General features: G+C 48.8%; 1 protein-coding gene across 1 annotated transcript; it reads left to right on the top strand.

The window, feature by feature from the left end:
• Window positions 1-32475: 32475 nt before the first annotated feature.
• Ark2c (arkadia (RNF111) C-terminal like ring finger ubiquitin ligase 2C) lies at window positions 32476-139810 on the top strand. Its single transcript, XM_077792368.1, has 8 exons — window positions 32476-32588; window positions 119168-119483; window positions 121074-121184; window positions 128473-128602; window positions 129414-129518; window positions 129794-129889; window positions 132842-132948; window positions 133439-139810. The coding sequence occupies exons 1-8, from the start codon at window positions 32528-32530 to the stop codon at window positions 133554-133556; spliced, it is 1044 nt and encodes a 347-aa protein (XP_077648494.1). The 5' UTR covers window positions 32476-32527; the 3' UTR covers window positions 133557-139810.
• Window positions 139811-143228: the final 3418 nt, after the last annotated feature.

Below are 143228 nucleotides of genomic sequence, written 5' to 3'. Positions count from 1 at the left end.
GGGGGGGGAGAAAGCAACCTGAGCAATTTTTGTTTACAGACAGAACAAGAAGTAAGTCTTGATTTCTTCTTCTTTGGCTTTCTTTTTGTATCAGCATAAAGAGGGTTATTGGAACAATTGACAAATTGGAATACAAAAAAAAAAAAAAGAATTGTATCAATGTGACAAATGAAAATAGTGGTTATAATGTTTCAACACTACCAAATTTGCTAACTACATTGTGGTTATGTAAAAGAGCATTCTTGTTCTTAGGAAATATATACCAAAGGATTCCTATGACATTTCTGAATTTGAAATTATTACAAAATACAAAGTAAAAAAAGAATAACAATAGCTCTCATATAAGGCTGAGGGTGTAGGTCAGTAGTAGAATGCTTGTCTAGCATGTGCAAGACCCTGCCCTTGCACAAGAAGAAGAAGGAGAAGGAGAAGGAGAAGGACAAGGAGAAGGAGAAGGACAAGGAGAAGAATGAGAAGGAGAAGGAGAAGAAGGAGAAAAGAAAGTCTCATGTTCTGGGCACTTTCCATGCTTTGGGCCTGGCTGAGTCTTTTCATCTGTTTCCTCATCAATTCTCCCAACACTCCCAAACAAGAACTTCACTGTACCCGTTTTACTGATGAGGACACTGAGGCTTGGCGAGGTTATATTACTTATCTGAGGTCATGCTGCTGGTTATTTTGTGGGGATAGTTTGACGCTAGCTCTGCCTGACTGTAGAATATTTGGCCTTGACTCTCCCAAATGCTGAATGCTTGAAGAACCAAGGGCTCCAAATCATATCTCCCTAGCCTGTTGTGGGACCTTCTCTTCTCTGTGCCTCAATTTCCTGCCTGTCCCACTGTTGTACGAGATAGGCTGTTGAGGTGACAGCTGTGAGTCAAACAGAAGGAAGCTTCTCGGTGTCTTTCAGAGGTAGTAACTTGCTGGGAGAGGACAGCTGGCAGATCTTTCATGATGGGTGAGTGGGAAGTGGTAGGATCCCCCTGCTCCCAAGCAAGTTGGGCTCAACCTCACCTGTGTGTGTATTGTGGGGAGGGACAGGACATGATTGGAAAAGTGATAAGGTCACTGTTGAGCCCGGAGGAGCCAGTTCTCATTAGAACTCTTGGCCTCCCTCAGCTCCTCTGCCAGAGATGGTGTCTTGGTCATTTTGTCTCTTCCTGCCATCAGAGAAGGGCTGAGATCTCAGCCCACTCCTCAGCAGAATCAAAGAGACTGACAGAGGGGCTGGAGGCTGGATACCTGGGAGCTGGGAGTGGGAGGGGCCGGAGTCCAGCCCAGAGAGGTCCATAAGACCTTGCTGCTGTGAGCCCCTGTTGGCAGAACAGCAAAGGGGAGGTGCCCTGACTGCAACAGGATGGGGCTCTGGCTGCTCTGCAGGGTCTCAGTCAGTCCCAGAGCTCAGCATGAAAGCCACTGCTCTGGTAAGACACCCCTCCACCCCCATCTCCCTGCTGCTTCCTAGTTTTGTTCCCACCTTAAGACTACCTGGCCACTGAATGACCTTAGTTTCCCCTCTACCATGGCAGGAATAGGACATTTGGGTGTGCAGTTGCTCCAGTTCAAGGGCAAATAGAGTCTTCACCAGGCAGGTGCCAGGAGATGGCTGGAAGTGGGTGAGGGAGACCACCAGCAAAGATCCAGGATCACTGGGCAATTTGAGATGAAAGGGGGCTGCCCCGCTGCCCCGAAGTGGGCTCATACACCAGACTTGCAAACCTCGCGTGTGCCTTGCTCTCCATTCTCTGTGTGTGTGCAGGTGGCACCACGAGGGGGTGCCTAGAAATTAACTCTGGGCATGGCCCCGAGCGGCTGCCCAGCCCAGGAACCCATCTTCAGGTCTGGCAGCACCTCCATTGGTTCATTTCTTCCCCACCCCTTAGGGACCCAACCTGGACCAAAACTAAGGAGCTATTTACTGCTGTTTGCAAAAAGGAAGCCAGCCTGTGAGATCAGAGCTGATGACCCTCCTGCTTGAACAGGAACAATGACAAAGAGCACCAACACCATGAAAGGCCATGGTGGACCAAGACAGAAGCAAGAGCTCTCTTCATAAGCACAGAGAAACAAGAATCCTAGCAAAACCACACAAACACACATGTACCTGCCTTCCCAGTTAACTGGGGTGACTGCCTCACCTCACTTTCCTGCCCCTTCTGAATCAGGACCATGAAGTTTCCCAGTCATAGGATGGCTCCGATCCTTGCAGATCTCCCAGTAGAGAGAAAATCCCTGCTTCCCTGAACCCTGCAAAATCATCAAAACCTAGACCAATTCCCTTCTAACCCCTCTCTAACCACTTGGGCTGGGAGGCACATGGTCCCAGGGCGTGCTGTCTCCCTTGTTACGCTGTGTCAGTGGCCCCAGCTACTGATCCACACAGGTGTGTCCTCACGAGCTCCACTGGTTTGAAAGATGCTCATAACGACAGAGGAGGCTCTTTTTCTTTTAGGTGTTCTGCACATTGTCACCATCTGTGCTCCAAGGCAAGACTTGAACTCTGGAACCTTGCATGACCACCAACTGCATGACCTTGAGCAAGGGTTTGACCTGATAGTCTCAATGTCCACAGCTGCAAAATGAAACTGGACCTGACTCGCTACCAGTCTAACAAGAGGGTGGAATGAGACACTGGATGTTGAGGGGCCTTGGGAAGTGTCTGGCCCTTGCATAATGTCACTGTGGAATTAATTTTCAACACTTCTGAGAGTGAAAAGGGACACTATCAATCACATTGGGTAACAGGTGTAAATCAGGCCTCTCTTTAGCACAAGGGGAGGAAAGGTGACCTTCTCTTGGAGGAGCTACTAGAAATAAAGGCAGAGACCATGTAGTGCCCAAGGGACATGATTGGTGTATTGGGGTGAATGAGGGACCCTTCAAAATGCAATCCTTTGAGGGGCTGGGACTGTGGCTCAGGGGTAGCACACTTGCCTGGCATGTGTGAGGAACTGGGTTTAATTCTCAGCATATATAAATAAATAAAATAAAGATCTATCAACAATAAAAAAATATTTAAAAAAAAAATACAATTCTTGAGGGCTGGGGATGTGGCTTCGTGGTGAAGCGTTTGCCTAGCAAGTGTGAGGTCCAGGGTTCAGTCCCTAACACCACATACACGCAAAAAACACCCAACTGTGGCAAAAAAAAAAAAAAAAAAAAAAAAACAAAATGCCTGTGAATGTGACCTTCTGGAAAAGGGTCTTTGCTGATGTGATTAGGATGATATCATCCTGGATTACCCAAGTATGCCCTGAATCTGATGACAAGTGTCCTTGTAGAGACAGAAGCTAGAGCCACAGGGGCACAAGAAGCCGTGTGACCACAGAGGCAGGGTTTTCAGTGTTGCTGCTACAAGCCAAGGAATGCCTAGAGCCACCCGAAACTGGAAGGGACAAAGGACCCCTCTCCTAGGTCCTTTGGAAGGCGTACAACTTTGTGATTGTTATGGTTTAGATATGAGATGTCCCCCAAAAGCTCACGAACAAAACAGTGCAAGAAGGCTCAGAGGAGAAATGATGGGGTTATAAGAGTCTTAACCCTATTAGTGAATTAATCCCTTGATAGGGATGAACTGAGTGGTAATTGAAGTGGTAGGGTGTGGCTGGAGGAGGTAGGCATTGGAGCGTGGCTATGGCGTATATATTTTGTATCTGGAGTGTGGAGTCTCTCTCTGCTGCCTGATCATCAGGTGAGCTGCTGCCACATTTTTCCGCTGTGTTGTTCTGCCTCACCTGAAGCCCTGGGAAATGGAGCCAGCTGTCTGTGGACTGAGACCTCTGAAACTGTGAGCCTTCAAATAAAATTTTCCTCCTCTACAGTTGTTCTGATTGGGCCCTTTTAGTCAGAGCAGCAAAAAATCTGACGAAAACAGTGGTCGTCTTGATTTTGGACTTCTGGCCTCCAGAACTGTGAAAGGATCCATTTCTGTTGTGTTAATTGCCTAGCTTGTGGTCATTTGCTAAGGCCGTTTGGGAAATGAATACCATGGGCAAGAAAGACTTTAAGGACACCTTCCCAGGAGCTCCATCCAGGCACTCTCTCTGGAACTATGTTGTTCAGCTGTGACAGAAGTTGCCTGATGACCTACTTCCTGGCCCCCTTCATGGGTTGCAGCATGGTGCAGGATGGAGGTAGGTCTCCAGGCCTGTTAGGGTCTGTCTTTGAGCACTAGGCCCCCAGGTCCTGCCCTTGCTCCAGCTGTGAGGAAAGGGCAGCTGTCTAACAGCTGAGTGTCTGGGGATGGCTCTTGTGTGGTGAAGCGAACAGCCTGATTCAATCCAGCTGAGGGAGCATATGGCCAGGCCCTGGCCCAGGATGGGGGCCTCCCTGGGCAGCTGGGTCAGCAGGGCAGAGCAGGAGCCAAAGGTCTGGGGAGCACAGGAAGGTGAGGTCAGAGGCCTGAAACCTCACATTTCATCATTTTAAAGAAATCTAATAAAGGAACTCATGCCTAGGCTGCATCATGCTGCCTTTCCCCTGGGGATGCACAGGGGTGTCTCAAGTTTCTGGTGGAATTTCAAGGATTAGCCCAGTCCCTGGGAACTCCCAGTGATGCTTCCTCTCCTTCCCCATCATCTTGTTGCTTTTTTTTTTTTAACTGAAGTCTGAAATTCCTCCCTCAATGCTCATGGGATCTGTGATGTCTGTAGTACCTTTCACTATGTAAATTCCTGAGATTGGCCCCTGAGTGCACCTGTGTGATGTCCCTGATGGGGGGAGGGGCAGGGCATACTCCTGGAAGGAAGCAAGAGGCAGGAGGGGAGGAATCCCAAGCTACCTTCCTTTCCTTGTCACATTTCACCTAGGCAGGGCCTGGTAGTCAGAGGCTTCCTCCTTCCTCCACACATTCCCAGCCTTGCCCTTTTAACTGGCTTCCTATTTTTCCCCAAGGTCAAAGTTCTGGAGCTGGTCTACTCTTATATTTTTAATTTTCAGGAAATTCACAGTAGGGAAATTTTTAAAAAGTTTTAAAGTGTACATAGAATGAATCCAGTAGACTCTTTGTAGTGACAGTTTCAGGCTTGTGGAAAATGCTTACAGTCAGGCACACACAAAGCCTAGAACTGATACAGTTCTGTCACTGCCCTCCTTCCCCCCAAATTCCATGTGTTGCTCTTTAGTAGTCAGTGCTTCCCCTAAATCCCTGGCACCAATGATGTGTTCTTTGTCCCTATAGTTTTGCAGTTTTAGAATGTAATATAAGTGGAATTATTTTAATATGTAGGCTTTTGGATATGGCTTCCTTTATTTTGCAAAAACGCACTTGATATTCCTGCATGAATCAAGTGTTGTTTCCTTTTTATTACTTCACAGTATTCCATTGTAGGACATAATCAACCCATTGATTGATTGAAGAATATCTAGGTTGGTTTTAGTTTGAAGAGATTATGAATAGAGTTGCTATGAACATTTTTGAACATAATTATGTTTCCATTTCTCTGGGATAATATCTAGGAATAGAATTGCTGTGTCAAATGATAACTACATACTTAATTCTATAAGAAACTGCTAAAGTTTCCCAGAGGGTCTGTACCACGTTTCATTCCCACCAGTTTGTTTAATTGTTCTAGAAATTTGTTGAAGAGACTGTTCTTTCTCCAGTGCTTTACCTTTGCATCCTTATCAACAATCAATTAAATGTATTAGTGAGGGTCTATTTCTGGATTTCCTATGCTGTTTTGTTAATGTTAGTACCTATTCTTTTGCCAATACCACACTGTATTGATTAATGCAGCTTAATAGTAAGTCTTAAAATCCAATTTTGTTCTTTTTCAAAGTTGTTTTGGCTGCTCTAATTCCTCTGCCTTTTTATATACATTATATAAACAGCTAGTTTGTATTTACAAAAAAAAAAATCTTTCTGGCCTGGTGTGGTGGTGCACACCTGTAATCCCAGTGGCTCAGGAGGCTGAGGCAGGAGGATTACAAGTTCAAAGCCTCAGCAATTTATTGAGACCCTAAGCAACTCAGTGAGAACCTGTCTCTAAATAAAATGCAAAATAGGACTGGGGATGTATCCCAGTGGTTGAGTGCTCCTGAGTTCAATCCCCTGTTCCAAAAAAAGCCCAATACAACAACAACAACAAATATTTCTGGAGTACTAAAATTGAGATTGCATTGAATCTATAGATTAATTTGGAGGTAACTGACATTTTCACAATATCAAGCCTTCCTTTTCATGAACATTCTGTGTCTATCCATTTATCTTTTATTTCTTTCAGTACTACCTTATACTCTTCAGCAAACAGAGCTTATACCTCTGATGTTAGATTTATACTTAAGTACTTCATTTTTGGTGATCTTGTAAGTAATACTTTAAAAAGTGAATTCTAATTGTTTGTAGCTGGGATATAGAAACGCAACTTTTTGTATGTTTATCTTATATCCTGCAACCTTGCTAAAGTTACTTTTTGGTTCCTGGAGACTTTTGTAGATGTTTTGGGCTTTTCTACAGAGGTAATCATGTTATCCATGACTAGAGAAAGTTTTATTTTTCTTTGTAGTCTATATATTTTTTATTTCTTTACCTTGCCTTATTGCATTGGGTAGAAGTTCCTGTACAATGTTGAATAGGAGTGGTGAGGGAGGACCATTGACTTATACCTGATCTTAGGGAGAAAGCATTAAACCTCTCATCATTTAGTATGTTGTTATTTGTAGGGTTTTTACAGATGCCATTTATCAAGTTGAGTTAATTTCTTCCATTCCTAGTTTGTTGGGTTGTGTATTTTTTTTTTAATCTTGATGGGCTGTTAAATTATGTCAAATGCTTCTTTTTTTCTTTTGGTATCTAATAAAATGGTTATACAGTTTTTCTTTATTATTCTGTCAATATGATGAATTATATTGATTTTCAAATGTCAATCCAGTCTTGACTTCTTGGAATAAGCTTCATTTGATCCTGGTGTATTATCTGTTCTATATATTTCTGGATTCAATTTGCTAATATTTTCTCAAGGATTGCTACATCTACGTTCATGAGGGATGGATATTGAGTTTAAATCCCCTTTTCTTGTAATGTCTTTGTCTGAGCTTTGTCATTAGGATAATGTCGGTCTTATATAATAAATTGGAAAATGCTCCTCTCTCCCATTTTTGGAAGACACTGTGTAGAAATGGTATTATTTCTTTCTTAAATATTTCACAGAATAAGAAGCTCTAGTTATCTTTGTTGGAAGGTACTATGAATACGTTTTTTAAATGGGCACAAGTTTATTCAGGTTATCTCTTTCTTTTTTAGTAAATTTGGTGGTTTGTGTAAGAAATTGGCCATTGTACTTCAATTCCTTTTAATGGCTGTGGAGTCTGTAGTGCTATCCCCTCTTTTATTTCTGATCTTGGTAATTTGTGTCTTCTGTATTTTTTTCTTAGTGTGTCTGACTTGAGGTTTATCACTCCTCCCACCTCCAAAAACCATCTTTTATTTCCATTAATTTTATCCTTGTTTTTCTGTTTTTTAAGATTTAATTGATTTGTTCTTTATCATGTTTCTTCTTCTGTTTTTTTTTTTTTTTTTTTTGTATGTGTGTGTGGCGGGGGAGGTTAATTTGATTTTCTTTTACTAAGATGGAAGTTTAGATGACTAAATTTCCTTTTTCTTTTTAATATTTTCTTAGTTGTAGATGCACAATATCTTTATTTATTTTTATGTGGTGCTGAGGATCAAACCCAGTGCCTCACACATGCGAGGCATGCTCTTTACCACTGAGCCCCAGCCCCAGCTCCAACCTCTAACTTTCTTTTTTCTTAATAAAAGCATTTAGGGTTATAAAATTTCCTCAAATCACTTTTGCTGCTGTCTATAAGCTTTGCTATGTTTAGGGAGAAAAATCATTTCAATTGCAATAAAATGTTTAAATAATAGCTAGAGGTAGAAAATTAAAAATAAATAAATAAAAGACTAGACACAGACTAAAAAGTTGCATAGGAAGAGGACCCCACCAGCAGTTGGGAGAGGGCAGGTAAGGAAGGCTTCATAAATGAATTGGGATCTGAAAGAGCTACAGAGATGACAGGGCAGAGGCTGACGGTTGCCTAGTCCATCTCCATTCCTCTCGTCTTCCTAGTAACAGAACCTGAGCACAGTGCTCATTTTTGTTCAGAATTACATTTCTAGCCTCCCTTGCAGTTAGCTATCCCTTAGGGCCTAGCTTCTATCAGTGAGACACAGAAGGGTTAGTGGGGGCTGGGAAGGCTCCCAAAAAGAAGGGACTCACAGGGAGGTGTGCCTTTATTGCTCTTCCCTGCTTCCTTAATTCTGCCTCTCGGTTGACATCTTGGTCTGAGAGGCTGACTTGGGTACGGACTGTGCATACTAAGGATGGCAGAGAAAAAGGCAGAAGGAGCATGGGTCCTTGGAGTCCAGGAGGAGCGTGGAGCTGCATTGCTCACCTCTCGTCTTCCTTTGCCCAGGTAGAATCTACCTTTGGGTGTTTGAGTCACTCTTGATGGGAGAGCAGTGTTTCAGCTATATGTAACTGAAGCTGATCTTGGTAATGATGAAGAGGATTTGGAAGGTAGAGAGGAGGAAAAGGAGCATTTGGCTGAGGGTAAGGGCAATGGCGGGGGAAAGCCAGGAGAAGATAAGGTGCTGCATGACCAACTTGTCTGCTCAGGACATGGGGCAGGGTGGGAGGAAGAGTGGGGGGAACCAGACTACTAGAGCCTTAAAGGAACCCAAATGCCACTAGCTCACTGGCAACATTGAGAAGTTGCTTTCTCTCTCCTGGCCTACTTCCTCATCCGTAGAATCAGGGGATTCACTTGGACCTGACGCTTTTAACCTGAAACTCATGGACACATTTCACTGGCTTCTAAAAGGCATACATTTCGCATCTGTGTGTGCACTTATCTAGAGAGAGGCCTACAATCTTGGTCAGATTCTCTGAGAATCGTGCAGCTCCCAAAGAGTTAAAAATCACCACCCCAGGAGCTTCCAGCACAGAAAATCCTCTCACTGACTTTATTACATGGACTGAAGGGGGCCCTTGGAGTTGCATAGGGTAGGGAAATGAACATGGGAAAATGAAGGTTTTAGGTACTTGGAAAACATTTTTCAATCTGACAACAAATACCTGTAAATGTGTTTTAAAAAGCCAAAATGCACAAAAAAGAAAATTGAAACTTTACCATAATTACTTTACCCTGTGGGCATTATGGTAGCAAGATATTTTATATATAAAATAAAACTTGGATCATATAAACCTCCTGCTTTGTTACCTGCCATTTTTACTCAATCTATAGTGAACATTTCCCCGTGCTATAAAGTGTTTTTCTACGACATCCACTTTCATGGCTGCAGAATTCAAGCACAGAGGTTCTTGGATCCTTTTCCTATGGGAGGCACTGGACGAAGGGCCTGGAGGCCAAGGCCCACATTCCCTGGCAGCCTGAGGGTATAGGGAGAAGTGATGAAATCCCTGACCTTGGACTAACTCCCTGCAGTAGGACTTGGGGACACCCAGAGCACAATAAGTAAACTTCAGGATCCAAAATAGGCAAAGAACCAAAGGCCAAAAATAAATTCTAGAGAAAATCATATGGGAAAGTAAAACCCATTTCACACAGGTGGGAGTAGGTTAAAGGCATGGAGTCAGGGAACTTCCTGGGAAACTCTGCTCATTCCAAAGCTCTGTGAGAGGCCTTGGTGTCCTGCTGCCAAGCCCCTCGGGTGCCCAGGTCATTTCTATAAGGACAGTCTCTGCCAGGCTTTACCTGGAGAGAAGACACTGGACAACAAACAAGTCCCATCGCAATAGGAGCTCCCATCACGACAGGAGCTCAGATGCTCAGGTCTGCATCAATCCCCTGGGATGGGCAAGGGACAGCAGGGCCTTGGGAGGACCTGGCATTGGTCTTGGCATTTGCTGGGCACTGTGCCTCCTAAAGCCATCTGAGCAGTAGGCATTCCTCTCCCCTTCTTTGGATGAGGATATGCAGGACCCAAGAGGTTAGGTGACATGCTAGGATCACTAAGCAAAAGCCCAGTGTGAAGGGACCCAAGCAGGGCAGGGACAGAGGGACCGATGGGAAGGCTCAAACGCTAACAACTGCACAGGGTGTCATGAGGACCCTTGGAACTGAGAATAAGGGGGCCTGGGGCAAGCGGTGGATCATGTGGACAGGTAAACCATACCCAGGCTTCATAGGCAGGAGGTTGGAGATGGGACCTCCTTCCTGCTAAAATGACCCTGGCTCCAGAAACCACTGCAGGCTCCTGAATTGGAGGTGGGCTGGGCTGGGCCAGTTCCTTCATCATGGGGCCTGCTTTGAGATGCCAAAGGCAGACGCAGGGCCAACCTAGAGTTCTTCAGGCAGGAGACTCAACTTGGGGAGAGGGAGAGAGACCCACAAAACTCAAGCTCCCCCTCACAGCCCAACTTATCCTCACCCTGTCTGGGCTTTATTCCCAACCCACTCCCCAGTGCAGACTGTGAATTGTTGACCTCCTTCAGGGCTCTCTGATGGACGACCAGACAAGAGTTCCTAAAGGAGGGAGGGTGGGCCTATGGGTGTGCTCCTGTCCCTCCCTGTCCCTCTCTCTACCCCAGGCCTAACTTCATACTAGACACATGTGTGCAAGGCCCTTTCAGCCTGGTGGTGTTGTCTGGCCTGGAGGATTAGGACTCCCACAGGGCTTCTTGAAATGAATGGGCTGGTAAGCCAAGCGCAAGAGGCATTGAAGATACCAGAAGCCAGAGTCAAGATAGGATGGCAATGAAGTGACAGCTGGGAGCTGCTGCTTTACTGAGTCAGAGACCAGATGGCTCCTGGGGGCCATGTGGGGGCAGCAACATGGCCACTGACTCATAAAAAAAGTAAGGTCCGTATCTCTTATACTTTGATGTATCTTCATAAACTCTTTTTTTTTTTTTTTTTTTTTTTGGTATTGGAGATTGAAACCAGGGGTGCTCTATCTCTGAGCTACATTCCTAGACCTTTTTAATTTTGAAACAGAGTCTCTGTGAGTTGCTAAAGCTGGTCTGGAACTTGTGATCCTCCTGCCTCAGCCTCCTGAGTAGCTGGGATTACAGGTGTGCGCTACAGCACCTGAATCTTTATAGCCTCTTAAGACCTCAGGGCCTCACTTTTCTCCTGTGGCTAGCCTGATTTTTTTTTTTTTTTAAACAGGAATCTCATTACAGCAGTGACCCCATGCTCAGAGTTCTCTAGGAAGGAGCAAAGAAACTCCCATGTCTTGCCCCCAATCCCTCCTGTTACTGGATCTGCCTGTCCCTGCCCCAGCATGTACCCACACCTACCCCCCACCCTGCCCCTGCTAATTGCCTTCAAGTCTGGCACTGATTTGCCCTCATCTGTTCCCTTTCCCCAGTCTGTGAGCTCCTCAAAGGCAAAGGCACATCTTAAACCCTCTTGTCTTCCCCTCTGGGAGCTTTCCCAGTAAGAAGCCTTGTGCACAGTAGGTGTTCCATAAAAAGGGAGGAGGTGTTGGTGGATGGAGCTCCACTCCTCAGGAATGCTTTTCTGACCCATGGAAGGATATTGGGCTATAGAGTCAATATTTCAGGTTTCTGTCTGGCATTTTCTTTATCCTGCTTGTCCAGTGGCCTTCAATTTGGAAGCCATTTGTAAGGTGCACACACAACAATAATTCATTCAAAAACACTATCTACTCTATAACTGACTCTGGGAATCAAAGCTGAAATGTGACCCCTGTTCTAATCCTTACCATTCACTACTTTACCTCTAGCCCATTGAATCCATCTGTAATCTACTGAGGATACAAAGAAAGATGTTGTGTCCGCTGAAAACTAAAAAATAAATATTAAAATTCTTTCTCTCCTCTTTCTCTCTCTCTCTCTCTCTCTCTCTCTCTCTCTTAAAAAAAAAAGAAATTAAAAAAAAAAGAAAAGAGTCTTAACCCACAACATACCTTATATATAATCAGAGATATGATAAATTATGGTATAATGGTGTATTAAGAATTGTAATGCAAAAAAAAAATAGTCTTAACTGAATCAGTGAATTAATCCCCTGATGGGATTAACTGGGTGGCAACCGAGTGATAGGGTGTAGCTGGAGGAGTGGGGAATTGGAATGTGGCTTTGGGTATATATTTGTATCTGGAGAGTGGAGTCTGTCTCTGCTCATCAAATGAGCCTCTTCCCTCTGCCACATTCTTCCGCTATGTTCTGCCTCACCTCGAGCCCTGAGGAATGGAGCTGGCCTTCTATGGACTCAGACCTCTATAACTGTGAGCCCTTAAATAAACTTTTACTCCCATAAAATTGTTCTGGTCTGATCCTTTAGTCACAGCAGTGAAAAAGCTGACAAAAGACCACGTGATTAATTCTTTTTTTTTTTTAAGAGAGAGAGAGAGGGAGAGAGAATTTTAATATTTATTTTTTAGTTTTCAGCGGACACAACATCTTTGTTTGTATGTGGTGCTGAGGATCGAACCAGGGCCGCACGCATGCCAGGCGAGTGCGCTGCTACCGCTTGAGCCACATCCCCAGCCCGACGTGATTAATTCTTGACAATCCCACCAAATAGAATGATGGGTCCCTTCCAAGGTAGGAAGCACTGCTGTTGAGGAGCAGATGCGCAGTCTCCCTGCTCTCCTCACCACCTTCCCAGGGGAGGCTGGCAGATTGGCAGGAGCTGAGCACCTTAACTCACCCGGTGGGAAGTGCTGCCTGCTTGTCATGGAACAAGGAACACCCATTGTTCATAATTTGAAACTTGTGGCTTATTTGCCAGGGCAGCTGGTATTGCTTTTGCGAACACAGGGGTTTGTGGAGGGCTTCATGAGGCGGATCTTTCAGCAAGGATGGAGGGTGGGCAGAGGTTGCAGTGATGGAATTGGTGTCGGGGTGGGAGGAAGCAGAGTGCAGAGTTCAGAGTGGACTAGTGACAGTGGGTCCTATAAAATCTGTGAAGCAGTGAGCACCTTGAAATTGAAAGCTTGTAAGCAGACAGGCATGTTACCCTGGGTAGCATGTGAAACTGGATGTCCTTGAGTGGCCCCCACAGCTCTAGGTCACTTCCAGCTTTTAGAAGGCAGGGGTGGGGGAGCCTCGGCAGTGTTTCCCAGAGTATCCTACAGCTTTCTTCAGAGCTCTCTGAGCCGGGAGGGAGAGCCCCCCATGAACTCCCTACAGTGACCACCTTAATTGGGTATACTGAGAAGCCACCTACAGTTCTCAACGTTGTGAGCAGGCTGTGTTCCAGAAATCTCTATGTGAGCCAGTTTTTGGAACTCAGAATGCATTTCCCCATAGAAACCAAGTTATAAATGGTGGTTGGTTTTTCAGGCCAGTCCACAAATTTCTATTTAACTCATAACGTTCCTGAAGTTCATCAGCAGCAGTGCAATGTTAACTCTATTTGGTCACCACTTAAAGGGTGGTTTATGGGAAAAATGCATTTCAGACTCCAATTTAAATACAGGCATGTCTCACTTCTCAGTGGCATCCCGGGGGTGGGGACACCTGGGGGAAGCTGGAGGATGGGGAAGTACTTCTGTGTACTAGGAACTCCGAACCTGCCCCCACCCACCACTATGGGCAGAGGGTTCCATGTTCTGGAGGTTCTGCATTGAGAACAATGGACAAACCCCAGGGGCAGGGATCTAGGCCTCAATTACCCCCTCCCTCCCATTGGGCAGACTAGTCATGGTGGCTGCACACACCCCATGGTCCTGCTCCAGGAAGTAACTGAACCTTGGCTGGTCAGAGCAGGCCCTTTTGCAGGCAGCTCCTAGGCTGGAAGAGCTGTGTCCATCAGGGTGATGGAGGATGTAGAGCCACTTGATTGCTTCCAGGATTTGGACTGTGAGATAGACAAGGGCCAGGGAGGACCAGGGTAGAGAAGCCCACTTACTGATTAAGATCTTGGGAGGCAAGCAACAGTCACTCATTCTAGTTGATTAAATAGAAGTTTCTGAGAAGAACCCCGTGGCAGCAGTTGGGCCCAGGTTCTAGAACTCACTCGACACTACTTCTGCTGTATTCTGTTGGTCAAAACAAGTCCCAAGCCTGGCCAGATGTAAGGGCAAGAGTAAGAAATACACCCTGGATAGAAAGAGTGTGGAGTCACTTTATCAAGGATCAGGGGTTCTGATGGGACAAAGAGTGACCACTAGACAATCTGCCACACCTGGTGACTTGATCAGCTTCTCTTCCTTCTCTCTCTTCCCCTCCTGGAATCCCCTCTCAAATAAATACTTACACTTGATTATTTGAATCAGTATCTGCATCTGGGGGAACCTAAACCAAGATCCATACAGAATCTTTTGGAGGGCTGAGGACCAGCCTGTGCCCAGCCATAGAGGGAGCCTTGGCTGCATGTCTCTTACAGACCTTGGCTTTGCTTTCTCTTTCTCCAGTGAAGACCATCCCTTACTTAAGTGACCTGCTGTGGGATTCTCCTGGAACCCTGTTGCAAGCCAGAGGGGAAGACCCAGGGGACCTGGTTTTTTGTTCATTTGTTTTTATACCAGGGATTGAACCCAGGGGCTCTTAACCACTGAGCCACATCCCCAGCTCTTTTATGTATTTTATTTAGAGACAGGGTCTCACTGAGTTGCTTAGAATCTCACTAAGTTGCTGAGGCATTGATCCTCCTGCCTCAGCCTCCTCAGTCACTGGGATTACAGTCCTGTGGTACCACGCCTGGCTCAGAGGACCTGTTTTTCCAACAATTCTATAACTGAAGTTCTTTTGAATTGAGAAATATTTTCAAATGATTTTTGAGAGCCAGGTGTGGAGGCATATGCCTGTAATCCCAGTGGCTCAGGAGGCTGAGGCAGGAGGATTGTGAGTTCAAAGCCAGCCCCAACAATTCAGTGAGGCTCTAAGCAACTTAGCCAGACCCTGTCTCTAAATAAAATATAAAAAAGGGCTGGGGATGTGGCTCAGTGGTTAAATGCTCCTTGGTACCTTCTATTGTTTTGCGTTCCCTATTTCTGCTCTCATGTTTTTGATTTCCAAGAACTCTTTTCTGTTGTTGTTCTCTAAATGTTCTTTTTAAAATAGCCATTCTGTTCTTGGTACACAACATCTCATATTTCTCTAGGGATATTAATGATCTCTGAAATTCTTCTTGCATGGCGTCTGTTGCCCCCGGGGGTGTTTGAATATACTCTCCTTAGCCGAAGCTTTTCCAGAAAGTCTGATAATCTGTGGTGGAGGGCAGGAAGGAACCAACACGCTGTCAAAAATGGGTAGATGGGCGAGGCATGTTGACTTCATCCTTCGCTGTTGGATGATCTTGGAGGCCCTTTGTTGGGGAACCCCTAGGTCTCCTGGCTTTTCCTTGGGGGTGAAAGTCTGGGGAGCTCTCTTCTGATCCCCTGTCTGCAGGTTCTGTGCCAGTGTTTGGAAGGCTGTGCTGGGAAGGAGAACTTGGTGGGAGATGGGGGCAACTGGATTCCTTGTCCTCTACTCTCTGCCCTATCTTTTGGGAGAAGAGACCTTGTGACAGCTATCCTGCTGGGGAAGGGGCAGAAGCCCAGCTCTGTGAAGTGAGGGGTGGGCACCTGAAGGCTTTGGCTGCTCTACAATCTTCTAATTTTCATCAGCCTCCTTACTCCCCGTTCCCAGGGTTCCTTCAAGGTTAGCTCCTGAGTCCTCTGGGAAGTCTGTAGTAGAATCTTCTTCCACAGGCTTATGATTCACCTCCCTCGGACCTGCCCACTTCCTGTTACCAATTTCTCATTTGCTTTTTAGCCCCCAAATTTCTTGTTGCAGTCTCCTCTCTGTCTTCCTGTTCTTGTAGGTTCACGTCTTTAAAAATATCTTTTATTAGTTGTGAAGAATTCTGGAGGGGAGGAGACGGGTGTGTGGTTGAGTGCCATCTTGGCCTTCCTTCTCTGTCTCTAATTCTTGTACCAAGCGATCACATGGTTTCAGAGGCCTCGGTCCTGCTGACTTCATCCCTCTGTGACCTCGGCAGTTAGGCCAGGCTCCCGGGGCTGCTGCTCAAATTGCTGCAGCTGGAAGACACATTGTCTGGGGACAGAGCCCCAACTTGCCCAGGTTTCTCAGAGTCTCAAACACCTGTGTTCCCTTCACAGGGAGCTGAGAGCCAGAGGGTGCAGGCCAATGGGTAGCACCGGGGTGATTGGGAATGGAGCCCACCAGGCATGATCAAGGCCAAACCGACTGAGCAAACAAGTAACTAGTATAGCCTTTGTACCCTTGTGACCAGGTGCTGTAGATGGCAGGAAGGAGGGACTGCACTCAAGAAAGACACGGACATTGTTCTTTCCCTTCTGGATTCAAACGCTCGTCTCTGAAGCCTGATTGCTTTCAGGGCCCAGATCCCCTCTTCTCCAGAACAGGGATGATTCCTGTTTGTCAGGTTAGTTGCTCTTTGAAGATGAAGTCCTCCCTCGTTGGCAGTTCTTTCTGTGGGGGACTGTAGTTTCTGTCTCTTATTGAGTGGCCATGAACTTTCTTCCTGCTTAGCAGAATATCCGTTTGTGTGGCTGGCACTGGCACCTGGCCCTACCCCGGGCGGGATGGCTCACAGTTGGTTGATGCTCATTGTAGCAACCACATTTCCCTATGTCAAGATTGATCCCAGGATCAGGATGGCATCCAGTTGGGCTTGGGGTGGTATAGTATGTGGTGCAACTTCTGGAGAAGATTTTCCTTTCAGACACAGTGAGACACACAGAGAAGAAGCCTTTCCTCCTTCTCTTTTCTTCCTGATTTGAAAACTGTCATGTGAGGATCTTATGCCCATGCTGAGCAGCCACTTTGCAACCATGAGGCAATAAACCAGAAAATTGAAGCCCATGCTTTGTGGCAGGTGCAGTCAAAAGATGGAAGAACATGGGGTCTTGATTACATTGCTGAGTCTCTGAACTCATTCTGATATCACACCTATTCCCACAGTGGGATGTGGCAAGTCAATAATACATGGTTTTCTGTTCATTACAGCTGAAAGTGGCCTGATGACACAGACCGTGTTTATGGGCTCAGATTCTTCTGGTGCCTGGAAAAAAGCTATGCCCCCCTGGAGTTGAAGAAACACTAGCAATCCATTCACTCAATATTTATCAAGTGCCTCCCGTGCATGAGCCACTGATTTAGGTACTGGATTTGAAATCCAAAACCAAACCAGGAAGATGGGGGAGGCAGCCACAGAAAGTGACTCCACAGGGTCTCTGATGCTATTACTGTAGTTACCCGTATCATTGGCAGGGTGGGCACTGTGCACACCAGCCTCCTGTGGGAGGAAGTCATGTTGACCCCATTGTGCAGATGGAGAAACTGAGGTCCTGAGAGCTTCAAGAGCGTTTCCATGGTAATACAGCTAGTATGACTTAGAGCTCTGACTCTACATTGAATTGCTTCCCAGGTAGACAGGTCATGAGAAATACTACTTTTCCAGCCAGGAGGAAAAGAATATGATCTGGCAGAACTGGGAGAGGTGCTGTGTTTGATCAGCAGTGAATCAGAAAGCTGAGCAGTAAATGAGAGAGTGACTGATCATCTGGTCAAAGTCAAACAAACTCACCCAGTCTTCACTATGGGGCACACTGTGAGCAAGCTCCGGGTGGTTTCTGGGATGTGAGAGTGGAGTGGGCCCTGTCCCTGCCCTGAAGGCACTCACAGAGAGCTGCCAGCACACAGTTACTAGGCCAATGTCATGGGCTATGCCTATCATATGCCCAGGGCTCCCAGAGCACAAAGGAAGGCATGAAGTTTGGATGTACCGGGTGGGGAGAGAGCTGGGTGTGAAAGCGATATTTTAGTGGCATTTGAAAGCAAGTCTCAGGAAAATAGCTTGTGGGTTTCTCTAGTTAAATGTGGAATGACCATATGATTGATCCAGCGATTCCTCTCCTAGGCATGTATCTCCCAAAGAACTGGATACAGAGACTCACAAATGTTGGCACACCTGTGTTCACAGCAGTGTTATTGACAATAGCGAAAAGGTAGAAACAACCCAAGAGTCCGTGGATACGTGGATGGATAAACAAAATGTGGGGTCCACATTGCCATGAAGTAATATTCAGCTGAAAAAGGGATGTTCTGACACCTGCTGCCACATAACACCTCCACACCTGCAGGAAATCATGACAGGTGAAATGAGCCAGGCACAAACAGACAAATAGTTTACAATTCTGCTTGTAGGAGGTGCCCCAAACAGGCAAATTTATAGAGACAGAAAGTAGATGAGAGGATAGTAGAAGCTGGCAGAGGGGAGAGAAGGATCATTAATGGTAGACAGTTTCTACTTAGGGTGTGAAAAGTTCTGGAAATAGTGGTGCTGCTTATGCAACACTGTTAAGGGCTTATTGTGAATGTAATGTACATTTAAAATGGTTAAAAGAGCCAGCAGCGGTGGTGCACACCTATAATCCCAGCTGCTTGGAAGGCTGAGGCAGGAGGATCTCGGGTTCAAGACCAGCCTGGGCAACTGAATGAGACTGTGTCTCAAAATTTAAAAATAAATAAATAAATAAAAGGGCTGGGGATGTAGCTGTATGGTAGAGTGCCCCTGGGTTCAGTCTTCAGTACCACAAACATAGAAAGAAAGAAAAGAAATGGTTAAAAAAGTAAATATCACATTATGTGTGTTTTGCCATTATCAATAAAACCGAATAAAACAAAAAAGTAAGGCTCAAATGTTGAGAATCTGTCTTTCCTCTGGCCAGGTACAGGAGGAAAATGAAGAAAACAGAGACACATTTGGCCTACAGGACCTAAGGACACAAGCAACCCACCTGCCCTAGCCTCACCAAGGGGGTTGGGAGGGGAGGCTGAGACTAGAGTGTTAGGGTGGGGGCACACGTCCAGAGCCCTGTGGTGTCTATGTGGAAGGAGAGCCCCAGAAGGAAAGAACTGGGCAGAACCAGGCAGATTCAGAGCCCTGCAGGGACAGGAGGGTAATGAGACATGAGCTCACCTGGCCAAGTTGGTGTGGAGCGGGGCTACTGTGGGAAGGAGAAAGCTCTCTGCTGCCCCATATATTCTGGGGCTGCCCTCCTGTGAGCTCTGGAATGGCTGGTGTCCTCCGTACTCGCACCTGAGGGAATTCCCAGGTGTCTCATGCTCATTTGACCCCTTGTCTGTTCAGGGACCTACGCCCACTCTCACGGCCTTGTTGGAAGCACCTGGGAATAAAGTCTCCCCAACCCTTGACAGGACACTTAGACCTTCCCTTCATCTGGGACTGCTGTCCCCACAGGCAGAGTCCTCTGGATTTTGGAGTCTGAGGGCCAGAGAGTGTCCAAGCAGCAGGGACTGAGTAGATGGGATCAGAAAGACATCCACAGGAAGTAGAGAGCCTCTGGCCACCGGAAGCCTTCTTGCAAGGGCTGAGTGACCACTTGTGGGTGAGACAACTGTGGGGACACTCTTCCTGAGTCAGGAGGTGGACTGATTTTGTAAACAGCCCCTTCTGGCTCTGAGAGTCCCTGATCCTAGGCCCCCCACGAAGCCACTCTCTCAGTGGATGGCAGCTCATTTCCTTCTCCATTAAATGCAAACACTCCCCATCTGGCTCTGCTTTGGAGCAGTTATTATCGGTAATCAGCCATCAATTCATCCCTAATGATGCGACCTGAACATATTGCGGGGTGGAGCCTGGACCACATCTGCCTTGCAGGGCTGCATCCCTGGGGGTCTGCCTGGCCTCTGTCCCCTTGCACCTCCCCCACCCCGCAGGGCCATTCCTCTACTCTAGGGCATTTGCTGCCTTCTACGATGGGTCCCCAAGACCAGCCTTAGAGGTCAGCAGTGGCCTTTCCTGGGCCTCTGCAGCCCGCTCAGATCTATCCCCTTGCTTGGCCCAAACCCTGAAACTCTATCTTTAGAGTCCAGGCGTCTGACCCCGGGCCTTGTGACTCCCTAGAGAAGCACGGTCTCAGGTTTCACTGAGTGACAGGGGACTCAGGAGAGGCAGAGGGGGGACAAAAGACTCTGTAGGTCAGTTCACCGGCCTTGGTGAATATGTTGCTAGGCTGAGCTGAGTTCCCAGCGGGGAAACTTGGCTTCTAGAGGGTTGACAGGCCACATTTTAAGCCAGGAACAAGGCTTGAACCCAGAGAGGTGAGGGCCAGCCCATGGCATTTTCTGTGCCTGATTTTTGGAAAATTTGAGGGGATGCTGTGACACTCCTCTGGGTTCCACTGTAAGGTGAGGCCATGACATTGCCGAGGTGTGCTGCAGGCAACCGTGCTTTGCTTCTGCAGGTTGTAAACCATGAGCAAGTGTCATGGGGTGGAAGGACTGCAGTAGGAGGTGCCTGGGTGTATACCCAGGGTGAGTCTGGCCTCCTTGACTTGGATAAAGAATCCCTGACTTGGATAAAGAATCCTAAATTCAGGCTGGGGATGTGGCTCAAGCGGTAGCGCGCTTGCCTGGCATGCGTGCGGCCCGGGTTTGATCCTCAGCACCACATGCAAACAAAGATGTTGTGTCCGCCGAAAACTAAAAAATAAATATTAAAAAATTCTCTCTCTCTCCTCTCTCACTCTCTCTTTAAAAAAAAAAAAAAATCAATCAAGCATAGTGGTGCACGCCTGTAATCCCAGCAGTTGGGGAGGCTAAGACAGGAGGATCATGAGTTCAAAGCCAGCCTCAGCAACTGAGCGAGGTCCTAAGCAACTCAGTGAGACCCTGCTTCTAAGTAAAATATGAAAAAGGACTAGGGACGTGGCTCAGTAGTTAAGTGTCCTTGAGTTCAATTTCCAGTAAAAAAAAAAAAAATCTATGAGAGCCTCAAGTTCCTCCCCCATGAGTGACAAGCAGAGCCACTGGGCCCACTGAAGGGAGAGATGCTGAGCCTCCGTAAGAGGACTTGAGGACGCAAGAAAGAGCCACATCCACGTGAAGCACTGAGTACATTCCCACCACAGGTCTCAGGACCGAACTTGACCTCTTCTCTCAACAACTCAGGTCCCTGTCTCTAAAAGGATGACTTACTTTATTTATTCTTTGTGAACTTTTGTTTTTGTTTTGTTTTGATACTGGGGATTGAACCCAGGGGCACTTTTACCATTGAGCTACGTCTCCAACCAATCCTTTTTATTTTTTATTTTGAGACAGGGGTCTAGGTAAGTTGTTGAGGCTGTCCTTGAACTTTTGAGCCTCCTGCCTCAGCCTCCCTGGAATTATACGTGTATGACAGTACACCTGGCTTAAAAAGATGACTCTGATCTAGAGTTCACTGTGGGCCAATCACACTCCAGCCGCCAAGTCAGAAAGTAGGCTGAGCCAGAATAGGGTCAAAATGCTAGCCTGAGAACCTAATTTTTTTTTTTTTTAAAGAACCTCTATTCCTGTTGGATTTGAAATCTCATTTGTTCTTCTGCAGCAGATTCCAGGGCAGCAGAGCCAGAAGAAGGGAAGGTGTGTTCTTTGGATCACTCCTGCTCAAGAATTCACATGGAGGGCTGGAGATTAGCTCAGTTGGTAGAGTGCTTGCCTCACATACACAAGGCCCTGGGTTCAATCCTCAGCACCACCATAAACAACAACAACAACAACAACAACAACAAAAACTCACACCGCTTCTCATGCTTGGGCAGCCCCTGCGGCCAGCAATGTACAGCACTGGACACTCAGTGGACAGTATAGAAGACAGAGTGCATCGATCTCAGCACAGATGGTCTGGATCTCAAAACTGTGATTTTCAAAGAGGAAACCTACATAAAATTCCCTCAGAAGGAGGTGGTACTTGTATACAGTTCCTGAGCCCTGCCCTGCAGTGTCCTGAGTCAGAATTTCAGGGGCTGGGGCCTGGGTATTTACCTTTTAAATTTGGTCTCCACCTGATTCTTATGCTCGTGTGAGAACCAGCCCACTGAGGTCCCTTGTGCACCAGGGACTACCTTGTGCCCCCCATATTCAAGCACTTTCACCCCTCTTCACCACCCCGCCCTCAGATGAGAAGGAAGTGCCCAGAGGGAACTAAAGGACTAAGATAAGGCCATAATGTCTGGAGGAAAAACCTTAATCAATCCATCCTGTTGCCCCTAATTTGTTCAATATGCCTTTAACATTCACGAGTACACCCGGGCCTCATCCTCTTGCCCTCCCCTTCCTGGGGCCCTCTCCGAGTGCACTGGGGTAGCGCCTGTCTTCTGAACTTAAAGCTGACCCGTTTCTACCAACCTTTACAAAATCTTACCTCACAGCCAAAATGTGTCACCTCAGCCCAGTGCCCGCACAGGGAGAAATCAGTGGTCATGTGGAGATTTTTACACCTGATTGCAGGTGGGAGAAAGGCAAAGTGACAAAATAGCAATGGCTTCAGAGAGATGGAAATTTAATTCTTTCTTATTTTAAAGAAGTCATCAGGCTGTCTGGGGTCAGTGTGGCTTCATGAGATCCTTCAGCATCCCAGCATCTTTCAAACTTGCCTTGTCTTTAGCATATACATGACTGCTCCAGGTCTAGCCCTTACATCCAACTTGCACTTGGTACAGATGATAAAGAGAAGAAAGATACACCTTCTGGTCTTGAGGAACTCTCCCTGGGAGTCACAGATGGAGTTCTGCTTATATCCCATCAGTCAGAACTTAGTCACATAGCCACCCCTGACTGCAGAGCAGTCTAGGAAATGTGGTCTTCCTTCTAGGGAGCCACAGGGTGGATAAAACGTCGGTGGTTGTGTTGTCCAAGGAGGAAGGAAAGCAAACTCAGGCTTTTGGATGTCTCTGCAGCACCATAGTCATCTTCCTCAAGCTGAGGCATGTTAGCTACAGTGAAGCCTATTTGGGGGTTGATTTATGAGTATATATAACTGCCTAATGTCCAATAAAAGCAAAATCAGAGAACATGTGCAGAAGTTAGCAACAATGACATCATTCCAAAGGTAATAAGAGGAAAGCTTAACTTTGCAGAGATGAGTACATCAGAGTCTTTCCAGTTGTGCCACTTTGGGTTTGGGAACGTCTGGATCCAGAGACACTTTTGGAATATTATATGTCATAAGGAAAGGAGTGGCTATAGAACACGCTTTTCTCTGGTTAACCCTGTCAGGCATGTTCTCTGTTCCTCCCTTACTCCCTGCCTGCAGGATCAGTGTGCCATTCCCAAGCCTGACTTTCAATCCCATCTAACTGATTGCCCAGTTCCTAGAATCTACCTATACTCCCATTCATTTCATGCATAGACGGTAGATGACTTCCTGACACTTAACTCAAAGGTTCAGAATCTTCTAGTCAGTGTGCCCCCAACATCTACCAAATAACTCCTGATTCCTGCAGTAAGTACATACATGAGCTCTCTCTGGTTCTCACACACACTCTCCCATAAGCACGTGCATGCATTTTTCTATTCCCATCACATAAACCTATGTGTGTTCTCTTAATTCACCCTGGGTCTCTGCATAAGCTGTCACCTCTGGCATGCTTTTGGAGGCTTTGCAGATGTCTCCTTGCCACCACTGTGGGAAACCACACGTTCCTTGACTAGTTGAAGGAGGATGAGAGATACCCAGCAATGCACAGACCTGACTCCATGAGAAACAACCACAACTGCCCTGGAGCAGAAGTGGCCCTGTCTAGCCCACAGACCTGTGAGGATAAATGCTGCTGGTATGTGCAACTGGACTGTTATTTTTATTTATGACATAATACTTTTGCAGCAGTAGCCAATGATCCACCTGACTAGACATGCTCTTTCCTGGTCTGAGCCCTCTACAGTATTTTTCAGTCCTTCCTTTTTTTTTTTTTTTTTTTAAGAGAGAGAGAGAGAGAGAGAGAGAGAGAGAGAGAGAGAGAGAGAATTTTTAATATTTATTTTTTAGTTCTTGGCCGACACAACATCTTTGTTGGTATGTGGTGCTGAGGATCGAACCCGGGCCGCACGCATGCCAGGCGAGCGCGCTACCGCTGAGCCACATCCCCAGCCCCTTTCAGTCCTTTCTTTAGGTAGGAATCACTTCTACTGTCACTCAGTATTAGGGTTGACTGTGAACATCGAGACCAAAGTCTCAGTAGTATAAACAAGAGAGGTTATTTTTCTCACACACCAAGGGTCTGGAGTGAGTGAACTGTCCATGGCGGTCCTGGACTGGAGTCGTGAGCTGGAGTTGTTTGTGTTCCAGAGGATGAGATGTCATGTGGCCAAGAGGTGGCAATCCAAGGGGTGAGAGGAAACTGGAATGTGGCCTGAGCTTCTGGCCTAGCTGTGTCAAATGTGATGAAGAGCCCGTTTTCTAACTTGCCTGCCCAGAGAGGGGATATTTTTGTGAATCTTCAGAACTCAAGGATATGTGCTAGCTGTCTTTTTTTGTTTTTGTTTTTTACTGTAGTTTTTGAAAACTTTCAAATATAAACAAAAGTAGAAAGAATGATACAATGAACCTTCATGTATTCATCATCCAATTTCCACAATTACCAATCACTGCCAATCTACATGGGTATAGTTTAACCTATACTCGCACTCACCTGTCCTTCTCCTGAGAACCTTCTAGACATCATTTAATGTCATCTGGAAAGCATCTGTAAATATGAAAGTTGTTTGTGTAGACACCATCACAATACCATTATCCCATCTAAAATAAAACAATTCCTTGGTATCAGTAAGATGGAGTCAATGTTTGCCTTTCCCCAATGATTTTTATAGCTTATTTGTTCAAATCACATTTCACAAAAATCTAAACATTGCGTTTGATTGATTAAACCTTTATATCTCTATCTGTTTCCCCCTCCATCTCCTTCTTTCGCCTGATTATTTATTTTTAAGAAAATGGTTGGTTTGTCTCAGAGAGTTTCAGATTGTATCCCAAAGGCCCCTTTTAATAAATCTCTCTGTGTCTTGTGCTGCCTATAGATTGGTAATTAGATCTGTAGGCTTGGCAGTTTCAGGTACCATTTCCTAGAATGACTACTTCAAGGTGGGGTGTGTTCTATCAGGGGACACATTATGTCCCATTGCTTCTCTTTTCATCATAGTAGCAGTGTTAAGGGTCTTTGCCTAGAACTATTACGTTGTTAGGATGATATTCTCATTTTATCATTTCTGTTTAATTTATTAACCAATACTGTGTGTGTGTTGGGGCAGGGGGTGCTGGGGATGGAAGCCAGAAATTCATGCCTGCTAGGCAAGTGCTCTACCACTGAGCTACAACCCCAGCCTTTTTTTTTTTTTCAAACATTTTTATTAGTTATTGATAGAGAATCGAACCTAGTATCTCACACATACTAGGCAACCTAGTATCTCACACATACTAGGCAAGTGCTCTACCACTGAGCCTCAACTCCAGCCCCATCCCCAGCCTTTTAAATTTTATTTTAGATAGGGCCTCACTAAGTTTTCCAGGCTGACTTTGAACATGTTTTCATCCTGCTTCAGCTTCCCAAGTTGCTGGGATTACATGTGTGGGCCACCACACCCCGCTAGCCAATACTTCTCTAAAGAGAAATGTCTCCTATGAAATATTTTGTTATCTCAAAATAATTGAGAATATATGTGAAAAATATGATCAGTGCTTCTTTCTCTTTACTTCTTTCTCTTTAATCCCCTGAGCTTTATCTTCTAAGAAAGCCATCCCACAACATTCCTGCTTCCACCCCTTCCCAGGACTTCATCATTTAGCTTGGCTCACTGTCAGGGCATCCAGCATCTTTAGCACTTCACCCGGGCAGCCAGCTGCTCAGACAATTTCCCTGTAATGCTGGAGAGGAAGATCGCGGAGCCTGGGTATCTGCTTCTCATCCTGTTGGTCCATACCTGAGTGAAGGCTGAAGTGCTTCCCCCAATTTGTCCCTTGTACTTCCTGTGCACACAGGGTTCTGTGACTGTGCATGGGACCCATGAGTAAGCGGTCCTGTCCTCCCTGCTCCCATCCATGTCATGTTCCCTATTCAGCCTCAGGTCTCCCCCTACCCTTTTGGTTGCAGGGATTGAATCCAGGGGCCCTGAGCTACTGAGCCCCATCCCTAGCCCCTTTTAAATTTTTATTTTGAGACAGGATCTCGCTAAATTGCTGAGGCAGGCTTTGAACTTGCCTCAGCCTCCCAAGCTGTTGGGACTACAGGCATGCGCCACCATGCCAGGGCCAGCCTCAGGTCATTGAGCTCACTCAGCCTAGGCCTCTGCTGCTTCCCTTCCCCTTTCCCTCTTTTTCTCTCCTCCTCTTCTTCCTTCCTTTTCCCTTTCTTTCCTCCTCTTTCTTCTACATGTACTCCCAGGCCTTGTACATGTAGGGACCCAAGGGCTCCCTCATTTTCTCAGTCCATTACAAATGAGTCCATTCTTTAGGGTCTCTCATCTCACTCTGTCCATCTGAAGGATTTCTTCTCTTTCTTTCTTAATTTTTCTTTTTGCTTTGGTACTGGGGGTGGAGTCCAGGGCCTCATGCATGCTAAGTACTCTACCACTAAGCTACACTCCCAACCCCAGCCAAAGAATTTCTTGATTACCCACAGCCACTTTGACTTCTGCCTGCCTCCCTATCATCCTGGGTTATGGACCGGTCCTCTTGATCACTCTTTATTTTCTTGTGTTTGTGACCTGATCCCCAGAGGGCTGTCAGTGCCAGAGGCCATGTTCCTCTCTGAAGCAGGTTGGATCTAGAATCTCAGCCATATTTATCACAGGGCTGTTGTGACACTAATCACGGTGGGTTCACTGAAGCACAGCTGCTTTGCACCGATTCTGAAAGCTGTCTCCACTAGATGCCAACACAGTGTGGAGAAGAGCAGGAATTCTGTCATCAGTCTTGGAGATGTTTGATGTCTACGTGACTGATGTGGTAGATTCCTTTTCATTTGTTGATTAAAGGACATGGTGGTTGTAGCCTGGATCCGATATTGGGCTCTACAGGAGTTGGTCTCTAATTAGATGCTTCTGGGCCCCAGAAACATGCAATTGCTGTAGGTGGCTGTAGTGGAGCCTCAGAGAGTGAGCAATCAAAGTGTGGGGCAGGGATCACTGTGACAATGTGACAATTAGAGGGTTGTGTTTTTCTGTTTTGGGTCAGGAAGTATAGATGGACCTTACCTTTCATATTGTATTGTTGAGAGCCACAGCCGAGTCGGAATGGCACCTGGCATATTTCCAGAAGGAGTGGTTGAGAGGTGATGCCAAGGAGCCATTAAGATGATGATAATTAAGTTAAGCTGTGTATATAATTGCTATGACTGGATGATGCTGGATTGAAACAGGCTGTCTATTCAGTTGTATATGGACCCCTGCTGTCCTGCAATAGGGTGGTGCCCCCATTGAGCCACCTTATTGCAGGACAGCAGGGGTCCATATACAACTGAATAGACAGCCTGTTTCAATCCAGCATCATCCAGTTGAGTTCCCCTTGAGTTCTGGTGAGTGCGTTGGTTGGTGAGATTGCGGTGGAGGGAGTTCCGGTGGGTGTATGGTGTTCCTGGTGTTCCTGGAAGGGCTGTGTGGGTGGCATTCGTTGGAGTTCGGGCAATAAAGGAGTTCCTGTTTGAACCTACAAGTGCCTCCTTGCAGCTTGGTTATTTTGTGCCCTGCCAGACTGCGGCATTGTATGATTCTGAGTCTCACATACCAAGCCCCTAAACACGTACTAGACATTGATTTTGGCAAGGGATGGAAAGGACATGCAAAGCCCCTATGAGTGAAATATTTTTGCAAATCTTTCTCTTAGAAAAATCTTTTTCATTGTACATCTATGGACTTTAGCTAATGGTGTTGTTGACCGGTGACGAGTCCTTGCTTCCCCAATGTTGAAGAATAACACCAGAGAGAGAGCACGCCGAGGCAAGGTCAGAGTAGAAATTAGAAGTTTATTAAAGGACAGCAGAAAAGACTTCTCCCGGAGGAAGAAGGGGACCCAAGAGGTGGAATCCATGGAAGTGCGCTTGTCTCCCCTTTTTATAGTTTTGGTGATGGAATGTGAGGGGGAAGGGTTGGGACACAGGTGGGCCAAACAAGTAATCTGGGCAGGAAGGACTTCATTATCACTTCTTTGAGATGGGCTATCTCCAAATCTGTTGGGGGCTGTTTCCTGGGTTCCATTAACATTTCTTTGGGGTGGACTTTGGCCTAGGGCCTTTCTGGGACTTCATTAACATTGCATGAGTTGTCCTGCCTTTCCCCAGAATCATTATCAGCATGGCCTCCATTTTAGATTTACTCGATATGATATTAGACCCGATTTACCTAACTACACTGACTACCTAAATTTAAATCTGGCTTCAATGGGAGTGGTTGGAAAAACAGCCATCCTGACATGATGGTGGAAAATAGGAAGCAGGAGCAAAACTAGAAATCTGTTTCTAACTTGGCCATGAATATTGTGACCTTGTTCACAACCCTGTGTCTGAGCCTCAGTTTCCTTTTCCATAAAATAAGTGATGGGTAAGATAATAATCAAGTTTCATTCTTGGAGATACAGCTGTATTTATACTTTTAGCATGCTCTTTAACATTTACAGACACCATAGTATCTCCTCATTTTGATCCTCACAATAAATCTACAAGGTAGTAGATCTGGCAGACATTCTTATTAGGCTTATTAGACAGATGATGTGTTGAGGCTGAGGAATCGAAGGTGTTTGCTCAAGATTTCATTAAAAATGAAACTCTTCCTCCTGATCCACAATAATCTTAGCAGAAGGCTCAAGCTTGTGGATGGATATATAAGATATGTAAAGGGTATAATTGTTAGATGGACTTATGATTTCTCTAGGTTTACATTGCTGGTCTATCCTTTGATGTGATTGCTTTTACCTGTCGGGTGTTCTGTAATGGTATCATTTACACTAAATGTATTAAATAGGCAACCTTAATGATTACCTGGGTGGAGGGAGGAGATGGGCAAGGAGAGATGGACAAGGAAAGGGCAAAGAATTGAAAGTGGAACAGCCAGACACTAGTGTAAGTACTCCACCAGTATTACTTAATTCTCATGTTAATCCTAGGAGGAAGGTTTCTCACTATGCACATTTAACAAATACTGAAACCAAGATCTAGAGAAGTTAAATAACTTGTCCAAACTAAAAAGTGTTGGAGCCAGGATGTGGACGCAGGCAATCTGATTTCAGAGTTTGTACTCTAACTATTCTTCTATTAAGGTCATGAGGCTTTGTGAGCTGCTCTAACAAAAAGTCAAAATAAAATAAAATAAAGAATGTCCTCCCAAAGCTAGCAAGATTTCAGAGGAATAAAGGAACTGACATACCATTGACAATGACTTTCATCTTTTTAAAAAGTAATATGTGGGGCTGGGCTTTTGGTGCATGTCTGCAATCCCAATGGCTAAGGAGGCTGAGGCAGGAGGATCACAAGGTCAAAGCCTTAGCGAGATCCTAAGCAACTCATTGAGACCTTTTCTCTAAATAAAATACCAAAAAAGGTCTGGGGACATGGCTCAGGGGTTAAGCACCTCTGGGTTCAATTTTCAGTAGAGGGGGAGATAAATAACAATATGTGGCAAGAGCTATAATGCGTTCTATATTAATTTAGGAATGCTGACCCTAGAAGTGTATTCTATAGCTCTGTTGGTAGAGTGCTTGCCTTGCATGCATAAGGCCCTTGGTTCAATCCCCAGCACTACACACAAAAAGGAAATATTCTAAGTTTATAGTTCCACAAAAGCAAGAAGCCACATTCATGAAGAAGTTTACTGTAATAGTGGAAAACAGGGAACAAATTAAGTGTCCTAGAATAAGGTATGATCAAGTAATTTCACAATACATTCACTTGTTGGAGTATTATGCAAACATTTAAAATGACAATTACAAAGATTTGTAGAAGGGCAGGAAAATGTCCCCTATTTAATATTTTTAAAACAGGATAAAAATATGTAGATTATGATGACAACTCTGATATGTGTATGTATATTAACAAAGCTTGAAATAGAATAGGAAAAAATTCTAGTAGTTAGATGCTAAAGTCATTCCATTTTTTTTTTCACATTTGTATTAGTGGTGACATTGTGTCTACTTAACAGACAATGAAAAGAAGAAAAAGCTGGTGGCAGTCATGGGTAGAAATGATTGTCTCAAGTGACGGTTGGGTGGATTCCCTTTGGCTCCATCCTTGAGTTCTGGAGGCAGCCAGAGGGGTTCAGGGTGGGGCTGGGGGTGAAAAACTAGCCTCTATCTCAGAGCAAAGCCTGTCCTAGGAAGGGACATGGCCTTTGTCCTTGGAAAAACCCACAGAGCACTCCTAGGCACATTCCCACCCTGCTAAGTTGTTTATCTACAAATAACAGGAGAGATCTGCTGTGCCAGGTATCCCTGACTCAGTCATGCTAGGTGGGGATCCAAAGCAGCCCCCTAGCAGCCACCCATTAGCATGAGACAGGGAAATACCTGGGATGCCAGATGACCCTCCCAGTAGTTTATGGTGGTTGATAACAAGTTGGGAAACCGTGTAGTTCAGCAGGTACACCCCTCTTGGCTTAATCCAATCACTTCAAATGAATACCCCTTTTGTACTGACCAATCACCCCTACCCAACTTGTTCCCGCCAGTGAATGTGCTAATCATGTTTTAGAGTTGTTGTTTGATTTTTCCGCGGTGTGTGATGATTTGCTAAAAGAGGCTATGATGTATGTGAAGTCCCCGCCCTCTCCAAAGAATGTATAAAACTGCTGCAAACACTGGGTTCGAGGCCTCTCAGCGTCACCAGTTGCTGTGTGTGTGCTCGGAGGACTGAGCTAGCACGAAATAAACACCTCTTTGCTGCTTACATCGATCTTGGGTCTCTGGGGGTCCCGAATTCGAGCATAACAGGGGCCGGGGCTCGGGCTCGATGGATCCCTGAGCTTGTGTAGGAGAGAAATGATTCTGCCCTGCCATTGCCTCTGTAACTACGGAAACAGTCTAGGCCAAATTTGTCTTCCCTTTGCTTCACCACACATCTCTGATTCTTCATTCAAGTCTCAGAAGTCTTACAAGACGTTTTCTTGGAGTCAACTCCAACTGCTCCCCCAACTCCCACACACTGGCAGCCTTCCCCATGCCCTGTTTCTGTGGCCCATCTCAGCACACAGCAGGCTGTGGTGACTGCCTGATGACATTATTGAAGGCTCCCTCTGGGCTACCAGGATTGGGATCCCAAGCTGATCTGGATCTCCTCCCTGTACCCTGACTCATGCTCAGCATGGATTGCAGGAATGGCCCTTTCTCCTTGTCTCTAAGAGTGGGCAGGCTGGGTGGGGTTAGATTCTTTCCAGCTTCACATACTATGTATATCATCTGTTTTTAGCAAACTCTTTAAATAAAGGAATCATTGGGTTTTGAAGAGAAGCCCCAGAATAGGAAATGTCTGTGGATGGGCCCCCAAGTATTCCCTGGCTTTGGTGTGGACATTGAGTCTGGTCTATGGTTGAGTTGGGGGTTTTCATGGCAGGTTGACTAAGTGTGCATGAATATGCCCTTAACAGTCCACTTGAGAAGAGGGCTTCAGGATGAGGGGTCTTCACTTGTTTTGTGAGTACCCAGATGGCCAGCCACAGTCACACGTGACATGCTAGCTGTGCTACCACAAGTGAATCTGCAGGAGCCCCGATTCACATATCTGCCTGCAGACTGTGGAAGTGGGTGTGTCTGTGCATATGGTTGGGTATGCCTGTGTCAGAGTCTGTGCTGGGTAGCCCTGAGTTGTGGACAGTGTGTCAGTGTATGGACTGTGAGCACACATCTCTGTGAATGTGTAGTTTTCAATTCAGCAAATTATTGGGAGCTTTCTGTTCTGCAAGAGCAAGATTGTGGTGTGTCAGCCTGAGTGTACAGTCTTACCTGTGTCTGCATTGTGTGTCCCCTCTGTGTGTCTTTGGGAATGCGTTCTTGGCACGTGTCCTGCCTTAACAAGGCGTTTTTTCGCTGTGTGTGTGTGTGTCTGTGCGGCAGTGCCTGAGTCCTGTTTGCAGCTGCCTGCTTGCTTTCCAGCTTCACTTGTGCCCGCAGTCAGGCACTGCACGTGCGCCAGCCTCCATGCGCACGTCCCTGAGTGACCTGTGCGCGATGTGCAGGGACCTCTGGGTCCTGTGCACTTTGTACGCTCGTGTCTGACTCTCTGCACTAACGAACGCACCTCCACATGTCTGAGAGCACGTCCTTTTCCATATGTGCACGTTCCGTGTGCACGCCGCCCGTGTGTATATGCGTGTATAGGGCGCTGCGCGCGCGCTCCGACTCGTTGGCGTCCAGAGACCCGCACAGGGCTCCACGCGTCCCGTGGGGGTGACCCCTCCCCCGTGCGCCCCGCAGCAGGCCGCGGCGATTGGCCGCCTGCTCCCTCCCAGCCCTCCCCCCTCTCCCCCCCCCGCCACCCGCGCGCCCGCGGTCCCCGCTGTCCCCCGCGGTTCCGGCGAGGCCGCGCCGCGCTGCGCTCCGCTCCCATTGGCTGCGCGCGCCTTTGTGTGGCGGCAGCTGCGGCCCCAGCGCCTTTGAATGTCGAGAGGGGCCGGGAAGGGAGCCTTTCCATGGGCCATCTGTCTCCCCGCCAGCCGCCGCCCCACCGCCGCCCGCGCCCCGCGCTCCGCCTCCCGCCCCGGCGGCTCCCGCAGCCCCGCCGCCGCCCGCGCCCGCGCCCCGGAGCCGCGCCACAAAGGGCCCGCGCGCAGCCGCCGCCGCCGCCGCCGCCGCGCGAGGAGCCAGGATGGTCCTGGTCCACGTCGGCTATCTCGTGCTTCCAGTGTTTGGCTCTGTGCGAAACAGAGGTATCGCTTTTTCCTTTCGGGGTCTGCTTCCGAGCGTGGATCGCCGCAGGCACCGGGGCGGGGGCGGGCGCCGCGGGCGGCCGGGGGCTCAGGGCACACCCGCGAGGACGCAGGGCGAGCGGTGGCCGCTCCCCACACCCTTTTGGGGAGACCCCCGAGTGTCGGGGTGGCCGCCCTCGTGGGAGCTTTTGTAGTGAAGTTAGGGTTTGGCGAATTTGGGTCCCTCCTTCCCTAGCCCCATTTTTTATTCTTTGCGGCGGACGTGGTTCCCCCAAATCACAGCCCCTTCCCCTAATACCTAACCCTGTATGATCGAAAGAAGGAGAGATATATGACTGTGTGTGTGTGTGTGTGTGTGTGTGTGGAGAGAGAGAGAGAGAGAGAGAGAGAGAGAGAGAGAGAGAGAGAGAGAAGAGAAAGCATGCTTGGTTTTCTGTAATTTGCTTTTTTTGAAGTCTGTGTATTTTCTGTTGTGTGTTTTGTATTTTTTCATTTTTTTATTAATACCGATGACTTGTGAGCTGGGATCTGGGTATCTGCCCCATCCCATGCCCCAGCCCCCACCCTCTGGTGGGCACTTGCACGATTTCCCGTCCCATCCTTTTCTCTCCTTTAACCCATTTTATGTTATTACCCTTGTGCTGTGCCCCTGCTCACATCCCCCTCTCCCCACTTCCCAGTTGTCTTTGTATGACAGTTGCATTTACGGGTTCAAAATGCTTGTGTGTGTGTGCGTGTGTATGTGTGCATGCATGTGTGTGTGCGCGCCTCAGAGATCAGACGTGCGCTGCCGTGCACCCCTGGGTCCTGCCGGAGTGGGGTGTCTGGCCCTTGGGTGTTGCGCTGTGTGTGAGGGTGAGGTGGGAAGCTGCCCCGTGCCAGGCCTTTGCCCCAGGCAGCGGTTGACCAAGCAGCAGGCCAGCGCGGGCTTTGTTTTTAACTGTGATATACGGGGTGTGTTTGCACGGTCCCCTTTTCCCACATCCCCTTTTCCTTACATTCTGCTACAGCAATAGCTTGATTTCCCCCTCTTCTTCCCCCACCCCACATTTCTTCCATTTTCTTTTAATCAAATATTCCCACCTCCCAAAGCAAATCCAAGATGCATTTCATTTTTTTTTTTTCTTTTTGTATTCTGCCTCTGGACTCACATTTCTCTTCTTGGAAATGTTTCTTCTCTCCCACTCCACGTCTGCTTAAATCCCTGCTGGCTAAGGCCCTCCTCTCCCACCCCCTCCCTCACACACAGAATGATGTCTTCCCTCTGCCGACCTGGCTCCTTCACGGAGCCAGAGTGGGGGGCGGGGTCGCAGGGCCAGCGCTTCAGTGCGCCCCAGGGGCCGGATTGGGCCAGGCAAGGAAAGCCCGGCCCTCCTTCTTCCAGCCCAGCTGTCCCCAGCCCCGCGCCTGTCCCCAGAACCCAAAAGGCAAGGTTGGCCCCCTTAGGCCTGTTTGAACCGCAGTTTTTTGTGTGATGATAGAATGATGACATTCTGCATTTATCAAATCTTTTTTTTTTCTTCATTGTGTAGCTCAGTGAATGGTCAACTCGCTGCTGTGCGCGCTGTGACCCTTCTGCCTCGCATTTAGCTGTATTGTGACACCCTCTTAACCATTTCCTGTCTCCATCTGAGGAAGGCATTGCTATTTAAGCTGCAGTATCCCCTATCTCAGGCCAGTCTAGGTGGGGGGTGAAGGGGTTTGTGAGGAAGAAGGGGGGGTGCTGCATGAGACTCTTGGAAATGCCAGCCCCCACCCCCAAAGCACAATTATCTCTTATTACTTGGCATTTCCTCTTAAAACGGGTGTGGAACAGTACACTAGGCAGAAATTCAAAAATGATTAAGAAGGATGTTGAGCCTGAAAGTATAATTATCCTGATTAAATCATTATCATCCTCATTAATACCACCAATCTCTAAATACCATTGCAGGATGCGGTTTCATGTTTTGAAATTCAAATTGTTCAGCTGCCTTTAAATTTTATTTTTAATACCACTCCCCCCCCCCCCCCCAAAAAAAAATCCCAACAAAACAAATTCTGCCCATCAGTCAAAGTTTACTTTCATGGCAAACACGCCCACAGGAAATTTAAGGGCTGAGGGGTGAGTTGGGCTGTGAGTAAAATTTAGCACAATGTGCTAAGAAATCATGACCTTCCGATAGAGGATACTAATGCTTAACTCAACAAGGTCCTAAACCACAATCTTCTTGTAAAACTATTAGATAGTCTGCCAGCTTAAATCTGTTCCTTTTAGTATCCATTGTAGTAGTGTAGGATGTAGGCCATTTCAGAATAGATGCAGAGAAATAACCATTTTTGTATCTTCATCCTGTTTAGCCGAATACATTGCACTGTAAATCCCTGTTAAGTGGATTCCTTTTGCCTTGGCATAGAGGCTGCAGCACCCCATTTTCCAGTTGTCCGGGTGGCCATTGGCTGGCTTCCAGGCAGCACCCAGACGTAACTGAGGATTGCATTTAGTTGGAGGCAAAATTATTTAATATCTATCTGTTAAAAAAGAAAAATCTTTGATGAAATGGCAGTTGCTGCTTTCAAGCCTCTGAAAATTTGGTGTACCAAGGTCTCTGGCTTGAGGGGCCGTGGCCATAGGGTCTTAATTCTTTAATTGTACAATGTCAAGAGCATCTTTGGACATCTGCCCTGGCCCTCAGAACTGCCCCTTTAACAGCCGGCTCCCTTCTGCTGCTTGGCCAGCCAGACCTGCTCAAAAACTGAAACAAAACAGCAGCAATCATGAAAGAATAAGGCCCCTACTTCGAGGGCCCTTCCAAAATAAAGTCCCAAGTAGCCTCCCCAGACTGCCATTTGGCAATCTGAAAAGAAAGAGGAAAAAAAAAAAAAAAAGAAAGAAAGAAAAAAAAAATCTCAGCAAAATGGTTTTCCATTAAACAGGGGTAGCGTGTTCTGCTGTGCTGAATTACTTCCTGTTCTTATTTTGTGGGTAATTTTTTCTGTATCAAATATCCTTTTGGTTGTGTATCTTTTTCACCTTTTCTTGTACTAAAACTAAAGCATGATCTGTATTTTTTTACATCCCCCAGTTGACACTGTACAGCGCTCGGTTAGAGATGTTACCCCGCTGAACCGTACTGTGGTACTGTGGTCGTGCAGCCCGGGCCATCTGCTCATTGTACGCTGCTTTTGTTCTGTTGCCCTTCCGAAGCATGGTGGGCCCAGCCTTTTTTTTTGTATCGTGTGCATGACGACATTGTTACACACAGAATCCACTAATACTAATATACAATCTCTCAATAAAGAACTAGTTTTCCTATATTAACCTAGTGTGCTTTTTCTCTTGCTGTTTTCCCATTTATTGTCGTATCCCGCTGTTTAGATTTCCCCCTTGCTTTTCTATCCCCACCCCTCACCCACCACCCCCACCTCCCATTGTAAGATTTGAGTGAATGCCTTTTCTTTTTACTTTCCTTTTTTTTTTTTTTTTTTTTCTCGTGGTACAGATATGGTGACTTTAGTCTCATCTAGTCCATATCTTTTAACAATAGAAGTCTGGGGCGATGGGAGAGGTCAGTTGTTCTGTCACCCTGAAACAGCTCAACTGCTAGAGAGGGCCCCTATCTTTGGCCACCTGTATATTCAATAGCCTCCACATTTCATGTTAAGTTTCCAAGTTACACAGGCACTGAGTGTCTGGCGCTGGTGAGGGAAGGGGAGATGACACCAAGGTTGAGAAAAGGGATACTGTTCTTAACTAGCAATCTTGTAGCATTTCAGATTCGCCTGAAAAACCCATTTTGAGTTGTGTTTTAACTTTTCTGTTTCCTGTCTCATTGATTTACTGTCCTTATAAATCATGCTGGGGGTGACATGTGACATGTAGTGGAAGTCATGATTTGGAATTTTAAAGGACCCTCTTCTATGTGTATATTTAAATTCTCAGGACCTACAAGTGTAAATTGGACATTGAGATCCTGGATAAGGAAGATATTTCAAACAGAAAGCGAGACTACCCCACCCCATCCCGGGCCGGCAGCCCAATCTGGTTCCGTAGGAATAAGCAGGTCTATGCCCTCTGCAGGCTGCGAGCTGGTTAAAGCTGATTATAGCCCGCTTGCCTGACAGCTGCTTCGTCTGTGACCCTAGGGCCTCTCTTAGGAGAAAGCAAGCCAGATCTCCGCCATTGTCTAAGTGTGTGTGTGTGTTGGAGTGGGGGTGGGGGAGGTCAGGGGGGAAGTCAGGACCTACCTTCAAATTGAATTCGAAGAAGAACCCTTAAAATATGTCTTTCCCCTTTAATTGCATTGGAGGAGCCAGTGGAGAGGTATTTTTTTCCTCCAGAGTGGAACCCGATTCCAAGCATTTGTCAATTTACACCTATTCCATTTCAGCCCAGAACAAGCCTTGCTAAATGAAGCATCATAGACACGCAAGGAAATCAGTTGATTAAAGAAATTCATGGTTCCTTCAAAAGGTCATCATTTTGAAGCTGTCTCTGTGTTGGCGGATGTGCCGGGTCCTCATTCCTCTGGGCTCTCTCCCTGGCCTGCCCCTTGTCTTTCCCCTGCCAGCAGGCACACCCTGCCTGACCACCCTGCCTGACCACTGGGCTTCCTCACCTTGTGTATTCAGGCAACAACTCCCCTCTGAATCATGGTGCCCTCTCCGCTCTGGCCCTTTGTTCTCCTGCTCTTCCCAGCCCAGTGGGAAAGCTGAGCTGATTTACCGTGACACATGGACACACATGGATGTTCCGGGCAGAGGCAGGTGCTGTAGTGTGTGCGAGAGGGGATACGTAGGTCTACAGTCTGTTGTGGATTTTTTTCCCCCCTCTTCTTAAAAAAAAAAAAATTTTTTTTGTTTACACAAGACTTTTGATTTTATTCCCTGTTGGAGAAATCAAAATAAACCACCCCCAATTCAACCTCTGCAACAAAAAAACTCTCCTAAATCAGGTGACCAATTTCATTTTTGTCCTAAAGATGACATCATTAGCCAACTCTTAAGATTTTATTTCTCAGAATTAGTGTTGTATTTGACAGTGCCGTTTGAGGATAGTTTAGTAGCCTAGTAATAATATAGGAAGCGTTGGGGTTAGTGGGTAATTATGTTTTAACAATTTATCAAGTACACACTATATTTCACCCAGGTTGTCAGAACTAAACACTTATTATATTAAGGGCTGGATGATTCAAGAACTGCAAAGCTGTTGTACATTAGGTATATTCTCTCAACCTTCTGACACATATCTGCTTTAATAGCTTTTGACTCTAGGATCTTGGAAAAGCCACCTGTTAGATGGACTCTCTGCCTCCTACTCTGTAATAAGATGAAGCACAGCTTTTGTTTACAGTTCTTCTTTCTGAACTTGAGGACTTCTCTCTTGACTAGCATCAGATAAAGCCTCCTTAATTAGTGAGTTTCCTTAGATAACAATTTCTCACAAACCAGCAAATACTTTTGAGGATAGGGAAAAAGGTCACCGAGAGAGCTGGAACCCTCATATGCAGACGACAGAGCCTAAGCCATCTCTCTCTTGCAGTTTTCTCATTTCCTGCCCCACCCTTTGCCTGTGTCCTCCTCATCTTTAAATAAGCATCCTGCAGTGTCACATTGGAAAACCTGGTGGTTTCCTAGGCAAGCGAAGCTACAGCTCTGTGCTGGGTTCACGTTCATGGTGGGGCCCTTTCCTGGGGGGAAGGCCATGAGACAACATGCCCTTCACTGATCTGGACATGACTTTGGTTCTGTCAATTCTACCCACCATGGGTGCACAGATGGGTGGAACACTCTTGCCTTAGTTTCTCTATGAATCTAAAGAGCTTTTTAAGATTCTTGGCTTAATATAGTATGAATGCAAGTTAGTATTTATTAGTATCTGGTGTGGTTTAGCCACAGCTGAGCCAATGTATTTCTAAGAGAATTGGGGGAGGGCCAGGCTTACCTTGAAAGGACTCAGATTTTTCAGGATAATTTTTAAAAAAATCTTTTAAAAATGGCATGGACAGCATGCCTTTATTCAATTTATTTTTTAATGTGGTGCTGAGGACCAAACCCAGTGCCTCACACATGCTAGGCAAGTACTGTGCCACTGAGCTACAACCCAGCCCAGATTTTTCAGGATAATTTAAGAGTGAAAAACAAAGCGGACCCTACAGTTGCACCCCTCGCAATGCCTGAACCTCATGTGCCCAGTCATTCATTCATCCACTCACTGGTTTGTTCATTAGTTAATGAGTGTTCATTAAATACCTGCTTGGGGCTACACACTGTGCTAAGGGGGATGTGGAAGAAAGGGGAACCTTCAGGGGTTTGTGCTGAGGCTGAGAGAAGACTGTGTAGGAAACCAGATGCTGTCTAAGATGTCTGAGCTGAAGCACCCAAGTGAATGGCAAGACATCCTGGCCAGCAAGGCAGCGGGGAGCAGCCCAGGGTTTGAGTCCGAGGCCTATCCTGACTGGAGGGGTGAAGGTAGACCATAGCTCTGAGCATCATCTGAACAATGACCATCATGGAACCCTCCTGATAGGGTGCATTCAAATCACGTGTCACAAGCAGGAGCAAGGACTAGCAGCTGGCTGCCTCTCCCCTCTCCAACTGTACTGGCTTGAGGACCAAATAAAGTGAGAGACGACCTCAGGGTGGGGTAGGACAGTCAAAGGGTTAGCACATGGGGGTGGAGAAAGAGGGGAGAGCACTAGGTGGGAGTGGGGAACAAATGAGTTTTGGGCCAAGGCCAGTGGCTCTGCTGCTTTGTGAAGAATGGAACATAGGAACATGCACGGAAGGAGGGAGAGGGGAGTGTGGGTGGGTTTGTGGGTGACAGGGGCAGCAGGGTCATTGTCCTGCTCTGAATGGCTCTCCCTAGGAGCCACACAGCAGGAGGTCTGCAGAATGTGGGGAAAAGGCTGCAAGAGATTTGAAAGCCTTTGGAAGTAGGGCTTGCTCCTGTGGCCACTGGGAGCTCTCTGGGGTCAGAGCGTTTAGATAGCTTATTCTGTTGATGACAGAAGGGTGAGACTAAGGGGCTAAGGCCAGGGAGGAGGACATGGCAGGCTTCTAGGGATGATGGGGACCCAAACCCTAGGCCTGGGGAATGGGAAGAGGCCCAGCATAAAAGATCTTACCACAAGGAAGGAGCAAGAAGGACTGAGGCCATGCTGGGCGGGGGCAGCTGAGGGGCAGAATGTCTTTGGCGTGCCTGGGAGAATGTATGGCCCGGCCATGAGGACAAACCAGGAAGATGGGAGGAGCAGCCAGCTTTGGGGACAAATGAGTCCAGGGTGTGGATAAATGTAGAATTTGGCAGAGCGAAGGGCGTAGAGTCTGGGAGTAGAGACTTCTAGTACTTTTAAACGCAGAGCTCCAACTGGGGTAGGAAATGAACTTCAACAGTAAAAATTCTTCATATTTGCACGACAGTCCCTCAAAACATTATCTCCAAGCCGGACATCCCTGTACTGAGTGATTCACAGGGCTCTTTAACCCTAGGAGCAGCCTCTCCTACAAAGTTAGCCCCTCAGCAGCTGTACCACTCTGCCGTGGTATCTCATTTTGAACAAGTTTTACTGAATTTCCTTCTTCCCAAGAAGCAAGACGCAGGACAGGCAAGTGCCAGGATTCTTGCCTCCATGGATTGGCAAAAAGGTCACTTCCCCCCCATGGAGAAGGAGGAGCAGGAGGGGGCCGCCCTGGGTGGGGTGGCAGAGTGGGAGACCAAGGCAGGGGTGTGGTAAATGGGACCAGGGCGAGGGTGAAGGAGGGGCAGGGCTCTGGCCTCAGGATTGGTCCTTGTCTGCAGTGAGGGATTTCCCCCAGGCAAAGGATTCAAGGCTCTTCCTCTTCCATTGTCTCACTTCCTCCTGGAAGTAGCTAGTGAGAAGGTAATTGGGGTGGAGAGGGGAAAACTGAGGCCGAAAGAGTGGGGGGAGGCCCTTGCCCTCAGCTAGTAACTGGCTGAGTCATGTGACTGAGAGCTCAGCCTCGGCTTCCCGCTTTGCCCTCCACAGCTTGCAGGCTGCCAGGACCCATCAAGACTAGACAAGCCCCAGGGATCCATGCCCGTGTCCGCTACTGCTTGTGACACCAGGAGAGGCCTCTTCCCATCTCATGGCCTGTCAAGCTACAAGGGAGTTTAAGTGCCCTGCACCGAGCTTAGAGATAGACAGGGGCTGGCCTATGTGGGTGCCTGGAAGACCAGAGAACATCTTGGGTAGGAAAGACGCAAGGGGCTGGGACCTGGGGTGGTGAGTTCTTTAGCCTCAGGTGCCACCTCAGAGGAAGCCTGGCCAGCTCACTGGGGGCCCCTGAGGGTGGTGCAGTCTGTGCTCTGATTTCCATTGAAATAATAGGTATCTGCTTCCCAGTTTTGCCTCAGCTGTGTCTTGAGCATATTTTGCATCTTTTTGCAGATACTTTTGATGCTTTCTCAAATTAGATCTCTTACATCACGGAGGTAGTATAATTCCATTTTGGAAAGTTGAGAAGGGAAACCAAAGGGGAAATGTCTCTTAGGAGCCCAGCCCCTGTGATCACATGAGTGAAATGCTTCCCACCATTTTGCTCATACATTTGTGTGTGTTTTGTAGATCTATAAACATGGTGAATATACAACTTGGCAGTCTCTCATTTTTAATTTAACGTTACATCACAGACATCACTTTTAGTCATTGCATAGTATTCCACTTGAATACTTAATTGTCAGGGCTGGTGACTTCTGATGCGCTCAGATTGCCACAGGTCACAGGGACTGTCTGTGCTAGTCCACCCCTGCATGCCTTCAACTGTACTAAGCCATGTGGGAAGGAGGGCTAGTGGACTGGCCCAACAGGCCCCAAGCCCCTCTGCTCACCAACAAGTTCCATGGGTGTGCAAGATAGAAGGGCCTGGGAAAGGATTAAGATTGGGATAAACTCTTTCTGTGGCCCGGATTCTGGCCATTGTTCTGCCACAAACACCCACTGTGATCTCTCACTCTTTTTGGTACCAGGGATTAAACCCAGGGGTGCTTAACCACTGAGCCATATCCTCAGCTTTTTTTTTTTTTTTTTATTTTATTTTATTTAGAGGCAGGGTCTCCCTGGGTTGCTGAGGGCCTCATTAAATTGCTGAGGCTGGCTTTGAACTTGAAGTCCTCCTACCTCAGCCTCCTGAGCCACTGGGATTACAGGCCTGCGCCACTGCGCCTGGCTCCCATGGTGATCTTGAGCAAGTCCTTTCCTCCCATTAGTTCTCAGTTACCTGTCAAGTGGCTGAGTCCACGGTTGGTGCCTTACAGGCCTTGTCACATGAAGTAATGCATATGCAACAGACAGAGAAACCAGCCAAAGGGAAGAGTAATGATGGTGACTAGCATCGTGCACAATGGAAATAGTCCTGGCTTGGAGTCCTGCTCTGTCAATAATCACCCGTGTGATGCTGGCCAAGTCTGACTGCTCGGCCCCTTCACTTTCTATCTGCCAAGGGAGATAATTGACCTAATTGCCCCTTCCTGCTCGGAGAAACTGTGACTTCCTCCCGATGACAATAACTTGTGCTTTCCTTGCTTTTTCTCCCTCCCATTGGGACAGCAGCCACACACTCCTCAGCACTCAGTGGCACGTGCCCTTCCCCTGGCCCGGTCACACAGCACCCTAGGTGGGAAGGGAGCCGTCATGGCCTCTGCTTCACTGGTGGCCCATCCAGGGCTGTGACTGCACCAGAATGGGGTGCTGGGTACACCCCGGGGCTCCCCAGCCTGAGTTAGGGTTGGAATTGCTTCCGCTGTGCCTCTTGTTGGCCTAGACCAGGAAGCTGCCTTCCTTCAAACTTGCCCTGAGGTGCGCTGCCTTGGGGCAGGGGTGCCCTCCAGGAAATCCCCCAGCCAACAAGGGATGGTGACATTACCCGCATCATGGTTTGGCTGCAACAGCGCCAAGGCGCATCCCCAGCTTTGCATGTGGGCCTCCCAGGCCTAGAAGCGGAAGTGGTGGGGCTGAGTCAGCACCCGCCTGCTGTGGGATTGGGTGCGGAGCTCTGGAGGCAGGAGGAAGCCAGAACGGAGCCAGCACCTGTCTCAAGGAAGGCAGGAAGCTCCAACAGCAGCTGCTCCCCTTGGGACTGAGGGGGTGGGGAAGGGGTGGCTTGCTCCTTGTCCCTCTAGTCAGCTTAGCTCTGGCTCTCCTCCCCCAGCTGCCAGGACTCCCAAGCCACCCCCTTCTGGAGAGCTAAGGGCCTACCCCTCTCCCTGACCTCAGGGCAATTACTTCTGCTACCAAATCCTATGGGAGCTGATGGGCTAATGTCCCCACTCCCACCCTGGGCTGCAGACACTGGACTACCTGAAACCAAAGGATACCTTTGCACCAGGCCTCAGCCTCCATGACAGGGCTTGTTTCTGGGAGGGCAGGTGGGAAGGGTCACTGGGCATGTCCCTCCACCCAGGAGGCATGGACCTGCTGACTAGAGCTGAGATTCTGATAGTGGGGGAGGTGAGGGAGAAACAGGGGTGGCTGGTCCCATGGAGCTGGCCACCTCCTCAAGGTTCTCCACACCATCAGTCACCGGTTACCACAGTGCCAGGTGTCCCCAACTCCTGATGAGGGAGGGAGACCACAGAGTAGCTGGGAAGAGCCCTGGGTTCACCAGAGCCCACATCTTGGACACCAGGGTGAGTAGGCCATGGTGCTGGCCTCACCTTTGGTGGGTAAAGGTGGAAGGAGGGCCGTCAGGAAGGAAGCCGGGCCAGACTTCCTTTGGCCAAGGTGATGGGGTGTACCCAGCACCAGAATGGGGTGCTGGGCACACAGAGCAGGTACCTGCCACAGAGCCCCAGGAGATGGACAGCAAGAGGTGCTGAGTGGCAAGACTGGGCCCGCCTACACCAAGACCCAGGCCTTGGAGCGAGGAGGCGGGGCTGTGGGAAAGCCGAGTTCATCTGGGCAAGCTTGGTCTGCCTGGGCTGGTGAGGTGGGAATGAGATCCAGAAGGTGAAAGTGGAGCGCAGCCACTGACCTGGGATGGCAGTTCACCCCGAGGGTCCCTGACAAGTCCAGGTTCCCCCAGGAGAGAGATGGAGTGGAGAAGGAGCAGGGCCAGAAGGTGGGAGAGGTGGCTGGAGCCTTGTCCTGTGGTCACTCCCTACCCCTCAGCAGGGGCACTCATCCATCCCACATGGTTCCCAAGTCTGTGCTGGCACCTGCGAGGTCCTGCTTGGGAGTAGGAGTCTGCCATCTTATAGTGTCCATACTGCAGGGGGGACCAGGTCTGTGTTCAGCATATAGCAGAACCTTGACTGAGGGCAAAAACGGGCCGCAGGATAAACTTGGTGCAGCTTCTAGGTTTTACCTCTCAATTTGGGGAGAAAGTGACTTTTTTTTTTGGCTCTGGAATGGAGCCCAGGGACACTTTACCACTTACCTACCCCCTCAGTCCATTTTGGTTTTTATTTGGAGTCAAAGTCTCATTAGGTTGCTGAGACTGACCTTGATCTTATGCTCTTCCTGCCTCAACCTCCCAAGTGTCTGAGATTACAGGTGTGTACCGCTGTGCCCAGTGAAAACTTTGATTTTTATATTAAACTAAATTAGGAAGTTATGCCTCCAGGTGCAAATTTTACATGAACTGTTGAGTGAAGATGTAGAATTTTGGTGACATGTTCAGTGTGAGGGATATACACAGGCCCAAGGTCTCCTCTCCCCAGCATTGGAGACCCAAGCTGTCCAGTGGCTGGAGCAAGAGTCCCCCACCACTGGAACTAGGTCTTTTGACTCAGAGGGCCAGGGTGCTCCCCAGGTCTCCACTCAAGGCCATTTGGAAGCCACATGAGCCCCAGCAGCTCTAGCTGAGGCTGCTTTGTGGCATACATGCCCAGGTGAGGCTTGAAGACAATGTGGGTGTAAGGTGAGCAGAGGAGCCGGGAAATTTGAACATGGAGACAAATCTATGAACAGGTGGTGAGGGAGGCTCCTAAGGGGTCACCCAGCCAGGGCTGCTCCTGGTACACTAAAGATTATTTCTTTTATTGTGAAAACATACATATAACATAAAATTTGCATTTTAACTTTTTTTTTTTTTTTTTGGTGGTGCTGGGGATGGAACCCAGGGCCTTGCGCAGGCTAGGCAAGCACTGAGCTGCATCCCCAGCCCCATTTTAAGCATGTTAAACAATGTGTACAATTCAGTGGCCTTCAATACACTCACACACATTGTTGTGCAGCCATAACCACTTGCTATTTCCAAAACCTTCTTTAATGAGTCCAAACAAATAAGGGCTCCCTTAGTTTTTCCTGTTCCCAGGCAGGATAGAGCTGTACTTGTTGGGTCTTCTGGAGGAAGGACCAGGATGGTCAGGGACAGGGTATTAAGTGGTAGCAATAGATGTGGAGATTTTGCCATTGGGCAATCTGGCTTTACCACTTACAAGTTCGGTGACTTTGGACCTCTCTAAACCTTCTGGAGAGATAGAGATAATTGATACGAACACCAGTGTCACGGGGAAGTGAGGATAAAAGTAAGTGCTGATGGATGTAAAATATGAAGCATATAGAATCCTGGAAAGTACTTAGCAAGAGATGTTCATTGCCAATTATGCACCCCACTCCCCCTCTGCAAACACATAGACCTGCCTCTTCAGGCCAGGAACAGTCTAAGGGGATTTAGGAGAGTGCAAAGGGGACTAGGCAGACAGGAAGGGACTGGGCATGTAATTGCCTAAGCAGTTACTGAGAATCCACTTTGGGCTGTGGGCAACAAGTACTGGCAGCACCAGGCCACAGCCTGGATGGGAGACCCTTGAGCATCCCCAAAGTTGGGGGAATGAATAGACCATAGACCACGCCACACAGAGGGCCAAATCGATGGTGATGCTGGTTAGAAAGTGTGGTCCAGCCAGTCGGCAGCATCTTGGCCCATGAGATGGGGAGAGGTCAGTGAAGCTGGCAGACGTCTTGGGGAGGGAGTCCCTGGAGGAAGCAGGACTGGAGCTGTCCCTGAGGAGGAAGAGCAGCAGCTTTGCTGCAGGTCAGATCAGCCCTGCCCCTTTCTGGCAAAGATCCAGATCCCACCCAAGAGGTGAATGTCAGAGTCCGTGGCTGTCACCCTCGTCTGAGTTTTCTTTTTCTTTTCTGAAGCATTGGGCCTTCTCATTTCATTCTCATCCCACCCATTCCAGCCCCCTTCCTCCCTGCTGTTCCCCTGGCTTGGCCATTTCTGCTGTCATTCTCTGCCTCTTCTCCTGCCCCTCTGCCTGAGCCCTCCCATGGGTCACTGCGCCGTCCCCTGGAAGAGAGCCTTATGGAGGGGGGAGGCTGCTCAAGGAGCGGGGGTTTCGTGGCCTCCTGAAGCAAACAGCCCTCCTAGGGCATTGATTCTGTTCCATGCTCACCTGCCAGGCTGAGCGAGGGTTAAGTGACACTGGAACGTAACACACCCACCATGATCCCTGGCCTGGCACAAAGCAGGGCCGCTCTGGCTATGTGTGGCTGCCTGCTGGAGGTAACCATCTGCAGACTCTCCCTGCCTGTTCCTAGTAGGTACCTTGACTGTGGTAAGGGAAACAATGGGGGTGGGAGGGAAGAACTCTGAGCCTCAGTGTTCTCGTCTGTAAAATGGAAGCAATCATAGTAACCTCCCAGCATGGTGATAAGGCGGCTCAGATTTGATCATGGGGGTCTGCTCAGCTCATCCAACAGATGTGATTTGAGCACAGGTGTCTGCATTGGCCCTGGGGACAGGAAGATAACAACACAAGAACAGCTGCAGATGCTCACATAGCGCTCACTCTGTGCCAGGCACTCCCCCAGTCACCTTACCTGTCCTAAAGAAACCGAGTCTGCTGGGAAGCAGATGCATGAGTGGTCTCAAAGTACGATCCTGCTGTCTGTGTTGGGTGCTCTCAGCCTGGCATCTGACATCCTGTGGGAGGCCAGGCCCGATGTCCGGAATTCCTGATGCCTGAGTGGGTCTTAAAGGATGTGCAGGGCTGAGCAGAAGAGGCGGGTGAAGGTGCCACCACAGGGGTGAAAGGCCAGAAAGAGAATGCTGCAGAGAAGCCACAGGGTCGTGTCCCCCGCTGAACTGGCTGGGCTTTGTCAGCACTGCTGGTAGTGAGTGGCTGCTGTCAGGACTGAAGGGCGAACAGCCTACTCAGAGCCCCGGCTTGAGCTTGAACTTGAGCACAGGGCTTAGGCGAGACCTGGGTGCCAGCCTTCAAGTGCTAAAAACCAGGCAGGAGTCCTCTCAGTCCCATGAAACACGAGGGGGCAGCGCCCTCCACAGTAAGAGGGTCATCATGCTCTGCCGTGGAGGGTGGGGGTCGCCAGGGTGGAGTGGAGGGGCAGAGCTGTGGTGTCTGGGAGACCTCCTGGAAGACACAGGGTGGAGCTGACCTTGAAGCAGGGACTTGGAACAGCGTTTCTCGCACTGTCCAACCAAACACAGAGGCCCTTCTGCTAAAATTGATTCTGCAAAAGAGTCACATGTTTCAAAGAGTTGGAAACGCCACACCCTACGCCCGACACTCCTGGCTTGGTGAGTGCCGTCGCCTATCAACCCATTGGAAGCCCTGTTGTGACCTGCAGGAAGGAGAGCCCTGGGCTTTGCTTCGGTAGCATTTCCCAAAATGATCTGACCACAGAACTCCGGGTATGTGTGCATGCATGACTTCTAGAAACATCCTTTGAACTTGGTGCTTGGAGCACAGTTTGGGAGATGCTGGTCTGGGAACTGGGTCACCTAACTCAAGACTACCCTAAAGTTGCTTCCTTACACTGAGGGGGGAGGGACCCTGAGGGAAAGGCCACAAAAGATGATTCGTGGCTTGGTGACTGCCTGTCTCAAGGTCCCCCCACTCTAGTCTTCCTTCCAAGGGTGTCATCCTTCTTATTGTCTTGGTCCATTTGGATTGCTACAATAAAATGCCAGAGGCTGGATGATTTATAAACTACAGAAATTGATTTTTCACCGTTCTGGAGGCTGGAAAGTCCAGCATCAAGGCACCAGGAGTTGTGCCTGGTGAGGACCCACTTCCTGGAGGGTGGTCTTTTTGCTCTAAGACCACAAGGCAGAAGAAGAGAGAGTCTCTTATCAGGGCACCAGTCCTGTTCCTGAGGCGCCACACACACTATTGAAACTTGCACACACACGTCCACACGTCCATCCCACGGCTCCTGCATTAGGTTCCTTTTCTACTTTTCTCTGATGTTTCCCCCAAGCCCCTGTGAAGTCACTACCCTGCCATTACTGAATTTACACAATAAACATACCAGCAAGGAGGCGGAGGCCATCAACCAGGATGGTACCATAAGATCGGAGTGTGCCCGTGTGCCCAGGCCAGCAGCTGTAGGGTCCACACACCAACTGGCCACTGCCCTCAGGGCTCTGCAATCTCCATGGGTGCTTGTGCATCAGGAGGGACAGTGGCCTGTGTGGGGTATAACAGAGGGGTATGACCGAGTGGCTGTGATCTCCACTGTGGTGGGTAAAGCAGACATTTGCCTTTTGAGAGGCCACATTTGCCTTTTGTGAGGGCTCCCGAGGGGTGGGTCTTGGGCTGGGGCAGAGGGTGAGTGCAGAGTCTGCGGGGAGCGAGAGGGGATCACCAAGATGTGGAAGCTGCATGATGGCAACAAAAGAAGTGATTGTGCCTGGTGGTCCCCCACCCCAACCCCCAGGTCCCCAGCAGCAGATTTGGGGACAGTTTAGGCAGAGGAGGAAGTGGCAGGTCCAGGAAGTGTCCAGCAGCCCTACTCTACTGACATTTCCTCTTGCTGCCCCAATGGTGGCCCTGGCCCCTGGCAGCAGTCCTCATAGCCGGGAGACCCCTCAACTAGTGCTCACTTCTGTCACACAGGTGGCCGGGGTCTGAAAGAGTCCATATGATATTAATGTGGCTGCTCTGTTTTATAAAGTGTCTAAACAGCTGGCGGGCTAGGCGAGCTAGTCTTATTTACGGCCGCTGTTATTTCTCCCACATCGAGATTAATTTGACGATAGTTGTTTATAAGCTCTTCTATCATCAGATGGGCCCATTACCTGGGAGGAGAGAAGGCTGGGTTTAATTTGTGAATGGCGCTCTGGGTGCCTCTGCCTCGGAGTGCCTGCGTGAGTCTCAGCCATAAATCCTGGTAGAGGCCAGCGCTGAGAGCTGGCAGCTACCCAGGCAGACAGGACCTGGTGCTCATGTGTGGGTCTGGGTGCCCTGCAGAGTCATCTATGCCAGGAGAGACCTTGGGAGGTCACCTGGCCAGGGAGCTTCATCCTCTTGAGTTCATACTAAGTGATAATCATCTAGAAGCTTCTTAAAATACAGCTTCCCCCAGTCCTACAGGGTCACCATCTCCAGGGATGGGGCTTGGGATTCCCCAAGTCTGGAGTTTTCTCGGGGGTGTCCTGCCCAACACACTCCTGCCTCCATGAGGCTTGGCCTGAGCAGGGTTAGGGGAGGGGTGGGCTGCGAGACAGGCAGGGAAGGTCCCTTTCAAGTCCCCCTGCTTCAAGTCCCCCTGCTCCAAGCCAAGCCTTCCCTTCCCTGGAAGTCTGAGTAGAAGGGGTGAGAGGAACAGATAAGGAGGTTAAGTCCTTAAGCAAAGTGATGAGGTTTGCACCTACAGAGCCACTCACTGTTGTCACCACTCCATTCGCTGCCAGTCCCTTCCTGCCCAGTAGCAGAGAAGCATTGTTCATGGATGCCATGATGGGGACTTTGGAGACATTATCATTTTGTCCTCTGGTGTTGATCTTTGGGTTGTCTTTTAAAAACTCAATGGAAAGATAACTGAGGTGTTGCAAGAGGTGACTCTCAGTGACAGAGCCTGGAAACTGAGGCTGGCTTATATCCAAGCTCATGCCTCTACCGTGATCTGAGGCAATTGTTCCTTGCTGGGGACAGGGATGGGCCATGAATTGATGCATATGGACACAGTAGTGCATGGAGCAGGAGTAGTTATTTCCCCGAGGCATCTAGAGTGAATAGCCGTCAGACCATAATGGAATTTTTTTCCCTTTGTGGCCTGGCCAGCCCTGTCAGCTGCAGCTCACTGGGGAAAATATTTGCAGCCCATGGATGGTGACCTTGGCCCCTGTGCTACTTTCCTACTTTATCTAAGCCTGTGTCGCAGGAAGGCAGCTCTAGATCCTCTGCCTCCTGGGTCTTGGCCTTCTCTTCCCATCATCACTTTTTTTTCTTTCTTCTTTTTTTTTTTTTTTTTTTTTTTTTTGTGGTGCTGGGGTCTAACCGGGGTCTTGAGCATGCTGGGCAAGCACTTTGCCATTGAGCTACATCCTTAGTTTGTCTCTCAAAGCCTTTGCAGGGCTTGCTAGAGACATCTGAGAACCCTCTGGGTTAACTGTCCTTGGTCCCCTCTCCTCGGGATCTTTGGTTCCCCTCTAGGAAGCTACCCTGGAAGAACTGGTGGGAAGGAAATTAGTTTGGGCCCCATCAGACCCCTTTCCTTGCCTAGAAGCTACTATTACATTCATGTAATCTCATTTGCATAGGATGTTCTAGACCCACATCACCCTGTGGCTGAGCTTAATTCATATGGACCAGAATTGGATCTGGTCACATCTGCTTAGTGATACATCAGTCTGGTGGAGGAGGCTTATTGGGTGGGAGCTAAGTCTGCCTCTGGTGACAGGCCCCAAATAAGGGGGATTAGAGGGATATCTGCTTAGAAGAGCCCAGAGTCAGTGTGTCTTGGGCAGGTGTGGCACCCAAGCCCCTTTGGGGCTCAGGTGCTTCCTGTCTTGTTGTTCTACCTTCCTTAGGGTGTGTGGAACAACTCTTCATACTTTCTAAGCATCAGGATGGAGCAAGACCAGAAAGGACAGGAAGGGTACAACACCATGCTGCCCATCCATTGACTCGAACCAGGTCACATGACTATACTTAGCTGCAAAGGAGCATGGGAAGTGTAGTTTATTCTGGAAGGCCATATGCCCAGCTAAATTTGGGGTTTCTATTACCATCCAACCAATGTTGGATGCCAACTAGTCATCTCTGCCTGAGTTTATTCTTAGGACCACACGTCAGGCCTTACATTGATCCTGGTTAAGGATTGTCCTGTGATCACTTTCTTATTTAGTGGCAGCATAGACAGGCCCCCACGTCCTCTGTTGCTTCATCTAAATAGATAAAGCAGAGCTCCGTGGCAGGAAGTGATAAGCCATCCTCCAAGTTGGAGTCACACCGCTGACCTGTGTGGATTGGATGTGCTCACTCGCTTCACTGCAAACCCTCCTCATCCTTGTGACTGGCTTGTGCTTCCTCCTTGTCCACGAGATATACGTAGGAAACGTAAGTGAAATGAGAGGATGCACTGTGTGTGCTGGGCAGTAGGTCCTAAATGAAGGCTGCACATCCTTGGGCAAGCTATTCAACATCTTTGTGCCTCCGTTTACTCATCTAACAAATGGGAATGTGCCTCCCCCCCTTGGGTTGTTGGGTAGATCCAGTGAGACTCTACAAGACCTTGGACTGGGTCAGGCGGCAGGGTGAGAGTCAGAGTCTGCAGCTCCCTGAGAGAGCTGTTGTGAAAAAGAAATGGGGTTCTTGTCACTTTTAGCATAGATACCTGGTTAGTCACTAGCACTCAATGGATGCTAGCATGCCCCGCAGCCTTTGATCAGAGATGTTATCTAAAAGTCCCTTAACTGCACCCATCTCTGCATATGGAAGCACAGGGGAGTTGGAGCAGAGTGATGGGGGGTGGGTAGGAGACAAAGCTGCTGACAGGATTCCGGCTTCTTAGGCAGGATTCTATCCACTAGCCCATGCTCCTGCCTCAGTGCTCACTCTGCTGAGGGAAATATGACTGCCACCCAGAAGAGATAACCAGACACAGGCAGCCCATGGAGAGCTCTAGGCTCTGGGGCCGAGGGCTGGTATAGCAGGGGCCCCAGGTCATTCTATCTTCCTGTCCACCAAGACCCAGTTCTCAGCGTTATTAGCCTAGAAGGGACCCCAGTGATATTAGGCCATCCCTCAGCCCCTCATTTTATAGGGAGGGAAAGGGACTTGGCCAGGATCACTTAGCAGAGGTGAAGACTCAGGTCCCCACATTTCTGTCTCCACTCACTCTCCTGGGTCAGGAGAGCAGGAACCACAGGGTCACCCTGCTCACTGACCCTTCTCCTCTTCCTTCTGCCTGCAATTATGGATTATTCTGTTTCTTCCAATGCTTTATTGTCATTGAATATAAAAAAGGCCCAGAGGGGCATGTACATTAGCAGAGGCATGAGGAGTGGAGGGAGAAAACCTCTTGGGGGAGGCATCTGTGGTGGAGTAGGAGCTTTGCAGGGCATGGATTGGGCTCAGATACCATCTCTGCGGCTCCCTGGTGCATGCTGAAGGCAGTGTAAGCAAAGTCAGACGACTCTGGGGGTTAGAGGGGAGATTAACTCACATCTGTAAACCGTGAGGGACCATTCAGACATTCGGACTGCACAGAAGAGGTTCCTCATGCACAGAACACAGGATGGGAGGACCCTTGACCGGGTCTGTAAGTGCCTATACCCAACAGTGCCATTGACAAGATGTGGTACTCTTCTCTCCCAGAGACCCAACTGCACAAACCTTTACCGGAGACTTAGGAATTGGCTGGAGTATCTGCAGGGTCCCTAACTGATACGTTTCAAAAGATATCCCACTCTTCTCAGCTGTAGCACCGGTAGGACTCCAAGATATACACTTAGCCACATTCCACATCTTGGAAATTGGAATGTGCCTTATAAACAACAGTGTGTCCTAGTTTAATTGCCTCCTAAAAATCTTTTAGTGGTTCATAAAGTGATCACCATGCAATTGATGGCCTTGTAGTGTTGACGCCACTTGGCATTCCTTTTTTTTATGGGCTCTATACACAAAGCTTTTGGGGCCACAGATAAATCTATGAGATCCTTACATGCAAACATCAGTGCCAAGTTTGTGATTTATGAGATTGAAGTTGCTTTCTCACCCTAGACATTCTTCATGGTCTTGTTTTTGTCATTTTAAATATGACCCAAGGATTCAGGGGGATGTACACTTGGGAGAGGGTCAGAAGTCATGGCATTGGGAGGCTGGTGTCCTGGGTCCCTCCTGTGAGAACCAGCCTCATTCTTCTTTCTCAGGACCTTGGGCTCCTCATTGACCCAAGGATGACGCTCCTCTTTCTGCTTCACTCTCTAGCCCCTGATGAGGCTCACAGGAGATACTTGTTGTTTTAAAAGGCTTGGGAGGGACACATTTAATGCCCCAGAGTTAAAATTCTAGAAAAACATTAACTTCCTCAAGCTTTCTTCTCCCCCAACTCCAACTCCCTTCCTGTATTCCTCTAAGGACTGAGAGTCTCCTGGGCACGTGGGTGATCTTCAGCAAAGACACTTTCATTCCTCCTTGTTCTCCTCCAGCAGCCATGGTCTCTAAGTACCCTGAAATGTCCCTTCTCAGGGCCTCTGCCACCTGCTGTGTTCAGTGCCTGCCCAGTCTCCTGGCAGGACTCTGGGTCTCTGGTTCTCCGGTTCTATCTTTCCACCTCTCATATGCTCAGCTGCTTCCTCAAGACTTTTTCTAAACCCAGCTTTGCACAGATGGTCCCAAACCTCACATGACCATGCTATGCTTGTAGGACCCCTGCACCCAACTCTTCAATGTGGTCCCATCATACTGGTACATGGCCACCATGGTTGATGATGTTCATGTTGATGATAGCGATGAAGCAGAAGGGCTTTGACTGAGGTGGAGGCATGGCCAGCTGATGGGGCTGTAGGGCCAGGCACCAGTTTGATCCTTGGCAAGTTGCCCTTGGCCCTTGGCCCTCAGGCAGGGTGAACTAGGCTTGGTGCAGGCCCCTGGTCTAAATCCCGCCCCACTTATTCTCTCTTTTATTTAGCACTTTAATATTAATAATAAGGCCCTCATCTGTGCAAGGAACTATGCAGAAACTGGAAAAGAAATTGCTCTATTGTCTACTCATTCATTCATTCATTCATTCATTCTGCAACTGTTGATCGAGTGGCCAGAACGTCCAATTCCAGGCCTGTTCTAGGTGCTGGGGACACTATAGTGAATGATGCCTTGACTTTATGAGCTTTATGAGCTTATATCGGGGAAGGTGGGCAGCAAACAAGTAGTCAGGTCAGTAGGTAGCAAGTCCGAGATGATACAAGCTATGGTCAAAATGGCGCAGGGGAATGGGCCCGGGGATGCTGGTGGGGCAAGATGTGAGGGAGGTGCTTGTTGTATGTCTGATACTCAGGAAATGCCTTGTGCTTAGCCTGGTGATTCCCAGAGCCCCGAGGTCTCAGGCAGTGAGAGAGGGAGCCCAGCAGACACTAGGAGGTGAGGCTTGCCTCCCTTGTCGTGAGCGAGGTGAGGTGTGGATAACTCCTGCCTACTGACTTCAGAGTACAGTACACTCAGCCCTCTGTATCCATGAGTTCCTCATCCAGGGATTCCACCAATCTCAGAGGAGACGTTTCGGGGTGGGGGGAAATTGCATCTGTATTGAACATGTACAGACTCCATTCTTATCATTATTCCCTAAACAATGCAGTATAATAACTATTTACACAGCATTTACATTGTTAGGAATTGTGTTAGTCATCTTTGTGTCATTGTGACTAAAATACCTGACAAGAACAGCTTAGAGGAGGGAAAGTTTATTTTGGTTCATGGTTTCAGTCCATGATGGGCTGACTCCATGGCTCTGGTGAGGCAGAGCTTCAAGGTGGGAAGCTGTTCCATCATGGAAGCCAGGAAGCACAGAAAGGGAAGACCCGGCAGGCAAGATGAACCCTTCCAGGGCACACGCCCAGTGACCCACCTCCTCCAGCCAGGCCCTACCTGCCTGCAGTTAGCACCTAGTCAGTCCTTTCAAACTGGGGTGGACTGATCAGGTTACAGCTCTCAAAATCCTATTATTTCACCTCGGAACATTTCTGCACAAACACGGGAGATTTGGGAGAACACCTCATATCCAAACATAGCAGGTATTTTCAGTCATCTATAGATGATTTAAAGTACATGGGAGGCTGTGTATAGGTTACAGGTGAATAACTGCACCATTTTATATAAGGGACTGGAGGATCCTCAGATTTGGAATCTCTGGGGGATCCTGGAACCAATCCCCTGAGGATAACCAGGGGAGACTGTGCTCACTTTAGATGTGCAGAGGGGACCTAGACCTCCATACCCCATCCCAAGGCTCCATGCCTACAGGTCTTCCACGGCTTTATTATCTGATCTTATCATAGTGTCATGTCCCTGTCATTCCACCAACTTCCTACTTTGGGTCTCATCCAGTCGTGGGGCAAGTGAAGAGATTTTACATTTAGGGAGAACAAAGACTCCTGAGGTTACAGAGTCATCTTCTTGAGCCAGAGATTCTGGGGGAGGCAGCCTTCTGTGTCCTGGAGCTGCAGTATTGGGTTCAGGCAGGGGACAACTAGCTTTGTCCAGCTCTCTTGCCTGTATTAGGGTTACCTGGCAGCTTGCAGAAATCCACATTGACAGGCCCCACCTAAGGTCTACTTTTCTGAGATGGGAATCATTGGTTGATTGTTTGATTGATCTATCCATGGTACTGGGATTGAGCCCAGGGATACTTGACCACTGATACATTCCCAGCCCTTTTAAAATTTTGAGACAGAGTCTAAGCTGCCCAGGCTGGCCTTGAACTTGCAATCCTCCTGCCTCAGCCTCCTGAGTAGCTGGGATTATAGGTGTGCATTGCAGGGATTGGTAGGAACCTGCCATTTTATGTATTTGTAAATTTAAAATATGAGCTAGTTGCTTTGACATTCAAGAAGATAGAAATGCACATAGGAAAAAGCAAAATGGAGGACCCATCTCTGCTTAGTAAGTGTATCTCTTTCTCCCGTTATTTCCCATTGGCCGTCAGGCCCCTTCCCCAGACACACGTCACTACCCCTCATTTATATCTACCCAGCACTGCGTTGGACAATGTATACACTGTGGTGAACAGTGGCCCCTGCCCTCCTGGAGCTTGTAGTCTCAAGGAGGAGACAGCATAAGCAAACAACCCACAGATAAATGTCCAACTGTGAACACCTTTTAGCAAGGATGACATAATTTTGGTGGGCTGTGCTAGGGTGGTGAGGGGATGGAGTGAGGTGTTCCTGACCTCCTTTCCAGAATCCCAGGTGGTTGTGAAGGATGCTCAGGCTCTGGGAGCCCTGGATTTAAGCCACAGCCTTTCTCTACTCCTCATTGAGGGGCACTGAGCTCAGTGCCTGTGCTAGAGAGGGGAGCAAGACCCTTCCCAGTGCTTGAGAGCTACTGTCCAGCTCAGAAGGCAGGACTTCCTCCAGGATAAGGATTGTGTTGATTTCCTGTGACAGCTGCAACAAAGTCCCACCAACTGTACAGCTTAAGAATGACAGAAATGTAATCTCTCCCAGTTCTTGGGGTCAGGAGTGTGAAATCAAGGTGTTGGTAGGACCAGCTCCTTTTGAAGAAACCAGGACAGACTCTTCCTCGTCTCCTGTGTCTTCTGGTGATTGCTGATAGTCCTTGGGGCTCCCTGCCTGTGGACACATCACCCCAGCCTTTGCCTGTCACCAGGTGTTTTTTTTTTTTTTTTTTCTTCTGTGTCTTTCAGTGTCTCCCCAGGGCTTTATAATGATACCTGTTTATATGAACTCATCTTAACTTGATGACATCTGTAAAAACCCTATTTCTATTTTTTTATTCCCTTGCAGTACTGGGGATTGAATCCAGGGTGCTCTCCTACTGAGCTATATCCCCAGCCCTTTTCATTTTATTTTGAGACAGGTCTTGCTAAGTTACCCAAGTTGGCCTTGAACTTGTGAACCTCCTGCTTTAGCCTCCTGGGTAGCTGGGATTACATGTGCCACCATGTCTGGGCAGCATCCAATTTCTAAATAAGATCACAGACACAAGCCCTGGGGTTAGGACTTCAACACATCTTTTTTGAGGCTGCACAACTCAACTCAGGACAAGAATGAGTCACATAGCCCCAGGGAACAGGACAGCTGAGAGGGCAGCAAGGATCTGGAGAAGGAGCCTGGGGACTTGCAGACTTCAGGAAAGAGAGGCCTCTATGCTTTGGGGAGGGTTTGTGAATACAGGGAGGAGGGTGAGCAAAGTGTGAGCGGGAGTGCAGGTAGAGGCAGGAACTCAGAAGTACACACACGGCAGGAGCAGGCGCAGATCTCCTCAGAGCCATCTTCTAGAACGGAGTCCAGTGGAACGAGGCCACGGCCACTATGAAGCCTGCAGCATGTCCTACTCTGGGGGCTCTCAGCCTCCTTCTGTGACTTTCCCAGCTCCTGTCGGCTCTGGCCTTCTTGTATGATGTCTGCAGAAGAAGAGAAGTGACTGTCACCTGGACTCATGATGACATGAGATGACAGCCAGAGCCTCTTGATGACATGCTGCAAACACCCAGGACAGTCCCTTCTTCTCCTTGTCATCACACGGTCATCCCTTTCCTTCTCATATGCCCAGGGAGAAACGGTAGGCGGTACCTTGTTCAGCACTCCTTTCCTGGAACCTGAAGAAGGTCCTGCTCAGAGCAGACTCATGAGAAATCCACTTTTTGACTTAAGACCCTAGAGAGATGTGAATGCATTATTTGCACCCTGCCCACCCCTCCAATCTTAAAAAAGAAATATATATATATATATATATATATATATATAGTTAATGGACCTTTATTTTCTTTATTTATATATATGTGGTGCTGAGAATTGAACCCAGTGCCTCACACATGCTAGGCAAGCGCTTTACCACTGAGCCACAACCCCAGCCCCTTCCCCTCCAATTTTGCCCCTACATAGCCTAAGTCTCCCACCTTTCATCTCTACCACTGTGGGTCAGCACTGGGCTCGAGTCCTGTCCCTGAGCCCAGGCATGTCATTTTCTCTTCCCAAGTCTCAGGTGGCCTGCCTGTCATATGCAGCAAGGCCTTCAACTGCTTCCCAGGGCTAACAGGAGAGGCCAAGCAAACAGCTGTGAGAAGCTAGAACTGCGCAGTTCAACTGGGTGCCACAATCTGAGCTCCTGCCCAGCAATTTGAGCATGCTGCCAGGCCCAGGGATTCAGGGTGGACAAGGACAAGGCTCCTCCCTGCCCACAGGGGTTATGGTCAGTCTTCTGGGAAAGATGGATTTTTATCTAAGGCGTTTGCCAAATGATGAATACTGCAAGGGAAGTGTGCAGACAGCACCAAGAGGCAGATGGGATTTCAGCTGATTTAGGGTCAGGTCAAGCCTTCCTGAGGAGGTGGCACAGAAGAGGGCATTTGGCCAACATAGAGGCATTGGCCGGGCTAAGGGTGGGGAAATAGTTCTCTGCAGAAGGAGCAGCATCTTGGCAGTTGAAGCTCCTGGCCTGTGTCACCTGTGGCTGGAAGGAGAGAGCAGTCTGGTGTCTGGAGCCAAGCAGGTGTGAGAACTGGGGCCAGACAGCCAGGACGGACACCCATCATATTGGTTAGTATTCAATTTAGTTTAAAATCTACAGTTTATTTCTCTCACCTGTTCAGAAAGAAATCTGGGGGTCTCCATCCAGGACTGATGTGGTGTGGCATCAACTCAGGGACCGGGGCTCTGCCACTTACTATTACTCTGCCATTCATGTCTTCCATTTCCAAAGTCACTCATGACCTAAAGTGGCTGCTAAAGCTCCAGTTCTTGTATCTTCATTCTAGCAGATTCAAGGGAGGAAGGGATGGGGATGCTTTCTGATATGAAGTCACTTCCTACACATGGCATGCACCATGTCACTTAAATACACAGAGTTTACTCACATGGTCACACTGAGCTGCAAGGAAAGCTGGGAGGTATCTTTATTCCAGATATCCATGTGACAACTAAGAAGGAGGGGTTTTATTACTATGGAAAGAGGCAAAGAAGTATATTGGGGGGCAACTCAAGGTCTCTACCATAGTCACTTACTTCTTAGTGGTGAGGGGTGCTGTAGGTCCACAATATCCTGAAAGGCAGTGTGAGTCTATTACTGGTTCCGTTGAGGGCCTCCAGCTCACCCAGATGAAGCCATCCTCCCCCCACCAGAGTGGTTCACTCAGGGACTGTTCTCCTCTCCTCCATGACACCTACATTCTCCATTGAGGGTATTAAGACCTTCCCTCCCACTGAGGATGAGGAGAGGAGGGGTGCTGTGCTAGTGCCTGGCCCTGGAGCAACACAGAGGATGGTCTTCACCGGGGGCTGGGAGGTCAGGCCCATGTGAACAAGCAGACTTCCTGCTCCTGTGGGCTAGCCTGGGAACCTAGGGTTCCTACTGAAAAACAACTGGGAGTCCAAAGTCCTCATTTACAAAAAAGACCCAGGTTGCTTGTGTCCTTTACTTGAAGACATTTTCAAGGCAACCCCTGCTTTGCAGCCTATTCCTCCTTTTCTCTTTTGGGGCCAAAGCATGAGGCATCTCCAGGAAGAGACCCCAGCTTTAGTGTTGCTAATGGGAGATCCACCAGCCCAGGGCTGCCTTCTCCCCTGCCTCCCACAGGCCCGCCTGTCCTCTGATACTCCTGGGTTGGGGTGTGGAATTCCCCCTGGGGAGCACCTTGCTGGTGGAGAAGCCTAAGGCTATCCAGCCTTGTGCTGCTCTTAGGGCTGTGGAACTGTAGAGAAGGAGGGACAGGGCTTCTGCCCCACAGCAGGACACTTTGCTTTTGCTTTCCAAGTGGCCTTCTGTGGAACAGCATTTTAAGGGAGGTCTTTGTAACTAGAAAACATTTAAGCCTCTAGCAACCTCTCCTTGAGCAATAAAAGAGGCAGGTTGGGACGTGTGCTGGGAAGAGGAGAGCCACTTGCCCACGGTCTCACCAATAGCTGGAGAAAGCTGGGCCATGAGTGCCTTTTCCTGATGCCCAGTGGGAAGGGTTTTATAAATCTCTGTGCCCACTGCTTATGGTCTAGTCAGACCGGGTACTGGCTTCTTGAACCTGGGTGCTCCAATGGGGTATGAACCCCAACTACAGATGGGACAAGCAAAGGAAAAGGTGGACTCTCAACCTTGCTCTCCACAGTGAAACTTCAACCTCAACCCTGCAGCCTTGATTTTCTAGAAATGAAGAAAACACTAATTACATACATTTATAATAACACATAAATCATTGTATATGTCCATATGCAGATGCAGATGTGGTAGGCTGAGGTTACCCCTGCTCCTGGACGACAGAATCTCTGATCCTCTCCAGACCTCAGTCTTCTGCACTAGTGGAGGAGGGGGTTGGGTGATATGCTCTCCAAGATCTCATTTAGCTCAAATTTCCATGATCCTATTATCTACTTCATGCCCCGTTTCCCCACTTAAAGAAATTAAGAAATAGAGCAGCATTGAAGATAAGAGCTCATTTACGTCCCTGAAGGATTTCAAAGGCATTTCTAGATGGCAAAGAAAATGGAGCCAGAGCTCAGCTGTGGTTGGCCTGCTAAGGACTCCCTGTCCCTGCCCCCAGCCCTACTCCAGGGGGTGTCACAGAGTGGCCTAGGCTCTGGGATTAGGGGTTGGGTCGGGGTAGTAGCTTCCCTCCCATTGAGGATGAGAACAGGAGGGGTGCTGTGCTAGTGCCTGGCCCTGGAGCAACATCCAATCACCTCTGAGTGGGGCACAGCAGGCCCTGGGGATGAATTCATGGGGGAGACCAGCTTTTCCTTTAGGATTTTGTCAGAAATATAGTTTCTACCTGAATTTCTTGGGCAGGAGTTTGCTAGGTGGGTCCCCAGGGTGCCCCGTAGGGGAGAGCAGACATTTCCCATGAGGACCTTGCTGGGAGTGGCAGGCCCAAGGACTTGACCTGTTCATTAGCAAAGCCTGGAATTTAGTCCTAGACACCCTCCTTGTGACTCCAAGGTTTTCTGTTCTTGGAAACCCTGAGGACAGCTTAGAAGCCACCCAAATGGATGGTGGCCCAGTCAATCTCCACTTGTTTGGATTAAAGAAATCCTCAAAGCTGTGATTTACAGGTGTAGGGTATCTAGCCTTGGCCAGTGAAGCTTTGGGAGGTCACTTCAGGAAGAAACAGGAGTGACCTGCTATATCCACACCAAGTTCAAATGCACCTAAGTGGATGAATTCAAAATGCTCAACAAGGTTTTTCTTTCCATAGTCCCCTCTGGTTCTTTTCATTACAGGACTGGGGTTTGAATCCCCGGTTGCTTTACCACTGAGCCACATCCTCATCCTCCTCCACCATTTTTTTTGTGGGTACCAGCCCTATTTTGTATTTTATTTAGATACAGGGTCTCACTGAGTTGCTTAGTGCCTCACTTTTGCTGAGGCTGGCTTTGAACTCGCAATCCTCCTGTCTCAGCCTCCTGAGCTGCTGGGATTACAGGTGTGCACCACTGTGCCCGGCCCCATCCCTCTTTATTTTATTTTGAGACCAAGGTCTCACTAAGTTGCCCAGGCTGGCTTCAAACTTGCAATCCTCCTTCTTCAGCCTCACAAGTCTCTGGGGTAACAGGCTTGTGCCAATGCACCTGACCGTTTCTCTATAGAAGCACAGCCAAGAGGAGCCTTAGACATGTGTTCACTCAGCCCTTCCATTCTGCAGATGTGGCAACTGAGTCCCGAAGGGGAAGAATCACAGGACAAGGGCAAGCCCATCCACCCAGGTCTCCTGTATGGAGTCCACAGAGATCTTTCCACACTTGCATAAAAAGTTTAGTCAAACAGGTGAGCCTCTCCTGCCACCAGAATGGAAGCTCATGGGGTTTTCTTTTACTCACTGCCATCTCCCCAGGGCTGGTGCATAGTAAATGCTCAGTCAATACTTGCAGACTGGGTGGATGGCAATCACATCACTGCCTGAATCAGCAGAGTTGGAGCAAATGTGGCTTTGTTGTACAGTCAGCCAAGAACACCCCTCTTTCTCTGGGTTTTGACTGTGGCCCTGAACATGAGCACTCAGTTTTCTCCCTCTTGTGGTTGTAGAGAAAGCCCAGGCCAAGTCTCCCACCTGCAGAACAGATGGCTCTGTTCCAGAAATTTAAAATACTGAATGTATTGACATGGCAGTTCCCTGACCTGTTCTGTGCAGTTTACCAAGCCTGGGTTCCCTGAGGAGAGGGACCCAAGCCCAGCTTTTCTAGGGCCTCTGCTCTCCTCTGTTTGAGCCACCCATGAGCTAGGATTCAGCTGGTTAGCTCTGGGTCCTAATTCGCTCCTATACACCTTTCTCCCATGTGCTAGTTTACATCTACTCTGTGCACAGCCCTGTCCTGGGCCCAGGAGTCGGGACACTGGGAAAGCAGGTGGTCACGCTGAAGGGGCAACATGGAGCTAAGACTCTCCCTCTCCTAGTGAGCTGGCCTTTCTCCCAAGCTGACTGCACCCTTGAGACCAGGGAATATTCCTCCTTGACTCGGTTCTCCTTGAACTTTCTGAGTGGAATTGAAGAGGTCACATGAAATAGTGGGGGCCCTCTTGAGAGTGTGACCTTCTGACTCACCTCTCAGAGAGCTCAAGGTCCAGGCTCTTTCTCTGAACCTCTTTTTAAAATTATTATAATTTTTAGTGCACATTAATTATACAAAATAATGGCTTCCTGGACCTCTTTCCTGAGGACTTAAGGTCCTCTGGGATGTTCTGGCACTGCTCACCCCCACATGTTTGGATGTGGTCTAGCTAAAATTCAGTGAAGAGTACCAAAGACAGATTGCACACTCTAAAGTAACTGGAGAGGGGCTCATTTTGTGGGGTTCCCCAGAGGACCCTTCATGATGCCTACCTCACACACAGGTGAAATAATTATCCTTGTATGTGACTTCACCCCCCCCCCATTTAAATATGAAAAGCTCCTCCACCTACTGCTTGGTGCCTAGATTTTAGGATTGGTTTATAATTAGTTTTAATTGCTTCAGAGGTGGCCAAATGAGAGGCTGGTGGCATCATGAAATATCCTCTGGTGACTAAAGTTTGCTTGGGCCAGTTCTGCCCTTAGGACCCTTCTGATAATCTGTGATTACAGGCTGATTGGGGGTGGCCCTTTCTGAGGACCACATGGTCCCCAAGAGGACAGAACCACTAGGGAAATCCGTCCAATACATTCCTCCAAGTCCCTCCAAGACCAATGACTGACGGTTCAGGATGGGGGGACCCTTGGGTCCCAGGTGACCCCACCCTGGCTCTAGGGGCCTGTTTCTCCCTCTGTGACTGAAGAAGGGGGCTGGGTTGAGATCTGAGTCTCTGATGCTCCTCATCTTCCTGCTTCACCATCTTTCCCTGCTTCTCATGCCACCTCCTCTCTGAGTGGTCTCCCACCTTCCTGTTGAGGAGAGCAGAGTTGCTTTCCTGAACCAGACCTGTTGGAGAAAAGGGGGTGTGGATGGCAGGAGGAGGGGCAGGTGGCCCCCTCAGAGAGAGAGAGAGAGAGAGAGAGAGAGAGAGAATTTTAATATTTATTTTTTAGTTTTCGGCGGACTCAACATCTTTGTATGTGGTGCTGAGGATGGAACCCGGGCCGCACGCATGCCAGGCGAGCGCGCTACTGCTTGAGCCACATCCCCAGCCCCTCACAGGGGCTCTTTAGGGAAGATCCGCCTCTCCCCTCAGTGCTGCGGACACACATCCCTGATTCACAGCCATGCAGGGTCAAGGGTCCAGGGGCTCTGTTTCGGAGGTCACCAGTGTCTATCTCTAGAATTCTCTGGAAGGAGGGCTTTTCTAGGCTAACAAAACAGATATACACATTTCTTTGCAAGAATGCTGGCTCTTGACCTATATGGAAGGCCGCACATTTGAGACTGACTGGGGTACTTTTTCATTGGGTGACATTGGACATCCTACTTTACTCTTGGGTCTCTACCTCCGCATTTAGTCTTGGGAACTCCAACTTTGTGCCTCGATTTCCCTGGAGAGCAGGGTGTGGTCAAGGACAGGAATGACTGCAGGAAAGGTGTGAACATGGGGGTCCCCTGAAGGAAGTCACAATCCCTAGTGTAGGAAAGGTCTCATTTTGTGAGTGAACAGTCGGGGATCAGAACAATTTGGGGCCTAATTCAGACAGACTCTGTGATACAGGCATAACCTCTCTGAAAGTTTGGGGAGAGACAAGCTGGGGAAAATGGATAATGCTCCCATTCCCTCAGTCCCAAGCCCAGCCCGCCCAGCTGAGGACTTCTTATTCCTCCCCTGTGCACCCTTCACGTGCCAAAGTTCATTTCATGATGAGCCCCAGACAACTTGCCAAGGGGTCAGGAGAGTTGCTTCCTGGGTTCCTTCTTGCCTTAGTAAATAAGAGGGCCCCAGGGGTGTAGGCCAGGGGAATCTAGAACTTTCCAGCTCATGGTTATTAGATGTGGGAGTCATGGCTGACAGGAAGAATAGAATACCTGGAAATTTCCTAATCTGGGAGAAAGGTATCTCCTTTTGGGATGGCTCAGGTCTTCCTTGAGAGCTTCCCCTGCCCTTACTGGTCCTGGGATTAGGTGAGTTTGTTTACTCAGCCACTCATCTGCTCATTGACTTAGGACACAGGGACAGACTGCCCACCATTATAACAGACTGTCCAGCACTGTGCACAAGGGAGCAAACCCAACTGTCTCAAAGAGTGAAGATCCGTGTCCAGCCAAAGGCCTTCCATGTCCTGCTGGAAAGAATGGGTTTTCTAACACTGGCTTGAGGCCCAGTCCTCATGTCGGAATTCTGGGATTCACACCAAGAGGAAATTCATCATATACTTAATTTCCAAGAAAAAGGACATAAATCACCAAGTAAAACAACACCGTGCACCTTATAATACCAAACTCAACAGGAAGACCCTGTGCCGAGTCGGGCTGCTGGGGGATGGGGGGCTCTCCCAGTTGGAGTCTAGGGGGTTTTCCAAGGGCCTTGTGGAAATTAGCTTCTCATCCAGTGGGTTCACTCTGTTCCCTCTCCCATTGCTGGCTCTCTTCCCCTCCCCTCCAGTAGATCAGAGGACCCCTGGGGTTTCCATCTGCCTTAGAATTCAGCAATTCATGGATTTTCAGGAGACTCTGAGATTTGAGCTCAAATCCGAGGACTGCATTGAAGTTCAGGGTGGGTGATGGGAAATAATAGGTCCATAGTGGCGAATAGTCAGGGCACGCATGGGCACGCATTTGTACTTTAAACCTCTCTCTACATGATCCTGAGACCTGGTTTAGGTTGAGACTACTCCCTGTGGCCAGTGTGTGCCAAAGCATGATTCTGTAGGCAGTGTTCTCCCTTGGGGAGCTTGTTAAACACTTACTAGGCTCTCCCCACAGCTACTGAATTCGGATCTCTGGGATTGCACCTGAGAGTCTAAATGGGTGACTCTGATACGTGCTAATGGTGGGAACCACTGCTCTAGACCTTGTCTGCTTCCTTAGACCTCATAAGCCCTTGTGCTTGAGCAAAGAAGTCCTTCCCAGGCTAAGTTTATTGTTCATGACTTGAGGTGTAGGTTGGGCCTGCCTACCTACATCTGCTGGCTGAGATTGGCTTCGAGTGTGGGAGCCTACACAGAGAATAAAACGTGTCTGATAAAGCATTCAGCTCTTCTCCCATCAGCCTCCATTCCTGTCTCCATCCTCTGTCCACACTATCACTCTAAACCCTCACTAAGGCCCTTGAGTGGAAAACCAAAATTTCCAGAACAAGTTCTGGTCATGGGATGCGGGAACAGGGAAAAGCCAGCTTCTCAGGTGGTCCCAGCTTCTCAGGTCACCTTGGTTAAGGTTTGATCTGGCTTTGTCTCTGGTTCCATTGGCCATTTAGGAGAAGCCAGTTGAAATTGTCCCGAGGCAATTTAATTCTGTTCTCTTTTGAATGGCTCAGTGGAGTTGAGTCTTCCTCTGATGCACAGGAGATCATAGGTGGTCCCTAAGTAGGAAGTGTATGGACAGCCTAGCATTATGGTCAGCATTGTAGATGGAGCTAGAACACCTGGCTCTAACCCAGCTCTGCCCTTCACTAGCTGTAACCTCAGGCAAATCGTTTAACCTCTTTAAACCTCAATGTCCTTGTGTTAAAAGTGAGATGATGGGGCTGGGGATGTAGCTCAGGGGTACAGTGCTTGCTTAGCATGCCCAAGGCCCTGGGTTTAATCCCAGCACCACCAAAGAAAAAGAAAGTGGGGTGCTGATGCTAACATCTATCTTGCAGGGTCAGGAGGATTTAGGATGAGCTAATGCTCATGGAGTTTAGAGCAGTGTACAACACGTGTTTGCTATCTTCATTTCTATGATGTGCCAGGCACTGTGGTGTTTATTTGGGTTGTTTGATGTCATTTAATCCTGTGATTTAATGTTAATGTACTGAGATTAAGAACCCACAGTCCAGAGGAAGTCAGCTATCTGCCCAAGTTCACACAATGAGTGGCCATCCAGGATTTGAATCCAGGTTGCTGTGACTTAAAAGTCCAAACTTTTCCCCCCTGTGCTGGGGATCTGTGGAAGACAAGAAAACAACAACAACAACAACAAAAAACTGTCATTATAGCTAAGAGCAATTGGGGTTGTTTATAGATGATATGAGATCCAACTGAAGGGCGAAGCAAAATGACGTATCCTTATAGACTCGGGCCACCTGAGCTGGGACTTGCTGGAGGGGGAGGAGGCCGAAGCTGAATTTGGGGTGTGTGTGTGTGTGTGTGTGTGTGTGTGTGCGCGTGCACACACATGTGAGTGGGAGCCAGCAGGAGGGGGAGAGAGCAATGAGTGGAAGAAAGGGTGAGATAGGGCAGCTTCCCGGGAATTCTGGAGGCTTGTTGTGAGTGTCAGGGGAGGTGACAGATGCCTGAAGCCTCCGCTGGCTGGTGAGATGATGTTCCAGTGTGCAGGGCAGGGGTTCCCTCCCCCACTTTCTAACACATCATTCGGCCAGACAACTTTGGCCTGAGACAGCTTCTTGTTGGAGGTGGGGACAATTTTCCAGTCGACCTTACTTTGCACTGTTCAGCTTTTCTTCGATGATGCTTTGGTTTCCAGTGGACAAAGTGACATTTTGCTTGTGCATCTCATCGAGGCAAGGCGGCCTTTGTTTGTTTTTCCTCCAGAGATCTTGGTCTTGGGGTGTGGCCCAGGCCCCCATGGGTCCATCTGCTACAGATTAACACCAAGAAAACTGCTGGCCCTATACACGTGTGTGTGTGTGTGTGTGTGTGTGTGTTTGTGCATGGACACACACGTGCATGCACACACACACACACACACACACACACACACACACACGCACACAGCCCTTGCATTTGGAGATGATCCTGGCAGGACCTTTGGGGCCACAGAAGCTTCCAGGACAAGGAACTAAAAAAGGCCTTGCTGCCCTCTGTCTCCAGAGTGTCTCTTTCCAGCATTGTCTACCAGCCTAGGTCCCTACCTTCTCTCTGGCTCTGACAAAGGGAATAAAACAATACAAAATAACAATTAGCATTTAGTGAGCCCACAGTGCACCAAATTTGTCTTGTGCTAAGGTTTCATATGCTATACTCATAACATCCCTATGGGAAAGGGTGAAGAGATATCATTCTTCCCATTCTACAGATAAGAAAACTGCGGACTTGAGGGGCTAATAAGGCAGTTAATAGGGTGCTGAGATAAAATCTGAATCAAGGAAATCAGGGCTAATGTCTTCACTTTTCCACACTGCCCTAGTTCCATGAGCTTTGGTGGATGAAGGAGAAAGTTCTGGGGAGACTCTACTTCTCAGTCATGTCCCTTGATGCATAGAAATGCCTTTTCTGTCCTTGATTGTAGGAAAAAGAAACTCATGTTTAGACTCAAGATCCAAGGTTTGTGTGGCCCCCAGCTATGGTCATCCCTACCTGTCACTCTTCTCCATATCTGATCTTAGACAGTCTAGGTGTGGGTGAGGGTCTCCCCAGAACCTGACCATGGCAGGTGCAGGATGCAGGAGTAGGATAAGATTTCATCTCTGTCCTCGTTCTCTTGAACCACCCTCTAGGTGACAAGACCCAAGGGACAGTTATGATGTGACAGAAATTCACAGGTGGTAGAAAGACATCCCGGAGAGCAGTGGGATCCATCCCAGAGGCCAAGATCCCAGTGGCTCTTGGAGCTCAGGGAGCAAAAGGTCAGTGTAGGCTTTGGGGGACAAGTGAGCACTGGGTACAGGAAAGGGGCACATTCTGAGTACGTGAGGAGGAGGCCAGGGATAACAGCAATGAGCCTAGCATTTTCCTGGCCAAGAAGATGGTCCACTGCAAGGAGGGACATGGAGTCCAATGAGGGGAAGGGGAAACAGAGGCCGGGCCAGGGATGAGTGACCCAGGCCCTTGCTGGATCCTCAGTCATACAAGCAAGACTCAGCCATGTTCTCTGGTGAAGAGAGAAGTTAAAGGAGATCAGGCATTTTAGAAAAATTTCCAACCAAAAGAGGGATTTGAACAAAAAGGGTCGTAATGAAGATGAGATTATGTGGTGGCATAGAGCCCCTATCGGGCACCTGGTACCCAGCAGTGGTTAGTATGAATGGTGAACTGGGGGGAATGAAATCCTGGTCCTCTCTTGGAAGCACTGGTGTTTTTCTGAATGCTATCCTAGCTTTATGTAGGTTTTTTTTTCCCAGTGATACAGATGAGGAAACCGAAGACAGAAGAAGCCAATGTCAGGGCTAGAGTCAAGCAGCAAGAAGGGGCAGGTGGAGTGTGCCTGAATATGGGGCCTTCTACACCACAGCGGTCCTCGCTGTCCAGATGGGCTCTCCAAGATAGGCAGGACACCATTTGTTCATTGTCTTCTCAAATCCACCCACCCAACAGCTGTTTATCAAATACTGACTCATGATGAATTGCCCTTGGCCGTGTGTTATTTCTGAAAGCTGAGTATAGCATCCTGCATGGGCCATGTTAGGAGGTGTCCTGAAGATGAAGCATCATTCTTACGGGTAGAGCAGTGCTGGTGGCTGGGGGTTGGCTGGCAGGTCCTCAAAAACAGGAGAGTGGTATGTCTCAGCAATACCCAATTGAGGTCAGTGCCCACCTGAGATCCTCATGTAGGGTCTTTCAGGGGGTGCTGGTCAAGGTGGAGGCATGGTTTTCTGGAGTGAGTCCATTGGAGATGTGAATTGTGTCACCAAGGCCACCTGCTCACTTCGGCAAGACACTCCCCTTTTTCCTGACTGGGTTCCATCATTGTTCAGCTGGAGAACAAATGACACTCTCAGAAGTCCCTGTGGGGACACCGTGGAATAGTGCTCTGTGACACAGAGGGCACTCCTGTGGTCTCCATCATCCATGTCTGGGGCTACCTTCTTAGGCTCACTCACAGCTCACCCCTCATTCTAGCTGACTGCAGGCCTGGAAGAGGGGTCCACCCCATGGAGAACCAAGCCCATGTTACCATGGCAATGGGCAGGCATCTGGATTCCAAGCCCAGGGGGTGCCTTGGGAAAGGCTAGCCTGGGGCTTAGGGCTCTCTGGTTGGGACTTGGGGACAGAAAACAGCAGGAGGGAGCTGGGCTTTCTCCTGCTGGGGCTACAGGAACAGAGATCTTGTGTATGTAGCTTTGGGCCAGGCAGTTTTATTTCTTCTGCTAAACCCTGGACATTTTGAAAGGCCCAAATCCGCATGTTTCCCTTCTTCTGACCACACTGCAGTGCTATTACATAAGGGCCTGTGGTGTCCAGGAAACCACTGGGGGCACAGGAGAAAGGAGCTTTCTCACTGCTACACCCCTCCACTTCTCCTTCTCTCCCCACAGTCTCTTAATGGTGCCACTAGCCCTGGTATGGTGATGGAGGGGACCCTCCTGCTCAGAACTGGAAGTGCACATGAGGGCATGGGAGGGTGTGCCAAGGGTGGGCTGGACTCTCCTCCCAGACAGTGCACAGAGGGCTCTCGTCCTTGTCCTTCCACACACCAGAGTGACAAGGAAAGCCTCCCACCCCATCCATGTGTCCCCTCCCCCAAGAATGTGGCCTCCCCACTGGGCCTCCAGGAGCCTCCAGGGCCTTGAGCTGGACACCATAGCACTTGGTGTAGCATGGTGAATTCTCAGCCAGAGCTACAGTGCCCATCCCGTCATTTATCCCCTTAGTCCCTGGAAAGGTGGCTGGCTCTCCAGGCACATGAGAAAAGGGAGGCCCAGAGGGGGACTGAAGGGCTGGGCTAGCCAAATGAATAGTGGTCTCTGTCCAGGCCTCCCCACATGCCCCAGAGTCCGGGTCAGGAACACTGGTCGAGTTGGGAGAATCCTAGAAGGCATGATGTGTCTTGCACCATGGGTAACCCTGCAGAAATTGACCCAGTGATGAGACACAGCGTGGCTCCTGGGCACTGAGAAGGGCTCACTCACTCCTGCTCACTCCGAGGACGAGGGCTGAGCACCCCTCGGTGGCTCAATAGGCCACAGGGACAGCACACACAGGATGCTGACACGGGTGTGGAGCTGCTGCATCACACACACACACGTGGGGAGGCTGTGCTCAGCTCCGCTTGGTGCCCCAGGGAGCAGAGCTGAGGCTCTGAGCCCTCAGGCCCCGCCCAGCGCTCTGAGCCCTCCTGGCAGCTGCCTGTTTTCCAGAAGCAGATGGGCAGTGGCTCTCACAAAGGGGCTGCGTGGCGCCCGCGTGCGGTTCCCATGGAAAGCTCAGGCCCTGTGTTCCCAGCTACTCCTGGTGTTCTTTTCTTCCCTCCGGGTGAGCGCAGGCGGCCGGGCATTCTTGTCAACCCGTCGCCTGCCTCCCCTCCCACCAAGGGTCCTGCTATGGAGTCCCTCTCACAAACAAGAACACTGGGACAGGCAGCTGGCAGAGGTCACAGAGAGATCTGGGGACCCGCCACATGACTCAATCTATTGAAATAGTTTTAATTAATTAATTTTTATTGTGGTAAAATAATATAAAGCACACTTTACCAATTTAACCATTTGGAAGTGTCACAGTCAGTGGCGTTAAGCACATCCACAATGAGGCAATTATTCATCCAGAGAGCTCTTCAACTTCCCAAACTGAAACCCTGTCCCCGTTGAATCCCAACTCCCCCTCCCAGCACCCTGGCCCTGCAAGCCTTCATTCTATTTCCTGCCCCTGTGAATTTGACTGCTCCAGGTTCCTCACGTAAGTGGAGTCCTATAGGGTTGCGTCTGGATTATTCCAATCAGCATAACACCTTCAGGGTTCATCTGGGCAGTAAGCAGGTGTCCGAACTGCCTTCTCCAGCAGGTGGCTTGATGCCTTCTCTTTAGTTTTAATTCTTTAGTTATTAAGCTAAAAAAAAAAAAAAAAGCAAGAAAACCCTTTTCCAGCTTTGCCCCTCCCCCAAGTCTTATACGGAGGCTCAGTGAATGTAGGGCCTTCAAAAGAAGAGGCGCTGTGTTGAACGGAGGGGCTGGGGATCCCCAACCTCAGCCTTGGTGTCCCTGGAGAGCTCTCCTAGTAGCTCTTGGGCTTCTGTCCCTAGTAGACACCTGCAGGGAAGGAGGCCAGGTCATGGGAGAGAGGCCCTTGAGCCCATCTGCTGGCACTGAGGGGCCAGCCTTCCCCATAGGCCAGCCTCCCTCATTACAGCCTTCCCTGCTGCCCACAGCTCCAGCCTGTGGATCCTCTTCAGGTCCATGGGAGGTCTAACCCAGTGGAGGTCTAACCCAGTGGAGGCCTAGAGACCAGATGTGCCATCTTTGCCTGTGGGATTTGGGGCTTTTCCTACAAACCTCCTCTAGGCTGACTTTATCTGCACTTGACTCTCTTCTGGGGCCTAGAGAAAGGACCTGGCTCCCCCATCCCAGCCCACCCATCCTCCCCTAGCTCTGCCTGCCCACAGAGCCTCTGACTCCCTCCAGGCTGCCCCGACTCTGTTCTGTTCTGCCCCTGCCGGCCTCACCTACATGTCTACTCTGGACACCACCTTTCCCTGCTGTCAGAAATGACTTGTCCTGAGTCCTATTTGCTCAGTGTCTGGTATTAACCACACGATTCTATGAGTGGTTTCTTGGTCTTACACATCCTGGAAGTTCTGCATTTGTCACACCACTCTTGCTTCCCAACAGTTTTACTTATATCCCGAGCACACCTAGAATCCCAGAACCCATGGTGGGTAAGATGCTGCCATATTATGGATGGAAGGAGCACATGGGGCAGAGGATCTTCGGGGCATCCCCCAATTCATCCTGCAACCGAATACTCCGCTTCTATCAGGCAACAGCGTTTTGCCGGCAGTTCCAGGGCCACACTAAGGGCTGGGCAAAGAGCAAGACCTGCTTAGTCCCTGCCTTTGAGGGACCACACTTCCATTTCCTTATCTGTAATTTAGGACAACATGTTTCACGGAGTTTTGCAGACTAGTGATGAAGAGTATGCCATGCTCAGAACAGCGTGTGGCCTGGAGCCAGCCAGGCAAGCATGGGCTACCTGGATCTCCCCTCACCTGTGGCTGGGGGCTACATACCTGTTGTTGGCCCCTGGCTTTTAAACAGCCCTGGCAGCAAAAGTCGCCTGTCCTTCCCTCCACTCTCAGACCTCTCTACACCAATACACGACCCAAAGGGAACTGAGCTGGGTGGACTGTGGTGAGACTCCAGTGAGATGAGAGTCATTACCCCCGCTGTCTACACAGGAAATGAGGTTCAGGATGGTTAAGGAGCACACGGGGGGACAGACAGTCAGGGCACAGTGGGCACAGTTGAAGCTGAGCCTGGCCCTGGCCTGCCCAGTGTGGAAATTTGCTGCTGATGGGTGAAGAGCAGGAGCATAAAGGAAACAGAAGGTACACCCCCTTGGGGACATGTTTGTCTCTTTTGAAGTCACCCTGATGTTTTGGACCCCACCTGTGGCCTGGACCAGCTTTTGTAGGATGTTGCAAAATTCTGGCCCTGTGACTTGGGAAGGAACATTTTTGGGGACCTCAGTGCAGTTTATTTGAAGTTAATTCAGCAAGTGCTGGTTAAACTCAACTGTGTCCAGTGACTATGAGAGATTCAGAGAGGCCACACCCAGGCCTCCCCTCTGGGGAGCATTCAGGCTTCTGGGAGGCGGTGTATGGCGCATGTGTCAAGAGAAGTTTAGACAGGGTGCTTGTCTCAGAACTCCAAATCAGCACATAGCCCGACCACGGCTTGTTTTAAATGGTGAACATTTATATGCATGATCCTGAGGTGTAAAATGTACCACATTTACATTTACCTCTTCAGTAAATAGCCTTTGATGTTTCATGAGACTGAGACTGGAAGCCTGAGACTTACAGTTAATGTCCCCCCTTTCTCCTTTCCTTCCCTTCCTCGAACAACTATTTCTTGGAACCCAGTTAGTGCCAGGCATTGTGCAAGACACACAATAAATGCATGTTCTTCCACAAGGGCAATGGCAACTTGGTTTCAAAATGGTTGTGTGTGGAGAGTGCTTCACCCAGACCTGGGAGCCTCTGGAAGAGGTTTTCTGGGAAGGAACTGTGGGAGAGGTGAGGAGAGTGGTGTTTGTAAGGTGGAGGGCTGGAGTTGGGGCAGGGATCTGGAAGAGGGCGTCAGGTATGTTTGAAGACTATAAGCCAAACATCTGGGAGGTCAGAGCATGGTCTGGCTAAGTCAAAGACAGAGGTGTGGGTGATAGATAAAGGCTCCATGGAAAAGTTGCTGTTTGGGTACTGTGGGATGAGTGGGAGTTTAATGAGCAAAGGAATGGCATGAGCTAATACACAGTTGAACATGTAGTATATTTAGCAGGTGGTGTGCAGGCCACCATGTCTAGGGCAACATGTAGAGCAGGGGGCTGGGGGGACTCGGCATGAGCAAGGATCCCAGACCAAGTTCTGAGGCAGGAGAACTGCTTTGCACGCAGCTGATCTGCACAAGGAATAGAGGAGGAGCATGTCCACGAGGTGCTTGGGGAGATGGTGGTGGGTGTTGGTAGTCATGAGAGATGAGGCCTGTGAAAGATGGTCCTGGGTTTGCATTTGAGCAAACTGCTCTGCAGATTCCATTAAGGCTCCGCAGCCATTTTTCAGCTTATACTGGGGAACAAACTTGAGGGCTTGGTGTTCAAAACGAGGTAAGGACTCAATATTCCTTGGGTGGCCTGGCTCCAGTCTCTACCTCACCACACAGCGGTTTCTCTCTTCCCATGTTACACATGAGAAAACTGTGGCCCGGTGGCTGGTTGCAGAGAGACTCAGTGCCAGGGTTAGAAGCCGGGCTCCCAGACTTTCCAGCCTGGAGCACATCTTCTAGAACATTCATCCCTCTGAACACCGAGGGAGGAGTGGGTGGGGAGCAGGGGGGTTTTGCACCTTTTTCTGCAACTCCTCATCCAAATTGAAGAGGCCCAAGGAGGTCGAGTGGAGTCTCCAGGAGCCTTCCCCCTGGATATCTCGCCCACAGTCCCCACGCAGAGCAGATGAATAGAGCCCAAACCCACCCATGTCAAAGGGAGAGATCCTGGGGTGCTGCATGAGGCCTTCTTGCTTCATTAGAACTGTGGAGGGAGGGGAGGGAGCACCAAAGGGCAGCAGCAGGTATCTGGTCCCCATGGTGGGTGTGGGGGGGCATTGGGAAAATGGAAGGCTTGGAGCCCTCATTGTCCCTGCTGGGAGTGACCCCACTCTGATTTTACCAAGTGCGATGAGTTACTAGAAATGATATTGTCCTAGCAAGTCCCTCTTTACTCTTTCTTTGGTGGCATCTAGTTCAGAGGTTTTTAAACTTGTAGCTGTCACTTCTCTCTCTTATTCTCAATCTGAAATTTAAAAGAACAAATCAAACAAACAAATCAAAACAAAGCACTGTTTTCCTTTCAGGGCTTGTACCTCATTCTTCCAGATTCTAGAAATCTCCATTTTTCTTCATATCCACTGCCTTCTCCTTCATCCATTTTTATAAATGAAGAGAGAAGCCCAGAGAGGTTAAGTGACCTACCTGAGATCTCACAGTGCTTAGGCTAGCCTCTGGGTTTGACCTACAGCACTGTCCACATCTCTTTCTCCCAATCTTCTGTCTTTCCACCAAGACTACATGGCAAAGCTCCTCCTTTAAGCCACCTGCAGAATTCTTCTCCCTGCCCAGGGGCCTCCCTCCCTGGGGAAGGAATGACCTCTCCGAGGTGGCCACAGTTGAACCTGCCGCCACGGGGAGCTAATGAGCTTTCCAAGTCTGAAGGGCCACAGCCAGGGGAGGAGTTTGACACCAAGGGTGTGTTTCAGGGTCCCTTTCAGAAGTGCCTGAAGGCCGTACCTGGTATATTCATCCCTAAACTTCCACCTGCACTGTCAGTCTGAGTGGCTTTCCTGCCTGGGGACCTCAGCTCACTGGAAGCCTCCTGCCCCCAGCCCTGCTTGCTGTGCTCATCTCAGATGGAAGTGGAACATGAGAGAAGAGATGAGGAGCCAACCGAGAGCTCCCCGCCCTGAAACCTCTCCCGACCAGTGGCCTCAAAGTCTCTTTGAGCGCTGGCTGTTGGGTTAAGTCAGCTGCACACCAGACCTGCTCACCGTGGGCAAGAGGGGAGGGCCTCGACCTCTGCCTACCTCGCCACCTCCTAGGCTTCCTCCTTTGTAGAACAGGAGACAGGAGCTAGAAGGTCTCTCCAGGGCCCTTAGGCTCTGCCTGTCTCCTGTGCCGTGGCCAGGCTGTGTGGACCCCTTCCCAGCGGCCCTTCAACAGGCCCTGGAAGGTGTACACCACGGTGTCCCCCCTTTCTCTGTTAACTGAGGGGGAGGTGTGCAGGGGCCATCCACTGGCCTGAGGGAGGTCTAGCAAGCTCCCCTAGAGAAGGACGTCAGGGATGACGATGCTGTTGGCAACGCATAGACCATGGCAGTACTAGCAATGGCAGAGGCTCCCATAGCACTTGAGCCGTGCCAGGTACTGTCCAGCGCTTCACCTAAGGGGACTCCGGCTCAGGACCAGGATTCTGGCTCCTCGGGACCTGATACTCCATCCTTGTGAACCTGCCGTCTCAGGAGACACTGTTCTCATTGCTGGGGTGCTGGAGGCTCTCGTGTGAGGAGGAGCTGGGAGCCTGTGGCTTCTGAGTCCCCAGAGTTCCCAGTATCTGTGGTTCTGGAGCCCTGAATGCAGCCTGTGTGTCCTAGGATGGATGTTTCTGAGTATCCACCAGCTAAGGCCAGAGAAAGGCCTGGGCAGGACAGGTACCCCCTCTCTGGTGCCTATCATACTTTCTCCAGCCCTCCTCCCCTGGTCTCAGAAACTCCAGAACCTGCCCATATTGCAGACAGAGGTCAGGGACCGAGGAAGACTGCACAGGAAGCTGGCCCAGGTTGCTGTCTGTCTCTGACACAAATATGTGGTAGAGAACATCTTTGGCTCTTGGGCAGAGACACACACCTTACCTCCTGGGCCGTGTGTGGGAGTGTGGTGAAGCCTTAGATGTGGTGCTCTGCTGTGTCTCAGTGTCTCCATCTGTAAAATGGGGACAGTGTTGTCACTGTCACTGCTCCAGGGAATGAGGGAAAGGAAGCGAAGCCGTTCCAGCCCCAGGAAACATTGACCCATGCCAAGGTCACTGTGCTTCACTGCCCTCTTCCCCCTTCCTGTGCTGTCTCTCCAGTCACAAAGCCTAGCCTGTCCCAGTGGGTCACAGGCTCCCCTGGCCCAGGTCTCATGGGGGTGTCAGCTGCATCAATGCTGCCTCTCTCAAGCTCTTCCTACTTCTGGAGAGGGGTGAGTCCATCCTTTAAGACCCTCAGAACAATGCTTCAGGTCTTTAGGAGAGATGGTCTCTTCCCTGGCTTTCTGGCCCAGAGTCCTGCTCATGCGTCATCACCACCTCCTTCCCTTGGCCTTGGTGAGCATCCCTCAGGCCCTGCAGCAGCACTTGGGGCAGCTGTGTGGCGGGTTCAGGCTCTTCTGCTGCATTCATGTGGACATCTCTCAGGGGCTGGTTTGCTGGCTCAGGACTTAAATAGAAAGGTTATGAGGGTTTCAACATGGCAAATCCTGGCATCCGGGCGGTTTGGTCCCTGGCAGCTGGAATGTCTCCTGTAATGCCATCTTTCCCTCCTCCTGAGAAGGACAGGCCCTGGAAGGCAGGGTTCACTCAGGTCAGCCACTGGGGAGGAAGCAGGGTTCTGCCACCCTGGCCTGGTGCCATCAGGGCCTCAGGGCTGCAGGTGCCTCTGGCCTTGGATTCCTGCTGGGCCCTTGCTGGGCTGCAGCTGCAAACCTGTGGCTTTCAGAGATGAGTCTGTCTGCTTCCCCTCTTGCTCTCCCCCTCCTTTTCTTCTTCAGTCCTCCCCTTGTACACATTTAATATTTTAAAAAATGGACACATTCATCAAATGCCAGTCTCTTGTTTCCCACTGTTTATTTTGCTTACTACTGAAGAGAAAATCTGCCCTCCCTGTGGATCCTCTGCTGGCACTTGAGCATCTTAAGTTTCCTGCCTTTCCAAATATCCTCCGTCAATTGTCCATCCTCTGATGTCCACCCCAGTCCCATGAGAATGAGCAGGAGGTTTCTCCATAAGTAGGAAAAGAGAGAGAGTTCCTGGAGCCCGAGCTGGTAGGAGCCTTCCCTCTGGATGGAGAGGAGGCAGAATCTGGGCAGAGCCTGAGATACCCCCTCTCACCTCCAGCTCTGGAACCTCATGCCCTCTCCTGTCTGCCAGGGGTGTGGGGGAGGTCCCTGCGGTGCTGGGGAGTTTCCCAGAGAGTTTTCTACTCCTTTTTCAATGGGGCTTTAGGGAATTGCTGTTTATGACAGTATGGCTGGATCACAGGATGCCCCTCTTACCTCCCTTCCTATCACCAGCTAGGCCACAATCAGGCTGAGGGCCAGTCCAGGCCAGATATTCACTGGTTAGTATGGTGGACATGGACCAGAAGAGGTTATCCAAGAGGGAGACGCTGTCAGACCCCAGCCATCTGGGAGAGTCAGTGAGCATCAGGGACTGAAGACAGAAGGTCCATCTAAATGAATGTCAAAGTAGAAGTTTCAAACTGTTAAAGGCATAATTATCTTACAAATATATACAGATTTATTTAATTTGCAAATGAGGGAACCAAGAGATTAATACTCCCAGTTGAAAATAGAATGAGAAAAAATAGGTATACATGTATATACATCTATGTGTATGTCCGTGTGTACATGTGTATACATATATTTTATGTATAAACATACAGGTTGATGGGAAAAAGAATGCTGGAATAAGATTGCTAAATTAGATATAAAATGGGTTAATGTCCAGGAGGACAATAAAATCATAAACTTTGGTGTCATACTGTCCATTCGACAAAATCACCATCACAGGACCAGTTCTCTAATGCTAGCACCTAACTGGGCTCTGCTCAGTGGTAAGTCAGTAATTTCATCCTGGAAGGCAGATGCCCTTCAGGCAGCTCTGTGTGACCACGTGCTGGCATGGCTGAGGGACACACAGCCAGCCCTCTTTTTGCTTTAATTCAAATTTTTGGATATGTATTTTTTTTTAACAGTGGGGAAAGCAGTCAAGGATTGAAATAGAAATTCTAGCCAGAGAGAGATTGTGACAGAGATGGTCAAGATCTAGTTGATATAGCAGGACTTTTACATCCAAAGTGGCTGTCCTGGCCCCACTTCCATTCCTGCTCTTCCTCCAGCTATTTAAAATTCTACTCTGGTTGTCAAAATAAGCTGAACACTTCAGTTGGACCCATGTCCAGGTCCAAGGCCTCTTGAAGCTGTAGAGCTGTGAGTGAGGTTTTGACCAGTCTAACTGAGGACCTTCAGACTGGTGTGTGTGAATGAGTGAGTGTGTGTGTGTGCGCGTGTGCGTGTGTGATTCTTCTTTCTTATTATCCTAGGGCTCTGCCCAGAGCTGACTGGCTCCTATTTTGTATCCTTTCCCAAATTCCTTGTTTTTTACTTGAAAATTTCCCATGGACACATGGACACCCCTCTGCTGCTCTCCTGATTCACAGGCCCACACATAACCCCTGTCACATAAGCAAGCCACTCAGATGACTTGTGGAAGCAGGAGAGCCTCCTCATAGAAAGGAGGCTCTTCTCCATCCTCCGCCTCTTCCATCTGGTCCATGGCTGGCCCATTATGCATGAACTAGAGAATGCCTCCCTTCCCTGGGCAGATGCAACGCAGAGCCAGGGCACACACATAGCTACTTCAGTCCGACCCACTCCTTGCTGGGCACCTCAGTGCACTGAGTGGGCAGCACCTCTACAGATGGTGGCCCCATTTCCTCCTCCTCAGAGATGTTCAGAGTGGTCTCCAGGGCTCCCTTCAACCTCTCAGTTGGCAAAAGTTCCCAGTGGGAGCATTGGCATACATCCTTAGAAATCCTGCTCACCATGCTGGAGCCAGCCTTGTTCCACAGGCTGGAGAATATGGTGACCAGGGCAGTGTGATGTCAGGGGCCAGAGGAGCCTATTCTGCCCCACCAATTACAGGGCTGATTTCTGAGTCCCAAATCCAATTGCACAGAAATGAGAGTCATTTCTCATTTCTGTGCTTAAATTCTCTTAAGCAGATGGAAGTGGGGGCTCATTTTCACAAGTGGGTATAAATGACTGACAATAGATTGTCTTGTCTGGGGGCTCTGGATGTTAGATGGACGTGTGTGTGTGTGTGTGTGTGTGTGTGTGTGTGTGATGGCCTGCAAAACAGTTAATTTTGGAAACTGAATGAGGGGATTAGAAAAAACAAACAGATACACAACAAGAGAAAAAGCTGGGATCCAATGGGCACCACACTGTGATAGAGTGCAATGACCACAAGTCAGCTCAGCATATTTATTCTATAAGTTTTATCATAGAAAGGGTTATTGTGGGAAAGATTCTTCAAAGCAAGAGCAGCCAAGGTCATGAATATGAGCAGACTGATTATGATTATCAGCTTGTGCCCGTAACTTTCTACTCTGGTGCAACTGGCACCTGAAACTCAAGGTTAAGAATTGAATAGCTCTTTGGCTGGCACAGAACCTCCTATTGAACAGGGTGTCACCATAGCAACTGGGCTATCTCGATGAGCACCTTCACACCAAGAGTTCTCCAAAGCAGCATCACCTCTGTCACAGAATAGTTCAAAACCATAATTCTATTGCTGTTCCCAACATGTGTGTGTGTTGGTGTGTGTGTGTGTGTGTGTGTGTGTGTGTGTGTGTGTTGGGGTTCAGAAGAGGAAGGTCATGCCTAAGGATGCTGAATTTGAGGCTGGGAGCTTTTCCTTGGTGGTTCTGCTGCTCTGGGGGATATGGAAGAGTCTCTAGAGCCAGTGCCCACCCCTCCTATCCTACAATTCTGTTCTTTTCTGCTGATGGGTGGCAGCAGTAACAAGCCTTCCTTTCAAGCACACAGAGAAAGTCTCAAAACACACCTGCAGCACCCATCTGGAAGTGTCAGCTCACACCCTTGGAGTGTGAGCCGAGCACCCCCCACCTCCTCTCAGAGCTTCTCCACGCCTCCCCAGACTCTTGCTCCCTGTCTGCAGTTTGCAGGACCCCCTGAGGTAATTAATTAATAAATCAGTGTTTGCCTTCCTCTTGGGAAAGTGATTTTCCCCCCCTCTGTAAGTGATAAGTGTCCCAGTGGAGCCTGGTGAGGTGTCGTGGGTGGGAGGAGTGGCATTTATTAATTGGTGCCAAGAAGACTGTAATATTGTCTCCACAAAATGAGAGGATGGGGGCCAGATGACCTCATGGTTTTTGTAGTTCTGACACTCTGGCTCTCTGAACCCCTTGTCTGCAGGGGGGAGTTGTTTCCAGGCCATCTGGGCCTCTTTCTTGGTTGATTTGCCAAAAAGGAGGTATTGGGGTCCACCCACAGCTTCATGAACAAATGTCTTGGTCCATCATTTCGGGGGAATGTTCTTGTGAGTAAGAGAGGAAAGCAGCTGGGTACCCGCTGTGCCCAGCTTGTCTTCCTCCCGCTGCCTACTTGCTTACACTGGCAAGGTGGGCTGAACAAAAGGCCTCCCCGTTACCATGGAAGGATCTGTGAACTCTCTGACACTCTGGCTGCTCTTTCTTGCCATCACTATCACCCTCACCATCACCTCTGACACTTGCATGATCTGATAGTTTATTAAGTACCATTGTAGGTAGTAATTCCAGCTGATACACAAATTTCCTCAGTGATGGAGCTGGGCTAGGTATAACCACCATTGTTTTATGAGAAGCAGAGGCTCAGATGTGTTAACAGCAATTTTCTTTTAGAACCAGTAAGACCTGAGGCCAGAACCAGAATCCAGGTCTTGTCCTATGTTGCCTTATGTCTTGATCTCACATCCATCTATCTACCCATTCATCTGTCCACCCATCCATCCATCCATCCACATATCCATCTTGTCTATCCACCCATCCACCTATAAACACACCCACCCATTCACCCATTCATCCACTCATGCATCCATCTATCCATCCATCATTCATCAACACAGTAGATAATTATTATGTGCTCATTTCATGCCAACCATGTACAAAGCAGACTCTTGAAGCAGTAATGAACAAAAAAGGACTTTTACCCTGTCCCAAGAGCTGTTGATTTGGGGGAGATTCTCCTTTTGGGAATTGTATCATCTCTAGTAGGAAGAGCAGGGTATGCAGTGGGAGCCTGGATATGAAGCTCTAAGAGGAACATTTTGTTATCACATCCCACCATTTCCTTAAATGGATTTGGGTAATTTTTTTTTTTTTTTGGACCAGTGATTGAACCCAGGGGCTCTTAATTTTTTTTTTTTATTATGAGTCCGGATCTTGCTAAATTGCTTATGGCCTTGTTACATGTCTGAGGCTGGTCTTGAGCTTGTGATCTTCCTGTCTCAGCCTCCCGAGTTGCTGGGATTACAGGCATGTACCACCCCAGGTGCGAGCCACCATACCCAGAGGATTTGGGTAATTCTTGGGGATACTCCACCTTCTGATTTCTAGAACCTCTGGCAGGGTAAACAAGATTGGGACAGAGGAGCAGCTACATATTAGCAGAGGGAGGGAAGGACACTGATATTTTGGGGTATTGCTGGGTGCTGGTTCTGGACCAGGTACTTTGCAAAGATATCTGTTTAGTTCTTTCCTCACAACAATCCCAAGAGGCAGCAGACAGGATGAGGAATGAGGTGCCTTGTGAGTGAGCCAGGTCAGAAAAACAGATTCCTGGTGGTTTCACCCAGTGAGATCTTGCTGTACCTTGTCAGTACACAGCCCTGGTCTGGCCAGCTCAGGAGACAAGTTGCTTGAGGTCCTGTGGTTCTCAACTTCAGTGTCCAACTGAAGCAAGTGTGAAAAAAGACAGATGGCTAGGTCCCACCTCTGCAGTTCCACCCAGTAAATGAGCATGGAGGACAGGGGCCTCATTAAAACACCCCCTCCCCGTGATACCCATGTGGTGCTGAGGTGAGGAAAGCAGTTTCCTTTGGACAGTGGAGGCCTTCAGAGGTGAATCCAAAATAAAAATGGCACTTAACTTTGGGGATAAAGAATGTGTAAGGACCTGTGTTATTCCAGGACTTGTAGGAGGGAATCTTGTCCAAATGTTGATACCAAATTCCTCTTGAGGTTGTGCAAAATGTGGAAATCCCTGAGTTTCTCAGCACAACTTGAGATGGTTGGAAGAGCCAAGCATGCAGGCTATGTAAGGCCAATGGACAGGAACAGCTTTAGCTCTGGAGGCCTATGGTGAGAGTGGAGAGGCTTTAGATCCCTGTGACTATGGAGTTCTGAAAGCCCAGGGTCATGTCAGGGGCCTGGTTGTGCTCAAAGCAAACTCTTGAAGCAGAATGTGATCACAGGGGTTGTCCAGTTACAGGGACAGTCAGTGTGGGCATGCAGGCTATCAGACCTGGGCAGACAGGTCTTATCAACTACGGTAGCTTTCCCTCAACCCCCAGGCAGCATATATAGACTGTGACTTTCCAAGATTCAAGTTGGCACATGGGTTCCCTGCAAAGCTCTTTACCATTCCCAATCTATCCATTGGTGATCACTGAACACATGAAGAACATGAAGCCGAAAGATGGGAAAGGGCCTTGCTCAAGGTCACATGGTTCTTTAGGATTAGAGGAGGGAAGTGAGAGAAATGTGGCATTCTCAGAGTGGGCTTGGGTTTGCTGGCTAAGCAACTTTGAGAACTCCTGTGCATAACGACACCTCCACCTTGAAGATTCACTACTCATGGTGTATGAAAGGCTTGGAAAGGGCCTGCAGGAGAGAACTTGACTTTTAAACTTGGAGCTTCCTATATGCATTTGGTCCTGGGATTCCTTTGGAGGCACGGACACTGCTCCATCTGTAGAATAATTTATTCCAGGACAGATGGAGCCTGTAGACTGACCATGCCAGGCTGCAGAGCTCTCACTGTTTCCAGGGTCTGCCCTTGCCCATGGTCAAGGGCTCAGAGTGCTCCGAGGGTCAGAGCTAAGTGAAGCTTCCCTCAGCTGGGGTCTGGAGTGTAGTGTATCTTCATGGCTTCTTTTCACTCTGGTGGTTTAGTCTTCTCAGATGGAGAGTGTGCGGGTGGGGCGGGGGGCACCATGGACCTGCTTACTATATCCTAGTCCACAAGAATAAGTGAGTCTTTTGGAGGGTGGTTTTAGGATTAACCAAAGAAAGTTCCATTTCCTTGAATTAGAAGTAAACCTAGAGAACTCAGAGATGTGTTTGTGTGCAGAGGTGGGTGTAAAAGAAAGGGTAGCACCCCACTGGAGTGCCGCTCAGTGATAGGGCACCTGCTTAGCATGCGGGAAGCCCTGGTTCCGTCCCCAGAACCATGAAAACAGAAACAAAATAAAAACAAAACAAAACAAAAAATAAATAAACACACAAACATGCAAAAAAGGATCTAACAAAAGACACAAAACATTGAAATAGTTGTCATGAAACACGTCTACTTAACTCAGGGACAGCATATTGGATTTCTTTAAATAGTTTATTGCCTCAGTTTACAAAGGCTTCTACTAGAGGCAGAGTTTTCTCTTGGCTCAAGGTCTACAACAGATTGGGAACAGCCAATTGCAAGGGGAAGGACAAGCTATGGACCCCAGAACTTGTAATAGGGAGAGCAGGTACATTATCATCCTGTATCATAACTCACCTTTAGGTAATTAGGATTCCAAAGAAACAAGGAAGGGTCCATTGTATTTAGACACTGTTTAAAGAGCCAGGAGAACAAGCTTGTGAACATTTACGAAAGGTTTTCATGTTAAATGATGGAGATTAAATGAGTAAGTTTCTGTTACAGGGAAAATTCACTTATGCTACTCTTTCCCAACAATGTTGATAAATGAAACATCATTCAAAGTTCTAAATGCGCTAGATAAATTCCCATGGGACAGACACATAATATGTCATAAGAAAAAAAAAAAAAACCAAAGCACATCAATCATCTAATTCGACTCTTCTGTTTTGTGTGCATCTGTGGGCACAGAGAAATTCTGAAGGGGTACAGGGAGCAACCCAGCCAAAGGCCGCCAGGTGAGGGGGCGGTAGGGGACTTTGGGGGCCCTCCTTAGATTTTATTAATGTCAGAGCTGTCCTCTCAAAAAGTGAAGTGGCCATTTCTAATCAGCCATCACTCTGTCCCCATTTCTCCCTGGCTTGTCCTTTCTGTATACCTAGCTGCGCCTGTTCATGACTCCTTGAGACCTTTCCTGGTGGGGTGAGCCAGACCAGTGGAGCCAACCAGTGGACCTGGGCTGACTCCTGCTCTGACCTTCATCCACAATGTCCAGCCCCTCCTTCCCTTCACTGTTTAAATGGCCTCCATCTTTCCCAGCAGCGACAAACCCCACAGCCTTCCCCACCCTCCCAGAATCCTGTGATTCTTTCTTCTTGCCCCTCGGGGGTGGCGTTGGTGCAGGGAGGGAGATTACACCAGGGTGAGGGTCTTGCAGGGAATTGCACAGACTCCATCGGCCGTACCTGGCCTGACAGCAAATGGCAATGACTGGAGAAGGGTCACACTTCACTGAGTGATGCACACGGGCCAGTTTCTTTCCTTTTTTTCTGCAGGACAGTTAGACCATCAGCCCCTTTCACGGGCACTTATAGTGAGTGGTCAGTATGTCAAAGGAGACAGGAAGGCACTGTGGGCTCAGAATTGCTGGGCTCAGGTTCCTTGATCTTGGTACTTAATTCCCTGATCTGTAAAATGGAAATATTAATGCCACAGAGGGCTGTGAGGATCAAAGGGGACAAGGCATAGAAATCACTTCAGGAAGCGCTCAGTAAATGGAAGGGGGATATTGGTTGACTGGCATCTCTGCCATCTATAAAACAGTGGTCACTGAAATTCTTGAAAGCAGTAAGTGATAGAGAGAAATTCCTTACATTTCATAATATTCTGAAAGACCGATTGGCCAGCTCTGACTTGGCTCTGGGTGGCTGTGACTAAGAGTTCCCACTTCCCAGGGTTGTGGACAAAATGGTACCAGTCATTTCTCCATCAAGAGGGGGTGGCCATTTCTCCCTCCCTCCCTCTCCCCTCCCTCTCTCTTTCTTTCACCAGGGATTGAGTGTAGGGGCATAGAGTCACATTCCCAGCTCTTTTTATTTTATTTTTAATTTTGAGACAGGGTCTTGCTAAGTTGCTTAGGGTCTCGCTCAATTGCTGAGGCTGGCTTTGAACTCACAATCCTCCTGCCTTAGCCTCTTGAGAGGGATTACATGTGTGCACCACCACACCCAATTTAGGAGTTGCTTATTTCGTTATTCATTCTTTACAGTTTATAGTTCACAGAGTACTTCATGACTTCTATTTCACAAGAACATCTCACTGGGTGTAGGGCAGGAGATCAGGGTTTTAGGCCAGTGCCTCCTTCACAGTGTGTAACCTGGAGCAAGACCCTCAGCCTCTTTTCTCTCTCTGCTCTCCGTCTAACCAATGGATGGCATCCCTGCTCTTTCCTGTTGCCCTGAGAATTGGAAGCCTGGTGCAAGAGCCGCGCACTGTACCTGGCTCATTGCATGCTCCCGATTCAAGGAAATGACCATGTCGGTGTGCTTGATGCTTCTCCACCCCATTCTCACCCATCATGCGTGGAACCTGGGCTCCTGGGGGCCTCCTGGGGCAAGCCCTGGGGTGGGGGCAGGGCTAGTATGAGCAGCAGGCTCTCCCACCTTCTCCTGAGCTGTTCTGCTTGGTCTGTGGACATTAAGTTTGCACATCACGGAACTAGTGGTCACCCAGCTGCTTTCCTGTGCTGTGACGAATGAGCTTGAGACGTGTCAGTGTCCCCTTCCCATAGCAGGCTTCCCCACTCCCACCCACCACACACACACGCACACTCAGCATTCACTCCTGCCTATGTGTTTTTCCCCACGCCACTCCCCTGTCACCCTGTCCCCTTCCCTGACCTTTATGTGACTCACCTCTTCCCCAAAGGTGTTTGGATCACTCCAGACCCCTCTGCTGCCTGAAAGGCCAATGGAGCATTTGATGGGTTTCAGCTTGGGGCTTCTCGTGGGGTCCTATGTGTTCACCCCACAAGCTTCTCCAACTGAGACCCCCAGAGCTCTCTTTTGGTCTCCTGCTGCCCATACTGGGTGGACGTGGACAGCTCTTTAGAGCCACTCTGAGAGTCCTTGAAGGCTCCCTGTGACCCATAGACCTGTCCCATGGGGCAGTGGATGTGGGCTCAGAGGAAGCTGGTCAGGGAGCACATAGGTGGGGTGATGGGTTTGTCTACTGGGGAAGACCCACAGGGGGAGGTCTAGGCTGATGTACCCTGGACTATTGCTGGGGCTCAGCATGACCCTGTCCCCCACTGGGCATTCCCAGCTACCTGGCTTTAGATTGGGCCTGTGGGAGAGGTGGGCACTGCTGCTTCTGTACCCAGGAGGACACTATGCCTTTGTGGAGTTGAACTTGTCAGTTCAAAATGACTCACACGAGGGCATTAGGGTGGGACTTCCAACCTGCGTCCCTGTGCCTCCAGCCTCCAGGAACCCAAAAACAGCATGCAGGAGCTCAGAGGGAAACCAGAGGCCTCAGGTAGCCTCCTCGCTCCCTTGGTGCAGAGATCCAGAGGGATCCAGGCACTTGCTCATTGTCCCATAGCCACTTAGTGGCAGGATGAACCCGGCAAAGCTTGGGGACTCAAGTGCTGGTGTATCGTCCTCACAAACTCAGGCTTGTCCTGGTCAGATTTGCTTAAATTGTGGGTCTATATTTAAAAGCAGCACCCAGATAAGGCATTGTGTAGGAACCCTGATCTTTGCCAACAGGCTGTGCCACTAGTTTCACCTGACCACACCTGGCAGTGTTCAAGGAGAACTCTGTGGGGTGAATAGCCCCAACCTTTATTTTAGGGTGGAAGAGGAATTCCAAGGTAGTAGGGGACAGATGGCCAGACCCCACCTGAGTCGCCAGGAATTCTCTGGGCGAGGCTCCCTGCCGAGCAGTGATTTCAGATCTGAGATTCTTGTTTCCTCTTCTGCCTCAGGGCTTCCTAAAAGCAGTCAGGAGCCTTCCTTCTCTTTCTTTCCATAGTTTCAAGCCCTGCCTGGGCCAGGGCCCCTCCCCTCCTGTCCAGGCAGGGCTACATGACTTATCAAAGCGTGAGGTCTTGCACCTGTATTGCTTACTCCAAACTTTGGTGTACCTTCCAGGTGTCTCAAACCTTCCATCCTGGGAAGCCATGTCCCAATACTCAGGGGTTTGGGCTGCTGTGCAGGGGCCAGCAGGGAGATATCCAGGTCACAAGAGCTCGCGTGCTGCAGCTGGGCTCTGTAGTCTGGCTGGAGGGGGTTCAAAGCCTGCCTCTGCAGTAGCCATGGGGCCCTTTAACTCTTCTGAATCCCCATTGCCATGAGGCTTGGAGGAACAAGGGCACCCACTGCCTGATGGAGGCCAGGATGCTCCAGGGGAGATTGCAGTGGGCAGCTCCCAGCACCATGGGAAGCAGGCAGAGCCTGCCGTAGGCACCTTCCCGCTGGCTTCCTGCTGACCCTGGAGGATGCACATTCTGCTGCAAGCCAGGCTTTCATAATTTCCTTCCTCTAGAACCTTCTCCCTTAGAAATAAGTGACTAGTGATGGCAAGACAAATGTGGCCCCTTGCAGACTTTAAGATGGGTAAAACCATGGACTTGAAGTGACAAAGTGCATGCTCTGATTCCATCATGACAGTGTAATGTTTCTTGGGCAAAGGCAAGCATGGCCCCAGCCTGGGAATCTGTAATTGTGCAGCCTCTGTCCCACCAATCATGTCCCCTGCCCAAGGCTGGGACAGTGCCCTCTTTCTAGCCTGCCAGCGACATCTGAAATTCAATTGTGCTGGGTTTACTCCTGTGAGACCTCTCCCTCTCCCTCCCAAAGGGTTAGCTGCATGATACTTAAGTGAGCCTGGGGGACTTCTGCCACTGTGGGTGAATCTCTCCACCCTCCACTGCCCACAGCCAGTCGGCCTCACTCTTATTTTGCTCTCAGCTAAGCACTATGGTCACAGAGGGGGAGTTACTCTGAGCCACTGATCAAACTGAAAGCAGTTTCAGTTGGTTTGAGGCATATGCATAATAAACTAATAACCCTGGTGGGGTTAAATTTTAGCTCTAATAGACCCTTACACACACCCCCAAATTCCAACAATGAGAAATCCAGAACTTCCCTCCTTGTCCCCACCACTGTGCAAGGGCAGCTGTGACTCTTAACCACGGCCCCTAGGGTGTTTCTGCAAGAGCCAGAGTCTTTCTGTATCAACAAAGGAAGGTTCCAGTGCATTTTATCATGGCTAGTTCTTTGAGAACAGTTGTCCTGGTGGAGGATACAGGGTAACTTCATGAACCTGAGCATTTGACAAATGGGGAATGTTCTCGTGCATGGGGCTTTGCTCCAAGCCTTCAATGAATTCCATGCAAAACCTCACTTCTCTTGTGGAGGAATTTGTGGAACTCAAGCTTACACCTAAATCAGTCCAGACCAGCTGGACTCCCATTTTACAGAGCTAGAGGGTGGATGGATTGAAAGACGGAAGGCGAGTGAGCTATTTTCAGCACCAGGTTTGCTACTAGTGTTTCCTCCTGAGCCTCTCCGGAAGGGGCAGGAGCTCCTGAGCCCTACATTTCCAGGGGACTGCCTGACCATCTCCTCTGCTGCTTGCTGTGTGCCAGAGGCAGAGCCAGAGGCTAGGCTTCATATTTTGGCACTGGATAATTCTTTGGGGGGCTGTCTCGTATATTGTATGCTCTGCAGCATCTTGGCTTCTCCCCACTAGACACCAGCTGTACTCCTGCCAGCTGGTGTCTAGTGGGGAGACATCTCTGGATTCTGCCAAATGTCCCCAGGGGACAAGATAACCCACAATGGGGACACATCATTACTGAGCCTACATCATTACTCCCGGTCCTCACCGTTGATTCCTTTTGAGGAACAAACTTGAGTATCACCCCCGTTTTACAGATGCGTTTGCCAGGGCTGAACCACTTCAGTCACTTTTCTGAGTGATTTAAGTCACTCAGTTGGTGAATGGCAGGGCCAGGACTCAAATCTGAATCTGTCCACCTCCACATCTGTGATTTTAACCATGATTCCTGCTGCAGGGGATAAGATCTTGTTCATTCTCTGAAACTCCAAGGATCTGAGGATCTCAGTAGGTCTGCACCTGGAATGTGCTTAAGTGAATTTGGGAGACAGGAGCTAATTGGCAATGTTCAGTGTGAGAGTTCCAAGTTAGGGATTCTCTTTCTCCAGTGGCTTTCTGGGGCCAGATGAAGATTGGAAGAAGAAGTCGAGTGGCAGAGCTGTCTGCAGTAGGTGTCTGGTTTGGGCTGGTATTGGTATCTGTTTCCACAATGATGCTTCCTAATAATCCACCCGACACTCAGGGGCCAGGAACCATAGTCTTATAATTGCTCATCATTCTACAAAGAATCCATCCTTCAGGCCCCATGTCAGCTCATCAGGGCTCATTCATTGCATAGCTGGCTGCTCTTCCCTAACCTCTCTTCTGTGTCTGTGGCCTGGGCTGGGACAATTGGGTTGACATGGTTTTGTTCCATGGGGCCACATGTGGTCCTTCAGGTTAGCTCAGCCTGGCTCACATGGCAGAGGCAGGAATCTGAGAGAGAGAGAGAATGTGGTGCTCTGAGGTCTAGACTCAGAACTATAGTAGTCCTCTCTGCATTATTCTACTGACCAAAGCAAGTCCAAAGCCAGCGGAATTGCAGGGTGGAGAATAGACTCAATATTTGACTGGAGGAGATTCTGGTCACATTGAAAAGAAGGGGGAGACAGAGAGGGCATCACTGAAGCCATTTTGTGTTTTTCTCATGGTTCTCATTTGGCCTTCTGGCTTGGCCACCAGAATCCCAGGGCCCATCATTGAGAGAAGAAAGGGGAATATTAGCAGGTGCAGGCACCTGAAGAGAAATTCCAGCTGTCTGGATGCAAGTCTCCTGTTACCAATCAGGATACAGGCTTCATGAAGGTATAGACTATGTCCTTCCCATACTTTCCTCCATCCAAGTCCTAAGACCTAGCAGGTTCCTGGCACATAGTAAAGCCTAAGCTAATAGTGACTAAATGTGAACCCAACTCACTTTGCTCACATCAACCACTTCAACGTAACTGGATTTCAGTGGTCTTTGTCAAGTGCCTACCAACTGTTGAGCTCAATGCTGTTTAATCCAAGAGGGGTGAAGGACTTGTTCAGTACTCAGCCTGCTTTCAGGGCCAGGAACCAATTATCCGCATGGTCAATAGGAGACTATGAAGAAGGGGCTGGGACTGTTTTGGTAGTGCTGGCTTTGCACTCCACACCCAGACAGGGACAGCCTGAGCCATCCAAGGAGGGGTGTGGCAGAGGCCCAAGTCTCTGAAAACTTCCCAAGATCTTGGCATGATGTGGCTTGGGTGGATTTTCTGCTGATTTTCCAACTGGCTCAGACCAGCCAAATCCAGCGGGTATCTGAAGCAGCCTGCTGGCGCCCTTTTTCTTTGAAAGCTTGAGGGCTCTGCAAGGGAAATATGAGCCGGCTGAGACTCACCACAATACGGTCTGTGTAAGGGCAGCTGGGCACCCGAGCCTCTCAAAGCCTGGATTCTTAGAAACAGGAAGCTGTCTTCTGCCAGGAGTCAATGAGGCTCGCCTCCCCTGGCCAGGCCTGGAGGACCATGCTGGAGACGTCTGCTCTTCCTGCCCTGCAGCTTCCAGGAGGAGGCAAGGAGGGGCCTTCACTAGATGCCATTCTTGTCTCTCACCCCACCTTCAGCCTCTCCTGGGGTCGGGAGTCGGGGATTGGAGTGGGCGGTAATGTGGGAATCCTCCGGAGCAGGACATATCAGACCAGTGTGTGTGGCTTCTCATGGGTGTCAAAGCAGAGCTAGAGAAGAGAGAGGTAGAGAGAGAGAGTGTGTGTGTGTGTGGTGTGTGTGTGTGTGTGGTGAGGTGGGAGTGTGTGTGTGTGTGTGTGTGTGTGTGTGTGGTGTGTGTGTGTGGTGAGGTGGGAGTGTGTGTGTGTGTGTGTGGTGTGGTGTGGTGTGTGTGTGTGTGTGTGTGTGTGGTGTGTGGTGTGTGTGTGTGTGTGTGTGTGTGTGGTGTCATGGTGAGGTGGCAGGGTCAGGTGGAAGGAAGGAAACAGGTGGGAGGAGCAGATATTCTGACCCTGTCAGAAGCTGTGGATGGTCCACCAAGAGAAACTCACCTCTCTGCCCTCAGGTGCCTGCAGGTGGGGACATGAGCCTGACATAGTGAGACCACTACACAGAAGTGCTGGCCATGTCCCAGGAAGCATGGGATGTGAGGCTGGGACTTGAGGGCTGGGGCACACAGAGGCGAGGGGGCCGGGAGGGTTTGAGGGAGAGGGGGTTGGAGCTGGGTTGACACTAGTGGGACAGGGTGAGTGGAGAGCCCACTGTTCACCCTCCAGGGTGGAGACTGGTGGCCTTAACGCTGCTGACATCCAGGGATCTGGCACTGGTGACAGGAGAGGCCAAACATCCTAAACACCAAGGCTCTTCCCTCTATCGCTCGGGGCTTCTGGGTGGGTGGGTAGTTAGGATCTTTCTTCCCACTTGCTTCTGTCTTTTGTCTTCTAATTGCTAAGGAGACATGTCACCAACCATGTCACCAACATGTAGTCACTTTCTAGGACACATATGTAGGACAGTGGCTTGAAGTTCACTGTGCCAAAGAACCCCAGGAGCACCTGTTAAAGCTCAAACTCATGGGAATGGCCTCCAGAGATCACTAAGCAGTGAGTTTGCCACCAGACCCAGGAATCTGCAGTTAGCAAAGTCCCCAGGAGGTCATGAGGAACTGTGACATGTTTTATGATGGACAAGGTATCTTCAACTGTAGGGTGTTCCTCTGAACTCTCTGCTATCCTATGGGTTGTCCCAGTGGTTTCCATTGTTTGCATGAGGACAGACAAGCCTTCCCAGGAACAGCTCAGGGTGACAGGGAGAGGTGGAACTGGGATGAGGGAATGGACTCTTGATCCCAGAGCCGTGCTCATGGGCAGCACAGCTGAAAGGGCCAGGTTGTGCATGGCTGTGTGCGTCCTGGGGTCCCACGGTGCAGGATGTCCTGCTCCTTCCCCCATCAAATGTGCCCCCAGGAGACTGTGACAGCATGTGTCCTGGGAATGTGTGTCCTTGAACTGGGCAAAGCCTTCAGCTTCCTGGAAAGCGCCCACTCTGATGGCCATTAGCAGAGTGTCCCAGGCACTCAGACAAGAATGGAGGAAAAGGGGGAGGCGATGAAACAAACATTGGCGGTGTCAAGGGTGTCTGGCCTCTGTCCCTCTTCTTGGGGAGAGGACCACCAGAGTCCAAGGATGACCTTGGAATGGTCATCCCAACCTCCATGAGTCAGCAGACTTGATTCCAGCCCATGTCAGAGGGCTCATGAATGTGTCACCCCACCCTAACTTCTCCTATTGCTGCTGTCAAGGTTTTTTTCTTCTCGTGGAATTTTTCAGGTCTCTCAATATCAATCAATTAAGAATAAGGATTCTTTGTAGTTAAGTTTTATCATGGATCCAAGAACATGAGGGCACAAAAGGACTCGGCCCACGCTTCATCCTCTTCCAGAGAGGCAGTGACTTGCCCACAGTCACTCTGCTCCTCAGGGCCTGGCTGTGACTGCATCATGTGCAGGTCAGAGGACACAAGAACAGAGCTGAGGCTCGTTCCATCTTGGGGTTCCTCCACTGAGCCCCCTAGAACAGTGTTCCTAGTGTCCAGGAACACTGTTAAGTGAATATATGCAAACCCTTGAGTCAGCCCCAAGTGGTCTAAGCCTCTCCAGGGATCTTCCTGGAGTCATGGCACCTGACAGCCGAGAAGCTGAGTGTCTCCTCTGTGGTCCCAAAACAGGGCAGAAAGGCGCATCTGCCAGATAAAACACAAGACACCCTGTTAATTCCTATAAACAACAAATGATTTTTTGGTACAAGTATATCCCAATTATCACAAGGGACATACTTATAGTAAAAATATTGTTGTTTATGTAAAATTCCGGCCCTGCTGATGTTTGATGACAGGTCTCAGTGTCTCTAGTGTTCCAAAACTTCCTGTATTTCTGAGGTGTACATGGCCCCTCCTCTGGCCTCCATGCTGGGAGTTTCATCTGTGATATTAGGATTGTGTTAGCCTTGTCAAGCCACGTCCCATGGCTCTAGTTTCCACCTCCCCTCCCTCCCTCCCTCTAGGTTGACATCAACCCACATTCATGGGGCCACCTGACCTAAGTGTAGTATCTATTGCCCAGACTACATATCTCATTTCTATCCACAAGCATTTCATAACTGTCTTCTTCAATTTTCTGATTCGTCCTTTTCAATGAATAGCTATTGGACGTTTCCTTCTGCAACATTCCAGATGCCTGACCACTGGATCTGTCACACTCTAGTGGTCTTCATCCACCAGCCCAGCTGACTCTTGTCACAAAGGAGCTCCACAGGGCCCCTCCTGATTATGTGTGCCCACTTCTTCTCCTCCCCTTTTCAAGTGATCATAAACCATTTTAAATGTTGTTACAAATTTGTCAGGGTGTTTTATATTCTCATGGAAAGTTCTGGAATTCACCTTTTTTCCCTGTAGGAAAATGTAAACATGATTTATGATCTGCAACCCCTCCACCGTGGATCTCAATTCCTCAAAACTCCTCAGTGGTTCTGGGGTCACATCTGCAAGTTCTTCCCACAGCTGCATTGTGATTTAATGTTGTGGGAAGATGTGATATGGCCAGTGAACCGAGGGCTCTCTCACTCCTTTTAACTTAATCTAACGAGTTACTAAGTAATTTTTTAAAATATTTTTTTAGTTGTTGATAGACCTGTATTTTTTATTTATTTATATGTGGTACTGAGAATCAAACCCAGTGTCTCACACATGCCAGACAAGTGTGCAACCACTGAGCCCCAACCCAGTCCAAGTTACTAAGTAATTTTGATGGCTGTAGATCAAGGACAGGGAGAAGGGTGACAGATACACACTAACAGGTGTAAAACACTGATTTTGTGTCAGACATGCAATGCATTCAGAATTCAGTGACTCATATCACTCTCACAGAACACAGTGAGTAGAGATCATGAGTCCCATTTTCGAGTTGTAGAGACTGAGGCTGAAGAAGTTGGAGAAATTAGGTGAAATATTCAATGTCACCCAGCTGGTGTGGCTGTATATTGGTTGCAGATTCACATTTTGGCTCCAAAGCTGCCTGTCTTTCCACTGTACCAAGAGCCGAGCTTAACTCTAGCAAGTTTGATGTGGCAACCCTGCCCCCATTTTTGGATAAGGCTCATTATATAATTCCTTTTACGTAGAGCCTGGTTCCTAAAGTGACACCTTATTATTTTTGAGCACATCTGTTGTACACTGTGTGGTGAAGGAGTGGGGCGTTGCCCTCTGGAACACGGGGAGGTCCAGTGATTTGTTGAGTTTCCTGGAGAGAAGTTTTAGCTCAGGGGTCCTCAGTGACTCTTTCGGCTCTGAGGGCTTCTTGGAAATAGCAGGGCCTGAAGGAGGTGGCTGTGGCCAACTGACAGGGCCTGGCTGCAGCGTGTCAGCTGTTTGAAAGCGAGACCAGCAGGAGGGTGGAGTGGTTGGTGCCGTGGTGATGGTTGCAGGAGGCGGATGGATGGTTACTGGATCCATGTGAGCTTCGTACACCCCATGGGGTCAGACGAGAAGGTGGGAGAGAGAAAGGAATTTGCTCTGGGTGAGTCAAGTAGGATGTGTATGTGGGACACCCAGGCAGAGGTCTGGAGATGGGAGAGCTTTGAGGATTCCTACCATGATGGTTAGGTAGCAGAACCCAGAGCACTGGTTCCTGCAGGACCTACATTCCCTGCCTCCCATCCAGACAGATTCTGTGTGGCATGTGCACTCTTGTGTATCCTGACACAGGCATCCACACTTACGCCAACTGCTCCCCCATGCCCACCTACATACATATCCACACACATGTGCACAACTTTACACATCCTCATGCTCACCCCCCCCACATCATAGCTATACATGTGTGCACACCTTTACATACTCACATAACACTCCCCTGTATACATGTGCACATGATGCTCACACCATGCTGTCCTTGTGCACACTTGCATTCACTCCCAAGCACCCTCATGTGCACACATCCACACACACCTGCATCCTTGCTCTCCTGAACTTGTGTACATTCATACACTCACTCACCCACTCACACGCACACACCTCACACACGTGCATCCTTACGGTTCACACAGGCCCAGTCCTATTCAGCTCTTGCTGCATAAAACCAGCTGTTCTCAGCCTCCCCAAGAGTGGTCCTTTTTCAGGGGAACGAAGCCTGGAAGCCATGGCACAGCCCAGCCAGGTGGCCTACAGGGGGAAGGGGCTCACCCCTCACTGCCATTGACCCTGAGTGCTGGCTGGGGCTGGCCAACTCTCATGGAAACTTTGAAGGCTTGAAGGCTTTCTGGTCTCTATTCTGGGCCTTTAGGAACCATGAGACTGATGGACTTGGAGAGGACAAATGTCAAACTACAGCGGTCCCCAGAGAGCCCCTCATTGGCTCATTGTGCAGATGACAAGACTGAGGCTCAGAGAGGGCCTGACTTGCCCAGGGTCTCCCTGCCAGGGGGTGGCAGGCTGGGGACTGGAACACCAGATCCCTCTGTCTGGGGCAGGAGCAGTCAGGGTGCCCCAGCTGGGAAGATGGATCCCAAGAGGGATTGGATGTGGGCCCAAGTTTTGAGGGTTGGGCACAAGACCTACCAGTAGCAGCCAGGTGTTGGACTGTAGGGCTCTTCTGTTCCCCGCTGTCCCACAAGGAACTGGTGACTGGGAGTAGACAGGCAGCTCCAGGCTCTGTCCCTTCCATCCCAGAATCCAAACCCTGATGGAGACACACAAAGATAGGGTAGGCAATAGGTGACCTTTTCATGTTCTCAAACAACCTAGTTTCCCTTTAAGAATGACTATTTATGGAGCTTTTACTTAAAAGTTATCTAAAACCTTCTTGAACTTGACTTTTGTCCTTGCCTCTGCCACCTCTGGCGGCGGGGGGGGGGGGAGGGGGGCAGGAGGAATGAGTCCTACAAATTGCACCCTGCCACACCGAGGTGGGTTTCCTTTTATTTGCCTCGAATTCTCGTGTTTGAGATCAATTGAAAACCCTGGGATTAGCAGCCCTGGCTCCTGCCTCCCTCTCCAGGTCACTGCCGTCTTCATCCCACAGAGTCAGGGACCAGCTCTGGCCTGACAGTCCACTTTTCGACCCACAATCTTTGGCAGAAACTGCATTTCCTCCTCCTCAGGGGTCTCTGACCTCCCACCCAGCATGGCTGCCACTGGCTAGAGTGGACTGACCCCATCTTCTTTGCTCAGATGCCCTCTCTGTCTCTGGGACATGCTGTTTTTAATATTGTTATTCTATGGCTTTATTTCTGCCCCCATTATAAAACCCTGGAACAAGAAATTTGAAAAAATACAGCTCATAATCCTGTCGCCCAGCAGGACGGTGCCCGCCTGGAAGCACTCTTCCTTCCAGGTTTGGACAGATGAGGTCTTCAGTAGATGAGTGGTTTTGGTTTTGTTTTTTGGAGTTGGAGGCTAATCATGCAGAGGACATTTTCAGACCTGAGAGTCCAGCAAATGGCCTGCATGGGAAAAAAAATGAGTCACAGCTGTTATTCATAGCTGGGTTCTAAAAACTGAGAGCAGGGAAGGACTTGCTGGGGCTGGCACAGGGCTGGAAGCCTTGGGGCATATCAGGTAACTCTGCTTGTAAGGAGCTTCTATTCAGTTGGGGTGACAAGATCCACCTGTTCAAAGAGTTGGGTGAAACCACAGATGCTACATCATTACTAGTGTCACAAGGCTGCCTGGGGCCCTGGACTTTCTAGAAGTGCAGAGATCGACAGTGTCTGCAGGAATTCGGGTGGCAAAGATCTGGTGGGGTTGTCAGGGAAGCCCTCCTGGGCAGGGGGCATGGGGCTGAGCTTTGAAGTCTGAATCAGTTTGGGCCAGATGGATGGGGGAAGGGGGCACTTCTGACCAGGGAAAGAGGCTGGAGAGATATTTGGAGGTGGGAAAGCTCCAGGACACGTGGAGCTGGGAAGTCACTCAGTTGGGCAGGTTGGCTACAGGTGTGACCTTAGCTGATGGGGTGCTGTGACTGAGGCTGCCATTCAGGGGAGTGTAAGCAAGAGGTGTCCTAAGTCTGCTTTCAGAAACACCAAGACGGTGAGGGCATTGCCTAGTGGCAGAGCTTGCTTGCCATCTCCTGGCCCCACCCGCTGCCCACCCAGAGCCAGAGCAGGCCTCAGGCTCATCTGCCTGGTGCCAGCTTGGTGCAACACCCGTGATGACAGTGTGGAAGCAGTAGAGAGTCCAGAGAGGTCACACGCTTAGCACAGAGCCTGACTTCTGAGATTCACATTCCAGAACCGTCTGATACGGGCCATGGACGGAGGTTGTTGGGAGTAGTCAGAGTGAGGTATTAGGCTTTGCTGTGAGGGAGACCACACATCGGGGGAACCTGTGGGGCAGCTCAAAGGGGATGTTCAAGGAGAAGAACTTACACAGTTTGGGGGCTAACTGGGCTCAGTGACTCAAACCTGCAATCTCAGCGGCTCAGGAGGCTGAGGCAGGAGGATTGTGAGTTCAAAGCCAGCCTCAGCAAGGCCCCAAGCAACTCAGCTAGACCCCATCTCTAAATAAAATATAAAAAGTGCTGGGGATGTGGCTCAATGGTTAAGCACTCCTGGGTTCAATCCCTGGTAACAAAACAGAGTCTGAGGGCTGGAGTTCTACATGTCTTCGTCAGAGTTTGTAGATGGTAGGAATTGCTGGACCAACCAGAAATTTCTCTAGAACATTCTAGCATGAGTGGAATTACTGTTGCATTCAGTTTGTCTGTGGTCTCATCTTGGAACAGATGGCTGTGAATGAGCTGATGTCAAAAGAGCGTGATAGTCTGATAGTCTGAGATGAACGTGAAGGTTTGCCAGTGCTGTTTATCTGTGTCATGAGTCACTTCACAGGCTTTTCTGCAAACTGTGGGTTTTGCTCCAAGTCTTAGCTCGCTGTTCACTGCCTAGCTGCGCACAGGGCATTTTCTTCTGAGACTCTGTTCCTGCCAAGTTCCTTGGCCTCTTTGTGCCTCGGTCTCCTTGTTGATTAAGCAGGGACAATAATAATAGCAATACCACAGAGTTCTAAGGATTAAGTGAATTAATATATAGGAAGAACAAGATGGTGCCTGGCATACACTGTGAGCAATATACGCGTCAGCCATTATTGTGTGACTAAAGCCTTAAGACTGAGGAAAAAGAACATTGATGCACAAAAGAAAGACTGGTCAGGAGCAGGTGTGGCTCATAGATGCCGGGGTTCTATCACTAGCATGGGGGGAAAAAAAGAAAGAAAAAAGAAAGGATAGTATGTGGGTATGTTTTCTACTTAAGGATTAAGGAGGATAAAGGGGAGCACTGATGTGGGTACCCATGACCAGGACAGCATGCTGTCCTGAGGAGCAGACACCTTGATCGAGAATGAGTAAGTTCTGTTTGATAGACATGATCTTCTGAGAAAGAGGGAAGGCAGGGGATCAGAGGCTCCATTGAGGTTTGTCATCTGTAGGTAAAAGGTGACTTGGGGTTGCCAGCCCTAGGGAGGTGGAGGCTAAGAGGCTGTGGACCCCTGGCCACTTCTGAGCAAGGTGGACACTGGATCCACAGAGGGACCTCTGTACCAGGAATCAGGCAGCCCTGGCCTAGGGCTGAGCTTGCTCTGGGCAGCTGAGGGTTGGTTTTCTGCTGCTCGTTCCTCATTCTGTCTGAAGCAGTCTTTATAACCTGGGCATTCAGAGTAAGAGGCTCTTGAAGGGCCCTCCAAGCCCCTTGCTTTCTTCACTTCAAAGCATCCTGGAGGTCATGGCCATTACTTCTCGTGACTACACAGTAGCCCCTGAATGCACATTCTCACGTCAGCAGACATTTGATTGTTTCCAGTTGTTTTTTTGCACTTAAGCAGCCTTGGTGCACATTCTTTACATGTATCTTCATCGTGTTGTATGAATTTGTTTTTAGGATACACGGTGAAGTCACTGGTCAGCAAGGGCTGTGCTTGGGTGATTTCTGTGCCATTGCCAAATCACCCTCTGTAGAACTTACACCAAGTTATGATCCTCCTGTGAAGCCGCGGGCTCCACTGCTCTCCTTTGTGGTGAGGAGTGGTGGGTGGAGACGAGTGGCTCTAGTGCATCTTACCTCTGAAGTTACACGACTTTAGGGCCCTGCTTTGGCCCCTATTTTTGGTTACAAAAACTTAGCCTGACCTGGCTGCCTGCTCCTCTGCTTGTACCAGACTTCTGTTATGCCTCTAATCTTGTGATTCTGCTCTCCAGCTGCCTCCAGGGAGAGATGGAGGGAGGGAGAGAGAGAGAGAGAGAGATCCAGGTCCAGGTGATCAGTGTCTTACTAGTGCCTGCAACTGTCATCCAGCTTCTGTGCACACACACATGGCCTCCCACAGGCAGGGGAGGAGGAGGAGATAGCGGAGGAGGCCATCCGTCTATGTGTGTTATGGTAAAGGACAGGACCCCCCAACAGTGAGACTGAGGAGCAGACTGGCCATGCGGGGTTCTTCCAGGGATTTCAGCTAAAGGATCCCTGCTTTGACCTGAAACGAGGCTCCTGAGACCTGGTGGTAATTTCACCCAGGAAGGCACTGGCAGGGCCTAGATCTTGGTTGTGACCTGAAGCCATGCCCTCAAACACTCAATGATCACTAATGATCATTCCTGGATGTAGAGAAAGTGGAGCATAAACTACGATGACCAGCAAACAAGTGGACATTTGTTACAAGAAAGTGTAAAGAGATCCGCAAATGGGGGGGCACCTTGTCTCTCCTGCTCTTGTCATTGACATGGTGGTGCATCAGTCCCCAAGTTTCCCAGGCTCATGCAAGTGGCCAACAAGTAACCCCAGGCTCCCTGCCCTGCTGATGTAGCACTTGAAGCCCACCCCTTCATGAATCTAACGTCTCCTGGGCACTAGCATGTGCCAGATACTGGCTCTGTGTGGATGGCAGGTGACGAAGACCCTGCCTCCACCCCAGGGTACTGCTGAGACAAGGCTTCTTGTGACAAAGCATAGAGCAGAAAGTGGTAAGTGTCACAACAGGGCGGGTTATCCATGCCTGATGGCTCTGGCACCCCATGACAGTTCTCACAGTTCCTGTTCTCTAAGCATCTGATAATGTTGAAGGTTTAATGAAGGGAGGGATCCCAGGTAGAAAGGAGAGGACAGATCCATGGAGAAGCGGGGTGAGCCCTGGGAGGAGGGAGCTTCAGCTCTAGCCATTTGCTAGTTTCACAGGGTCACCAGCAAGTGGCTTGGGTGGGTGAGTTTGCTGAATGATAGCTACTATCCAGAAGCGTTGGCTGCAGAAAGGAAAGATTCAGATTTCCTAGGGGCCTTGTACTTGGCCTCTGTTGATGAGACATGGCACGTCACCATGGTGGCTAGGATAAGTGCTTCCGAGTCAGCCTGTCTTTAACCCTTACAGTCGAGGGGGGTGTTGCATGAAGCCCTTTGTATTTTCCTGCCACATCCTCTTTACCACGGGTAGTGTCCTTTCAGTACACATTTGGTAAACTCCTACTAAGTGCTAGCAGGCATCTGGACAGCTGAGGTCCTACCTCATGGAGATGACATTCTATTGTGCTAGCTTTGTGTCCCTTTCTATGATCAGGAACCCATCCAGAGGAGGGGCACTTGACCTTAGTGGGGACCTTGAGAAGGGCTTCACATTGTAAAGGAGTGAGGCTCTTGTGGTGGCATCTCAGGCCTGGGTCATTACTTGGGACTGCTTGCCTAATGCCAACACAAGGGGATAGATGAAGGAAATCAGATTGGGTCAAGGCATTGGACCTGCCGGAATTACAGCCCGGAGCTGGGCCATGGGCAGGAGATCTTTACATCCCCTTGGTCCCTTTCTTCTGGACCCTCGGAAGCCTAGCAGGGAGAGGAGGGGTTGGGGCCCTGGGGGCTGGGCTCCCTGGCGTGGCATCCATGATCCAGGCTCCCGGGCTAAAAGCCTCTTGTCAGCAGAGTAATTGGATCTGACTTGCAGCAGGCAGGGAGCAGAGGTATTCAAGTCAAGCGGGGCTATTTTTAAACGCCCTCTCTCTCCAAGTGCAGAGCTTGGCTCAGCGGGAGAGGCCGGCTCATCTCTGAGTCCCGGGAATCAAACACAGCCCCCGCCGCCCAAGAGGAAGTTCTCCCATCTCCATCTTTCAAAATCAGATCTCAAATTGGGCAGCTGCCCATGAATCCTGTCAAGACCACATGCCCTGGTTTGGGGAAGGGTGGACTCCCCGGGCCACAGGGTCAGGCGACATATTCTGATTTGGGCTTGCTGCCCGACTGGCTGCAGGCGAGCCCACAGCCCTGGTCTCTTGGTCGCCTGACAGCCCCAGAGGCTCACCCCTAAGCCTGCAGGCAAATGTGTCCCTGCCTGCCTGCTGCTGTCTTTGACTCTTGGTAGCAGCTCACAGCTGCCTGTCAAGCTCTGAAGACAGAGCAGAGAGCAGCCACCTTCCTGTCACACTTCCTGCTGGGAGCTGAGACCCATCTTGCACGCTGCCCAGGGAGGTACAGAGGGCTCCAGAGAGGCTGACGTTCTGTCAGGCTGCTGACGAGCTGCTCCCTGCTCCGATTGTCTGCATCTCCTCATTAGTTCTTCCTCTCCCCCAGCTCCCACCCCAGTAGCTAGCTCAGAGACGCTCCCTCCCAGGGGATGCAGGGCAGACAGGAAGTGCCATTCTGAGTGGTCCTGACTCGCCCACCTCTTCCCACTCTTGGAGAAAGACCGACCACCTCACGCAGGAGCTGTCAAGAATGTGGAGGTGCCATTCAGAGCCAGCGTAGAGTGACAGCATTCCATGATCCTGACAGTGCACCTGCAGCTAGGTGCCACTGCCTTCTGTTACAGAGGACACAGAGGTCCCACAGGGAGCCCTTGGCCAAGCTCACTGGCAGGTCCCCCACTCCCTGAGCAAGACCCTCCAGAGGTCTGAGGCTTTGGGACGTAGAGAATGAGGGGGGCTTTGACCTCACATGACTCAGCCCATCTCAGAAATGGCAGATGTTCCAAGCTCCTGCTCAGTGCAGGGACCGGACTCTGTTCAAGTTTGTTACTTTGGGTGACAGAACTTGAACTCAGTTTTCAGAATTATTTGGTTCAAACATTGCAAGATGGGGACCTGCCAGGACCTCTTCTTTCTCTCAAGGGGAATTACAGTGAGCCAGGCTGCCCTGACCCATGGCAAGGGGACTACGTCTCAAGTTTTATAAAGAGTGTCACATAAGCCCAGCCCTACCTGAACCATGTGGAGACCTCCTTGGGGCTCTGGAAAGACCCTCCCCAGCCTCCTCTCCACTGTCACATATGCTGAGCCCACACTCATGTGTGGTGGTGGCCCTCCTTCAGTTTCCCATCAGTTCCTAGTGGGGTCGGACACTCCCTGGCACTGCTGTCCTGAGACCTTTACTGCAGATCCTAGAGCCACTTACTCTGTATTGTTGGCCCTGTGACCTGGGACATGTGACAGTGTGGTGTGCTTTCCTTTAGTCTCAGTTCACTTTTCTCTTACCTGGGGGAGGAGAGCTGCATGCAGTTCAGGAGAGGCGAGGAGGGGGCTGTGGGAGCACCCAGGGCTGGTGGGGGTGGTGGAAGAGACCACGTTCCCCATTCTGCTGAGCTTTCTCTTTGAAAATTATTTTACTTTAAAAATACTTGGTGTATTTTAAAAACATCCTAGACACATGTGATACAAAATTCATATAGCACAAAAGGATTTATAAATAGATGATGATAGATAGGGATGGACACATAGGAGATGACAGAAGGGCAGGTGGATGATGGATGGACAGATGAGAGACAGCATAGGCAGCCCAGATGCCCAGCTTCTCTCTTCATGAGGAAGCTCTGTGGTCATGCCTCATGGATTCTTCTAGAATCATCTGCATATTAATTTTGCTGTATACACACTGTGACCTAAACCACAACTTAATCCAAGCTAGTACAGCATTCTCTGGCTCCTGAGTTTGTTTGTGGCAGTATCTGTGACACCAGGCCTCATTGGTGTGAGTCTCTATCATAGTCAAAGCACTTTACTGTCTCCCCCACCACATCTCATCCGATCCATGTCAGTCTGGGAGGCAACATTCTTATGTGTACTTTGCACATCTGGAAGCTGAGGTTCAGAGAGGCTAAGATATATTTGCCTAAGGTCACATAGTATGTAAGGCTGGACTTGAAAATGTCACTTGCCTGACTTTCCAAGCAGATACATTCCATGGTGTCTTTCAGGAAAAATCCTTTCCTCTTGCTCTATTATGTTGGCAGACAACAGTTATTTAATAGAAAAATAATAATTGGCCTGGCAAACCAGGGTCCTGTGGGCACTGCCAACAGGAAGGCCTGACTAATCCCAGCAGGCCATGGGGCAGGTGGATACTCAAGGCCACAGCTGCCCTTGATGTTCACACACACACAGACACACACACACAGGCAAACGTATACATTCACACCTACACACACTCTCTACACTAACACACATGCATGTACATATACTACACAATATGCACATACAAATGTGCACACAAAGCACACTCACACAGCTCACACACGTGTGCACACATACATCCAGCTCTCAGACCCCAGCAGGGCAAACATAGCAAGTGGAATCCTGGTCTTCAGAGTCTCCCTAGGCCCCCATAGGGGACTGTCACTGGGAAATGCTGAATGAGAGGCCATGACAGGCTTGGGAGGCATCTTCATAGCACCGCACATTGGAAGCGTGGATCCATACCTAAGCTCAGGAGGAAGTGTGAGATCAGGCTTCATCTACACCCCAAGTCCTTTATTCTCAACTCATGGGCATCTCACTAGCTTTAGGTGACATCTGGAGACAAAGCCCAGAAGATAGGGCAGGTGAGGGAGCAGAAACCAAATCTGCCTTGTGGGTAGCAGCCACCAGGGCCTGGGGGAGATCTCTCCCAGTGCCCAATGACCTTGACCGGAGACTGACAGACACCCTTGAAACAAGGGCCATGTGAGACCCCAGACCATGGCCTCACTGGTGACTGGCTCGGGGCCCCTTCCAAACGTACTTGTCCCTTTATTGAGAACATGTTTTGATGATGCTGACAGTGAAGGGACTGGCAAACCAGGATCCTGTAGGCACTGCCAACAGGAAGGCCAAGAACCAGAAACACAGGCTTCGAATCCCCAACCTGGACCATGTGATATTGGGCAGGTCTTTCTAACCTTCTGGGCCTCAGTTTCTCCATCTCTAACTTGCGGATATTCTTCACAATTCACTGCACAGAGTGGTCTTGGGGCAGAGCTTGGGGAAAGCTCTGTGAGAGGTGAAGTGATCCACTGCCATTACTGGGGCCATGACAGAGGGCCCAGAGCAGAGCTCACAAGGAAGCAGAGCTCACAAGGAAGCCAGCGCACCAGGATCAGGGGACAGCTGGGCAGGGAAGCCGGAAACAGGGGAAACGGAAGCCAGCTCGGGATGGCAGGGTTAGGACAGCCAGCGCTGCACCAGCTGGCTGCCCCGGTCCTCAGCCTTGCTGACTCTGCGGCTGGCGTCTTCACTGCTCATTAACATGTCATGGGGGTGGAGAGGAAGAACAACTCAAAACAATTGATTTGTCTGTCTGCCAGCACATCTGGGAAAAGGCTGGGTGTGGGAGGTCAAAATCCAAGCTAAAAATCACAGCTTCACGTTTTCAAGGAAATACACAGGTCTGTGGGTTTCCATTCTCTGTTGCTATCGCTGGTTAAAGATCTAGGAAATCAAGGTTCATGAACCTGCGAACTCTTAAGGGACAGTGGGTAGGGGGGGAGGGGGCAGTTAAAGCTCTTCTGACTTTGTCAGGAGAGGGCGACACAGGGACCTGGCTGGTGAATTGGGTGGCAATTAATAAACCATCCACTTAATCTATCCATCCACCCACTATCTGTCCATCTAGCGGTTACTGAGCACCCAGATTCTATCCAGCCACATCCTGAGGGTGCACTGGGTGTCACTGGGAGAGAAAAGAGGTTCTTTCTCTAAGCATTTACACTCACATGCAAATCAATCAGAGCATAACTCAAAATTGAGTCCCCACCACACTGAACAGCAAGCAGTGCCATCTGTAACAGCTAGATTTTTCTATACAACTACTACTCCAAAACGTGGCCCTGAAACCACCAACATTTACCCCAGCTCACAGTTCTGTGGGTGGTCAGTTGGGTTAGGTTTAGCTGGGATGCCCTTTTGGTCTCATCTAGGTTCACTGTGTTTCTGTAGTCAGCTGCTCGGGTAGCTGAGACAGTCCCTCTCTGCTTCTCAGGCCTCTCATCCTCCAGCAGGTTAGCCCGGGCTTGTGCTTATGGCGGCAGGGGACTGGGAGAGAGAATGGGGACTGGGGTTAGAGAATGGGAACAGTGGGGTCTCTGGAGGCCTAGGCTCAGAACTGGCATGCATGATGTCACTTCTGTTATATTTTATTGGCCAAAGTCAGTCACATGGCCAAACCCAGATTCCAGAGGTGGGGACCTAGACTCCGCCTCTTGGTGGGAGGAGCTGCGGTAGATGAGAGCTTTGGGGGTGCTCAATTTTGCAAACTATCAACTATACTCTTCTTGTAGTTGCTCAGGATAAAAGATCGAGATCTTGTCCTCTCTCATGTTCCCTATCCAAACCAGGAGCAAATTTGGTCACCGTGATCGATGAAATGAAATATATTTTGCATGTAACCATTCCTTTCCCTTCCCTCAGCCTTAAGGCCCTAAGAAACCGTCCTCCCTTTCCTGGTTGTACTTTCTTTCCTTTGTCCTCTGCAGCCTATTCTAAACACAACAACAAAAGAGAGTCAAACCTATCAGTTTTCTGCTCCTTTTCTTACTCAGTAAGAGTCAACACCTATGATGACCAGCAAGATCTTGCATGATCTGTCCCCGCCCCCTCACCAAGATCCATCTCACTAACCTCCTATCACACAAACCCATTAGGGTTTCTCAAAATGCCAGGCTTGCTCTCACCACAGGGCCTGTGCATTTGCAGTTCATAAAGCTACCTCCTTTAGCTTTTTATGCAAAAGTCACCTTCTCAGTGAAGGTTCTCCTGGCCATCTTATTTAAAATGGAATCACTTCCCCACCTCATCCTTCTCCACTTCCATTTTCTCTCACCATCATCAATAAATGACATGTGTTCTTATGTATCTACTTATTGCTATATAATCCAATAGAAGTACTATGTAAGACATATGCGATTAAAAATTTTCTGGCAGCCTACATTTTAAAAAGCAAAAAGAAGCAGGTGAAATTTATTTTATAATATCCATTATTACAAATATTTTAATTTCAACATGCGATTAATTTTAAGTTTTTGATTTAACATATTTTGTACTAAGTCTTTGAAGTCTGATGCTCATCAGTTTGGACCCGCTACATTTCACACTTGCTCATTTTGCACCCTGTGCAGTGCAGAACGGAACCACAGCTCCACAGGGGCCAGGGGTTTTGACTCTTTTATTCAAGGCTACCTCCATGCCCCTGGGACAATAGCTGGCACACAGTAGGCAAACCATCAATCTTTGGTGAATGAATAGTCAGGTTCTGAATCAAATGCAATGATGTGGCAGGAGAGTGTGAGACCCAGAAAGAGCAGGCGTCTGGCTGTGCTCCTCAGACTGCTGGGGCAGAACCGGGTGGGGTTAGGTGTGGTTTATCTCGCAGAGCCTTGCCACTTTCTTTGGCTTCTCCATGTTTTCCGTTCTCTCTGAACAGACAGAAAGTCTTGCAAGCTCACCCTCTCCAACAGCAGGGATTTGATCTGTCACCCTCTTCTGCACATGTGTGCTGTGAAGAAGGGAGAGGAGCGCGACTCTCTCCTGCAGGGGGTTGGCTCTGGTGGGAATGCTGTTACTGTATCCTCCTCCCCTATGTTGCGGAGTTGGTCCTAGAAGTAGGGTGCCAGCCAGGTGCTTCTGTTGGCAGGTTCCTTTGGGTGGCCTGATGACAGGTGGCCTGGCTCCTCTCCCCTGCCTGCTGTTTCACACCAAATCATGCTGGGGCTTGGAAGAGGAAGAGCAAGGATTGAGGAGGAGCAGGTGCTCTCAGCATTCTGGAGTGTCTCCAGTTCGGGAAGGCCCTGAGCGGCTTGTCTGGAGCCAGCCTGGGCGGCCTAGTGGAAGAGAGATGGGTCTCACTTTGGGAGTCACTTTCACAGGTGACGCTTCATTCTATTCACCCTGCCACCTGGGAGAGTGAGATGCCACTTGCTCATTTTGCAGATCAGAAAGTGGAAATGCAGAGACAGGGGGCCATGTGGCCCATTTGCTCCCCTGAGGGCTTGCCCAGGGCTCTCCTCCACAGGAGTGGGCACAGTATTGGCCTGAGAGGCCTCTTGTTCCTGTTGGCGTGACCTGGTGGAGGGGACGCTGGCCTGCAATAACTACATAGGATTCCAAGTGATGAGCAGAGGGAGAAAGGGCACTACGGGACCATGCCTGCCTGGACAGGGACAATCACAGGCCACACCAGGGCAGCCAAGGGATTGATGGGTTTTTTTTTGAGGTGATCTGAGATGGGCCCTGCTTCTCCTAGGCATCCTCTGCCTCTCTCTTCTTTCTTTTCTATCTTTTACCTGTTCTCTTTTACAACCTTCTCTCTCTCCACCCACATCCTCCCTCACATCCTTCTCTGTACACACACACACACACACACACACACACATACACACGGGTTGGACGGGGTAGATGCCCAGGAGCTATCCTGCCTGTGAATCCAGCTCCCTCTGAAAGCAAGCAGAGACCCAGCTGCTGATGTGGTCTGGCTTCAGGGGCACGGAGAGGTCAACTGCTCCCAAGTTGCTCAGGGCAGGCTATAGTCTGAAATCCTGCCATTAGAACTTTCTAACACCCATCTCCTTAAAATGTATCTGCTCCTGAGAAAAGCCACGGTCCCAATTCCCCTCCTCCACTCTTCTGCATCACTGCACTTATGAGTGCAGAGTCCCAGGGCCAGAGCAGAGGAGTGCAGGGAGCATGTCATCAGAATTCTCCTGGGAGCAGTGGAGGTCCAGGAAAGAGGTAACCTCCTGTTCTCTCCATAGTGTCCCCAGCACTGGGCCAGTGTGCCTGTAACGTGTGCCCTGTAGCCTCCACGGGAAGGGCCCAGTGGAAACTGCAATCTGAACTTTCTCTACCATTCTGGACACCAGGCAATGATCTTGTGAGGTGGGCCCAGGAGCCACCCAGGACTTCCTGAAAATTGTTGAGGCTTGAGGGTTTTAAAAATTTATTTGGGTTTCTATCAAGAATGCAATGATAGAGGAATATCTGAATTCTTGATCAAGAGGGTGGGCACATGGTTTACAAAGCTGCCCAGTGTGGCCCAGTGCAGGCCTTCTGCTCTTGGCCATGAGTGGCAGCAGGAGGGCTGCTGTTCTGGGTCTGAAATTGTGTCTCGGGTTGTTTTGTGTGATCCACACTGACGGCTCATGCACTCCACACTGGATTTGCAACAGGCCCCTGTACTCAGCACAGAGTTCTCAATCTTTCTATCTGCAGTTTTTCAAGACTGCTTGAACTGCCTTTGCTCCTCTCCAGCTGTGCAAATCCATGAGGGCCTCCAGGACGGGGAGGCAGCCGCCTGCATCCTACCAAACATTTTAGCAAGACGCTGCTTCCGGTGGTGTGTTCAGGCATTCATGGACAGCCATCCATTCATTCAGTAAATCCTACATCCATATCAACATCCAGTATCCAGTATCAACATCCAAAGTCCTGCCCTCACAGAGTGCACCAGCTTCTGACTGTAGATGCTGTCCACAAAATGCCCTGTGACATCTGCGGTAAGAAGTTTTGCAGAGGCCTTGTTGGCTTAGATGGAGAAAGGCATCTTCTAAGATGGGCGGCCCTGAAGACTTGTTCCATTACCCACAGAGCTTCTCTTCTGGTTGCACTCTGTCTCTGAACAATTACTCCTCCTATGCTTCCTCCCCTTACTCCTGGGCCTTGGGGCCACTGACCCATATACCAGGCCTTGCTTCTGGCTAGGAGTTTGCTATTTAATTGTCTCAAAACCATGGATAAGTAGGCTTCTTAAGGATGCAAAATATCCTCCCTTTAGTGTTTTCAAAACCAGAATTGGGTTCCTTGGAAAAAGCTGAGCTTTTCATCAGAGATCAAAGACTGGCCCTGGGGAAGCATCTCCAAGTTGCTGTGGGGTGTTAAGGACCCCTTTGGGCTATCACTTCCTATCTAGGCCCCAGGTGTCCTCCATTGGACAGGGAACACATTTGAACAGTAAGAAAAGCAGACATCTGGCAGCCTGAGGGGATGAGACAGGGAATAGGCCTCCAGGGCTAATCAGACCAGAAGAGAAGAGGTTAAACTGAGTTAACTGGAAGAGGCCAGGAAACCAGGAAGAATGACCTAGGCATTTGGATTCTGGGCAGCTGCCCACTTTCATTTTCATTTCTGATTTGACTGATTTATAACCAAGTGTTAGTTTATGAAATGTACCCCAGATTCCTAGTCCTGCCATTCAGATTCCTTGCAATTTGCCCTTCCCCCTCTTCCCTGTGGCACATTCCCAAACATTCTGCATCTGAATGAATCCCAAAGGATGTATTCCCTAGTGCCACAGTTTGAATGTCTCCCAGGCTGCAGAAATCAGTGTGGGCTCTGGAGATTAAGAAACAGAATTCTGCGAAGGGAAGGGAAGAGAAGACTCCTCAGTGGGTCGGTGGAGGAGAATGCGAAGCCTGTCTTAGGACACCAGCCTCTGGCTTGCATCTCCTCTTTGCACCCTGGCTCAGGTGCCAGGTCCCCAAGGACCCCAGGCTTGCTTTCCTGGATGCCAGCTCCTCCCTCCCTTCTCCCAGACATCACAGATGGGTGCTGACTAGTTGGCAATTTCAACTATGATCAGTCCACCCTGTATGAAGGGAAGAGAATGAGAGCAGATGTTTCAGGGAGTTTGCTTTGTCTCATGGAGGGTCTAGAAGGGCCTTTAACCTGCTTGTGTTCATGCTCCTCTGTGGGACAGTTAGTTGGCCTCTGTGTGGGCATTTGCAAGGATGAGGAACTCTGGGGGACAGACACTTTCTGAAAAATGTCTTCCTTTTATGGACTCAAATCTGCCTATTAGAAAGAGCTTTGTCCCTTTGTTAGACTGACCAAGGTGCAGCAAGAAATCAAACATGTGCTTGGAAGTGGGTCAGCAAGGCAAAACTGTACTTCTGCAGAAGGGTGTGCCCCCCAAAAGAAGCGTGCAAGCAAGCACCCCTGGGAGGGCAGTTCGCCTGCTTTTAACCCTATCAGAGCCCCTTGCTCTGATAGGAGAAGTTCATGGTTACAATCTATGTGATTAGTAATTTAAAATTACAGAGGGCATGGGGAAAAGGCTATCGTTGTGATAGGATACCTGCTAGGGAATTTAAAAATGGCTACATTCTGACCACTTGGTTTCCTAACTTAAAAATGGCTCCATTATACATTGTGAAGTTCAAGTTACAGTAAACATGTTTGTGTGTTGCATTACAGGTTTAAATTTGATAGAAAAGAAAATATTAATTTTACACCTTTGACTGCAGCTGTGACCTGACTGAGTGCCCCCTCCTCTGCTTGCACCCAAGTCTCCAACTGTTGCCCATGCCAGACCACTTGAATCCCCTCAGAACACTCTTCATCATCAGAGTTCGGTTCATCAATGTCCCTCTTAGCACCAGGTGACCTGAATTGGTTTCAGTGAAGTTTCCACCATCCTTTTGACCAGTTAGACCTTGTGCCAGGGATTTGGGTCAGTTAGAGGTGCTGTAGGATTTGTCTTGCTAGAGCCTCCCCCCATCACCCCCACCCCTGCCTGTTCTTGGTCTTGTCCTTCCTCTTAGGCTACAGAGGGGACCTGAGAATTTTGGCCAAGATGGACTGGCTCGTGTCTAAGCAACCTCACCACCATGGCCACTGCTCAGCCCTTCACAGAGAGATTCCAGACTGTTCCCCATGGAAACCAGCAGCTGGGGCTTTGCCACTTCCAGGTTACTCCCTTGGGCGGGAGTAGGCTAATTCCTAGGGAGCTTCCTAGAGAGAAGGCAGAAGGGGAGGGGACACAGGACCACCAGGGCTACCACATGTCATTCCCATTCTGAGGTCACTTGGGCATGTGGATTCCTTTCTGGGATGACCTTGTGTAGACATGTATGAATATTGAAGTATCATATCCAGGGAGGAGGGGCTGTGACAAGAAAGGCACAGGGTCACATTGTACTGGGACTCAGGAGGCCTGGACTACAGGAAAGCCCTGCGACAAAACAGCTCTCATTTCCAAGCCTCGAGGTCTCCATCTGTAGGATGACGGTCCCATGATCTGAGTCACATTTGCCTGGCGTATCTGATGATGTCATGAAGAATCATATTTCCTCTCAGCTGGTAATTCAGTCCTCAAATTCTCTAAGATAATGGACCTCCCCCTCCTCCCTTTTACGATTACGGCCCCCTCCACCTCCCGCCACTCTCTTATCCCCAAGCTCCTTCTAAGAACCAAGGACATTTGCCTCATGGTATTTACTCTGAAACCACTCACTTCCCAGCTTATTACTGGAGATGAAATTTGCACACAGCCAAGATGCCAAGTATCATAAGCTAAATGCCACGAGTCAACGGGAGAGGGGAGCTTTGTCATTTGGGAAGAGCTTGAGGGTTCTGAGGGGCCTTGCCATCACCCTGGGGAGTGGAGGGTGGGCGGGATGTGACAGTCTGTGAGGAATGGTGGCAGTGCTGGGGCAGAGAATTGCCATCAAGGGCCCAGAGGCAGGCAAGGAGTCTGGGGTTCTGGGACAGATGAGAGGGAAGAACACGCAGGGAAGTGGGGGAGCAGGGGCGAAGCTCGGGTGGGAAATGGAATGCTCAGAAACAGCGACAGTGCTGTGTGGCAATCTGGGACAGCCATGCTGACAGCATCCCTGCCTCTCTCCGCTTTTTGCCCACTTCTCACAGTCATCTCAGTCCAGCTGTGGGACAGTGGGGTGGCCACAACAGTCTGTGGGTGTCTTCCTGTGCTTCTGCTTGGCTTCCATGAACAGGAGGAGAGCATGAGGGCCCTGCTGGCTGCGAGGCTCCAGCAGGTGGACCCAACCAGGCATCACCCCAGGCCACAAGCTGGCAAAACTAAGGCCCGGAGAGGTCTCTTGTGACTTGCGGGGGGAGGTGCCCCGGCCTCTCAGATGGAGCCTTGACACGGACACCTCTCTTGCTTGGACAGCTTCTCTGTGGCGACAGCTTCCTCATGGCCTCTTGTGGGCAGACAGCTGCTTTGCAAAGATGGTTTCCTTGGCTTTTTCAAAAAGGGTTAAACGCTGAGTCCCAGAGATGAGGCTCAGCCCTGCCATCCCAGCAGCCAGACCCCTGACCTATGCTCCCACACAACCCGAGTGCCCCTTCCCCTCCCCCGACTCTGCCATGGCCCTGTTCTGCCCCAGTGCTGAGATGGAGTGGCACCAGGTCAATGAGCTGAGGCACATCAGGAAACCGGACACCCTGAGAACCAGCCTGGGGAGGAGGCAGCCTCTGGCTTCCCTGGAGGCCCTAGAGGGTCTGGTTTCCATCCTCCCCTCCCAGGGTCTCCTGTGTCCGGAGGAGGGGGTGGGTCTGGTCCTGGTCGGGTGGCCAGCCTGTGATAGGACTCTGTCTGTGCTTTAGACACCTGCAGGCAGAAGGCCATTGTCTCCAGGAGGCCTGGGCGGGCAGCAGGCAGGGCTGCATCAGGGGCCCTTGTGGTGCTTCTAATACCACCTGTTCTCTCCTTCAGCCGTGTCTTCATCTCTGTCTTCATCTGAGGGCATCAAAGTGGTGCCTCTCAGTCATGGAGTCTTGGGGATGAAGAGTCACTTTCAAACGGAGTAGGATGAATACTGGTGTGTGTGTGTGTGTGTGTGTGTGTGTGTGTGTGTGTGTGTACTCACAAGCAGGCCGGTCCTAGTCTTTTCAGGCTGTTATAACAAAAGGCACAGACTAGAGAACTACTGAACAAGAGATGTTTATCACTCACACGTCCAAAGTCTGGAAGTCCAAGATCAAGGCCCCGCAGGGAAGGTGTCCTGGGAGGTCCACCTTCTTCACAGATAGCACCTTCCAGCTCTTTCCCCACAGAGTGGAAGGGGCTAGCTGGCTCTCTGGGCTCTTTGATAAGAAAACTAATCTCTTTCATGAGAGCTCATCATCTCCTAATGTCCCCCCCACCACAACATGACAACATGGCAGTTGGGGTTTTCAGACCATAGCCCCCTGCACTGTCACCTCTGCTTGTCAAGCCTCCTAGCTCCCGGGGCTCTGCAGGTACCTTCTCGACACGGCCATCAGGCAACACCTGCATTCAGATCTCTAGTCTGTCCCTTAGCAGATGGGTGTCATGGGTGTCCCAGGCAGTCAAAGAGCATTCTAGACTCAGCACCTCCTCACTGTTGTCTCTACCACCTTTCCCCCAGCCCTGAGCCCTGTGTGCCCTGCCTTTCCTTCTCCTTTCCTTCCCCATCGGGGTCGTGCGATGCTAACCCATCCCACCTGACCCATCCCTGCCATGCGCAGTTAAAACCCAGAGCCGCCCTTTCTAGAGCTGTCAGCCTGTTTAGGCTCCTTGCCTACAAGGCATGAAGCAGCCACTGGTTCCCAGGCATTTGTGGAGCACCTGTTTTGTGTCCCAGGTGGACCAGTGGGCATCAGGTGAGCTGCACACCTGTGGGCTTCCCTGGTCACAGCTGTGCAGGGCCAGCCCCAGGCTTTCCCCCTTCAGGTCTGCACCTGCCTTGCTCAAGCCCAGCCCCCTGCCGGAAGCTACAGCTCGAGCCATGTCTCAGGAGGCACTAATCATTGGCATCAATTTCCAGAATCCTAAGACACATTTTTTTTCTTCTGAAACTAATTTCATGTCTTACGATTGATGTGTTTATTTAATGTTGGGCTTTTATTTATTTTATTATTTTTTCTTTTCTTGTTTCTGGGAAACCCTTCTTTCTCCCCACTCCCTGAAGGCATTATTTAGCTCATGATGGATCTTTCAATTGGTGGCATTTTGGCCTTGGGGAAATATGATAAATGCATCATGTAATCAGGGACATCTGGAGATTATTTTTTTAACCTGAAAGAGCGACTCTAATGGGAAGAACTGCAGGTTGTCTACTAATGGGGGAGGCATGTGGGGATGTCGCTGCTGTTTAGATCTCACTGGTCATTGGTTTGTCACAGACCTGTGTATTCCCGAGCTTCATTCCCTGGGTCTTCAAGACCAAACAGAGCAGCTGTTACCTAATACTGTCACAGTCTATGTGACATAGGGCTGAGCACAGGTCCAAAGGCTCAGAATGGTGTGTGTGGGGGGGTCTCCTGGCTTCAATTTGCTTCTGAGCAGGATGATGAGGCTGAGGGATGGAGATGAGATGGGGGTGGAGATGACAGGCAAGGGGTGCAGAGTCCCAGAAAGGAAGTCAAAGGACCTTGGCAGGCAGAGATTGCCTGAAATATTATGGAACACAGCAACATTTATGCACTTTTCCTTTGCAGCCCACTTTGAGGGGCATCTGCTCTCACTTCCCAGTGTGTCAACTGGAGGGCCCAGGCTGCAGGAGGCAGAAACCTCCTCAAGCTGGGCCATCCATCCTCTGCTCTGTGGGCCTTCACAGCAACCTGCAGGCTCCCTGGGGCAAAGGAGGCTCCCCCTGCAGGAGGGTTGTGGGAGAGCGGGAGGCCACTGCCATTCCTAGCAGCAGGAGAAGCTCCACCAGGGCCCCAGAGGGGGGATGCTGACCATCCACTTGACCCATCCCTGCCATGCGCAGTTAAAACCCAGACTCGCCTGGGGCCTACATGCCCCTCTCTTTCCCATTCAATTTCAAATTTGCCTTCATCCAGCTTCAGGACCTCAGTCCCTTTGAGACACTATTGTCCCCTCACTCCTTCCAATAGTCAGGCATACACTGGGGTATTTCCTGAGCACCAGCACCAAGCAGGTGCATTGGGGATCCAGAAAGAGTGAGGGCTCTGAGCTCAGCTGGTGGAGGCGGTCACTGTGAGGGACAGCTCAAGGTTGCAACTGCAGGTGCCCAATGGGTGGGAGAGGCAGGGATTTCTACAGAGCTGGGAGGAGGAGGGTGACTCTAGGGGCTGGTGGGCAGGGAGGCATTTGGGGAAGAGCGCAGAGGTGGTGCAAGACCTTTAAAGATTTGGGGAAGGCACTGGTGAGATGCCAGCAAAGGTCCTCAGTGGGAATGTACCCAAGTGCCTGGAATTCTGAGTTGACCCACACATGGGGGCTGGGGAGGGCTTGGTGGAATCTGTGGCAGGATGGAACTTTAATCCAGGCTAGGCAGGTCTTGACCTCACCAGTGAGCACTGGGGGCTCTCCACCTGAGGGCAAGCCCGCGGAGAAACTTGGTTAAAGTCCTTGGCTCCACGTATGGGATTGGCTTTTGTCCTTTAGAGCCACACTGTCTCATATGGAAGCTACTAACCACTAGTGGCTATTGGGCAATTGAAATGTGGCTAGGCCCAACAGATGTGCTGTAAGAACAAATAACACCAGACTTCAAAGGCTTATGGGAAAAAAAAAAAAGAACGTAGGATATCTCAATACTTTCTTATAACAAAAACATGTTAAAGTAATATTTTGGATATATTGAGTTAAGTAACAAAAATTAACTTCACCTATCTCTTTTTATTTTTGAAAGGTGACTACTTAAAAATTTTACTGACCAAAATGGCTCAAGCTATAAATCTATTAGCAGGGCTGGGTGGCGAAGTGAGGGGCAGGGGACCCAGTGCCTGGACTCATCAAAGTCACAATTTGAAAGGCAGAAGGGTCCTGACCTTATTTGGAATACTTATGGAAATTAAGGTTCTAGACAGTTCTGGCACACTTGGAATCAAGCAGAAAGTTTTTCTTTTCATTTCTTTTAGGAAATAAATAGTTTTTTTTTGTTGTTGTTTTTTTTTTTTAACCCAGGGATTGAATCCAGGATGTGAGCCACACCCCCCAGCCCTTTTTTATATTTTATTTAGAGACAAGTTCTCTTGCTAAGTTGCTTAGGGCCTCACTAAGTTGCTGAGGCTGATTTTAAATTCACAATCATCCTGCCTCAGCCTCCTGAGTTGCTGGCATTACACAGGTGTAGTGTGCCACACACCTGGTGGTCTTTTTCTTTTTTTTTTTTACGTCTATCAATGACATACACATCATTTCCAAACTTCACTAGATCGATATAAGACACATGTAGTAAAACAACTATTGTTGGCCTCTGCCCTCACCTTGGTCAAACTCTGTCTGACCGAGTTTGTCAGTCAAACTCCCTCCAGCTCAGCACTTCCAACCCTTCTTCAGGCATTTACTTCCTGATATATATAAATTACTAAATAAATTTCAAAATAAATGATTAGATGCAATTTGTTGATTTTTTTCAGTTTCTGACACTGTCTATGTTCTTCATATTATGGAACAAGTGTCCTTTTCTGTTCTAGCAGTTTTATTTGTTAATATATAAATGTTGTTTACTGCTGAGCCAAGTGGTGCAGAATAATTGCACTTTCATGTGCAACTTTTTTTTCCTGGAAGTAATCATTACTCATTGCTTTGTTATTTTTACACATTCTTACCAAATTCTCAATCAATATGTAAAATTCCTTCAAATATTATTTTTATTGTAGCCATAGCCATATTTATTAGCAATCTTATTGTTTTCATTCCCCTCCCCTCTGAATATTTGGAGATACTCACGGCGATGAGGAGCCCCTGCAACAGCTTGGGAATACCCCACCTTTGGGACACAACCCCCTATTTCATTGCTCTTATTTCTTGGTTTGATTCAGTTCATCTTTGAGAAAGGATAATAAGAAGGTTAATTTTTTTAAAAAAATGGCTTTATTCCCACTTTGATTAATGGTTTGGCTGAACAGAGAATTCTAGATTGAAGAACATCCCCCCCCCTCAGGAGGCAGTCCTTCTGTACTTTTTAAGCTTTTAGTATTGTTTGAAAAATCCCATGCTATTCTGATTTCTGATCTTTTGCATGGGATCTATCTGATTTCTCTCTGGAAGGTGCTAGAAGATTGTCTCTTTGTTCTGTTTGAACATTTCACAATGTGGTGCCTCAGTCCGAGATTCTGGTCCTCATCTCTTTTGCTGGGCACACAGAGGGTTTTTCCTATCTAGAAACACAGACCTTCAGTTCTGGGAAGTAGTTTTTGTAATTCTTTTCATAATTTGCTCTTCAGTGTTTCTTAGGTTCTTTCCCTCTTACTAGTGAAATGTGCAGGGAGGCTTCTGCCCAACCTTTTCTCATTCTGCTTCCTGGGAAATGTCCCCGACTTCATCTCCATCCCTGCTGTTAAACTTCACCTTTCACCTCGTGTATTTATAATTTCTAAGAGCTCTCTGTCTTGTGTTCTCATTGCTCCCTTTAAAAGAGCTTCCTGGATCCAACATCTTATTTCTCAGAGGATATTAATTACAATGTTTTGAAATTTATTTTCCTTCTAGTTCTTGCAATTTTTTTCCTGCTCCTCTGAGTTCTTTTTCTTCTTTTTAAAATTGGTATGATCCCTACCTTATACTTTGTAATCTTCCTGAGACTGGTCACCTTGGGCTGTCTGATCATGTCAAAGAGCTTCCTAAAAGCTCTCCAGAAGTCCTGTGTGTGACAAAGGACTTTTTGACTAATGGGCTTCATTTCCAGTTGGAAACCCAGTTTTTTTTTTTTTTAATACTTACTTTTTTAGTTATAGGTGGACACAATATCTTTATTTTCCTTTATGTGGTGCTGAGGATCGAACCCAGTGCCTCAAGCATGCTAAGTGAGTGCTCCACTTCTGAGCCACAACCCCAGCTTAAATCCAGCCATTTTATTGAGGTGCCTCCAACTGGAACTATCTGTCGAGCATTCTGGGACCACTGGTTTTCTTTAGAGAAGCATTCTCCAGTGTCCAGTCCAGGATGTGTGGGTCCACACACCTCATGACAGGGTTTTTGGAACCAAGGGGCAGAAGAAGGTAGAGAGTCTCAAAGTTCCATGGATAGATTTTCACTTAATCCTGTTTTGCACGGTGCTGTACTGGGGACTTTCTGGGAGGGGAAGTCACTGCCCTGCATGGGAAAGGGTATGAGCCCCATGCATAACTGCCCCTTTAGATAGACTTATCATTAGTCTTCCTCTTTTTCATGACTTGCAAAGTAGTCACTGCCTCCAATTCCTGACCCCTCCAGCCTCATGTGGCAAGCCTTGTCCCCTTCTTGTTGATTGCCTCTTTGGTAGATGCTTGGTTTCTGATTTCTCAGTTCTGCTAATTCCTCCATCTGATTTCCATCTTTTAAAAATCTGTTGACAACTCTTGCTTGCTTGATGCCACCCCTCCTGGATCTGTCCTTGTATGTTTATCTTCTTTATTTCTTGGCTCTTATCTTGGCGGGGTTTGGGAAACAGCAGGGATGTACTGAATCTGCTGACTTTCAGTACCAGGTCGACATCTTTACCTCATTTAAAGGTCTCCTCCAATACCCAGATCTAGACTTCTGCCCATGGAGCATTTGTAAGGCTTTCCTGTCATCAAATGCAATTTTCTTTAGAAAAGTACCAGAGTCTAATAAATTAAATGTCACTTGAGCCCAGCTTATACCTGAGTATGTTTGTCTTTAAGGAAATTACATTGCTGTAATAAATTGATAATTATTTAAATAGAGCAATTATTTTCTGTGAGTTCCCCTCCCTCTTTAAAACTGCATGCAAAGCAGCTTCTGGTTGCTTCCTCTGTGGAAATTAGGACTTCCTCTTGGTTGGGTCTTGGCTAGCCAAGGCTTTAGTGAAGTTCAGAGCTTGGCTAGGCTGCCCTACATTTTTTTTCTATGTGACATCTATTTTAAAAAGCTTCAGCCAATGAGATTGCATGGGAAAAGTCTAATTCCAGAAAGCCAAACCGCAGCTAGGGATCTTAAAAACCCTTTAACAAGTGTGTTATTTATAAGTAGGATGCTCACCTATTTATTTAAATACACATTCTTCCCCCCTCCAGCACAACATGCAGAGCCTTTACTTGGTGGCATTAAAGATGACCATTTTGTATAAAGGCGATGGGATTGCTGTGTTCTAAGGGTCTTGAGTTTCACCAGCTCCAGGCTGGCCCCGGTGTTGATCCTTGGGACCCCGTTCTTTTCCTGTGTAGGCGGAGTCAGGAGCATGCGTCCGTCCACCCCCTAGAGGTGGACAAGTCACCTCACCTCTCGGACCCTCTGACTTCTCTGTCTTTGCCTCCCCAGGTGCCCCCTTTCAAAGGTCTCAGCATCCTCACGCTACCTCCTGCCGCCACTTCCATCTCGGCCCTCCGCAGCCACAGCAGCTCGCCCCAGACTTCCCGCTGGCCCACCCCGTGCAGTCGCAGCCGGGCCTCAGCGCCCACATGGCCCCGGCCCACCAGCACAGCGGCGCCCTCCACCAGTCGCTGACCCCGCTGCCCACCCTGCAGTTCCAGGACGTCACAGGTCCCTCCTTCCTACCTCAGGCCCTGCACCAGCAATACCTCCTGCAGCAGCAGCTCCTGGAAGCCCAGCACCGCAGGCTGGTCTCGCACCCCAGGTGGGCTACCTGGAGAGGGGGCGGGGCCAGTGAAAAGGGTAGGGAGAGGGCAGGGCCAAAGGCAAGGACTCTGGCTTCTTCCCGCCAAACTGGGCCTGTAGTCACCAGGAGACGGTGCAGGAGGTAGCTTTTGCTTCAGTTGGTGACATTCATTTCAGGCAGTGGGCACTACTGTGACCCTAGTATGTGTCCCTGTCACATCATCCAGGTGCAGGGTTGGGGGTTGGGTAACTAGCAGTCCATGATGCTCACAGTGGACCTTTTGCCCATGTGGGAGGACCCCTGAGTCTCCCGATCAACCGATTCTAACACCCAAGAACTATAAAGAATACCAAAGGATGTTGGTTCCAGCTCTGCCTTCAAAAGCCATGGTCTAGTCAAAGAGTCCAGTTATATACCATGAAAGAGCTGGAGAGGAAATTTAGTCAACACCAATCAAACGGGTCTGAAGTAGCTGTGGGGACCTGGGCAAATCACCTCACCTCTCTGACCCTCAAATTGCTAAGAAAAAGAATTGGATTACCATAATGGTTCTCAAATTTTTGGTTCTCCAAACTGTTTTTACATTCTTAAAAATTAATGACTTTAAAGAACTTGTGTTTATGTAGGTTAGAATGTTGATGCTTCCCATTTTAGAAATTTAAAAATTATTTAGGAACTCATGTAAAAACAACAACAAACTATGTTAAACCAATAAAGTATTTTTATTAAAAATGACTATATATAAATTTAGTGAGAAGAATGAGTTTTTTAAAAATGTATTTGAAAATCTCTTTAATGTTCAGCTTAGTAGAAAACAGTTGTGTCTTTGTGTTTATTTCAGCACTAAATCTTGCAGAAACACATGCACAAAGTTTCTAGGAAACCCCAGTGTTCACCTGTGAGAAAATAAGGATGAAAAGGCAAATAACATCATAGTCTTGTTAGGAATATTGTTTTGAGCTCTTGAACCACTGGAAGGGGTTCGGGGACCCCCAAGGGTGCTGGGGCACTTTGAGAGCCACAGGACTGCATGATCGCTAAAGCCCTAAGCTTCCACGGCCACAGGGTTTGGGGTGCCTGGGACAACAGGTGAGCGTTGAAGGGGTCAGGAAGGAGAGGTCACCATGATCTGGGGTGTTCTGGAAAGCCTTCCTGGTGGAGGCAGGCTTTGACTTGGGCCGTGAACACTGGAAGAGTATGGAGAAGGAAGAAGAGAAGAAGAACATGGTGGGAACAGAGGAGAGGAGGAGACGGCTAACAGGAGAGGGTTCTGTATGTTTGAAGATGGTCCATTAGGGACAGAGCAGGAGCAACAGAAAAGGCTGAGGAGGTGACAGTTTGAGGGGGGCCAGGTGGTCTACTGCAGACACACCTAGAGAGAGATGTCAATTTAGTGGGCAGCCTGGAGACAGCTGGAATGTCAGAGTCACCAACTCCTGAGCCTCTGGGAAGGAGAAGGTGGAGCCCACTGCCCTGTGGGCTGTAGGCTCAGTGGGTGGTTGGAGGAGTGGGGCATCCTCAGGTTGGCCGGGTCACTTAGAGCTCCTGGGAGCTGGGCTGGCTGAGGCAGCCCTTGACACCTTGGGACCCCTTTCTTTTCCTGTGTAGGCGGAGTCAGGAGCGTGTGTCCGTCCATCCCCACCGCCTCCACCCCAGCTTCGACTTCGGCCACCAACTGCAGACACCTCAGCCCAGGTATTTGGCTGAGGGCACTGACTGGTGAGTCTCTGGGGTCCCAGGGGAGGGAAGAAGGTGGGTCTTGCCAGGTCCAGGGATTTTTTGTTTTCCTTCACTTTGAATGATGTAGGAAGCCTTGTCCTTAGTCCCCAGCCTTTGCGCCTGTTCCCAGCCACTCTCATGGCCAGATGGCTTCACCTGGGCCTTGTTCCAGCAATTAGCTCAGATGTAACTGGGCACCACCATGTGTCCAGCCTGGGGCCCAGGGTTCATGGTCCTGCAGGGGACGGGGAGTCAGGGATGCAAAACATTTCCCAAGTTCAGAGGAGCTATGAACTAGTGATCCCTGGGAGAAACACAGGAAGAACAATTCCAAGGAGGTGAGGGAGTTGAGGAAGGCTTCCTGGAGGGGGTGGTGGAGGAGTGGGATGGAGATGGTGTTGGAGTGGTGTTGAGGGATGGAGATAGCTGGCCACCTTGGAGGTAAAGGTGGGGAGAAAGCTGAGAGTTTGGGTTTTGTTGAGTCTCAAGGCAGAGGGCGCCTGTGAAGTCTTCCCATCATTTCCTGCACTTGGCACAGAGGCCTTTGTTGTCCTGGGATGTAGGGTTGTTTGGTTTTGGATCCTGGGCCCCACCCAGCTCTCTGTTTCTAGCTCAAAAGAGGGCTCATCTTAACTAGGGTCTGATTAGAACCCTCAAATACTTTTAAAAGATGTGCAGTTTGCTGAGGATTTTGAGGTAAAGAGCATCACGTCTGCAATGTATTTCTAAAGAGTTCAGTTTAAAAAATTGTCTCTCCACAGAGGTGTGTGGGTGTGTATGTATATTAATGTGTTATATATGTGCATATATACGTAATTCTGTATGTATGTGGACATATATTATATATGTATATAACACACACACACACACACACACACACACACACACACACATATATATATATATATATATATATATATAGAGAGAGAGAGAGAGAGAGAGAGAGAGAGAGAGAGACACAGAGGGAAATAAAAATACAGTAAAGTAGTAAGATGGTAACATTTGAAGAATCTGGGTTGAGGGTATTCAGGAATTCTTTGTTTTTCTTGCAACTGTTAGGTGAAAAATGTATTTTAAAACCAGTAAAAATAAAAATAATCCCTTAATGGAAAGAATGGACTCTTTTTAAAATGGATGTGCCATTGTGTCATTTTCTAGCCATCTGGTCAGGCAACTGGCTTAGTTAAGGGTGGCTTTGGGAGTCCCTTCCATGACACCTAGGAATGATTCAAAAGGGCAGTTCTGATTGGTTGAATGCCAGGGGCACTTCTGAGTGCAGTGAAGAGTTGGTTCAGCACGTTCTGTCGTCCCCAGTCCTCTGCTTATTCTCAGGTACACTCTCTGCTAAATTGAACAATCCCTTAAAAGATAGATTACATTGCTGCCAACCTTAACCCAGCCTTTTTCTAATTAGCAGATTCAAATTAGGAAGATTTAATTGCGGTTTGAATTAAATTCCGTCCCTCAGCAGTGAAGTCAATTCAATTTGATTCCATTCAGCACACATGGAGCTCCTTTGCATACGGCTGAGTAATTTGAATACACACACGGGGTCCAATGAAGCATGTGAGATTGGACAGGTGATAGGAAGGGATTGTCCTGGTCAAATGTCAGGAGGAACAGTGCAGGTGTTAGCTTGTCCCCTGGCTTACTTTCTTGAGCCAAATTTTCTCTTCCTTCTTGGCCCCTGCTGTCCAAAGAAACAAAGCTGGTCCATGTCTCAGAGTTCTACCTGGGTCTATCCCTGAGCCCCCTCTGCCTATCCAGCCCTCACTTCCCAGGTAGAAAGCTGTTTCCAGTGCAGCAGGGGCAGTTTCTCCTCCCTTATAATGAGCTCTGCTCCAGCAAGGGCTGGCCTAGCAGTGCTCAGGGATGTTTTGTAATTGTGATCATGCTAACTGCATCCCAACCCTCTTTCCCAGAGAGGCCTCTTCTGCCAGGAGATGGGAGCCTGGTAATTGGATTACAGGAAATGCATTGTAGGAGGGGCTACTCTCACCCTCTGCAAGGAGCCTCTGGGGGACGGGGTAGTATGTCTGCAGCAGCCCCCTCCCCCTTTTCTTTACAGAACTATCAAAAAACATTGAATTCTGCCCTAGGTCATTTGGGAATTCTGCAGCAGGCCTTGTCTAGCCCCAGGTTTAAGGCTGCCCCAGACTTTTGCCCTTATTTGGAATATCTTTGCTTTCCTGGAGCAGCTTCTTCAGCTGGGCATCTTGGCCTGAGCTCTGGTGGGAGCAGCAGCTCTTTGGAGATGAATCTCAAAAATTCCCCATCTCTTTGCCTTGTCCAATAACCTGACCCTGACCTTGAACCACAGCCCCGTTTCCCCAGTGTCCCCATCCTAGTCACTCTCCTTCTCTCAGTCCTGGCTTCTCAATCCCAACTCTGACCTTGCAACTCATAGACCAAAGTCTGCTCCTCATGGTCCTAGCCCTGTCTAGGCAGAGGTCTACAGGGACATGGGACCTGTGAGCAGAGGGTGGGAGGAGCATGAGAGCCTCCCTTGCCCATAGGCAGCCCTGACTTAGCTAAGTCTCCAGAGCTCTTGTAGCCTGAAGTCACCCACAGATGGTGCTGGCATTTTGAAGTCCAGCTTCCTGAAGAGAACCCGAGGGTCTGCATAGCAACCAGGGCATGCCATGTTTTAAGAAAATTGACAGAGAAAACTAAGATTGAGCTGTTTGTTTAGACACAAATGAAAAACAAATGCATGGAGACCAAGTCCACATACACACAAAAAATCTCTAAAACGTGGTTCTGGGTTAACTCTGTGACTTTAGGCGCATGGGATATTCCTAGGACACCCGCAACCAAAAAACAGCCAATCAACCAACCAACTAAACAAAAGTCAAGAACCTCAGTTAACAGTTTCTTATTGGCTGTGGCAACAGCAGAAAATGAGAAGCCCTGCTTCTTTAGGAACTGATACCTCCTAGGACAAGTTCCCATCTAGACTGCTTAAGGGCTGGGGAAACTGTGCCCAGCTGACCAAGCCCTTGTCCAGGAATGTCTTTTCTAATGGCTCTATTGTTCTTTTCTTCTTATTTGTATCTTCTTAAGGTGGAATCTGAAGTAATGATTTGGCTCTTTCTTCTTTTCTAATATAAGCATATAAAGCTATGAATTTTTCTTTAAGGACTAGGAATTTCCTAATATCTAGGATGATTTATTTTTTTGACAAATCTTTATAGACAGCATATAGTTAGCTACTGTTTTCCAGTTGACAATCTCTGTTTGTTAAGGGGAATGTTTACATTTAATAAAATTACCTTTGTGGTTGGGATTAAATACACCATCTTACTCTTCGTTTTCTATTTGCCCATTTTAAAATTATTATTTCCTACTCCATGTCTTCTCTTTCATTGGTTGAGTATTTTTAGGGTTAAATATTGGCCTCATAGTCATATCATTTTATTTTGTTATTATATTTTGTGAACATACTTGGCTTACAATATGCATATTTAGTTTTTTACTTTATCTAAAATAGAATTATACTGTTTTGTATCTACTATAAAACTCTTACAACAGTATACTTTCATTATCCCTTTCCCATCCGTGTTATTCCTTTTGTAGATTTTATCCATACATATGTTATAACCCCTATAATACATTGCTAGGATTTTTGCTTTAAACCAGGAGTTCAGCAAACTCTGACTTGAAGGTCCAGTCTGGCCCACACCTTGTTTTGTTTTGTAAATAAAGTTTTATTGGAACACAGTTACACCTATTTGTTTACATGCATTTTTGTGGCTGCTTTTGAACGACAATACACATTTGGAGTAGTTGTGGCAGAGAAAGTAATGTCCTTGAACCCTAAAATACTGTCTCTAATCCTTTACAAAAAAAAAATTGCCTATTTTTGCTCTTCAAAGAAAAGTTTTTAAATGGAGAAAAATCCCCCACACAATTGTCATCTCTGACATTCTTTATTCCTTTGTATAGATTTACGTTTCTATCTGGTATTGTTTTTCTTCTGTCCATAGATCCTTCTTGAATATTTCTAGTGCAGGTCTACCGGTAGGGCGTTCTCTCAAATTCTGTTTGTCTGAAAATGTCTTATTTCACCTTCATTTTGAAGGATGTTTTTTGCTGGGTTTTCTAGGTTTGTTTGTTTGTTTTCTTTCAGGAGATTACAGATGTTATTTCATTGTCTTCTGGCTTTGTTTGTTTCTAGTTTATGATAATGAAAAGTTTATGATAATTCTTATCCACTTTCTTCTGTGTCTAATAGGTCTTTTTCCTTGGGTTGGTTTATTTATTTATATATTTGAGATAGGGCCTTACTCTGTTGCCCAGCATGGTCTTGAACTCCTAGGCTCAAGCTTCCCAAGTGGCTCACCACTTGGTCTGGCTCCGGTTTAAATTTTTTATCTTCACTAATGTTTTCTAGGAATTTGATTATTATGTGCCTTAAGGTGATTTTGTTTGTGTTATTCTGCTCAAAGTCTATTGAACTCTTTGAATCTATGAATTCATCAGATTTGGAATTTTTCAGTCAGTTTTTCTCTAAAATACATTTTTAAAAATCCTTTACCTTCCATCTTCTCCCTTTGAATTTTACCAACCACTGAGTATTGTCACTGAGAGTGTTAATGTTTCAGTCTTTTTTTTTTTTTTTTTTTTGCTTGTGTGCTTTGTTTGAGAATATTTTTATCACTGTCTCTAAGTCACTAATCTTTTGTTCTACGGTATCTAACCTGCTGTTAATGCAACCCAGGGAATTTTCTATTTCAAATGTTGCATTTTTTGTCTTTGGACGTTCTATTTAGGTCATTTCCCTCCACATTCCATTTTTCTCTTCCCTGTGTGTATGTTTTCATTTACAATTTAAATATGATTAGAATAGCTATTTGAGAATCTTTGTTTGCTGTGTCACCATCTTTGTCATTTCTGTGTCTTGGAGGTGTTTCTGTGGCTTCATTTTTTCATCTGATTATGAGACATGTTATTCTCATTTTCAGCATGTCCAATAATTTTCTATTGAATGATGGACATGATGAATTATACATTGTTGAGTTACTGGATTTGTTTTCTTCATTTGGAGAGTGTTGGACTTTGTTCTGGTGAGCAATACTTGCAGTTCATTTTGATCTTTTGGATGCTTGATAAGTCTTATTACAGGAGCTCTAGAATATGCCTAGATCAGAGAGTTCTCAAGACTTTCCCTAAAAAAGCTTATCCACAAGTTTCAAAGGCCATCTGGGTCTCCATTGTATGCCCTGAGTGATTCACAGGACTCTGTGCTGATGTGTTAGGACTTGAATGCTTCCCAACCCTGTTGAACTCCTGGGAAGTATTCCTTATTTCTTTTTGTTCCATGTGCGCTCTTTGTTCAACCTGATGGGGGTCTGTGCCACATGTACATTATCTTAGTATTCAACAAGGACTCAAATAAAGACTCTCTGTAGCTTTCTGGAGCTCCTCCTCTCCAAAACACTCTCCCTGAAATAGGATCTCTGATCCTCAACTCATGGAGACCACCATGCTCTGCTTAGGGTTCCCTTCCCTTCTCACTGTCTAGAGGCACCTTCATGTGAAAAGGTAGGGAGGTGGCAGGGCTCACCTTGTTTTCCTTCTTCTGGGGATCACTGCTCTGCGCTGTATGTTGCAAGTGTCTGAAAACAGATTGCATATATCCTGTCTGGTTTTCTAGTGGTTTACAATAGGAGGGTGCATCTGATTCCTGCTACCCTCACCTATGGCTGGAAACAGAAATTTCTTTAATGACTGTCTTTCTCTCTCTCTCTGTCTGTCTGTCTAGATAGATAGATAGATAGATAGATAGATAGACAGATAGAGATATTTAATGCTTTCATTGGAGAAAACAGGCTGTTCTTCCTGGAGAGTTTCCCCTTCTCTGGATTTTGCTGGTACTCTCTAGAGGTGTCACTTAAGATGTCCCCCAGTTTCCTATAGCCCCTATACATGGGAACCTAGGTCAAGGCTTCGGCAGATACGTGTTTGACTCTTATTTCTTAGCGATACTTTGCGGGGAGGTAGTGTGGTCTTTCCGCCAGAAGGCACCTGTCTCTTCTTTTGTGATGTTAGCAGTAATTGAAGATCTTTGCCTGGATCTTTTGTTTCTTCAGGGGTGGAAAATGGTGGCAAATAATTCAATCATTCCTTATTCATTTATTTGCTGGGAAACTTTTATTAAGGGAAATTTTCCCTCCTCAACTATTCGATTACCCTGAAGTACACTTATTAAGGGGAAAACAAGATAAATGTTTGGTTCTTCCTTTTATTTACTAGTTTCCTAAGTGACGAGTTGGTTCCTTAGCATCCTTCAAAGAGTATCAGTTTTCTTCAGCATCATTTAGTCCTATGGATTCAAATCTGTTTGGGGGTCTTCCATACCTTTTACAATTATAATTTTTTTGTTGCTGTTGTTGTTGTTTTTCTTTTGGGGTACCAGGGAGTGAACTCAGGGCACTCGACCACTGAGTCACATCCCCTGCCCTGTTTTGTATTTTGTTTAGAGACAGGGTCTCACTGAATTGCTTCTCGCCTTGCTTTTGCTGAGGCTGGCTTTGAACCTGCGATCCTCCTGTGTCAGTCTCAGCTTACAGGCCTGTGCTACTGGCTCAGCTATAGGTATTGATATACAAATGATCCTGACTTGGGGCCCCTGGGAGCTTCTTCTGGATGATTCATGAATCCTTTTGCCACGACCCTGGTGCCTTTTGATAGCTTTCTTGCCTTCAGTTATGACAAAAATGTTTTTGTCTCATTTTACATATTTTCTCCATAGACTTGAAATAAAACATAATTCAAATTAGACATTAGTTCCTCTTGAGTGTAAGTAATTAACCATGTTTAAGTGAAATGAGTTTCCTGTGCTTTTAGGGAGCAGAAGGCAATGGGCTAGGATAGCTTTTCTGACTGCAGAGCGAGCTGTAGAGATTCCTCTTTCGTTGTTTTCTCAAAGTGGTAAAAATACGGCTGGCGGCTGTCCTTGCCTCCCCTGGACCTTGTCCTTTCTTTGCTGTGTATTCCTGACACTCTCTGCATTTGGATTTTTCTTTCAATATTTCTCTTAGGGAAGAGTTTAGTGAGGGGTAGGAGGATGGGGACCTCATTTCAAGGTTTACAGGGCCTGGGCTGCTCCAGACCCCTCAGGACTGGCAGATCCCCTGGACCTAGTTTCTCCTTCTAAAGAGGGGAGGAGAGCTGGGTGATGGGGAGCTCTGAGCCACCCTGGTCGAGTGCTACTTGGTTTGATGACCCTCATGGAACCTGACGGTGCCTCACCCAACCCGTGCTGACCGAGGCTGTGTCCCTGTAGGGATCTCAGTGTGGACGCTGGCTTGAGTCCTGCTCAGTTCCAGGTGCGGCCCCTCCCGCAGCACTATCAGCATTACCTAGCCACTCCGCGAATGCACCACTTTCCCAGGAACTCCTCCTCCACGCAGATGGTGAGTGCAAGGTCCCGTGGAAATGAACTCTCTTGCTGCCCCCTGGGTGCCGCTGCTGGGCTGTCCCTGCTTCCTGGTGCCCTGGTGGTCTGCAGGGGAACACCTGGGGCCACAAGCAAGGACGGATTCTGACCCTCATAGGACCTCATTTAATTTCTTGTGGCCCTATCTCCCTGGGTTTGGTTTTTACCTGTCTGTGAAATGGGAATGTGGGTGCCTGCCCTGCCCTGTCTCCCAGAGCTGGCATGAGGCTCAAGACAGATCCTGGAGGAAACCCTCAGCCTGGCTTGCTGGTCCAGCTCTGCCTTCCTCCTTAGGCCGGCCTTCTTGTGACTGCAGAGTACTAAACGCTGCAGAGGGTCAGGTTGGGTCTGGGGTTGCAGACTGCAGGGAATGAAAGTAAAGACACCCCACCGAGCAGCAAGACTGATGGAACCCCGTTTCCAGACAGCTCCACATTGCTTCTTCCCACCCCTGCCTCTGTCACTGAACCACCTAGCTGAACCAAGATGAATAGTCTCTAAAGTCCGTGGCAACTCTGGGATTCCATGGCTTGTATGGTGTGTCTTGTGAAGATTTCATTGTGAGCCATGAAATGGGTGGCCAGTCAGGGTGAGTTGTCACTTTATTGATTGAGCTGGTCTGGGCCCAGATTTGCAACTTGATGAGGTGAGAGAGACACAAAAGCAGGAGGGACAGCCCTGCCACCAGCTCATGGCATCTCAGGGCTGTGCTGGCCATCAGGATTGGGATGGGCTCATGGAGAAGCTGGAATACTTTGCTCTGACTTAGCCATTTTGTCCCCCTACAGGTCGTCCATGAAATCCGAAACTATCCTTACCCCCAGCTTCACTTCCTCGCACTCCAGGGGCTAAATCCCAGCAGACACACTTCTGCCGTGCGGGAGAGCTATGAGGTTAGTCGCTGCGTCTGGTGCCAACTACCATTGATGCCCTTACCATCCATCGTCCCCTTACCATCCATCCTCCTGGTGGTAGGTAGGTCATGGATGGAGGAGGCCCCAGGAGAGAGCAAGGAGAGATACTGCAGCCTTCAGCACCAGACAAGTACTTCTCGATGGCTCTGTGAACACTTCCCACTAACATCTTCCGGTGCCTCTTCCTCATCCTGTGTGGGTCTGTGTGTGCTTCTAGGTGCTGAGTCCACCTATCTGTGCTTTCCTCTTTACAGGAGCTGCTGCAGCTGGAGGACAGGTTGGGAAACGTGACCCGGGGAGCTGTGCAGAACACCATTGAGAGGTTCACCTTCCCCCACAAGTACAAGAAGGTGGGGCTGCCAGCAGGCCAGCCTGCGTGGTCCGGGCTGGGAGGGGTTTGCCAGAGGATCCACTCAATGCTGGCCTGGTTGTCCAGTGGGGGTGCAGTTCAAAATCCAGAAGCCCTTGCTTTCGTTAGGCGCTCTGAAGTTTAGGTGTCAGTGCTGAAGACCCTGGATGTTGGCATAAGCATCTTCTCACAGTAGCATCTGGTTTGTTCATGAACAAATTCAACCATATTTATTGAGTGCCTACTATGTGTCAGGCACTGGAAGGTGTATTAATAAGGGATGTGACAGTATTTCAGTGACTAAGGGTCTCATCTCCGTGGAGAAAGCGGTCCTTCTCTGGAGAGAGGACTTTGAATTACTGGAGAAAGTGGAGGAGAATGAGTGGCATTTGGGGAGCCCAGAGCAGTGTGTGTTCCTGGCACGGGGTGTTCATTTTTGCCAGGGTGACATACCTCACCTGCTATCATTTTAACAGAGCACAAGGAAAGAGTGAAAGAATAGCAGAGAATGAAAAGAGAAAAGGGATTGAATCAGTGAGACAGAGGTTCAGGTAAAATTATGGGAGACAGTAAATTAATCAGGACAATAAAGGGAGAATCAAAAGAATAAAATGTTATTAAAAAAAGTAAGAAGAAGTAAAAAAGAGAAATAACAAAGTTTAGGATCCAAATAAAATGCCAAAATAAACAAACAAAAAACACTTTTAGAAACTCAGATTCAGAGTAAAATAATATAAAACAGTATATTTTAAAATAGTAATAATGTGAGAACAAAAAATATAGAAAACATAAACAATCATGAGAGAAAAATATGGAAGGAATGGGAACTAGGAAAAGACATAAAACCAATGTGTAGAATTAAAAATAGAGAACATCAGAATTAAAAGGAAATGTTAATAAAAGGAAAGGGTAAGGGTGAAAAGGATTAAATAAACACTGAAATAAATAAATGCTGAAAAAAGTTAAAGGTGAAAGTTAGGTAGAGAGTCTGGCACAGTGACACATGACTGAGATCCCAGCAACTCAGGAGGCTGCAGCAAGAGGATCTCAAGTTGGAGGCCAGCCTCAGCAACTTAGGGAGAGCCTAAGGAACTTAGCAAGATCCTGTCTCAAAATAAAACAGTGGTGAGACACCCTGGGTTCACTCTCTCCCCTCCTCTCCCCAAAATGTTATGTACATAATAAAGAGCAAACAAAAACCAGAATACCCCCCCCCCCGCAAAAAAAAAGATTAAGAATAGGAAATAAGATTGGAAAGGGAAGACTAGTCTAAAGAAGTAAAGATTAGCCACAGCAGGGCCTGGGGATGTGGCTCAAGCGGTAGCGCGCTCGCCTGGCATGCATGCGGCCCGGGTTCGATCCTCAGCACCACATACCAACAAAGATGTTGTGTCCACCGAGAACTAAAAAATAAATATTAAAAAATTCTCTCTCTCCCTCTCTCTCTAAAAAAAAATAATCTTAAAAAAAAAAGATTAACCACAGCAAATCAGAGTAATATTTAAGGTAAAATTAATACTTAATTTAATAATCTATTAAACTATAAAAAGGGAATCATGAAAATCCACAGAGAACAGCAGAAAATAAGCATGTAATAATAATAATAATAATATTAAGGCTTCGTAGCATGGTTTTTTGACATCTCTAGATGTCCAAAAGACATGGGTCCTGCAAACAGCTGGACCCATAAGCAAGCAGATCATCATGATTCTATTCATATTCAAGTTCCACACAAATGTATGCTACAATGGCTGTAATTCTGACGAGGGGAAACCTACCTTGGAAGCCCAGCCTGGTTTGCAGGGGCTGTATAGAAGACAAAGAGGCTGAAAGCAGAAGCAATAGAGTTTCTCATGTATCCCAGCAAAGGCACAGGATTTCCCAGACTAAATTAAAATGAGGAGCTCCAGAACTTAGGACCATGGACTGGAATAGGGGGACCTGACATTTAGGCTTGGCCCCAAGGTCCTTTTCTGGATGGTCTTTGTCTTAGGACTCCAGATTTTTATTTTTATAAAATGTCCTTTAAGTGTGCTTATCGTTTTCTTCCTATGGTTATCATCAGACTATTTCACATTAGAGCAAAGAGATGGGAACGTGGAAGGTGGGCTGATTCCATTCACTAGATTCCCTCTTCCCCCAAATATTGATTAAGAGCAATGCTATGCCTTGAACTTGGTTAAATGAAGGTGGATATATAAAAAAGGGTAAGCTGTTGTCCACACCATCTGAGAATTTGGAACTTTCTAAAGAGTGAAAAACTGTTTTCAAATAATTAGTGAAGAATTGAAAATAGGAATATTAAAGTCAACAAGTATGCATAGCGTGCCTGCATGATGTCAAATCTTGTCTTAAAGCTAGTGCCTTCTCTAAGGGAACATTCTGGATGGGAAGATAAATCAATAACACAAAATAGCTGGTAACAGTGTGGTACTAATTACAGGAGTTAATCCTGGGGGTGGCATTTTATCCTCGTCTGTAATGAGAGCAGACCTGAAGGGACGACGGTAAAGAATGACTGGATGAGTGGATGAATGACTGAGCGCAGGAATGAATCACGCTGAACCCGAAGGTAGAGGGGAAGCCCGGAGGCAGGATTCCACACTGGACAAGGTGTGAGAAGTGGATAGTAACAGCAGAACAGAGTCAGGAAGCTGCTAGGCAGGAGCTGTACCTTTGCAAAGGGTCAATTCATTAGGAACCTGATCCCTTTCCCAACCTGGGCTCCTTGATAGTACCTGGGAGGGTGAAGTCCACTTGGCCTCTTCCTCACGTGGCTCGCACCCTCTCTCTCTATTGCAGCACGTGGGAGGAGATAGGGAAGAAAACTTAAAAAGAGACTTACCCCCCAGGAAGAGGGGGCTGCAAGGGGGAGGAGGCTGTGGGTAAAGGCCAACGGCCACCAGGTGAGTCGGCCCCAGGTAACAGATGCTCCTCTCTTTGCTTGTCATAGAGAAGACCCCAGGATGGCAAGGGCAAGAAGGATGAGGGCGAGGAGTCCGACACAGATGAGAAATGCACAATTTGTCTGTCTATGCTGGAAGATGGAGAAGACGTGAGGTAGGAGGCCCCTTTGATTCTCTCTCCCTCCTGTCACAGGCATTGGTGAGCGGCCACCACGCTGTGTCTGGGGTGAGGGTGCTTCTTTGCAGGTGCATGTGAGTGTGCCAGGTGTGCTCTAGTGTGCTTCGGAACTGCACTGGGAGGGTGGGGCATGGAATGTTCTAGATGTGTTGACAGAGGGTGAGGATGCATGGAGGGAAAGTGTAGGAGAACGGTGCCACGTTTGGCCTGGGGATGGTCTGGGGCCACATCGTGGCTTTGCTTTGGGCTTCATGGAGGAGGGCCTGAGGCTCCCTTCCTGTCACGGCTTCCTAACTTAGCCACAGCCCCACTCTGGGGCAGGGCTCCTGCAAGGCTCCCCCTTTGGCAATTACCTAGTGGTCCTAGGCGTGTCTCCAGGTCCCCTCAACATCCCTCACATCACTTCCTGCTGCAGCTGTTCCCCTCACCCCCACGCTGGTCACCTGGCTTTCCTCCTCTCTTCCAGACGCCTACCCTGTATGCATCTCTTCCACCAACTCTGCGTGGACCAGTGGCTCGCCATGAGCAAGAAATGCCCCATCTGCCGAGTGGACATTGAGACACAACTGGGAGCTGACAGCTGAGGGAGGAGTTAGCCAGTGGACGCCCCATTTCCTTCACCAGGTCCCCCCACGGCCATAGCCCTTGCAGCCAAACTTTGCCTTCTGAGCCATTTGACGTAGAGGAGAAGCCTGCAAGCACATTTCGTGGAAAGAGGAGTTGGTGGTATCCGAGTCCGAGGGAGAGGAGGGGGTGGGGGAGGACCCACCCATCCAGAGTGGCCACTGCCCCCATCCGCCTTGCTGCGCAGGAGGGAGGGAGCTGGCCGTGCCCAGAGCAGGGCGGGAGTGGGGGGCCCACGCTGTGGAGAACCCAGATGTGATCCGAGGGTACTAGCTGATAGACCGGCCCCTCAATCCTGTCCTTCGAAGGATTGTACATATACCTCTCGACCACGTAGAAACCATGTAGGGGTCTCTAGCTATTTCTGTGGATGGCAGCCGGAGCATGTTAGCTTAAGAAAAATGTCGTGTGTGGTGCTCTAGTCATCTTGTGGTGGACATGTCGCTATTGCCCAACTTGCACCAAATGTTTCTCATTGAGTTTCTTGTTTTGGTGCCTGACTGAACCAACCAACGACAGCCCCAATCTTCCCGTCTTTATGAGAGAAAGGAAAAAGGAATCAAAGGTGAAAAGAAAAAAAAAAAGAAAGAAAGAAAAAAAAGCCAAATCCTGTTTACGGTGGAAAAGGATGACTTTTTTTTTTCACCCAGTTGGGAGGTGGGAGGGGGGTTCTCGTTCTGTTGTTTTTGTTTTCTCCTTGGCTTTTGATTTTCTCATGTTTACAGTGCACGGAGTGTGGAAGGGGCATCCGGGCAGGGGAGGACTGGACAAAGAGCAGATGGGGGTCTTCGAGGGGTTTCCCAGGGGTTCAGGCCAGATGAGGAAGGTAGAGCCCAGCAGGGGAAGGGGGTGAGTCTGTCCTGAGGGAGGGCTTCCAGTTCTAGGGCTCACCTCTTAGCCTGGCCATCCCTGCCCTCCCGGCATGCCACACTGAACCAGCGTGGACTTGACCTCCAGTTACGGCGGCCTCAGTGTTTCCCGGGACAGGGGGCCCCTGCTCACTCCAGCTTCTTTCTTTAGATTAGGCTCTTGTCCTGTCACAAAGAGGCAATGTAGCCACTGCCTCCCTATGCAAAAAATTAACCAGATGATGCAGATCAAATAGCATAGGCAATGGACACTTGACCTTGGCCAAAACGCTCCCAGCTAGCATAGCACCCAGAGCTAAGGTCAAGCACCGTGGACCTGAGGAGGAACTTGAGCTTTCTTTGGGATGTTTCAAGTCCTGATCTCTTCCTCAGAGATGGCCCTGGCTCTGAGACCACTTTGGCTGGGTGTGGGAGGTCCTATGTCCCTAACCTCTGGCTCCTTCTCTGAATCTTAGATAACCGTGGGCAAGCCCCTTTCTTCCTCTGTGCCTCAGTTTCCTTCTCCTTCCAGTGGGGAGAAACAACAGTGTATCCCCTTTCCACTCCCTCTACCTCACCTAGATGTCCTGAGGATTAATATCTCTGTCCACCATCTTCTGCATTCTCTTTTCTCTCCTGGGAACTTCTTAGGGTTTGGGGTTGGGGGTGCCAGAAGAGACAGATCTGGAAGCTCCAAGTGACCTCCCAGTGGTCTTTGTGCATCATCCCACAATTTTTCTGACCCCTCCCAAAGGAACAGAGAGATAGGAGGATAGAAGACTAGAGATGGGGAAATCCATCAAATTCCAACCCAACCCCAACTCTCTATCCATATGTGGAAAACACCAGATCTGTTGGAATTCTGTGACTTTCCTCTGCCCCTCCTCCTCCTCCTTCCCCGCCCCTCCCCCTTCTCCTCATTTGCACTGCTTTCAAAGCCTCCCTCACCTCAACCCCTAGCCCAGTCTCAATGCCCTCATATTAAAAAGACTAAGGGACAGGACACTCGTCACATAAATGAAGAAATTCCATGCAGTTAAGGATATTTGAATCTATGTTGCTGCTGTCAGGGGTAACTGGACCAGTGGGTGACAATGACAGGGAGACTGATTTTAGCTTGAGGTAGAACCTTCTAACACCATTGCACCACCTGGAGCAAAGGCTACTCTGGACACCCCGGGACAGAGTTGGGGAAGCAGCTCCCTAGGGATGTCACTCCAGAATCTTATCCAGACAAAGGTCTCTCCCAGCACCAATCTTCTGGTGTCCCATACAATCTCTGTTGAGTGCCTACCGGTGCAGGTGCTGGGAAAGATGAGAGCTAAGAAGACAACGTCCCTGCCTGAAGGAGCTTACAGTCGAAGACCAGACAGGACACGTCCAATAGTGCAAGAAACAGTGAAGAGTTCAAGATTCAGGGTCAGCAGTGATGGGCACTGGGTCATCCGGGGCAGTGATTGCAGTGTGTGAAGTGTCTCCAGGACAAGGCTGGACATCCCACTGGTGGGGAAGGACACTGGAGATACTGCTTACTCATAGCCACAGGGAGTTGGGAATTTTCTCCCCTCCTCCCCAATGCCTGGGTCAAAACCAAGAATTCATCAGAAGGCGGCTCTGGAATGGAGATCACCAGGGTGGACTGGGTAGGGTAGGCGAGTCCTCTCCTGGGTCAGTCTTTTCTTCTTTCCCTGAGGCTGATCTGGAAGGCCAGCAGGGGAAGGGAGTCTGTGGGGGAACTGGGGTTGAAGTAGAGCTCATATTCCAGGTTCTAGTCCTGGCTCCTCACTGATAAACTGGTTGATGCTGGAACCCTCCTCCTGTGTCTCTCTGCACCTGTTTCCCCAGTTATGACACAGGAGAGTTGGAGTGGATGCTTGCTAGAATTTCTCCCAACACTCACATTCTATGATCCCCCAACATCAACACATCATTCAAGTCAGAGCTGTGTGCTGACCGGGCCATTGAAAAGGACTTCTGCAGGCATGAACATTCTTTTCAGAGGCTGAGGGTACACACGTTGAGTAAGAGACTGGGACCTGGTCCCCTCCTCCCTCCTATTCTCTGCAGGCTCTCCAAGCGCCCCAGGCTACAGGGACTGGGCTGGGGAGGGAGTCGATCCTGAAGCTCCCTCCCCTCCCTGTCTCTCTGGGATCCTTGTATCCTGCAGGTAGGGACAGGAGAGAGGGGACAGCCACTCTGACCCTCCTGGCTCCTGTTTCCTTAGCAGAGAAGCCAATTGGGTGAGAAGAGCAGGTGCCAGCTTCTGCTCCCTTGAGCGCCCCCCCAATCCCAGCTGGCCCGGGAGCCTGGGAAGAGCGGAGAGGAGGCAGGTTCAGGCCTCAGCATCTCACACCCACCACCTCCAGGAGGGAGACACCTATAGTCCTCCTGCTCAACTCAAGGGACTCAGACCCTTTCCTGACTGAGACGCATGAGTGCCTTCTGGGGCAAGAGCAGCCCCAGGGTTCAAGTTGGGCCTCCAAACCGCAGCCATGGCTGCAGCGGGTCCACCGAGGACACTAATCAATCAACCCAACGCCACGAGCCGCTGGGCGCAGCAGAGGGTGGGCAGGGGCCACAGTGTCCTCCACCCAGCCAGGACCCCCGGCCCTGTCGCCCTCGCCCACCACCTGTGGCGGGACTCAGGCTCTCTTCTGCAAAGGCTCTCAGCCTCCGAGCAAGTATTCTTAACTCTTTACGCCTAACGAACAAGCACAGTTTTTTCAATGGTGAAGAAAAAGCACCAGATTTTTTTTTTCTCCCCCTGAAGAAATCCCCAAGCCCCCCGCCCGCTGGCGGGACCAACACTCCCCGTGTGGGGCTGTAGCAACGTCTGTCAGGTCCCCTCGTGTTTCATCTCCTGCGCGCGTAGAGCAAATGCTAGAGCGATTTCAGCTGATAGAAAAACAAAAATGAAAAAAAAAAAAAAAACAAAAAAAAAAAACATGGCACGTTGCTAGTTTACAGGGTTTTGTGAGTTTAAATGCCTTATATTTAACAATCATAATTTATGACTAACTTGTAGATATCGTGGGTTCTTATTTAATTATTTTTATAGTTGTTTTGCATTTTTAATTATAATTTATTTATTTAGAAAGGATACTAATTTTTTTTATTACTCCTATTACCTCATTTCGGCGTTGTTTTTGGGAGTGGAATGCTTTGCATGCATTGGTACGATGACAAACAACTACGAATACAAAAAAAAAAAAATTTAAATAAAATTCCGCGAACTTTATTTCGTCCAAACTATCAGGGTGTGTGATTGCAAGCTGTCCTACTGTGGTGCTGGCCTCTTTGGATACATTCCATACGAAATGCAAACCTTTGATTCTGTATGCTGTGACTTAGTGAAAAACTCCAATATAGTGACTGTATTTAGCACATATATAAATATAATTTGCACTCGTCAGCAGACTGGGGTAATCCTTTCACTTGCTACCCTTGGCACCCTCGCCCCGACCCCTTCACCCCTGTAATTAACCTGCTTTTCTTTCTTCCTTCCCGCTTCTTACAGCCTCAGTCCACCCAGGCTTCCACCCCTGAAGGAGGTCTCTGGGCTCTAGAGGTCCCTGTCTTCACTTGGGCTCCACCTTTCTAAGGTTCCAGAATTGGAGCCCTTGGGACATTGCCAGCAGGAGTGTAAGAAAACTGAAAGTCTGACTGATTACAGGAGCCTGGATGGGGGGCCAGGAGGCTTGGGTTTTCAGATCAGCTCCATTGTGGTCTTCCCTGTGACTGTGAGCCAGTCCTTGACCTCCCCAAGTCAGTTTTTCTGTGCTAGGGAAGGGAGGTGAAAGGGGGGGCATCTCTAGGATGCCTCTGATTCAGATAGAATATGATGCAGATCTGGGGATGGGGGACCTATCTCGCCCTCTCAGGAAAAAAGGAAAAGAGAAATATGGAGGGAAGGAAAGGAAAGAAAAGGAGAAGAGAGGGAACGGATGGAGGATTTAGCCCGTAGATTTGCCCAGAGCAGAGGTCCACAAAGGTTTCTGTCCTTTTAAGTGCAACATCCGGAGGGCGACAGGGAGGTAAATTAGGTGGACACATTCCTGGATATGGGACCTGGCCTTTCACGAAGTTTAGCAGGTCATTGGGAGAGTAAGCTAAAGTCCATGCCCTGTTAGGTTTAGGGATGTGATAGGTAGAAGTCCCAGACTCTGGTGTTGGGGGTTGGCACTCCTGTCCTGAAATCTCTAGGAGCCTTTGTGACTGGGACATCACTCACCAACAACTGCCTGGGACACAGTTTGGACTGTGGTCTCTCCTCCCAGTATCTCCCCTGGGCCTGCCCCTGGACCATGGGTGTGGGCAGGAGGCTGCTATGGAGGATAAGGGGTGGGACTCTAGGGTCACTGCCCCAGAGAGAAGGGATGGGAGGGAGGCCTGGGGAAACAATGGCATCAACAGCTGGCACAGTGCTGAGCCCAGGTGTCTTTGAGCCAAAAGGGGAGAGGAGGCCCAGGCCCCCGGGAGCAGCCTTTGAGTGGGCTGGCACCTGCCCCACGCCCTTCCTCTCTCTCTCTCGTCCTCCTCTTCCTTTCCAGCTTGCCTTCCCTCTTGGCTCTTGCCATCACTGCCTTTGCCTGGTGGGGACTCCACCCTCCACAAGAGGCCCCATGGGGATGGACGGTGCTGACATCGGGGAGGAAGTGGACACCTAGAGTTGCCACCCTGTCTGGCTAGGCTTGCCCAAGTGGCCAGGTGGGGCATGGCCGCTAAACCCATCTCTGCTCTGGTCTGGGGACGGGATCCCTTCCTGGGGCTTCTTGCCTGCTGCTGCCCAGCTTGCCCTCGGCCTCCACTCTGGAGCCTTGCTTTGCTTGGACACAGCCTGTGGAGTCCCCCATCACGCTGGTGGGTGTACGACCACCATGCTGTCGGGCCTGGCAGACACTGCCCTGGCAGGGCTCCCGGATGGGCATGCCTTACGCTGCTCCTCGGGCACCGAGTGAACAGGGCCTTGTGCCCTGGCTGGCCTGTGCCCCAATCTCAAGCCTCCCCTACCACCCCCACCCCTCTTCCACCCCTGGCAATGGATGTGGCTAATTTCTCAGCTCTGGAGCCAGCCACACCAGGGGGTGATTTGGTTGCCCCTGGTAAGTGAAAGGATTATCCTCAGTGTTGATTGTCCTTTTTTGTAATCCTCCTGCTGTTCTGTTCTGTTGTGCTGTGCAACATTTTGCTACATAGACTATTTTATAGCAGAAAGCTAGAAGAATATTTATTATGAATATTAAAGCAATAGTGCATCAATGAAAAGGCGAAGACATTAGGAATTGTGTAAATGCTTAGATTCACTTTTGGTGGATTTTTTGTACTTTATTTATAACTAATAAAAATGAACTGCATTGCTAACTACACCTTACTCGTGCTGGCTCTTTATTTCTACGCATACCCAGGTCACATCCAAAGGAAGCCTTCGCCCGAGATATGAGGTGGCAGCAATGATCTGGCTCCCATCAAATTGCCAGATCCTCTTTGTCATCCCTCTTCAACCGTCCCCTCCCCCCTCCCCCTCCCCCTTGTCCTCCTTCTTCTCCACCCCCACCCTTCCTCCTCCTTCATGTCTCTTATCTATTTCTACCATAGTTTGGATCTGCAATGTCCTCCAAAGGCCCATGTGCTGAAGGCTTGGTCCCCAGCTTGGTGCTATTTGGGGGTAGTGGAACCTTTGAGAAGTGGGACCATTGGAGGAAGCTGGTCACTGGGGGTGTGACCTTGAAAGGGATTTGGGGACCACAACACTTTTTGCTTCTCAGCCACCATGAGGTGAGCAGCTCCCTATGCCACACTCTCCTACCATAGTGCTCTGCCTCCCCACAGGCCCCAAAGCAACAGGGCAACCAAATACGGACTGAAACTGCCAAACCTACGAGCCAAAATAAACCTTTCCTCCTAATAAGTTGATTATCTCAGGCTCTGCATCACAGTGATTGAAAGTCACCTTTAAAAAAATTAGTTATACATGATAGCAGAATGCATTTTGACTTATCGTACACAAATGGAGCACAACTTTTCATTTTTCTGGTTGTATATGATGTAGAGTCACACCATTCGTGCAATCATACGTGTATCTAGGGTAATGATATTGTCTCATTCCACCATCTTTCCTACCCCATGCCTCTTCTCTCTCTCCTCCCTCCCTTTTGCCCAATCCAAAGTTCCTCCATTCTTCCCATGCTCCCCACCCCCCATTACAGATCAGCATCCACTAATCAAAAAAAAAACATTTGGCCTTCGGTTTGGGGGGATTGGCTTACTTCACTTAGCATGATATTCTCCAACTCCATCCATTTACCTGCAAATGCCATAATTTTATTCTCTTTTAATGCTGAGTAATATTCCATTGTATATATGTACCACAGTTTCTTTATCCATTCATCTATTGACGGGCATCTAGGTTCGGGAAAGTCACTATTTTTATCTTTTATTTATCTCTCAAAGAATCTGTCCTATGATTGTGGATCAATCAACTAATTGACCAGTTTCCTAAGCTTTAGTTATGAATCTTCCAGGGTGTTGAGTTATCATTTTTGATCAACTTTCAAATGTAAGCTCTTGCTGTTTGAACTGGAGGGCTCCTTGCTTTCTCCATAGGAGAGAGGGAACTTGACTCCAACAGTTGGTGTGGATTTTGGTACCCTGGTAGGAGCCCAGGCTCATGGATTCTGTACGCTTCAGAGTCTGTTCTCAGTGAACTGAAAAATTGCTTTCTTTTATAAGCTGCAAACAGAACCCATATCAATGAACTTTTTTTTTAAAGCAATAGGCAGTATCTTTTTTAAAGTAGTTTTAGGTTTGTGGAAAAAAATGAATGCAGAACATAGAGAATTTCTATTGCTGTCTCCCTACCACCCCCAGGTCACCCTATTGTTAACATCTTGCATTTATGTGATACATTTCTTATAATTGATGAGTCAATATTGATACATTACTATTAAATTCCACAGTTTACAACATGTTAATGAGCCATGTAAATTCCTGATTCATATTCAGTGAGATGAGATGAACCACAAAACTGTGTAGCTTTGCATACATTTCTATCTATGATTCTTTGGATCCATGAACCAAAGAATTTTTGTTTTTGTTGTTGTTGTTGTTGTTGTTTTGTTTTTCAGTACCGGGAATTGAATCCAAGGCCTCATATCATCTAGGCAAATGCTCTACTATTGAGCTACACTCTCAGCCCTTTTCATCCTTTATTTTGAGGCAGGGTCTTGCTAATTTCCAGTGCTGGTCTCGAACTTTCCATCCTCCTGCCTCAGCCTCCCAAGTCTCTGGGGTTATAGGCGTGTGCCATGGTGCCTGGGCAAACCAGGTTTCTGAGTCCTTGCTTTCCCAGTCAGCTCCATGGGAGCGTGGGGAAAAACGCTGTACTTCCCCAGAGTGTTAGTCAGCCTTTTGTCACTGTGACCAAAATACTTGACACAACAGTTTGAAGGAGGAAAGGCTTATTTTGGTTCATGACTTCAGAGGTTCAGTCCGTGGCCAGCCAATTCCATAGCTCTGCGCCTGAGGTGAGGCAGAACATCCTGGCAGAAAAGCGTGACAGAAGAAAGCTGCTCATGGCAGCTGGAAAGCAGAGGACAGGAAAGGGCCTGAGAGAAAATACACCCTGCCCAGGCGTGCCCCAGGGCCTAGGTTGCTCGGCCATGCCTCACCTCTCCAGTAATGCATTCAGCCATCCATGGGTGAATCCACTGAGGAGCTCCGAGTCCTCCTGATTGAATCACTTCCCAAAAGCCCTGCCTCTGAATTCAGGAGTCCTTGGGGAACATTCCAGAGCCAAACCATAACACCTGGCTGGACCCATGTAGATGGAAGGCAAGGCCCAGCTCTGCAATTCACAGGTCTCTAGGTACGGGCTCTGCCTCCCTTAGTGTCCCTTGGTCCCTTGGCTGTGTTTACATTTACAGCCTGGGAGCAAAGGCCTGGGCTACTTTCAGGGTAGGGGACTCAGGGCGTAGCTTCTTTTTTTGGGTCTTGCACCTGTGTAGCTCATGAGAAAATCCTCAGCCTTCCTAGTCTCAGCCCTCCTCCCCCTCCCCCTTCCCACTGCACTCCCAGGAGGAAAGAAATTGCTCAGATAACATCTGCATTGTTTTCTGCCAGGCCCTGAGACCCCTGGTCACCATCAGGATCTCCCAAACTAAGTTGGAGAGGAATCTGTCCTCAGCTGGCCCCCAGTCCCCCACCTGCACCCACCCAAAGCACCACCCACCACTGAAGCATCACTCCTGCTGTGGCTCTCTGCTCTTCCCCATCCCCCATTCCCTGGGAAGCCTCTCCCCTCACAGGCCTTCTGTGGCCTGGAGTTTTCTGGTCCCTATCCCTTCAGCACTCAGTCACGTGTCATTTAAACCTAGGAGAATGTGTCTTCACCTCCTCTTGCCCTACACAGAGTGTCCTTCTCTCCCGACAGGGTCTTATTCCCATAACCAGCGGGGCAGCCATTCCTCCCTCTGTTTTACACTGTGTGTTGAGCTTCCATCTTTATACCATTTGATGGAAAGCCTTGCCCTTCCTATTGGCTTCCTGTTATCTGTGTGACTTTGGGCAAATTACTTAAACTGTCTGTGCTTTGGTTTCTTCATCTATAAAATGGGAATAATTCATAGTATCTGACCCATAGGCTTTGTTTTGTTTGTTTTTAAACAATGAGGATTTCATGAATTATCTGTGTGAAGCACTTAACACATGTCTGGAATAGACTAAGCACTATGTAAATTTTACTGATGATGATGATGATGATTTATTTTTTTAAAAAATCCCTGCCTC

This window comes from Urocitellus parryii, chromosome 13, assembly GCF_045843805.1.
Source record: "Urocitellus parryii isolate mUroPar1 chromosome 13, mUroPar1.hap1, whole genome shotgun sequence".
Lineage (NCBI taxonomy): Eukaryota > Metazoa > Chordata > Mammalia > Rodentia > Sciuridae > Urocitellus > Urocitellus parryii.
Note: the sequence above shows the minus strand (reverse complement) of the source record. Positions and strands in the feature narration are given on the sequence as shown.

Bases quoted from the DNA above. Each gene is read 5' to 3' on its own strand.
- Ark2c (XM_077792368.1), top strand. From the start codon at position 32,528: ATGGTCCTGGTCCACGTCGGCTATCTCGTGCTTCCAGTGTTTGGCTCT. The intron at 32,589-119,167 runs GTATCGCTTTTT...TTGCCTCCCCAG, and splicing joins TGGCTCTGTGCGAAACAGAG to GTGCCCCCTTTCAAAGGTCT. The intron at 132,949-133,438 runs GTAGGAGGCCCC...CCTCTCTTCCAG, and splicing joins GAAGATGGAGAAGACGTGAG to ACGCCTACCCTGTATGCATC.